This window comes from Pelecanus crispus, chromosome 1 (assembly GCF_030463565.1).
Source record: "Pelecanus crispus isolate bPelCri1 chromosome 1, bPelCri1.pri, whole genome shotgun sequence".
NCBI classification, from domain to species: domain Eukaryota; kingdom Metazoa; phylum Chordata; class Aves; order Pelecaniformes; family Pelecanidae; genus Pelecanus; species Pelecanus crispus.
This window is the reverse complement of record NC_134643.1, coordinates 141,199,312-141,317,672: the sequence shown is the minus strand read 5'-3', so window position 1 is coordinate 141,317,672 and position 118,361 is coordinate 141,199,312. Positions and strand designations below refer to the sequence as shown.

Genomic DNA, 118,361 nt, shown 5'->3' with positions numbered 1-118,361 from the left:
GCAAGGTAATTCTGGACAATGACCAACTTCCCCAGCAGAGCCTAGCACCTCTTTCATAGGCAGTGTTAAGGGTACCTTTGTGCATGTGTGTAAGCCCTATCAGAGAACTGCAGCCTTGTATATGCTACTTCTCGGATTTGTGCATATATATCCATGCGCACATGTATGCATGTGCTCTGAACAAGCACACTGGAGTAAATATCAAAGCAGTATATCCAGCTTTTGCTATAGGGAATGTAGCAGTCTTGTGCATTGAAAATCTGAAGTCTAACTTAACCTCTGAAACTCCTTGTGCTGAGCCAAACCACACAGTATCCAAGGGAACTACTGGTACCTATGACTGGATTAATTTCCTCAAACTTTAGACTGCGTCCACTGACTCTACAGTGAGTCTAGGGTGACCAACACAGGTACGGATGGGTTCTGTCTTCAGGGTTGCAAGCAACTCCTTCGGGTGTCCTTCAGCCATGTAGTAAAATGACAGATGCATTTCTCTTCTGCTTCTCGTAAACTACCTGGAAAATGTCAATTTTCTAGAAACATTTTAAATTATTCTGCCAAATAAGCCAGTGACTTACCACTTCTTACAGAATTCACAAAGTATCCCATCTGGGGTTGTTGCTTCATCTGAATGGAAATACTTCAATGCTGTGTCCTTCTTTCCTCAAGGTGAAATGAGGTCTTCCAAAATTTTCTGCAGGTCCCTTAGGCTTTTAGACATGCTGTCTGTTTCTTAACTAACTTGTAACAACCCCGCTTTCTGCCTTAGTTGCTATCATGTAGTATTAACCTCTAGCAGAGGATTTCCTTCTAGATCAGTTTACTCCCTATTTGATTAAAACTCTTTCTTTTGGCATAACATATTGCTTTCACCTTTAGAAGCTTCCCTCCATTATTAACTAGGTTTGTTTCGCAGTCACACCTTAGCCATGCAGGGTGCAATGGGGATTACTTAGAAGTAAGGAAACAGCTTTTGTTCTGTATTGAACTATGCTGCATTACTGCTGGGAGAAGTAATTACATTTAACGTAAGATGTGGTTTACTAACTGAGATGTATAGGAATCTCACTGGAGATGCTATACCAAATATTACATACACATCTGTTAAACTCCAATACTCCACAACTGGTGTACGTTTTCTAATGTTAGAAGGCTTTTAGAAGGACTTTCTTTTCAATTATTAATCAAATTCCTAAGTGTGGTGTGTCCTTTGCACATTGTTCTATGCTTTACTCTTCAATGCAGCCAAGTTAATATTGCTATCAAATTATACCTTTGCACTAAACGGATTTTTGGTGTGTCAAATTTTCAGTGAGTACCACGGTGAGAAACATTCATATATCAATAATATACACACATTGCTAACTATTAACAAGCTAACAAATACTACATTTCCTTTTTGGGAGCTGCCACTGTATCAGGAATATATCTGCAGTAAATCAGCTGATAGGAATCCTGCTAATTTACACTGACCACATTTTCTACATTCCCTTCACTTGCCATGTGCAAGGAATCATTTGGTTCTTGGTGATCACCTCTGACAGTGGGGAGAGAGGTGAAGTATGTAAATTCTGAAATTCACAAAAATGTTCTCTCTTTTATTCTATACCTTCCAAATCCCTATTTTTTCCCCTTCCATCCATTCTTTTATGCTTCCACTTAATAATTTATAAAAATGAAGGGTATACCTCAGTAATTTTCTTTTATGGTTTTTTTTCCCAGCTCCTATATTTTTACGGCTAGAAATACATAATTAGGGAAGCCTCCATGACCCTTTCAAAATAACTTGTCTCCATCTGCAGTTAGATCCTAAATCAAGGCCTGATTCCTGAATACCACTACAGACTCTAAATCCCTCACCCAACCCCTCACTTATGAACATCTGTTTACACCGGGTCTAACTCATGCGTACCTTACAAATTTATTTTGGATGCCACACAATCTGCTCCTCAAGCCAGACGGCAGACTGTTGGTTTTGGCTTGGTATCATTAGCTGATTCTGTTCTCCAGAGTGAACTGAAGAGTGTTAAGTCAGCTCAGATCTCCAAGGAAGGTAATTACCCTAGAGAAAAGTACCGCATCCTCATTATTCTTAGAAAGGTACTTCAGGTTAAAGAAACATCTTCCAACTTTCCTATCAGATGAAGAGTATTGATGATTATGAAAACTGAAAGGACTTGACATATTTGTTTTGCATGGGATTGCTTAATGATCTTGCATTTCTCCCACCTTGAGCAATTACAATAACTCAGCCTTATCTGGTTTTGCTTATATTTATGGTTTTGTTATCTGCAATTTTAAATCATCACAAGTTAACTGCAAACTATGATATCTTTTCTGCAAAGAGGTAGGAAAGTCTTCTTATCATAAGTTTTAAAATTTATGGGAGCATGTTCAGTGCTTTTAGGTATTTAAAGAAATTATTTTTAAAATCCCTCAAATCCTGGAGCTAGATTTTACAGGACACTGAGGAGTGCTTGTGGCAAATGGAAAGCAAAATGCTTCTCCCCTTCAGTGCACCAGGTCCACCATTAAAAGTAACAAACACGCCAAAAATACTGCAAGAGTGATAAAACAGCCAGGGAAAACTTACACAAAATGTAAAAAAAAAACCCCAAAACCCCCACCATGCTGCGAAGTTGCAATACAAAGAACAATTGGGATGCAATTTCTTTTTAAGACATTGCAGCCAAAATAACAATAGTTTTAGCTAGAATATGCAAAAGAATCTCATAAGAAACTATCAGCAAAATCAAACCTTACTCTCTTTTTAGGATTTGCTAAGGTAAGACATTGCACCAATTCTCACTGAGCTTTTTTTCAGCAATCTTTTGTGGATATGGTAGTGTGCAGAGACAGAAGCAGCACAGGATGACTATTTTAAAAGACGAGGTGTATCTACATGTTATTAAATCCAAAATCACCATTGAACTTACCTCAAAAACAACAGGTCAGAAGTGACTTGTTTTATGGCAACTAGGATACTGCTCAGCTATCTCAACTTGCTGCATTTGTGCATTCACAGAGGGCTGCATTAGAAACTCCAGTTCTATGTACAAATGTACATGGAAACTTCATTATGCAAGAAGAGATAAGCAAGTGTATTTGTGATTAAAGCGATCTGCTAAGTCAGAGCTACCATATCCTAACTCATTCATGACCACTAGGTCATTCATGGATAGCCACGTATACTCTGACCCTTTCCTAAATTTAACATATTTGCTCACTAGGTTCCTGTTACTTCACATGCTGTTACCACCTCCAGTCATTATCCTAGGAATTCAAAGCCAAGATCTGGTATGCTGATTACAGCAATTGAATACAGTCCTGACCGCTCAACTACAGGTCTATTCATACACACCTGTATGATGCATATAATATGTAATTTGGGGTGATTCACTAGGCCCAACTTCCCATGTTTATTGTTCTTCAAATATGTAAGTAATTTGTAACCTATGCCCATAAAGACAAAAGAGTTCATTGGTGGTGTTACGTGCTTGTAATGAACGATAGTATCTTCTCCCTCATCTGCCCTACATGAAAGCAGATAACAGCTATGTCTTGTGCTGCAAATGAGATCAATTTCTTATGCAAATCAATCCCACTGCAATAGGTAATAGTGAATTCCCTTTTATACAGCTAGCAGGGAGTAATGTATTACAATTGTGAAAGAACTATGCAGTGCTGAGATTCTGCTAACCCTGAGGGCAACCCTTGACTGCTGTGACTAGTGCATGGTGCATGGAGAAGTGTTCACAAGGGGAGGGCTTATCAGATGGGTGAGGGTGCAGGATGTGGCCCCGGGTTCTCTCCAAGCCACGTGGAACGTACTGCCTTCAAATGCCCAGTCTGGCTTCTGCTCTCGCACTGTGTAGAAACATCTGCTTTCTGTGAGAGCAAAATCACTGACCAGCTGCTTAACTCTTAGATGTGTCTAGTTTAAAGGAATCACCCAGGCAATTAAAACAACTAGTTCCCTGAAAACTCATCTCTAATGGATGTGTGTCGCTCTTTATTTATTGTTTCCATTCACTCCTGTGTGAATTATCTGATGCTGATGAAGTGCAAATTCTGAGTGACATTTTCCTTTTGGTTTTAAGGCACCTGCAACACCATCTCTCATGGGAACAGTAAGAGTGGAGTTCATATTGCAGCCTTCCTCAGTAGAAAGCTCTTAATAGAGCCTCCATCCCTCCCTGTTTGCAGGAAGTTTGCGTTATCACTTGCACAATTTTCTGTGAACAATCTCCTTCAGTCCCTCTGTTTGAAACCAGCCAGTGGGTAGACTACTGTGAACTGACTGACACCAAAGACACATTCCACATAGTAAAGGTCTTTCCTTACTACCTAAAAGAAATGCAAACAAGATATTGTTTGCTATACATTGTTTGCATATATTATTAGCTACTTCAGACTGACGTAAACATACATTGCAATCCTACATTGTTTCTCTTTCTGTAGTCTGTCTGTAGTAGATTTATGCATGAAAAGATCCGATTACCATTAGCGTCTGCAATTAATCTTCCAATTGCAGTCTGACAATTAACAAATCTACAGAAGCCAAATAAAGAAGGAACAGTGAAACAACACATTTGAAATACCACATGAAAAATGGTACTGTTTGAGCTGTCTGTGTTTAATTCTTTCTCCCAAATACCTACTCATTCATCTGCCCTCACATATAATACAGCAGGTATGTATGAAGATATTTGGAATGCCTCCTCATTTACAAGTTTCTATAGCCAACAACTTCACTTTTCGTTCTTTTTTAACTCCTACCAAGTGGAACTGTTAAGCTTAATTAGCAGTAATTAGGCAGCCTTCATTCACCAAAGCCATCAAAGCCCCAAACTCTTACTTGAGTTTTTTTTGAACCATCAGAGAACCCAAGTTATTGCTAGAAATAAAAGGACATACTTTTCTATAAAGAAGACAAAGTTTCTTCTCTCATCAAGTCCATCACCAGTCGAGACAAAGAAGTTCAGTCCTCTTTCTGAGGACTTTGACCTTTCATTTTCCAGAAAGCGATGAAAACCTTACAAAATCAGCTCTGTGTTAGTCCATGGTTACCCTTCTAAGGGACCAAGTTCTTTCCAAACAAGTCACCTCTAGATGGTAACCAGTATCTTCCCATTCTCCAGTTCAACGTCTCAAAGTCACACTTACCAGGCTGGGATTACATCTTCCAGTTCCTGTTGATTTTAAGTCAGTGGAATTTGATGTGATCTTGAGTGATGTTTTAGATCAATAGAGATATTTCACTCCCATATACAGGAACCCAGCTCCCATCAAGCGCTGTGCTGCTCTGTCCTAGAAGCAGAATTTAGGAAAGGTAACTGCCTTTTTTGATATGTTTCCAAACACTGAGGACATCGAATGTTGCAAAAATAAGAAGCTTTTCATCCTATTTATCCTGTTATGAATCATACCCAGTTTATTGAATTCCTCTTCTTCTCCCACTTTGCTCCTACCCCCCAAAATAGTAAACTTCTTACCTTTAAGAAAGCAGTGTGTGCTTGAATTCTTTGTCCATCTTGAAGTCCAGGTACACATTTTGTACTTGCATGTGGCTAAGGAAGAAGCAGGGAAGGAAAATATTGTTTACATATTTAGAAGCTAGTTTCTAAGAAGATGTATGGGATCACTATTCAAAAACAGTTTGCCTTCCTTTGTTCCTCAGAAGTCAGCTGTGATATCCTAGATAAATGCAGTAGTAGTTGAGGAAGATTTCTACATTAGTAACATTATGGCTGTAGTAATAGAAGCTATAATGGCAACTGTATAAACATAATGCGGAAACGCAGAAAAGGAAAGGTTCATTGTAAAAAACAAAGCCAAAGTACCAAACAGGAAAAAAAAAAAAAAAAAAAAAGATGGGAAATCTAGCTGAGGTAGAGCAGTTTGAGGTTAATATTTAAAACACTTCCTCAGGTACACTGAGCAGAAGTAGATGATGTCCATCATGAAGGAAGAAGGTCATGGACAGTAGTTGCGTCTCCTTTCTGTTTGACAGCTCCAACACAACATCATTTTTCTCTGTATCCTCTAAGTATGTACCTACGAACTCTTCAGAAGACAACAGGGGATTTGAAAAAGGAGAGAAATTAATAGCACATATGGAGACATGACTTGTTCCTACCACCATTCACATAGTGAAACAAATTAAGGGAAAGCAATTTAAGAAATATTACCCTTCACTGGAAATGCTGTGCTTGTCTTCAGAGATTACAGGCAAACCAGAGGAATCACCACCCTTGGACTGATACTTGCTGGCAAATGCTGGTGTTCAAAGGGTTACACCATACTGTTTTATAACAAAAAAAATTCTTTATAGAAATCAATAACAATTACAAAATCTCATCCATGCAAGTGATGTGACTAGAACTTGAATAAATAAAACCAACAAAAATATCCACTAGGAATAACAACACAGTAAAATAATTTTTCCAGTGGGTGTTTACTTGGCTTACCCTGATTTGGAAATATTTCTACTTAAGAGGCAACTCCAGATGTACATCAGAAAAGCCTTTAATTTCCATCCCTCTGCCAAATAAAAAGACAGTTTAAGTGCATTTAAGTTAGACATTTATGTTTTCCAAAATATGCATCAGTCCTCCCTAAAAGAAAAGCAATGAGGATTCTTTGGAACTTCCTGCAGTATTGTATAACAGCCCCAAGGCACCCCTGCATTCATCTCTTTGCAGCTGAAAAAAAGAAGAGCAACTAGTTACTGGGAGGGACCGTCGCATTATTAGGCCATTCAGCTGTAATGAACAGGGTTAGGAGGTCAGCAGAAGAGTGCTTAGGTTGCAATGCTGACGGACATTTTTCTATCACCTTTTCCTCAGTGGAATGCTGCTGCTGGATTTCATCACCTTGCAGTCCTGGTGAAGGATTCTTCTTTTCAAAGTTAACAATCTAGGGATTATTCCTGGAAAAGTTGCTGCTGAGCTCATGTCCTTTTTTGAAAACAGACAAAGCAAAAGAAAAAGAAAATCCTCCAGACAAATTTAGCTATCTTAATAGAGAATTACATTTCTTCTTAAGAATTCTAAAAAGCACATGCAACTTTTCAAGGAGCCCTCAAGGCATTATTGTTTCATCCCCATGCTATCCCGCAATATATTTTCCTCATAGGATTCCTCGCAGACCCCAGGAGGCTTCACAAGATGGTCCTCTGTTCATACAGAACAACAAGGAAAAGCTGATACTGAACTGGCCACAAATTCCTGGATGATAGCAAAGTAGGAACACGGTCATCCTCTGTGCTTACACAGACTATTCACATACATCACATGATCATAGACATGATCTTTCCAGGTCTCTGCTGACTGACTTCAGCTACTTATACTTCTATTTGGCAGGAAAGTTAACTGTCCATAAACAGACCAAGTGGACCTCCATGGGTGCCAGGCTGCACAACGGTTACTGGAACATGTGTGAGAAATTATCTTTCAGTAGATAGTCTGTGTTCTGCCTGGACAGGACAGCTTGGACTCTCTAACCAGACAGTGACAACTTCCTGACCTAAGTTATGCACTTGATCATATCGTAGTTGCTTTTGTTGACTTTTTCATTAAATATTTTACTGAAATCACAGAAACAAAATAACAGAGCACCTCTTGTAGATAACTTCTTGTAGACCTTGCTGGCAGTACACTCTTCATTTGTACACATTGGATAAAAATGAAGTAAATTGAGTCTAAAATTTACAATGGCAATGCTCTGTGAAACTTAGACCTAACCTAGTACTACAAATATGCAATAAATATATCCAATGCATTCCAGTGCTATTATGTAGGTTTTGTTATATTTCAAAATATGCAAACAACTGTACTACACCTGCCTAGTTTTTCCATTAAAAAAAAGAGTGCCCACAAAAAATAGAGATTTCAGAAAGGTTCTGGGTGTGGAAGCCTCAAAAGATGAGAATTTACTACAAGATAACACAGTGTTGTTTCATTATTCTAATAGCAAAGTGATGTATCCCATTCACCTGGCCTTTTCAGTGAATGAAGTTCCGACACTAATGGCAAGCAGAAATGCTAGTTGAAACTTTGGAAAAAGACACTGGAAGAAACTCAGTGAAATAATCCAAAACATACCAATAGCTTGAATTATCTGAAGTAGTTGCTTTCGGATGCATTTATAGCTGATGAGAGAAACAGACCCTTCACAGGGTTATTCATCTCTTAATATAAACAACAAAATTACGCCTGTGAATATAACCCTTAAAATCTCTCAACATACTGTAAGGAGCATGTAGGGGGACCACCTCTGCAAGAGGCCTCTGCTCTAGAATTCTAATGTTAGGGGACATAAACACCATCCTAGGAGGTTTACTGGGTGTTTTACATCCGAACCTGGTCTACATGCATTTAAAGAGAAGTTTTACAATGGAAAACAACAAAGAAACCAGGAAAAACACTCAAGAGCAATTAGATTGAACGTTTGCTTTACAGCACAGAATAGATCACAGAATCACAGAGTCTCTGAGGTTAGAAGGGACCTCTGGAGACTGCCCAAGCAGGGGCAGCTACAGCAGCGCTCAGGGCCACGTGCAGTCAGGTTTCGAGCATCTCCAAGGATGGAGACTCCAGCATATCTCTGGGCAATCTGTTCCAGTTCATACAATGGTCATTTACATTAGGGCATCAAAATAAGACAGGACAGGATACAGAACAGTGCCTTGCCCTGCAGAGAAAGGGGTTAGAGATTACCCAAAAATACTGAGTATGGAAAAATATCAGAAATTGTCTGATATCATAGCCATTTTTGTTACTGAGAATTTATAGATTTTGTCACATAATCACTCTCTGTTTCCTGTCGCACAAACAGTCATGAAATCAGTATTCATATTCATACTTTAAATAGAAAAGGCCTATTCTGATATTATGTAATGCACATGCAGCCTAATCAGCTCTAAATTGCTTGCTGGTTAACACCTTTTATTACACACCCTAAGACTTAATTTTATGCACAGACCATGGAAAGACAGATTTGTATTTTTTAAGAGTGAAAAATTCTATAGTGAAAACACCAGATTAGGCTGTAGTCTTACAGGTCCTCTTTCATACAAAGAGGTTTGTTTCCTTCTCCTGTGGCTCATACAGACTTCCCAGAGCATTTGTTTTGTGATGGGGATGATTGATGGACTTTTCGCTGCTGGCAAATGCCCTGGTCTGCCTTGATCTTGGGGCACTACTCCAAACTGGAGAGTCCACCAAGAACAGAAGAGGCCACAGGGCACCCTGGGTCCAGGCAGATAACAGGGCAGCTGCCTACCGCCTAAGCAAGTATTAAATAATGTTAAAAACTGAAGCTCTTTGATGCTCTTTCTCTTCTTGTAAATTTACCCATACAATCTCTATCACCACCACTACTAGATAGTTCCCTAATTAAGGACTGATCCAGTTGAGGAACTGGCCCTTAGCAAGCAGTCTTACATTGTAACCAAATGCACAGTCTTAAAACACACAAAACACACAGATCAGAACTAAACTAAACTTATAAATTCCCTTTCTGAAATGAAGAATTACCTATATTGTATGCCCTTCAAAGAGTTTCCATTCAGAAGTCTTTAATTTTATCACCCCTAACATTCTTTCCTTCCTTTCCTGGGTTTTATTTGTAAATGTGTTCTTAATTATAAGGAAAAACCATTGCCACACATAAGCTACACAGCCTATTGAAATCACAGCTGCTCCAGCCAGGAGACACTAGAGTTTCTAGCACAAGTATGAGAGGCAAGAATATGTGTGTCCACACTAAATTCTCTTCTTACACGTTAGAACTGAGTTACCAACATTTTTTACTATGACCATTTTATTGCCAAACTGAACCAAAATATAAAAAGTGAAATAAAGAAGAGAGGCTGAAATAGAGTGGGGTCTGCATACCAGAGCAGTCATAAATTTTTCAACATGTGGCTTCAAATATATTCATAAATATTTTAAAGTCATATTTTAAAAGATGTTTTTATTTAATGTTTTTCTTCAAGCTTGCTTCATTTTTTACATTGCTACAGAGTATTGTGTTTAATTTCCTGACCCAATTATAATTTGCAACTATGAAACACCATGTCTTAAGACATTATAAAAAAAGAATTAGTCTTCCTCCCTGGTTTTTTTTTTTTTTTCTTCTAGTAATAGTTGTTTCCTGACAGAATAAAGAAACCAAAGAGTTTGCATACAGATACTGTATTAGGATCAGTTATTCATAATTCCAGGAACACTATAAGCTGTGCAGTCAAAGAGATTTTTGGATGGTGATCAGCCAAGATTTTCTCCAGTTTTGCTTCTTGAAATGCTCTGTATTGGACAGACCCACTCTTCTGACAGCTGCTTCTGTGGGTCTCACTCAGATGCAGTCAATGCATCTTCTAGAATAATTACTGTTTGTTAAGTAAACTCTATGTTGATAATAATCTGTGCTTTTGTTTTGATTCACATATTGCAGTACTAACTTTATTTTACCTGACACTTTGCTTCACCTACCTTTGTTTTTCTGTTGTACATCTCATCCTTCTATTCTTTCCCCTTCTTCCCTTCTCCTCCCCTCAGCGTCAATGAATTGTTATCCAAACATGCCATTCCTCAACCATCCTCTCTTTTTAATTCCTCTCTGCTCTCTCCATAAATCCATTAGGTCTCAGACCCAACTTTACTTAAGCAGCTCTGCAGTAACGTAACATCTAGGTCTCCAAGCGTCAACCACATGCAGCTCTGCAACATCCTGTACAAATAAAAAACAAAAAGACTGCAAGTCCTAGAGAACTTATAGTATGGCTTCATCTTGCTTTAGGACTAAAATCAGTACAGACAAATGGGGGAGTAAAAAAACCAGTAAGGCAATCTGGTGATGATAGGCAGTGGGCTATGCACAACCTCAAGTTATTATCAAGCTTGCTGTAGACAGCCTGGCAAAGCAAGTTCTTATGGAGAGATTTAGGAATGCAGATTTCCCTAAATAACTATCACAATAAATAGAGATAAATTTTAAAATGGAGCACTAGAAGGTATCTAAACATATAGCAGATAAAGAAAGAAATGTGGGCAGTTTCTTTTGCAATGAAGGCAAAGATGGCTGTGGCAACTCTTAGTTTTACCCATGTTAATTTTTGCTTTTCTTAAGACAGATCATTGTAACTATTTTTCGCTATCATTCTCCTGTTTCTTTCTGCTCTCTGCTCTTGCAACAGATATCCTTTCTGCCAAGATCACAGCCTATCAGTTGCATCTGAAAGATCAAAACCTCCTTTTGCAAATAGGATTCCCTTCAGTTAAACATAATTTCTTTAATTTCTTCACAATTCTTCCTATGTAGATACAAATGCAAAATTGTAGCCTCAGATTATAGACTGTTTCAGGCAGGGATCACATTTGTGTGATTCTATGAAGTGCAGAAAACACTTTGGACAGCTAAAAAATTTCTGCAATCAAGAAAAAATTTTGCATTGGAGACAGTCTTTAAGGACTGCAAGCCAGTGGCATGATGGTGAGGAGAGTGAGAAGGAAAAAATCTATTTCATTTTTAAGAGCAATAACAACCTCCAAGTCAATAATTTCCTGGCAGTTAATGACCAGACAGATTAAGATCTCCTCCAGATGGCCATTAACTGCCAGGAAATAGCCAACTCATTGGCCATTAAAACACCATTAGGATACTGCTTTTCATTAGTCACAATCACATGACGTTACTGTGCGCTGAGGATATGAATGCAGCAGAAAACCTTAGTTTGAAAAGACAACAGAATAGAACAAAAATAGCACGGAAATAGATGCATAGTTTCACTTATGCAGGGCTGTATTGCTGCTAGAACCCTAAGAATGTGATGCTCGTGGAAATCACTGTCAGCAATGTAAGCCTCCACACACTAATCCACTTATGTGCCTTCTCTTATGTCCTGAAGGGACCACCCCAAGGGGTGAAAGGTTAGTCTCCATGCCAAATCAACTGATGATTTCCCTGCTAAGATGTCCAAAAAAGTATGTGACTGTTGAGATTATGTTACTTGACCAGTATTAACAGGACTAAGACAAAAATTCCAAAGCGTAGAAAGCACAACCATTTAGTTTTAGGTACATATACACACACGTGTGTTAGCATATTCAGAGACTAAAATTTCTTCCAAGCAATCTCTAAACACTATGGTTACTATAGTTTATATATAATTTGCTATATATGCTATACTATAGCTTATATGTAGTTTACTATAGTTTATGTATAGTTCACTATGGTTTATATATAGTTTACTATAGAACTATCATGTGCTGTATATACATATAACTACTCCTAGCTATTGATAAAAAAAATTGTGTAGTAAGACTAACTGGTGAACCCATAATTAATTTGAGCCTTATTTATCATAAAATCTCCAAAGTTAAAGCCAGATCATTAATCTATCTTTGAAAATATTTTTCTTGTTCTTTTACGTATGTGAACAAACATATGAATATCTATGAACTGAAAAGGGAACAATTTGTGAAGTTATAGGTTAAATAATTGTGGCAAAATAACCTGTTAATGTTACCAATCCAAGATAACTAAAGAGTAGCAGAATTAAGAACTGTCTTCAAAAGAACAGTGAGTGCAGCTAGAGCTGTATTAGTTTTACTAGTTTTAACAACAGATACAAATACTCCTGCTTAGTCATCAGCCAACCCTTTTCTGAAAGATAGGAAGGACAGTCTCACCATATCTTTGCCAACTCTAGACAGCATTTTTGCAACGCATTTTACACAAAGAGCATATTAAATCTTACCTTGGGAAGATAAAGCTAGCGAAGAACTCACACGTTTTTGTGCAAAATTAAACATCACTGATTGCTCACTTGGTGCTGGTGCTTCAAGGCTTTCCCACTGTAACCTACAGGGCTGACATTGCAGCGAAGCTTACCCATTTTGAGAGATCTGCTACATAATATTGTGAGACCTAAAAATTATTATAATGCTCAGGTGCGCTGTAGAGGAGCTGCCAGCAAGGTCTTCTTACCAAGATCCCGCACACCATGTATTGTGTTTTTCCTGAGCTTTGTGTCCTCAATATGGTAAAACTTTCCACCAGATGCTGCAGACATGAAAAGTTTAGAGAGGGCTTGTTTGACTGGGTCAAAGCTGTCTTCTTGAAAAAGAGAAGAGGATTTCTTTATTACTTACTTCCTTTTTTCTGCATTATTTTACTACAGTAGATTATATTTGTAATATGTTTGCTGAGGTCTTCATAAAGGGGAGATGCAATTTAAAATAAGCCAATGCATTTAAAAAAAACAAATTAAAGGTAGTGAAATGAGTATCCCCAAAAATGCCAAAGATTCTCAGGTGCTTTCTGAAACACAGAAAAACACAGAAAGAAATCCTCCCCCGCAAAGGAATAATTCTAAAGGTGCCTAAAAACAGATGGTTTATAAAGGAGGAGTGAAGGAATCTTTTGTAACATGAACATGTGTAAATTAGTAATTCTGGATACAACTATCGTGAGCTCTTAAGCTAATGCACCAACTAATGAGGAAGACTATTGAAAGTGCACACAACTGGGACTGGCAAGGAGGCTGGGTAGTCACTAAGTGTAATCTTAACACCTTAATATAGCTTCTGTCAAGCTGCCTATCTTCACAGACATCCTGAAAAAACCACATAGCGCAGCCACAGTGCGCCATTGTAGCCCAATGCTGTATTAACTTACAATGCTGATGCTCACCAATCCACAGTGAACGGTGCAATCCATGTTGCCTCTTTAATGCGCACAGGGAGCTGCCCCTCAGCACATGAAAGAAAGTTCTGGATGACATGCTTAGGGCAAAATGGGACAGTTGGAGAGGGCAGAATTTCTTTTGCTCCATGCACTCTGCATTAGTATGTTAATATCAAAATAATTTCAAACAACAAGCTCAGAACAGGCTTCTGAATGCCCTATATAACAACGACTTACCATGCCCAGATGTACTATACAATTTTTCATCTACTTACTTGTTCTAGTGATTTATATGCTTTTCTTCTTCATGGGCCCTGCTAGGGCTGTTCTGGTGAGCAATCAGCTGGTTTACTCACTCCTTGACTACCTCATCCCTTTTTTAGCAAATAAGAGTCCCTGCCAATTATAGGGTACAGATGTCTTACAGAGTTTAATGCCAAAATAGAAAACACTCCTCTGTGCACAGGCAAAAGCAAGTCCAGAAAATTTACTTTTATAATGAGGAATCATGACTTGGGTTCCAACTTTGAACAAGTTAGACATAACACAATCAAGCTGTATCTGAATGTCACCTGCCTGAAGCAGGCAGTATACATGGAATATTCTCTTCGTCTGTGATGGCAAAATATCTACTGACTTCAGGAGGGCCAGAATTTCACTCCAAAATTTTTCAGGTAATTTGCATCATTAGGAATGCTAATATAGGAAACACCTGGCAATTATATTTTCCCAGTTGATTTTATTGACAATAATGTAAAATATTGATCTGTGTACAGTCTCACTGTGTGCCAGAGTATCCCTTCAAGGAAGCTTATGTGAGGATATTTTATAAAATAGCGAGCTGCAATAAAAAGGGTGGTTCTGAAGAGAGCACTGTGGACAGCAAATCAGGAGATTAGGATCTATATCCAGCCTTTCTGCCAATTATCTGACTGGGTAGATACCTCCTTATCTATCAACGGACCTAATAATTGGTGTAGTGTCCCTCATTTTCCCCCTATTTTGTGATGTTTTACAGCATTTTTCCCTATTACTCGCTGAAGATATGTGAAAGGCAAACAAATGGTGAAAAAAAAAAAAAAAGAGGTTTCCTCCCTTTTTTATTAGGGAGGGAAAAAAAAAAACAAAAAGAAAAAAAAACCTACCACATGGACGCGCTACGTTCTTGCCAGAGGGCAGTAAATGTCAACACTGTAGTATATTTCCTGCTTTGAAAATGAACCAGTTTAATTCAGAACTATTAAACTTCACAGCAGTGGTAACCCCTTCCTGTGTGTTGTCTTTCTGTTGGGCCAGTCTCTTAAATCATTCAACGCTGCTGCCTGCTAGAGACTGAATCCTCAACAAACAAAACTACCCCTGCAGTCAGATTTCTGCAATAAGGCTATGCTTTGATCGGAGCCTTCCTTCTTTCCCTAAGGATGAGTTAACCTCATAAAAATGCATATCCTGCCCAAATGTTTGTTTGCTCTCATTTATTCCTTCCTTAGTACTAATAGCAAGATCACTGAACAAACAGACTACTGAGCCTGGGTATAAATACCCACCCTTCAATGGCCATTTGTCAAAGGTGACCAAGGCCATCCCACAATTCATGCTTTACTTGTAGGCTGGGCAGCTGCTGTTTTTCTTGTGTTGGTTCAAAGACACCCGTTGAGAACAAGCATCTGGTCTTGGAGAGGGAGCAGGGACATGAAATCTGACCAGTTTGAGCAGATCCAACTCTGAGGGGTTTTTTTAATCTATCTACAAATTCTTCTGTGCTCTGTCCCAGTATGGATAGTAAAATCTTTATTGGGAATGTAGCTATGTACATAACCACAATTGCCTAGCACTGAAAGCTTTGTTCAACACCACCTTAATTTAGATCTGGCAGTGCAGACTCCCACCCTTATCTGTACCCCACTCATCAACATCCAGGGGACTGTGGAGCAAGACAGGGAAGGGTCATCTATGAAAGAGCTTGGTGCAAAATCATGGTCTTATTCTCTATTTTATAATAAAATGCTATAGATGAAGTTGGATGGACCATGACCATCTGAGAGGTAGGCATCCAAAGTGCTTTTCCTCAAAGTCAAAACAATCTAGCAGATGGTACAGGAGACAGCTGCTAAGTGTTCAACATACTATAGCTGCACAAAGGCACTGTCACCTCATGAAAGACTGAGACATAATGCACCTTGTTACTACATTGACAAAAAAAGCAAAGATACAAGGCAAATGTAATGCAAACAAATTTGTGTTACCTTTGCAGCCTTGTCCAGTGTTATTTCCTAACTACTTTTACCCCTAAAGGATCTCTAATGCAGAGCTCATGCTTTCTTTGGTATTTAGGGATTTGAATTTGCACTGACTCTGTCAGTGATGCTGGGTTTTGAGGGATTTTTGGGGCATGAACAGAAGTCTCAGTCACAGGAAGAAAGCTACCAACATCATCCAGACACTGTCACAACTGGAAATGTGTTGCGAGCTTGAACAAAAAGATTAAGAGGACTGAGCTGTTCCCACACCCAGTGTGCCTTTCCCATAGATAAGGGGAAGCATCGCAGCTGCAGAACAATGAGAGGCTTGTGCTTAACCACCACACATAAGAGAACCCATGAAAAACTGAAAGGCATCTAATTACAATGTTAGTAGTAGATACAGAAATGTTATTTCAATATGCATTCATCTTCTGTTTCTCCCATAAACGTTACTCTTAATAAAGATAATAAAACCACAGAGCTGTATATCTCTGCAAAACAGATAAACAGACATAAAAATGAAGGAGCTACATATGACTGCCTTACGTCATGCAGCAAAGGTGCCTAGAATGAGCTTGTCAGAGGTAATGTGATGTTAAATTTTAGGGAGTTATTAACTGGTGATGATTAGTTAATAAACATTAATGCAGTCCTTCCACTGAGACGACAGTCTAAATTGCAATGGCCTTATCAACTATGAAAAATGCAAAAGGCCATGTGCACTTTTATAAACTGAGTCAAAGCAACAATTATCTTTTGGCAAAGAAAGTCTCCCATGGCACTTGTACTGAAAAAACTGGCTCCATTCTGTTGGTAACAAATAGTTGACTTTTATCTTGATTTGCCGAATTGTTTATAAGCTCCAGGACACAGCTCTGTGGCCCCTAAATACTGGCACAGCAGTCAGAAAGCAGTAAGATTTTGTTTTGGATGGACAAAACAGCATCAGAAGTTTGGCTTTAAAAGAAAAAGCAAGTAGTCTACACCCTCATATTAAGTCTACAGGACCTGGCAACACTGTCTGCAGAAGGGAAGGAGCTGGAGAAGGCAACGTTCTTCTCCTTGGTGACAGGGCTTCCTTTAAACTCATTTTTAGTGGCATCCAACAAATCCACGAAGAACGGGAGTTCCCAAGTTTCACCTTCTTACATGCCACCCTCCTGAGTAATATTTTTGATTACGTTCATAGTGGTGGCAACAGCAGCTCCAGTGCTGTGTCTGGGTTCTGTGAAAATGCATGAGGAAACAGGTTTCCAGCCCTGTCTCACACTCGTACGTGAAGGAGGAGGTGGCAGCGGCGGCAGCAGCCCCAGCAGATCATGCACCGTTCGCTAGCACGGGAAGTGGCATTTGACTGCTGTTCACCTCTCACATAAAATGTGCCGGGATGAACTGGTTTGAGGAGCACCTTGAAGCAATACATGTAATACCACCAACAGCTTACCTAATGTGGAAAGTGACCAGTGGAAAGGTACGTCTTGGGTATAAGAAATGAGAACCTTCCTGTTCTCTCTGTTCTGGCATAGCACGGGGTAAAACAGGCAACTCAAGCTCCTCCTCTCTAATAACATCAGGAAGCAGCTTAATTTGATCAAAAGCAGCTGTATAAAATGCAGACATCTGCATCTAAGCTACTTCCTGAGGTCAACAGGCCTGATCGGCTTCAGCTAAAGAGGAAATCTAAATTAAAAATCGAAGCCTTATCTTCTCCAGTGGCAACTGAGACCTTTAAAATCAGGTGAAATAATTCCATTCTCTGTGTTTCCAAAAAAACTGCCATACAGCATCAAGCCCAGAGTCCTCCTATTCAACATCCATCTGTGATTTTCGAAACTTCAGTTACATTGTTTTCTTCCCCTTTCTGGAAAAATATACTTGCTCCATCTGGCAAGGGGAACCATAAATCTCCCCTGACTCTACTTGCTATTTTGGCATATTTGCATTAGTTCACACAGACAGAATGTATTTAGACAAATGGCAGAAGGAAAACACTTCTGCATGCATATAAGTGGAAGCCTTGGCTATGAACAGTGTTTCTACTGTATTACTCCGTGAGTTCCTGATTTTGTACATCTTGAACTCAGCTGCACCTTCTGTCTTTCAGCACTATGTTCATTGTTTCTTCATGACTGCTTTCTGTCAGAAATACAAGATTAGTGGATGAAAAGAATGCAGCAAATACCACCCTTGAATTATAGCAATCTGCCTTACAAAAGCTCACTTGCAAAATTAATGTGAGCCAGCTAGCAAGAAAACAGTCATGTGGACTGAAAAACTCCATGAACATAAGCAAAGAGTAATGATAAACAGCTAAGTACAGAGGTCAGGGGAGGCAGCTAATGGAAGATTTAGGGGTCACTGTAAATCTGTTTTTATTTAAAGTATGTATTTAGGATCAGGAAAAGTAAGGGGATACCGCATAAATGTAATTTTTAGATGTTACTAAACCGGGAGGAATGTCAACCACCAGTCAGAAGGGAGAAATCATGCGAAGAGCCTTTGATCAAAAGCAGAGGGTGAGAGCTTGGTGAAACCATGTCTGGGAGAAATATACATCTGGGGAAAAGGAAGTAATCTGAAAAACTGATGCATACAACAAGAAGGAGACACAGTAACAGTGCTGAATGGCACAAACAGGTAATAGGAATAGCGAAGTAGAGAGACCTTCATATTACAGCATGGTACCCAAGATGGCCCAGGATGCAATTTGGAGTTCCACGTGCAGAGAGGTCCCCTACTGTGAACAAAACACACACACACACACACTGCACTGCACTTACTGGGACGGTGCTGGGGCACCGAGGGAGGCAGGCCAAGGAGACTGTTGTTTCTCCAGGTTCCTTCCCCCCCACATCCATCAGCACCAACAGCATTATGCGTGTTCTGTCTCTGGATGGGGCAGCAGCCATGAGGATTTATGGCCCCACTGTAAACATACGACTTCCACTGCACAGACTGTCCTCACTTCTGGGCCTCAGGTTTCTAGTGCTGCAAATCAGAGTGCTGAGGGGGGAAAAAAGTCCCTGAAAAAGATTGGAGAGAGAAGGTGGATTGCACTGGGAGAAAAAGCATGGTCCTAAAACTGTTAAGGCTTTGTATATGTAACACAAGAACAAATACTAGTATTTGCTAGCAGGAGGTACACCATTTCAGTGTTGTTAAGTCTCATGGTGTTTACTGCTTTTAATGCTTCAGGTCCTGAAATACAGTTATGCAGCAATCTGATTTTTTTTTTGGTCAAGTTTATTTCCATACTCTTCTGGAGGAATGTTTGCAAATGCATGCAAAACTGTAACATTTATTAACTTTTCTTTTTTAAATCTGCCTGAAGACCTGGTTCCAAATTTCAGTTGATAATACTGTTATATAAGTTCTTAAACAGCTGTAGGTACTAGGACTAACAGAATGGGATCACAAAAGAGCAGAAATTGTAAGAGTATTTGGAAGGTGAGGGTGTCTGCTCCATTAAGATTAACCTATCAAGGACCTTGTCAATGCCAAGGGGGATAACACATAGAGGGGAAAACAATAAACAAGAACACACAGAGACACAAACCTGGTAGACAAGGAATGACAGAGGCAATGCCAAAGACAAAAAGTCTCCAGTCACTAACTGATGGGCCATTAAGAAATTACAGTCCTAGCTTTGGAAAAGGCCAGCTTGGGCTTTGTAACCGATCAGAAGATGGAAGCAAGAGGAACATAAGGATTTTGGATTTTCCAAGGGGCTCAGTGGGACTATGCCAAACTTAAGGAACATTTAGGGAAGGGGAGTGAGGAGGAACAGGGAGGGACTAGACAGAGGAGGGTATAAAAGGGGCCAATTGCATGTAAAACATCACCAGTCAGTATGCTTGTGTGACTGAGCCCTGCACCTCGTCACCACAGTCTGCCCTATCTGTTCATTAATTCCTTTCTTAACGATCTCCCTGTGCAATCCCAGCCTCTGTCCTGTGTGAGTGCTGTAAAGACGAGGTGCCCACAACCAGCATGGCAGGCGTGAGTGAATATGGGGCCAGCTCCTGGATTCACTCCAGGTGAGGGTCTCAGCTGCCCGCCACCAGAGCGGGAACAGTGCATGTCCTGAACACCGGCCGCTGGGACGGACCGGAGCGAGTGAGGGGCTCAGCACTGGTGCCCCAGTGCTGGAAACTGGAAAGCAGCAGCTGCATCTATTGGCCTGGGACAGAGACCCCCGGGTCTCTAAGCAGGGCTCCAGTGGCTGGGCAGGAGGGATAGAATCATAGAATCATAGAATGCTTTTGGGTTGGAAGGGACCTTGAGAGATCATCGAGCCCAACCCCCCCGCAGTAAGCAGGGATCCCCTGGTCTTAAATGTGCTGGAGGTGTGGCTGCTTTTAACAGCCCTCAACAGAAATCATGCGAAAATATGAGAATTCTAGAATATTAGAAATTCCTTGACACAGAAGGCATGCAAATAGAAATAGTATATTCCACACTGCTTGGGCTTGTCAGCCTCATGAATCAAAATACTTTTCCATCTCTGACCTCCTGTTACAGGACACTGATCACATAGACACTGATGGGTCTAGCATGGCCTTTCAAGACTTGCTCTTGTGGGAGATACAGGTCAAGAGCCATAATGGATCATGATTGAAATGTAAGGCCAGAGAACACGCCTAAAGCATTACACAGCTCACGCTCCATGCAAGGATTTTAACTGCAACATGGCTGCACTTTAAGGGAAGCCTGGGACACCAAATTTATCCCTTCCTGTATCTGGCATCCAGGTTCTCTGCCCCATTCAATGCCAGAGCGCTGACACCAACAGATGAGAGGATAGATGGCAAAGAAAGCAAGCTGAACACACCTTGCAAGAAAAGACAACAGAGGACTAGTGATGAGCTGCTGCAGATTGCTTCAATGACTTGCAAAAAGACAGAAATTTAGGAACCAGTGACAGTGTGGTCTCCACAGTAGGGGTGGAAGGGGATTTACTTACAGTGACAGGGCTGGGAAAGAAGTCCTGGAAGTAAATTCAGGAGAGGAGCCTGGCCAGGTAAGCATAATTCAATACCTTGAGGAAGGATGAGTAGAAAAGAACAGACAGGCAATAAATTTTGGTTTATATTTTTAACAAGCCAAGACTGATAAAGTCTAGTCTTTGAAAAGAAGGGCCATGTATGGTGCATTAACTGCCCCACACACACAGCAGAGGCGGAGGCAGAGACAGGTTGTGAGAGTCCACAGAACTGGAGCCTGCTTCAGCTTCGTGAACTTTGAGACTGTATTTCACAGGATTTTCAAATCCATAAAAACACACAGAACCATATGAACAGTAAGCTTGCACCTGAGGCTTCTGTCAGAAATCTTCAGTCTTAGAGATCAAATCAATTATTAAGGCCTCTTACACTCCACATTAAATCATTCTCATCACTATTTTCATTCGTGAGAAACTGCTTCATATAGCAGTTGGGGATCTATGAAATAACTGAATGCATACAATCAATTATTTCTCAGGAATTTGTTAGAAGTGGAGACAGAAGAAATGAGAGGCTGAAGCATCTGGGTTTTGCACTGCTCTTAGCTTTGCATATGAGATGAGGGCCGCTTTTTGGTTTACTGTGACAGTGGTCTGGCAGAGAACAACATGCTAACAGGAACATCACATGCTAGGTATTACATACACATATATAAATGCCCATAAAAGAAAAAGGACTCAAATCTTCTGCCTTGAACTGTTTCGGCGATCATTTTAAATAAATGTATGTGAAAATTCTACAATGCATAGAGACATAAGGAAAAGGAATTATTAAATCAATCAGTCCAGCACCTATCCAACTAGCCAGCATCTTTTTTCTCAAGTAGGAACAAGCATTAGATACTTCAGAAGAAAAGTAAGAAATCCCACATCAGACAGATTGAGTGTCCTTCTGTTTTCTAACAGAGACTGTCTCAAACCCAGAAGGATGTGGTGTAATAGCATTCCGATTTTTTAATATTTTTCTGAAACAAATAACAACCACAACCCTGAATGTTCTTATTAACCCTGTAATTCTGTCAAATGGTTTATGAATCTTGTTATATTCTCAGCATCAACAACCTCCTATGGCTGGAGTTCCAAAGCCTAAATACATTTTTGGTCAAAAAAGCATTAGCTTTCATCATTCTGCAATTTGCAAACTTCAGATCTGCACTGAATGTCCCCTTCTTGTCTCTTAACATCAGAAAAGCAAATGTTCCTGGATCTACTTACGTGTCATACTCTATTTTTACAAACAAAATAGTTCTCACTATTAGCTCACTTCTTATAGTTCTGTATATGGTTTGTTAATCCTCTCTATATAAAAAATTCCCATAACACACTTAATCTTTTACTAACACCCTTCTGTTGAAATGGAATGAGACATTTGGTGTAGCGTCTGACAGTTACCAGTGGTACTAAACAACAACCAAAAGCTTTACCTGCACAATTCCCTCTACAAAAAATAATGTGGCAATATAGTGAAAAATCATAACAAATTAAGTTGTAATTTAAACACATTGGGGTTTGTGTCCCAAGCTACTGCCCTAAACATAGGTCATTCAGGGACATGCCCAGCAGTTGGATTTTCTCTTTTGTCAGAAGACAGGTTCTGGCAAGCAAATGTTCCATCTATCTGTCCAGCATTCTGCATGTAGCAATAGACCGCAATCCTGTAATTTGTCATTTTAGCTACCATTTGTCTATTCCACAACTAATGAGGTGATTGTTACATATTCACTGCATCCTTGCTAGAAGACATTTAGCTACCTAGAATTTTAAGTCCAGCTAGTTGGTTTTGCTCCTTTAAAGAGAGAAGAGGTCATAAAAACCCCTGGTTATATTTTTGAAAACTGTAATTGAAGCCCAGTGCTTATGAGCATTAATACTACCAACCCTCTGATTCACAGCCTTCTACAAGACAACAGCTGCAGACTGCAGGGCTTATTGTTTGGTACAATGATCACACAGTTAAAACAGCCAAGGCCCCAAGCTCTACCAAAGCATTCTTCCAATTTTACAGTGTCCGTTTCCTTACCCAGCTCTACCTTTCTCTCCCAAAGCATATGAAGGAAACAAAATCCTTAGATTCTCTTTTGTGGTCATTACAATGATCTCTTCACCTTTTCTCACCATGAATCCTGCTTTAGCACTGAAAACACTTTACAGATTATATTAGTTTAACAAAAGAACCACAGGGTTGACCTCTTTTGCTTAGCACCATCTCCTTGTGTCATGTGATCAGTCCTGTCTCTTCATTACCTCTTCTCTCCACTGAAATTGTTTTTTCAGAAAAACTGCCATCAAATGTGTGTTTTTAAGCATAAAGCCAGCAACGGCAAAACCTTTCTTGCAGAAAAATTAAAGACATAGTTTGGCAGTACTACTTGGGGGACTGTCCATTGCTAAAATCCTGGTCCTTTCTGAATGTTTTAGTGTCTCTGTGTTAGTCTTCTGTGGTTAAAGGAATCCTCCCTAATTATCTAGCAGTAACACAGAAGACATCAAAGCTTTTTCTAGCCAGCTTGCTTATTTCTAAAGGTATCAGTTTTGCAAGAAATTCAGTCACAGCATGTGACCTGCATACGTGCAAGCCTGAGACTTGTTACAGACACACCTGACATTTTAAAGTTAAGAACCTTGTCACTCCAGCCACCCTACCTAGACAATAAAGAGGTACTTCTCAGTGTGATCAAGGCTGCACAGCATCTTGGAGGTTCCTATTTCTCTTCATTGAGAAAGACTGTGAAGGGTATAGGCATTGCTTAACAGGGGTAGTAAGGAACTAAAGTTGCATCCAGGCTTATCTTATATTTAATTAGATTTTCAGAGACGCTTCCAAACCCTTTCACTTGGAAATAATCCAGCATCCACTCCTATACTGCATCTCTTACAGAGCATTTCTGGCTTCTACTGATTTGATGGCACAACCTTACTTCAAATTCCTATTTGTTGTAGCACCAGACACAAATATGTCCAGATTTGCAGCAGAGATAGGTCTATTTTCATTATCCCTAGTATTTCTAAATACGCTGCAGTCAGGTAAATGCTCTGTTTGGGACACAAGAAAAAATATATTTGGTGTAATCCTGGTAAACCAAAGGCAAGTACAAAAGCTAAGTACCTCCATTTCTAGTAATTCTTCTGTATGTGGAGGAATTTCTAGCTGCAGTGTATTCTATATGCACAATGATGTGCATGAGCCTTATAAGTACTTTTCTTAGGCAAATTCATTGACTTGCATGAGCTCTGTGCTGTGAAGCAGTGCTCTATAATTTTGAGTTTCTGTTTTTAGTCACGGCACTTACATGTCGTTGATTTGGTATGAAACAACTGGACTTCAGGGGAAACGTGTGTGTTGGGACAGCAGCCACTAGTAATAGAAAGAGGTCTACAGAACAAGTAGACAAATACCGTAACTCTTTGTGAAAGATGGCCCAAGAAACACCTTATTCATAAGATGAATGCCTCTGACGGGATTCCTAGCACTTCCGCGCTCCACAAAAATTCCTTCTCATCCATAACATTCTTGACATCTAGTGAAAAAAAGCCTGCGCATTTTTTTTTCTTCTGTGTACACTCTCACTATGCTTCATAGACTTCTTGGAGAGGAAGAAATTTCCTGTGCCAAGCTACAGTTTGCAGCAGAAAAATTTGTTCCCTTCTGATCCACAGTCCTCAGTATACTAGTTCATATCAGCCTATCAGAAACATTAGAATGGCCAAAAAAAGCTAAACATTCCTGAAACCATTGATGCTTTTTCTTCTCTTCTTTTATCTGTCTGCAATTACAGATGGAGCCCATTACCGCCCACTTCCTCAGTTAGGAAATGGTTCCTCTGTACACTTTGTACTGCTCCTTAGATGCTCTGGGTGCATTTATCCAGACAGTTATGAGTGAATCCTGTCCCCACTGCCAGTGAGTCAAATGTAAGCCAGCTATGGAGCAGATGTCTCACAGATAAAGTCAAGGATACCTGCAAATAAGCCTAGTGAAAAATAGATTACCTGAGCCTGAGCATAGCACCAAGCCATGTAGTGCAGCTCCCCTGCCCCAAACCTGATCTGGCTCACATGTCCCATGGACAGAGAAGCCCATATCTGTCTGCAGACACTATGTAGATGTGCCCTTCTATATCATTTGCTTGCAAGTGGAGACTTGCTAGATAAGATGGTCGTGGTGCCCTGTTACTTACATGTATACAGTTTATTTCTTTCAACACTGCATTGTTTACCTCCAGCCTAATGTTAGCCTCCAAAAGAATACATGCCAGGCCTACACTCCTGCATAAAAATTTTTGCTGCTAACTTTCTGTAAAGGCAGTGAAGAAAAGAGTAGCACCCAGACAGTTAGTTTATCTGGTCTGAAGAACATAGAGATGTAAAATAGAGATGCTTCTTTTCCCATCAGTTACATACAATCTCCAGACGTTCAGCTAATTTCTGCAGAGCCCTACATCCTTTACAGGAAAAGTACAAAACTGACAAGCTTTCTGACTGAAAAATTACAGCCTGGAGATATCATTTATGTGACTAATACCTCTTATTCATCCTCACTGAATCATAGGCAAAACAGTAAGATACAGGCAGTTATTTAGGACAGCAAAAGTTATCACAGAAAATTTCATTTGATGCAATGGGAAGGAAGAAAGCAAAAGGATTCGCTAGAGGGTGTAACGCAATGAGTACATTCCCTTACACATGCTGGTATTTCTGCACAGGTCCTCCTAATCCTGCAGGCTCTCTCCTCTAAAGCTGCTCCTTGAATGGGCACCTGGACTGAACTCCGCTTGGGTTGGGGACTGCCAAATAGACATGTACTTCTGACGGAGACACTTGCATGGACTTGACTTGCTACAAGCTGGCTGTCAGGTTAAAAGGAGGGGATGAATGTAGAGGCCAAGGCTGAGGTTGAAGCTGGGAGCAGAAGGGTGAGCTCACCAGTTCCCTGCGTGGGCACCTGGAAGCTGCCCTGCAAGGTGCGCTGCTTGTTTTTCCTTCCCAGCTTGCTCTGATGAAAACATCCTGCTGGTTCACAGCAAAGAGAAAAGCTCAGTTTTATTTGACAAGACACATTCCTGTATATCACAAAGGTATTCTTTTGTACCTAAACCTTGTGCCTGAGGAAATTGACTCTCTCTTCCATCTTCTTCTAGATCTATGCGTAATCAAATCCTAATAACAAATTGCATTCTAATAACAAAATTATGAGTGAAAATAAGCAGCTTGCCTCATACACATTCAAAACCTCTCGCCCCAAAGTCAGCAAAGGTTGAATAATTTCTTTGTTTTAATGCTTCAGAAAGAGGAAATAAAACAGGAAACAAAAGCACTTTTCATTGTGCTTTCATTCTCTTGCCACAAGGCACACTTTGCCACAAGAAAATTACTCGGATAGGAAATTACATAAGCAGGTGAACTTAAAAATTATTATTTTTTTGCCATTATTTAAGTTTTTCCATTTCATACTACACTAGTATTCCATAGAAATTTTTCCAAGACATGTTCCTATTTGACCAGACATTTGGAAAAAATGTGGGGTTTTTTTTTCTATTTTTAACGAGAAATAAATAAGGTCGCTGTCTTTCTAATGTGCATAACTTTCACCACTATGAACTACAAGTATGTTTTAAGAAAGAAAATCTCTCCTGAGGCTCAGTGAAAGGGAATATATACTTCTGAAATATATTTAATTTGTACATCTTAAATACACTGCAGATCTTCTAATCTGGACACTAATATGAATCTTTACATTGTCTATAAACAGCCTTTATACTTTTTAAGGAAAGCAAAACAATGTAAAGAAATATGAAATAGTGTTTGAAACGAGATGGTTGTGCCACCATCCAGAGGGATGTCATCAGGCAGGAGAAATGGGCTGACAAGAACCTCATGAAGTTCAACAAGGGGAAGTGCAAAGTCCTGCACCTGGGGAGGAACAACCCCAAGCACCAGTATGTGCTGGGGACCGACCTGCTGAAAAGCAGCTTTGCACAAAAAGACCTGGAGTCCTAGTGGACAGCAAGCAGGCAATGAGCCCAGCCATGTGCCCTTGTGGCAACAAGAGCCAACGGTATCCTGGGCTGCATTAAGAGCATCGTCCACAGGTTGAGGGAGGTCATCCTTCTCCTCTACTCAGCACTGGTGAGACATGTCTTCAGTGCTCGGTCCACTTCTGGGCTCCCCAGTACACACAAGAGACACAGGCATACTAGAATAAGTCCAGCAAAAAGTGACAGAGATGATTAAGGAACTGTATCATCTGACATACAAAAGAGACTGAGGGAGCTGGGCTTGTTTAGCCTGGAGAAGAGAAGGCTCAGGAGGGATCATATCAATGTGTACAAATACCTGATGAGAGCACAGAAAAAAGAGCCAAACTCTTTTTAATGGTATCCAGTGACAGAAGAGACAGTAGGCACAAACTGAAGTGCAAGAAATATTGTTTAAACATAAGAAAAAAAACTGGTTTACTGTAAGACTGGTAGCACACTGGAGCAGGTCTCCATTGTTGGAACTGTTCAAAAGTCAACTGGACACAACCCTTGCAGGCTGCTCTACGTGACCCTGCTTTGGTCTAAACCATCTCCAGCGATGCCTTCCAACCTTAACCATTCTGTCATTCTGTGTGTTTGTAAGGGGTAGAGTACTGCCCTAGTGTTTATGCCAAAATTATAGTCAAACATTTCTGGATTTTGGTTAGTGTAAAAACCATGGTCATCAGTTTTGTCTTTACAAGCTGCAGGAATAGCTTGCTTCCCAGAGGGAAAAAATACGTGTATCAAATTGAAGGGATTAAGGGCAATATGCCTTAAAGCAGATGATTGTAATGCTTCTCTTTATGCAGCTATGCCAGTAGACTAGAACCTTTGTTGTTGTGGTACCAGCAGATCACCTTCTTCTGGCCTTCCTAATGGTCCGTGCTATCACATGTGGAAAAGGACTGAAAGGCTGTCATTCTGGCCCCCTTTGCTTGGTTTTAAGTGACAACATAAAGGATAACATCATGCAGAACCAGGTCTCTTTTTGCAGTCTGCTTACTGCACTCTGCTGGTACCCTGCAACCAGTAGCATGCTCCTCCATGCCAGAGGAACACAACCACACCAGGACAGGAAGAGCAGGCAAACATCCAGCTTTGCAGACCTGTTCTGACACTCAGTCCCTATGGCACAGACTTAGGATCAAAACTTCAGGGTGGTGAGTGAGTTTTATAAGAATAAGAACAGCATAAAGCCTTTTTCACACTACCTACTTTGACTTGGTTGTTCCTACTACTCTTCCCCCAAACTGTTAAGCCCATCCCATAAACAGCTATATCAACAGGACCCTTTGTCAACAAGACTGGACCCCCCCAACAGGATGAGTTGTTTCAAAGAAACACTGCTATCCTTTTTTAAATACTATTTTTTAAGGATCTCCAATCTGATGTTAACTATCCCTTCTCAGACAAGCAGTCAGAGTGGATTCAAACTGTTCATGCAAGTCAGAGTTGCACAGACAAGCCCTTTGCAAAGAAACATTGATGATATTCTTCCCCTAACAATGTGTATACATAAAACTTTTTTCATTCTGTGTGGAGAACCATGCCATAAATATGATTTATAGTATATCATATGAAGGCATGATTGTAATAAAATGAGGCATTGCAAGAAATATATCTTGCTAATTAGAAATGACAAGATGGAACATTTACCGCATAACTGCAACCCTCAAAATTTATTTATAAAATCCAGAGAATCTTTAGTCTTAAAGTATAAGGAAGCTGAGAGAAGAGTTATGTTTGAACATGCCTACAGATGTATGATAAATAAAGCTTTGCAGCACGCAAATCCCTTGCCATATACCTACCAGCTGTCCCAGTGTTCTAAAGAATTTACCTTTGCCCCCAGCATCTCTCCTGAAATGATGGATGGGATTATGACATACTTGCAGGGGCTTGGCATTTCTTTGTTTTCATTTCATGGTAGAGAGGCCTTACTGTTTTCTCTGACCTACTCAAACTGATCCAGATTTGCAGTCCATGGGCTAGTTTCTCTGAGAGTGGAGCAATGCCACAAAACATTTCCCAATGTAAGAAAGACCCACAGCAAAATACTAAAAGACAAAGTACAGTGTGGCGACATACATGGAAGACACACAGTATTAAAGGCATCATAAACATCCTATGCTTCTTCAACAGGAGAGACCATGTTAGAGGAAGCACAGATGGAGAAAAATAAATACTAGAATTGTATGTTATGGGACAAACTGATATGGCTGAGGCTTTCAATTGATTTGAAGGTAAGTTAGGTAAACAATCTCTTCATATCTATTATCTGTTGATTTTTCTGTGTTGAAATGTTGCATGGAAAAATACCACTAAAATGTTAGTCAGTGTTAGCAGATCAAGAAAGCATGGCAATTCACTGCTGGTGGAGATTTAAGCAGCTCAAATCCAAAGATTCTTAGTAAAGCATGGCATGTTGAGAATTAATCTGGAATGTAAACATGCTGCATTTGTGAGGGCAGAGTACAATACTTTGGCTGACTTCAACAGCTGGTTGCAGCATACCAGAGAGATACAGTAACAAAGACATGAAATATTTTTAGGCTGCACAGTCTTCATCAATTCACGTAAGAAGGCAGATGGAGCCTCTTAAATATCAAGTACTCCTTTCTGTCAAGATTCTCTCACCTGTAAATAGCTTGACTTCAGTTTAGTCATGTGTCCACAGAAATCTTTATAAGCCATAAAACCTCTAATGGTTAAGTTACCATGAAGAACAAGGGATACAGATTAATGCAACAAGTGCTAGCTACATTCAAAATAATCACAAACCCAAATACTTTACACTAAAAATAAAAATACGCACTCTAATAGAATAGGCAGAGGAGTAACAGAAATAGTTTATTCCACTGCAGCAAACAGCTGAAGTCAATTTGTGTGGTTTCTATACCTGAATGTGAAAATTACAGTTTTTGGTTTTGTTCTCTTCATCCTTCTCCTTTCCTCAATTCTTTTCTTATTATTAAGCCTTTCCACCTTTTCTGCCTTCTCTATTCTTACACCTTTGAACTTTCCTCTTTTTTTTGGTTTTGTTTCTAGGACAGGAGAAAGAGCAGAAGAAATAAGCTAGGACCTTAAACCTGCACACCACAGCTTTTGTTACAATTGTAACACAAAAAACCCCACATTTTGCTAAAATTGTCTTCAATGAGGAAAGCAGGAGGAGAAGCACCGCAGCACAAGCCATGGTCAATTTTTCCTGCAAAGACGTATTGAGGAAAGCACTGCCAAGACATCTGCAGAGGAGTGTGCAGGTCTGGCTGTTCCTGCAAGCACATAATGCTCACTTTGAGGTTTTCAAAGAACTGCAAATTAAATCTGTGTGAAACAGCAGCTGAATTCCCTGGTTAGCTGGACTGTAACTGCTGAGGCAAGAAGGAATACCTCCCACTGGCCAAGCATCCCCGGGCCTCAGTTGGTTTCAGCTGCCAGCTGGGCATAGGCTCACGCATTTCTCCACCTGCTTTTGCTCACCTCAGAGGAGCCCCAACATCTGAAGCTACAAAATGGTGCTGTGCTACCTCCTCTCTGGCTCTGCTTCACAAAAAGAAGTTGTAGTACAAGCAAAACTTAGGTCTAACCAGTTACAGATCTGGGACAATAAAGCCAAGAATTGAGAAAAGCCAAGAGTACAATTACATGGGAGAGGAGAGGGTCAGAAGTGAAATATAAAGCAGCATATGCAGGCATCTAGAGTAAACAGCGAATTAAACCAAATATGATCTCCCGTGCAGGGACTGACACAGACAGCCATTATCAAAAAGTCTCTGTCTCCCTGATCCAAGTGAAAGCCTCAGTACAGCCCATCCTAAGCATTTATAAACCACAAGCCAGGCCTCCAGAAATCATGCTGCTCTAATAAATACATATGCATTTTTAGACATCGCCTACTGCGTCCGTTTATTTTTCCAGGAAGCCTCCTAACTTCAGTAGGTAAGTAAACAGTTCAACTTCAATAGTCTCTACATAAGGGAGACAGCAAATAGCAGTCCCCTACTCTCCATATGAGAGAAGCTCCATCATCATATCGAAATCCCCTGCAGCAGGCAGGGGATATTTTAGCTGACCTCTCCTGTCACCTCTAGTCTCAGCTGCACTAGCCATTTCATGGGCCTTCTCATGCCCCCTCCCAGGCCGGCTCCTTCGTCTGTCTCCTCAGTCTGCCTACACACTTGCGTTACCCCATCTCTCTCCCACTGCATCCCACCCACCCAGGCCTATCACATCTGCAGAACGCAGGCTTTCTTTTTTGGGTTTGTTTTTGTTTGGTTTGAGTAAGTTGCAAGTGTCTTTAAATGAGTAAATTAAGAAAATGAGAGCCATTCTGCTCCACCCTGACTCCACTGAAAGTGATGGAAATCTGCAGTTGTTTTGAATGAGGAAATAAAATCCCAGGAGACGGAAAGGAGGAGTAAGGAAATGACATGTAAATTAGGGACACGTCTCAGTATCACAAGACTAAATTCACAGATACATGTCACAGAGACGAATAGTGGTATGCTCTCTTAAGCCATGGGTGAATTTGATCCAGAACAATTTTTTCATATTGATGAAGATGAAGAAAAGCTTTTTCAAAATATTAACAAGCAGGTTTTGCAGGGTGTCTGCACAAATTATCACAACCTCAACAAAAACATCTGTATCATTTTGAAGCTATGGATTTCTTTGCGTGCTACAATGAGGCAGTATTTTATGCACTTATGACTTTGTTTCAACATTTGCATAAAAAGGTTGCTGAAAATCAAATTTTAAGGACAGCTAATCCATCTCCAGAATTATACCCACATTAATATTCTTACTCAACTCATATGTGAGGTTATAGTAAAATCCTCTCCCCTTTTCATCAGCGAGCTTCAACCTGAATTATTTCTAACATTTATCCTGGCTATATAACAAGTTACTTCAATGTATAACTCAATTATAGGAGTATTGCTAACATTTTTAGCTCTCTAAAGTTAGATTTTTGTGGTTTATGGTGTTTGTAGTACACCATGCATCAAGTGGAATGCAATCTTTGCAAGATATTTATTATTTTACATACAATCCAGTAATTTCTATCTAATCCATCTGCTGTTTTTAGTACATCCCAGTCCTTTACCTTGAACTTCTGGAATTATATAGTAAGATCTATGAGCAGTGTTTCAAAACAAAAATCTGTGGTTATCATTTCCCAGTTAAAACAATGATTTTCAATACGAATTGTATTCTGTACTATCGCATCTTTGTATTCAATGCCACCCTAGTAATCTTCTTCATTCACTGAGCTTTGGATTTCTTGTCTTGTCCACTCTGTAAAAAAACTTATTTGCCCTTAAATTTACTGAGACATTTAGTTAATATATGCTTCCTGTGATGTTTGGATGGTTTAATCATCAGTTGTCAACTAAAACCTGCATTCTATTATTTCCCCCAAGGCACGAGGAGAGCTATTCTTTTTAAAAGAAGCATTGATTTACTACTACCACACTTAGTTTTACGCCACTGAAACTTCACAGTGAGAAAAAGTCAGCAGTGTTAGACCACTACAATACTGATATTGTGTCAGGACCCTGAACGGGGATCTACAGAAGAAAAGTTGTATGGATAAATCTGTGCCAAGTACTTTTGTACAGATTACGTTTCACCCTTTCATTCTGTTATATTATGAAAAGGTCCAGAAAAGTTAAAGCTGCTTTAGACTTTGTTACAACACCTTTACACAGCTTTTTCTTTAGAAGACTTAGCTTGATTTTTTCTGAACCTGACTATCAATCTAGAGAGAATGTGCATAAATTCAAAAGAAAGAACTGCCAGATGTCTGAGCTATGGGAACAGGGAATGCAGTTACCCTTGGATCACCTCTTTAAGGTGAGTTTCAGAGAGCTGCCACTGGCAGAGAGGCTGCTTATGCAAGTGTCAATACTACCAGAAGCCCAGAAAAAGAGAATTCTCATGCCTCTGTATAGGTGACACTGGATCTCTTGCTGAAATGAAATACTGCTGAGATAAAACAGTGGAGAAGAAAACCAACAGCAAGAGGCAAGCATTACCTCTGCTTTGCAGACACCTCAAAACTTTTTCTGAGAAGGAAGACATCGAGCACCCATTGCTCCTCCACAATTATTAACTCTGTGGCAAGGTTACTGCTGGCTGTGCTCAGGCAGTTTAAAATGCAACACACAACTAGAACAATTTACAGATGCATTAATCACCACTTACTCTTGTTAGCGAAGGACGTGTGAAGCATCTTCCAACTTTAAGGCAAATGCCATATAAAGTTCATCCGATAGAGCCAATTCTTCATCCTGAAACAGTGCTGGGTTTTAATCGTAGCATTTACTGCAATGAATGAGAGTTTAATCTCCAAAGGGAGACTAGCATTCATGAAATAGTTGAAGAAAGTTACACACAAATTCTGTTTCGTAATAGCCAAATCAGACACACACATAGGATAACTGTGTTCCAGCAGCTCAGAGTGCTCTGCCCACAACAATATTTGTAGATGTAACCAGATCATCATTTTCTGTCTAGGAGCTTCTGCCAGATTAAAAAAGGTGGAGAAGGAGGAATAAAAAACACTTTAATAGTAACTAAAGAATGAAGGGTGGTTTTGCCAATGGAACGTATTGGGGGGGGGGGGGGGAGGCAGGCAGTGTCAAGAAAAAAAGAAACCCTAAGTCTTTTAATATAATTTGACACCAGATTCTCCTTGGAAGAATGGAAAGAGGAAAAAAACCAAAAAGCTGTTGTCCTGAGGCTAGGGATGAAGGCACACTGCAATATTTCTAACTAAAGGTCGCTGCCCCCACAACCATCCTCCTACAGACACATACTGCTGCACTGAAACAACATAAGGCTCAGGGTACAAATGAAGGCTGACTACTTTCTTAGATTTATTTCATGTAGGAGAATCCAATCAATGTGTCCAACACTAATACTCTTTTGACAGTATTTCTTTTTAGAAAGCATGGCTGGGAGGTGGAGGCAAAGAGCAGGAGCCAGCAGGATTAGAGAGACTACTCTGACGGGTAACAGCAGGAAAGCCCCACCAACTCAAGATGGGGTTCTGAGAAGGAGGAAGAAGTGAACATCAAGCTCAACTAAAAAAGATGTACTAGAATAAATGCTTTCAGGGAAATATTTTAACAAAATTGCTGATTCAAAATAATCAAGATTTTCACTGAGAAGAGTGAGTTGAGTCAGCAGTTGAACCAGGGCAATGAGGTTGGCTGGCACCTGGCAGAGATGGTTTTCTATCAGCCCAGCATGTCAGTTCCCCATTTCCCCAGCTCTTCAGTCCCTATGCTTCCTTTAAGGAACAGGAAAGAGGCAGGCAAGCAGGCAGCAGCTAGCTAGAAAGTTGCTTTTCAGTTCCCTCCAAAAGAGTTTTTTTCTCTCTCTAAATGTTTGGTGGGTGTAGTTGCATTATTTGCTTTCCTTAGTGGCAATCCTGACATATAAATGTCCTGTCTCATTCCCATCTCCTCCCTTCTCAGTTCCTTATTCCTAACCCTGCATCACAATTCCCAGCCCTCATCATGAAGATGCACTTTTTTTAGCACATAGCAATGAGTTTATGGCAAAGACCACAAACAGTTATGTTAGTACAACTGAGAGGGTTGCAGGAATAGGAAAGAACAGCCAGGAGATGAGAAAGGGCAAGAACTTCTTGTCTCCAAAGAAAACATGCTGCAGAGCACCCTCCTGAGAGCTCAGCCGGCTTCAGCCAGGCTCCTGGCTCTCCAGAACTACTCCCCAGGCCTTTGCCTGACACATCTGCTCCCTCTCAGCATCAGCTACATTTGCCATAGTAATGTGAATTTCACAATACTAGCTGTTTTCTGGTAGCCCTTCTGTTTTGGAATCAATAAAAATTCACTTACCTTAAAAAACAAACCAAAACAAGCATTTGTGGTTTGAAAGACAAGTTTCATAATGTGAACCCTGATCACTCAACACATACAGAAGGAAAAAAGCTGCATGAAATTAGTAATTTTGTAATGGCTTGATTTCATGTCTGCATGGACTGACTCATGAACATAAGGCTCAATACCTGCAACACTCCCATCTGCATTTGACTAGACGGGACACAGGGTTTTTTCCCTCAGTTTGTCCATGGTTTCTCCCTAAAAATATCAACTTCCCCATGTCTATATAATGGCAATGCAACCACAACCAGAGGTGCTTTTCTCTCTATACACACACAAATGCCCACAATAAAGCAAAATATTACAAAATTAGGAGGGAGGCCATTGGCTTTATCCACTCCCAGATGGAATAAACAGATCAACCATATCAATGAAGTTTGAGAACACCTGCTCTTCTTTGCCATGCTCTGCCATCAGCACTATGGTGGAAGCAGTTTCATGACACGTGGTGAACTACCATAAGAGCTTGCTCTTGCCAGCTGCGCACTCCCTGTTGCCTCGGTTGTGCCACCTTTTATGTTGTTCATCAGCGTTCTCCATGAGCCAGTGTAACTTTTGCAATGCACAGAAACAACCTGGCAAAAAATGAAGACACTTCTGCTGTTCTAGTGAGTCAAATCAGTTCAGCGGAAGGTGAGCCACTAACCAACAGCCTCCGCCAAGGAGAAAGCAGTCCGAGTGACCTTGCACAGATCATTTTCTCCTTTACCTCAGCTTCCTTTTTGTAAATGAGGCTCATGCAGAAAAAGGCATGCTATTAGAAATGGTGTTTTTCTTCTGAAAGTTCATGAATTTCATCCAGTTGTTTTGGCCAGACTTGTTTCTGGTTTCCCAAATTTTGAGTTTCCTGTAGTTAACCAGAAGCCAGTTACTGGGTAATTGGAGGCTAAACAGAAAGAGGTAAGCAGTCGCTTCCTAGCAGTGTGCCCACTGTCCATAACTAGCATGCAAGTATTCAAGGCTCTAGCTAGTATTGCATAGCCATGTGCTCTGCAAGCATATCAGCCTCTGCACAGCTGGCTGCAGTTCTTCCAACACAGAGCTACTTCTCTGCTGTGTAAACCTGCAAAAGTTTTGGGCACAACATTGCTTCAGGAGACAGGAGGCTGAGAACCAGCTCAGCATTCCTAGCCGGCTGAAATTCAACACCTTGGTATTGATTTTGAATGCAAGTAAATTTTGCTTACATGCTGCCAAGGTCTCAGACATATGTTGCCTCCAGAAACAGCACTTTTACCGAGACAAATTTAAACCAGAATTCAGACCTTTGGAGATGGGATAGGTATGGAAGAAGAGTGGGAATCCAGCCCCTGGCCTTGCGCTCAGCACCTTCTTCGAGGTCCCCTGGCTTAAATTGAAAGCCTGATATACTAAGAACATACCCATTTGAAACCACAGTTTTCTGAAAAATATTAAATCTTTCAGATTCTAGGAAATATTATTGAAGTCCTTAGTAACTACAACCAAGGCTATTCTCTCCCTCCACCCATACTATACGTGTTCTTGGGAGGCATATGCATCAGGTAGTGTTTAGATCAGTCAATAACAAAGCTTTCTCTCTCTGTAGACTCTTGTTTTCATGTCCTAAATGAAAAATTTGCTTTTAAGTGAAATCTGTAAACTTCAGATACAGAGGCATCAGTCGCTAGTGTTTTTGTTCCGTAAGAATTGCAATTTGCATACTCATCAATAATATTCTTATGATGAGAAGAGATCACAAAAGTCCACTATATTTTCTGCTAATTAAAGGTAAACCCAAGCAACCCTTTCTAGAATTTTTCTTGCTATGATCTCTGAGTCTTGAGACTTAACATTTAGCCTTACTGCAGCCCTTCACATAAAGCAGACATATCTGAATAACAAAGGTTCTCTCAGATACGAAGAATGCATGGCCTGATACGTTAGTGACTGGCCCCTTGCTCAGTATATCTGCTCACAGTTTCACTACTCTGAGTCATCAAGGCTCAGATTTGGCTCACAATAGGTCATAAAGGTTGTTATTATTTTAAGCACTAACTCCATGTATTTCAGTATTTTGGTTGGAACATGTGCAACACGGAATATACCAGGAGTCCTTTCAGAGGATGAGTTTACAAATGCAAACATTTTAGTTTGACAAAGCCATTATGCAACTTGGTCTCAACTCACAAACACAATTCAAGTTCAAATAAGCCAGCTAGTGGGATGTTGCACTTTCTTTCAAACCTCATTGACAACAATGTGCAGCACTATGTAGTTTTCATTGCATGAGATTCAGCACATTTTCTTGTCTCAGCTTTATATGAGTTTGTACCTAATGAACCTCATCTAGAGTTTGAGCCTAACTGCAGAATTACTTCCTAAATTTGCTGCACAGGTCATGAAAATTGAATCCCATATATTACACAAACACATAGTGAAGGCATGGGTGTGAGGAAGACTCATGAAACCATCAAGACCAACAAATGGCTACAAATAAACAAGAAGGCAGAATTAAATCTAGTTATTTTAAAACATTTATAATCCTCTGAGAAATATTTGGCAGCCTTTTAGAGAAAGGACATTGACATAGTCCAGAGAGAGTCAAAAGGAATGATAAAATTTGATTGTTAACATGCACAGAAAGTCTGGAAAAATATTAATACTATAAAGTGAAATCTAAGATTTTAAACTCTTCAGATGGTGTTTCATAAAGGAATAGAGCAAAACCAGCAGTATCGCTCCAGGAACAAGGCAGTGCATTTTGCAGAGCAATAATGGAGCAATAATGGAGTTCCTTACTTGTGGTTTTAGGAGTAAGAGCTCTGGTTGCCTACCTTTATGGTTATACACTGCTTAGCACTGACGAACCCTGAGCCCAATTCTGAGCTCTTTGGGCATTTTTACTTAGAAGTCAGCATTCCCTCATTTATACAGATGACACCAGTATCCTGACCGCACTAAACTCACATCCAAAGGTTCAATTCAGTAAACAGGGAGCGCATCCAAGCCCTTTCAATTACTTTGTCATTTCACACATTTTAAAGATCAAAAAAGCGCAGGTAAGTGAAAGGACAGAGCAAGGTTTTTTCTTCCTCTAGAAAGTGCTGCTGTTCTGCACATGCAACTGCCATCCTTACACGAGGGTGGAAGGATAGACAGATATACCACAGGAAGAATGTATGTATCCACAGTGAGTGTGTTTCCTGTGCACTGCATCACATTTCTGAGGATGTATCCTATTTCCCCTCCTCCCCCTTTCCTGTCCTCACTCTGGGCCTTATTCGATGGCATTATTTTTGCATTAACGGGATTTTAGATTGAAAATAACCATATGTTACTCTGCACAACCTTTGCTATGGCTGGATCCTGGTGTCAGAGCTCTGACATTATCAGGCTGACAAACCAACCTCCCAAAATTCCAACACTCACAGGGCAAAGAGCTCCCTGCTTCAGCACATGGTTGTAAGTGACCCGACAGACTTTACCCGCCTGATGAAGCTAGACTGAAATGTTCTGTCCTTCTCCTTTTGGCCTTCATTTCTGGCCACTAGACAATGTCTGGTGCTGTAAATTTCCACCAACTCATTTAACTGACTCAATTTGGAAGCCCCACCTTGTCTGCTAAATTCAGTAAGCGCTAAACATTAAGAGGAATGAGGGCAATAATTTTTTTTCAAAGTGAAAGCGTGAGCGAGACATAAGGAAGACATTAAGATGACTGAGGGCACCCGTACACTGTGCAGTGGAGTATGGCACAGAGATCCCCAAACTATCATGCACTAAATGAGCTCCAGAGCAAGCAGCAGCGTAATTACATCAGAACCACACTGTTTGTGGGCTTATTAGTCTTGCTCAGAAACACGACATTAACGCAGTTACAGTGTTTCCAAGACTCAAGGTCCCTGGTTTTGTGGCTAAATAAAAAAAAAAAAAAAAAAAATCTGTTAACGCAAAACTTTGAAAAATAGTGATTTGGGCAAAAATAACATTAAAAGAACCTAATCATTTTAAGCTAGTCATTGTGGGCATTTTTTATAATATACAAAGCTAAACTAATAAGGACAGAGAAACAGTCCCAAAATCCCTCTAATGTCCTCCATAGCACAGTCTTGGCTCCTTTGCAGAAGAGTGCAGTTCACTCTTCCTCGCTGCTTCACTGTGAGCAAAAGTTTGAACTAAAGCTTTGTCTCCTACTCTAAGCAAAGGTGGAGACCCATTACATTCATCCTTTTCCACCAGTTCCAGTACCCAGACAACTACTGGGCACAGAGAAAGAGACTGACACTGTGATGGTGATTAACGAATTCTTTGGAGAGGTTTTGGTTTCAGCTCTTAATCCAGTACATATTTCAGAGGAGCAGTTTCAAAGACCAGAAGAAACCACCCTGAATGCCCTGCAGCCTACGGCAAAACAAGCTCCACAGGAAACAAAGGACCACGTTTCAAATTCCTCTCCCAAACCTGGCAAAGAAACGACTTAAGGAAAGGTGCTCTTTTTCCTCCCATTCTTCAAAATTAATACTCTGACCACCGTGTTACAAGGGTGGGCTTCCAGGGCTAGCACTGCACTAAGTCCTTTGAATATTGTTTCTGAATTTATTTTAAACAAGTTTCATCAAATTCACCCCACTACCACTATATCAGTCAAATGCCACTTCAGACAGCTCAGTTTGTCCCCCTCAAATATTCATACAAATATATTGCTATTGAATCATATTAAGCACCTTCAAACTACTCAGTTTGGACCTGCATCTTTGTCCTGTAATTAGGAACAATGGCATTTCAATACTATAAAGTCCAATACTAAAATATAAATAAGCTATTACTCCAAGCATTCACCTAAAATTTCTAAACTGACAGTAATCACAAAGCCTTCAGGTGCAAGTAGTCATCAGCTTATAAAAACTGTTTATATTACATGTCTGCTCATTTCCATGAACTCCTTCTGGAGGTTAAGGTAATACATACATACAAGCTGTCAAGAGCTAGGGAGAAATCTGCAGCTGCAACATTCACTTGTGCCAGATGTACCTAAATGTGGTACAATGTAATTACTCAGTTTGTCATCCATATCTGTTTACCAAGGCAAATATTATTTAACCTGAAGTTTTTTGCATCAACAGAAACAGTTTATCTTGTTACATTTGTTTTGATATATTCATGGCTTCTATCAGAGTACAGTAACACCACCAGCATAATAAATCAACAGTAAAATTATACAGAGCCTAATCATCTAACAACCATTTCTGTTCACGTGAAGACAATTGCACACAGAATGCAGCCTGCTCCCCGCCTCTGTGTTTCCCACGGACTCCTCAGACACTCACTAGGAATGAGATACGGGCTAAACTGGTAAGCAGCAAGGTCCCAAATGCCTTCTCTCTTTAGAGTCCCATGTCCTGGTCCCATTGATGACTGGTAATGCACCTTTCTGAGCACCAAACTATAATGTCTCTTCCTGTTGGAAGGCCCATGTATTTCATTGTACTGGGTTTCCATGGCAAGGTTTTGGGAGTGGAGGGCTACAGGGGTGGCTTCTGTGAGAAGCTGCTAGAAGTTTCCCCTATGTCTGACAGAGCCAATGCCAGCCGGCTCCAAGACAGATCCACCACTGGCCAAGGCTGAACCCACCAGCAACAGTGGTAGTGCCTCTGGGATAGCATATTTAAGATGAGGGGAAAAAAATAAAATCTGCGCAACTGCAGCCAGAGAGAGGAGTGAGAATATGTGAGAGGAACGACCCTGCAGACACCAGGTCAGTGCAGAAGGAGGGGCAGGAGGTGCTCCAGGCACCGGAGCAGAGATTCCCCTGCAGCCCCTGGTGCAGCCCCTGGTGAGGCAGCTGTGCCCCTGCACCCATGGAGGCCCACGGGGGAGCAGAGATCCACCTGCACCCGGGGAGGACCCCACGCCGGAGCAGGGGGATGTGCCCGAAGGAGGCTGTGACCCCGTGGGAAGCCCACGCTGGAGCAGGCTCCTGGCAGGACCTGTGGACCCATGGAGAGAGAGGAGCCCAGGCTGGAGCAGGTTTGCTGGCAGGGCTTGTGACCCCGCGGGGGACCCACGCTGGAGCAGTCTGCTCCTGAAGGGCTGCACCCCGTGGGAGGGACCCACGCTGGAGCAGTTCGGGAAGAACTGCAGCCTGTGGGAAGGAGCCACGCTGGAGAAGTTTGTGGAGGACTGTCTCCCGTGGGAGGGACCCCACGCTGGAGCAGAGGAAGAGTGTGAGGAGCCCTCCCCTGAGGAGGAAGGAGCGGCAGAGACAACATGTGATGAACTGACCCCAACCCCCATTCCCTGTCCCCCTGTGCTGATCGGGGGGAAGAGGGAGAAAAAATCAGGAGTGAAGTTGAGCCTGGGAAGAAGAGAGGGGTGGGGAGAAGGTGTTTTAAGATTTAGTTTTTATTTCTCATTATCCTACTCTGATTTCATTGGTAATAAATTAAACTTATAAAAGTTTATATGATTTTCCCCAAGTCGAGTCTGTTTTGCCTGTGACGGTAATTGCTGAGTGATCTCCCTGTCCTTATCTAAACCCATGAGCTTTTCATTATATTTTCTCTCCCCTGTCCAGTTGAAAAGGGGAGTGATAGAGTGGCTTTGGTGGGCACTTGCCATCCAGCCAGGGTCAACCCACATTCATTCACTCAATAAGCTCATATGCGTACATGAGGTCATGAGACTGCCTCCCTATAAGGCACCTACAAGGTGCTCCTTAACAGGTCAGATGGTCTTCCTGTCAGAAAAGGAGAGCCGGGGAAGATCACCATTAACCTATGGGGCTAACCCTATGCTAGGAAGGCCTACCAGAATAGTGTAGTGTTACCTGGTTTGGGCACACAGACACATAACACACCCTGAATACATAATTGACCACAAAATTTTTTTTTTTTAAACTATGCTGAATACCCCTCTCTGAAGTAGAAGGTGTTCTTATTGAGCCCTTTTTTTCCTAAATCAACATGTTTTTTTTAGTATTCATTCCAGTATGAAACACACCTTATTGCCTCTTGTGGATTTTTACTGCTGTTGAACCGTGCCATCTACTGGCTCTCCTGGGAAAGACAGACTGGTGAGACCTCAAAACCACAGGGTGCTTCTCAGGCTGAAAGAGACCGCCAGACAGCCTTCTGCCCAAATTGCTGTGGGAAAGGATGACCCTGCATATGTCAGGCTGAGTCTCGACTATTTCCAGCAAAGGCGATTCCACCATGACTCTGGGCAACTTATTTCAATATTAACTCTTCTCACAGTGAAGTATTTTTTCCTTATATCCAGACAGAATTTCCCACGGCAACTTCTGTGTTGCCTCTTGCCCTGTTATTGTCCATCTTCAGGAAGAATGCCTCCATCTTCCCTACCTTTTAATATTTGATATTTAACATTTGATTAATTTAATATTTGAAGAATGTAACTAGTTCTCCCCAGGTCTGGTCTTGTCTTGTCTTCCTCTTCTCCTCTTCCCTTTCTCTTCTCTTCTCTTCTCTTCTCTTCTCTTCTCTTCTCTTCTCTTCTCTTCTCTTCTCTTCTCTTCTCTTCTCTTCTCTTCTCTTCTCTTCTCTTCTCTTCTCTTCTCTTCTCTTCTCTTCTCTTCTCTTCTCTTCTCTTCTCTTCTCTTTTCTCTTTCTCTTCTCTTCTCTTCTCTTCTCTTCTCTTCTCTTCTCTTCTCTTCTCTTCTCTTCTCTTCTCTTCTCTTCTCTTCTCTTCTCTTCTCTTCTCTTCTCTTCTCTTCTCTTCTCTTCTCTTCTCTTCCCTCAGCAAGCCCAACTCCTTCAATCCTTCTTTGTACATCAAGTTCTTCAACATACTAGCCATCCTGATAGCCCTCTCCCAATTATTCAATGTCTCTCTAATAAATGTGGAAACCACAACTGGGCATGCATTGCTTCCAGGGCCCGCTGCTGGGTCATGTTCATTGCTGCCCACCAGGAATCCCAGGGCCCTGGCCACAGAGCTGTGTCATCACCAGCCAGCTCCCCAGGCTGCAGGGCTGCTTGGGCTTATTCCAGCTCACATGAAACTCTGCATTTCTTGATGATCCTGAGGTCTGATGACATCTGTCTGTGGTGGTTTTCCCTTCCTGTGTACCTACCTCTTCTCCCCATTTGGTGTACTCCACAAGCTCGGTGAGAGCACATTCAGTCTCATCACCTGGCTTGTCACATGTGTACATATAACATGAATACTATCAGGCACTGCATTGAGCTCCATGTGTGACTGGCTCACTCAGTTCAGCTTTGAGCCATTAACCATCACCCTTTCAGCTCTATTTAGCCAGTTTCCAACGAAATTGGTGTCCTGCCTGCCCAGTCCATATCTTACCAGTTTGTCAGCAAGGCTGTCAGGGTAGGCTGTGTCAAACACCTTGTAAGAAACCAAGGTTTGATACCCACAGCTCTCCCTGCACCCACTAAGCATGTTGTTCCATCTCAGGAGGCAATGAAGTACAGTACAATTTACTCTTGGTAAATCTGACTTGGTTTGTCCTAACCACTTTCTTGCCCTTCACATGTAAGCAAACAGCTTCCATGAAGACATGTTACATACTGTTCCCAGGGTGTGCTCAACAGTCTGCAGTTTCCTTGTTCTTTCTTTTCACAGATGGGAGCAATACTTGTCCTCTTCCTCTTGTCCAGGACTTTCCTCTGTTTTCTAGGACCTTTCAGAAATGATAGCCTGGCTTTGCAATGACACCAGCAAGCTCTCTTAGCACCCTCAAGTATATCCCCACAGGGCCCACAGACCTTTTTTTATATATATATCTCCAATTTTTACACAGTCCCCAGTCAACTTAATACTACTATTGGTGGTATGCTGTTTCAGCCTTGCTCTTTGGCACAGAGCCAATGCTGGTGGCTACGCATGGTCTGTCATGAAGACCTTATTTAAAACCTGGGTAGAACAATGCTGAGGCAGTTCATGGTTTGCTTAAATCTTCAGCTACTGAAATCAGGCATGTATGTGAAAATAACCAGTTTTCATTGACAATAAAACCAGCTTCCAAGTTTGTGTAAAAAAAAACTTAAAGTGATCTGAAGATGATCAAAAAAAGCCTTAAAAATGATTTTTGTGTTTAATCTCATGGTCATTTGATACCTGACTCATACTTTGATTGCTTGGCAATAATATGAATATGTTATTTCACACCTGATACATATATTACAAATGTATATAATCTATACTGTTAACTTTACTTGTCTAGGTAAGTGAACACTGCTTAAGAAATACTGCAAAACCTCAGTCATCTAAAGACACATTATCAGGATAACAGACTGTGTATTTTACATATATTAAGTCCATACTGCTTTCAGAACAAGCTCAGGTCATAAAAACAGTAGAGTAGCACTCACACGATATGAGATTACTAGACTGCTTCCTTTAAGGGACATGGCCCTGCTTACTAAAGGTCTGTAAGGCAGGTCTGGCCCTCAGCTGCAGCTTTGTGCCACCAAGTGCAGGGTTGATGAGACTTTTGAACAAGAAAGGTTTTCACCTATTCCTGCAAGATGTACTGTTTGCATAATATTAGCAACAATCAAAAGCAGACACACAGAGAATAGTCCAGTTTGAGAGAGACCTTTAGAGGGGGCCATCGAATTCAACCTCCTACTCAAAGCACAGGTGCAGCTATGCACAACTGCACCACAACATGAAAACGTAGGAATGCAATTTGTCACCCTAAGGCATAATATCCCATTTCAAATAGAAGTCCACTGACACATTATAAATAAATGACTAATCCTAAACCAGAGTAAATTAAATGCATGTTTAAACACTCTTTGGTGACAATATTTTAGGGGACTTGAGGCTAGACCCCACTAATATCCCCTTTATAAACAATGAATTATTGTGACATGCCCCCAAAAAAGTAGTTTTGATTTTATATCCTGCATACAAAATGTTCTGACCCTCAGTCATTTTTAATTGCACAGAAAAAACATTGAGGGAACAAGAGAGTTTCTGGGGGGGGCAAAGATAAGTTTGCTGGATGTAGTGAAATTAGACTGCCGCTTAACACACAAAACAGTACGTATAGTATTGCAAAGATTTCACAGCTCTTGTAATGTGAGGAGAAATACACACTCCCAAACAGATCATTTTCACTGAAAAGTGAGGGCTGAAATGCAGGATGATTTGAATCATCATTTTAAATTAAGTTTTAAAATTAGAAGACAGAAAAGCTTAAGAGTATTAGTACTATTTTCCATGTGTACTTGAGTTGTCTCTTTCACTGGTTTCCATTACACCAGGAAACAGTTCCATCCCTTAGCCTAAATATGACTTGCTAAAATGAATACCAAGAGGATGAATCATAAATACCTATATTTAAATACCATCGTTTAATGGAAATGTGTTCAGATTTTTAATGTTTACATTTTTATCATATTAAAATAAATTGCTTGTCTCATTTCAGATAGCTTTTTGTTCACTGTGTTAGAGTCACCTTAATCATAAACTGTAAACACCAAGGTAGTGCTTTGCAATTGGTTCAATTAACTAAAATGTATTCAAGGGTGGTGGACTGGAAAAAGGTCAGTTTATCAAAACATTCAAACTTAAAAATTTTATGGTTCATAGCAAGGCTAATATAATTTGAAAGTAACTAGAGATGATTGTTTCTGCATGTCTACCCACACCTTGGAAGTTTTACAATTAGTAGCTTTCACCCTCTACGTCTACTTTATTTGGAAGAGGAAAGAAAATTTGCATTATTCCAAATTCTGGATTGTTTCAGAGCTCCGAATGAAGAGCTTACTGAGCTGAAATAGTTCACACGAAATGAAGGAAAAAGCTCTCTGTGAACCTGCGGGAGACAATGCCTGTAAAAGGTCTGGTATTTCTACAAAATGAAGTGGTCTTTGGGAATCTTTTGTACAGTGAATGCTAGCAAAGCCTGCTGCAGTGTCCTCACACCAATAGGCACGCCCCTGGGGCAGAGGTGGAGGGAGATGATGGAGTCTTTCCTCAAAGATGGTCCATGCAGCAGAATGGGAGTAATCTAGTTCGGCAACAGCTTACCCTGACTGACATGTGCCCACCACCCTGAGGCCTTTGCCTGACACCGAGTCTCCTGCCTACCTCAACGCCATTTGCTGCCCCGCTAGCTGCCCAGCCCATGACCCTATTACTCTCCCCACACCCTTACACATGGCCATAAAACGCCCCTTCTTCCCTGCCCCACCCCAAGCCTCCGCCTGCTGCCCCATGAGCTGTCCCTGCTTTGCCCTCTAAGCAGCCACCGCAGCAGCTGCCCAGGCCCATGCCTGCCGCCCTTCCACCTCCACCAGCTGACAAGACCCCCGCCTGCTGTCCCCAGACAGCTGCTGGGCCACCCTCCCCTGCTTGACACCCTACCATGGAGCTGCTTGCACCCCCACCAAGCCCCTCTCTGCCACCACGCCGGATGCCCCAGACTTTACTTTCCGCCCCAATACCTTACTTTCTACCCCAACAGCTTCACAGAACCCGCCAACTGCCTCACCCACTGCCCAAGACCATGTTACTTTCCCCACCAGCCGCCCAAGCCTCTGCTTAGGCTGCACAAGGCCCTGCCTTTGCCCCCATGGAGACCCTGCCTGCTGCAGGCAGCTACTCCTGTAGCTACCTGTTCTTGTGTCCCATCTCCCCAACCTACCCCACTCCCTGCTGTCCTGCCTTCCCCACCAGACCCGTCACTATGCCTGCTCTCTCCCAGGCCACCCACCTCACCCCATCATCCTGTCCTGGTCCCTCTACATCCACCCCACCACCCCCAGCCTACCCCTGCTGGGCTGTGTTGTTGAGGATATGGAGCCAAGCCACAGAGGCAAGCACTTCCCAACAAGTTTGCTTACTTCATCTGGGTGGAGGACGTGTTTCTACTTGGCTGGGAGTCAGGACCTCCACTTTGCCGGCATTTCTGAGGTGGGAGCCATGCTTGTAGACGTGGCACTTCGGGACATGGTTTAGTAGGCATGGTGATGTTGGGTTGATGGTTGGACTGATGATCTTGGAGCTCCTTTCCAACCTTAATGATTCTATTCTAGTTTTACTTTCATTAAAAAATAATCCAGCCACCAAGCCAGGAAACATGAAATTAATTATTACTCTAGCCTTAATTGGTTTAGTGGTGGACTTGGTAGTGTTAGGTTAATGGTTGGACTGGATGATCTTAAAGGTCTTTTCCAACCTAAACAATTTTATGATTCTATGATTCCAACGTGGCTGTTTCCCCAGCCACCATAGCTTAGTCAGGTTCTTCTCCAAGCTTGTACTGTCACAACTGCTGTCCCTTTCCTTCTTAGTTTTCCACCTGCTCACTCTTCTGAAGATAAAGGTTACCAAGGGGGAAGGAGCTAGACTACCCTGTAGCTTGGGTGCTGCATTACAGCCTATCATTAGAAAATGCTTATCAGTGACCACCACATCAAACCACTTTGCCAGAGAAGGAAATAGAAGCAGCCGCTAATGTTAGAGAAAGTACCTCTAGCCTCCAGGATGTCCTGGCCTTTTTTCCTTGTTCCTTCCTGAGTATGGTTCTGATAAACTGTCTCACAACAGCCCTCTTTCTGAAAGACAGGGTGGTTTCTAAGACTTTAAAGATCTGTTGGGGGAACAAACTATTTATATTTGTCTCTGTCATATGGAAAGCAAAGAAAATGCAAATATCCTCAGTACAAGCACAACCGTTCAGAACACAAGACACAAATTTCAAGCGTGGAAAAATAATCAAAGATCCCTAGATCCTTCACGTCTATTCAAATCATACAGAACAAATGTTTACATTTGCAATTCCATATGTCTTTTTATTTTCTTCCAGGGAGAAATTAGATTTCACAGTTGAAGGAATTGAGCTCCATCGAACAAAGAGGGAGGTTACCATACCTTGCAATTCTCTAGGTAGGCAGAAATTTGTACACAGCACAGGCCATTCTCTGTGCTTTCTGCACCGAAGGATCATCCCTTCAGCACAACTGCGTGGTTAGTGCAAGCACGTTCTGACTCAGCACAGAAGAGTCTGCTCACAGAGGAAGGGCAGCCTGGGCAGTGAAAAGGCAGTGCAACACAAACACATTTTATTCCTGGAACTGTAACCTCATTTTAAAAAAGAAAAAGTTGAACATTTAATTTGACATAATTTCAGCTGTTGTAATTTCTTTTCCACAAGTGGAAAAAGAAGAGCATTGTGCAGTGGATCTGGACAGGAAGTAGCTTTGCTGTCAAGATTTTTTTTAGGGTTTGAAATTGTTTTCTGTCTCAAAGTGTAATGAGAAGTCAAAATCTGGAAAACATTTTTTTAAACTTGAGCCAGAGCACTCCAGTAATGAAGTGGCTTATATATGCTGCAATGTAAGCAGCTGCTCCCTCAAAGGCTGAATACACAGTATTCTGTTTCAGAGAAACCAAGGGATGTAATAATTTTATAGGCTTTTTCGAGTCTTATAAGTGTTTCTCTTAATCCATACCTTTAACCTCCTATTGCACCCTTAGAACTAAGTCATGTTCTTGCCACGGGTCCACAGACAACAAGGCAGAAGGCATGCTATTAGATCACAAGGTGATCCACTATGTCATTTACTATGCAAGGACATATCCAGAGACATCGAGTTCCTAAATTTAACAGGATATTGTTTTCAGCTAATTACTTTAGAAAGAAGAGGATGTGGTTTTTGCCACAGCAAGAAAGCAAAATTTTAACTATTATAAATATTTATAATTTTGTTTAACAAGTATGTTTAATAAATCTTGTAGTTTACTATTTATTTCATAATTTTTATTTGATATATTTAATGTTTCTTCTTGTATTCTTTAATACTGTTTATTAACAAATAGGTGTTGCAAGGTACAGTTTATAGAACATAAGGTTCTAATATTTAAATGAAATTACATAATGCGATAAATCCTTTTGTCTCTCCTCATCTCTTGGTGTGCGCTCGTGGCACAACTTTGTCAAACCCAGAGGTTTTTTTGTTAGTGCTTCTACAAGTAGTAATGGAAGTACCTGGCCTTCTTTCTAAGCCACACTAAGTGTAGACTGCAGTCACTCCATGTGGCTTCAGCTGATATTCTCTGGGCTGTCAGTGGTCACAGTGTTAGAGCTAATGTGGACCACAAACCTAGTCTCACATGGGCAATGTTATCAGTCCTGGCAGTTCAGGTAATTGCTCAGATTAATTCAAGCAGCAGTTACTTAAGAAATTTTGTAAAGATCACACAGTAACAACCCCAGAAAAAGGACCTGCAAATAATGCTTTAAAATAAAGCAGCTGAAATTCCATCTCACCCATCCTTTTTTCTGGCCTCCAGTACCTCTGTGAGCTCCATGAACTTCAGTGGGTTGGAGCTGAAGATTGGATGTTTCCTGGTGTAAGGAAGCAAAACCACATGCCCTTACAAGAAGCAGGCGTTCTTACTGCTCTGCTGTGGGAATGACAATTTTTTCACATTTTCTATCAAACCTAATATTTTATTTGCAAAGACAGCTTCTCTAAGCTGTGTTGAACTAACTCCTAACTTCATGGTAGTTACTCCTACAGTCAGAGCAAGTACCTACCTTGTAATGCCTGAAAAATTTCCTAAAGTGGGGTGGATACTCCTCCTTTCCCCCACATCAGAGCAGACATCTCAATAGAAAGATTTCAGCCCCAACTCTTCCTTTATCTACCCCAAGCTCATATCTCCTTCAGATGTTGCATCTCTTGACAAGATTGCTTTTAAGCTGACTCACCAGTGGCTCTAACATACACTGGTCTGTCCAAAAGGGAGTTGGTGGAAGGTGTAAGTAGGCATCCTGTCCACAGAGCGGGTAGCCCGATACCCACGGTGGAGTAATGGCTAATAAAGCCCCCCTTCTCCTCTTCAGACTATTCCTACTAGGTATTTGTTACTTTCTGGGTTCAGGTAGGATTCAGTGGATAGATCAAGTGGGTGTGATGAGCGTCATGCAAATTTTCTCTTTCTGCTGGGCTCTCTGTAGTGAACAGGGACATAACAAAGTGGGTAGCTTAACACAACACTTCCCTTTGGACCTCCAGACCGTACAGGGCAAAGGACGTGACCTACTTTCTTCACAGTCAGGTAAGATAATCTGCAACCATACTAAACTTGTAGAAATATGATGCAGCTCATCTTTCTTGGCATTTTCTACTGTATGTTTGTCAAGGCTAAGAAAAAATACATACGTGTAAGGATATATGTATATATATGCAGTGCAAGAACATTTTTACTTTTTGATCTTTTCTGTGTGTCACTGTTCCATAAACGTGCATTTGTTTCAGTTGAAAGAAAGAAATGGGAAATTTCCAGTTCAGGGAACACACTTGTCAGCACTAGGTATGTTTTTCTGGTCTGTAAACAGAAGGTCTTTCTTTTTTATTGTCATTCTCTTTGCTGCTGTAATGACTTCCATGTTATGCTGCAGATGTAATACATTTGTGCATAAAGCAGACTGTGGTCTTTGCCAGAAAGGGTGCATGGCTTTAAAAGGAGAGATCCTAAGATGATAAAGTAACAGAGACGCCTTGTTTAGAATTACAGTATATCTGTAGCTTAATTTTTGTACACTATGATTGTTTTTACTGAGTGAATAGGCTAAATAACCTCATTTGTTTAAGCAGTGTTAAACACATGCTTTGTAACCATACATTAGTATAAAATTTTATAATACATATAGAGGACAATGACTCTTAAAGCATTCATTATTACAGTTTCTATAGTTGGTGTTGTTATGTTTATTAATAGTAGTAATAGAAGTAACTGTGATGTTCTTTTAGGGAAATATAATGGAGAAGAAAACAATTCTAGAAGAACTTCTTTTAAAGAAGTCACAACAGAAGAAAAAAATATCACCAGTTAATTACAAGAAAAGGTTGTTTGTTCTGACAAAAGCAAACCTTTCTTATTATGAATATGACAATGGGGTAAGAAATTTTAAGTACACTGTTCTAAGATTTTCCAGTGTGACCTTATTCCTCTGGTTTTCTTCTGTGAAACTTGATTAGACATTATGTGTTGGAACAACAGGTATACTTTCTTTTGAGTAGAATGATAGGGCATCAAATCCTAATTTCAGTTCAGGAAAACACATAGCTGCAGGCTTAGAAGTGTCTCTATTCAGAACAACTCTTAAAGTTGTGCTTACCGTTGAGCATCTGTTTGTGTCCTTCCAAAGAGAACTTAAGCAAGTAATTAACATTGGCATATGTCTACACACTGTCTTGAATAGTGATGTTTTCCTTGTTCAGGCTTCCCTCTGAACTGATGTAAATAACTGGCTTTGGAAGTTACTTGTATGGAGGCATAATTAGTTCAGAATCTCATCTCTCTGCTGCACAAAGCAGATGGTGAAGCTATCCTTGTTTCCTAAGGAGTGACTGTATATCACAAAAGGCTGGCTTTTCACTGAGATCTCCTGTCAGGAATGCAAATATATGTCCCAGGCAACTTATTTTAAAGTTTTTGCTCCTTTTCATACGTTTGGACTCCTCCTGTGACTTACAACCTGTTACAAAACTGCAGGGAAGCTCAGTGAGAATAAACTCCATTACCTTAACAAAATTATGAATGCCACAGCTAGGCTCCTAATTTGCACTTAAGGTATTTTCTTCTTAATTCCTCCTTCTTTTCCTCCTAGTCTTCCCCTCTGCCCAGTACTCCTGTGGTTGCGGCAGATACTTTCTCAGATGTAGGGCTGTGTCCTGTAATTCTTGTAACTGACTTAAAAGGGAATTTGATCAATATATTAGATGCAGGTAGAGCACCACCTTTCTTACTACCTTTCTTTTAAAGTTTAACAAACCTGAAGCTATGGCTTATGCAGCTTGAAACATGAAGTTGTACAAAATTGTCAAACTAGAATACTTTACATTGTGTTAACATTAGTTTACAGTCTACTGTGTTTTTTCTGTCTTAGAAAAAAGGAAGCAAAAGGGGGTCAATTGAGATTGAGAAAATCCGATGTGTTGAGACAGTGAATCCTGAGGAATCAACACCTCCTGCAAGACAATATCCTTTTCAGGTTAGCCATGAAATCTTTTTCATTTACATTTCATGTGAAATATGCCACTCATACTAAGGTTACACTTAGTGTTTGTGTCCTAAGGAGTGATACCTGATATTGCTGACTGCTACTGATATTTACAGCAAATAGAAAATCAGTCCATATTACTGAAGTTGTGACTTTGCTGAAATATTTTTAATTTACTGTGATAGGATTTAGATCAAGTCTTGTTTCTTGTGTGTTCAAAGGTCTATCAGATATTTGCTTTAATAGTATCTGGAATATATATATCACTACACTATAGTGTAAGCACTACAAGTAAAACTGTAAGTTTTTAAGTGGTTAAGCAATTAAAAATTCTTATTTTAATTCTCACTGTCTCTTTCTACTTCTATTTTTTTTTTTTGGCCTCAATACCAAGTGCAGGATTTGACCCCTGATTGCCTGATTACCATGTAAATGTGCAACAGTCAGGAAATCCAAGGCTACGCCTTGTATGAGAAGATGCAGCTGCACAGAGCACTACACATGTTCAAGAATTAATGTGATGAGAAAATCGTAACTTCAAATTTGCTACCTTTCATCTGTTTCAGTTGCCCAGCTGAGGTTCCTCCTACAGCCTCCATCAATCTCAATTCTATGGGCAGTGGGACATGCAGATGTGAGAAGTGGCCGCAGATCCCCTTCTGGAGTGCCACTGCCAAACAGTGCAACTGCAAGCAGCAGGTTGCTAGAGTGAATAACAGGGCTGCTGAATAGTGTGTTAATTCATGACCCTGCAATAATTGCAATGCCCAAGGGCAACCTCATGAGATACTTAGTATTTCACTGCCTGGTTGATCCTAGGTGTCATTCCAGGTTTCCTTTCCCTTCTCCCTCCCCCAGTTTTGTGGCACTGAATGACACATTTGTGTTAAATTAGTGTATTTATGTCAGGAGTGCATAATTCGGTTAAGTGGGGAAAAGAATGTATGCTATAGTTATGCTACAGGATGGGGCACCCTGTTCTGGGAAATGGTGTCTCTAAAGAGGACTTCAGGATCATGGTAGCTGAACATAAATTCCCAGTGTGATGCTGTGGCCAAAGGAGTTAATGGCAGCCTTGGACGTGGAAGCAGGCACATACTGAGTAAAAGCACTCAATATGTTTTCACACTACTGTGATCACCAGGAGAATATTGTGTCTAGTTCTGGTGACGGTAATTGAAGAAAGATGTTGTAAACTGAACAGCGGTCAAAGGAGAGTCTTGACAATGACTAATAGATTGGATGGATAACATGTTAAAAAGAAAAGCTCACAGGGCTCCACCATCTAACTAAATAAAGAGACAGGAAGCAAATTGATCAGTCATGTATACTTACCAGTGGGAGCACACATTTAATGATGAGGGCTCTTCAGTCTAACAAACAAAAGCAATAAAGTGGCATTTGAAATTCAGTGCAAATGACTGAAAAGCAATGCAGACAAGGGAAATGAAATCCTGACCTAACACAGACACACACACGCACAGAGTCAGCCCCATGCTAAACATGATCCAAAAAGCAAAGCAGATGTTAGTAATTATTAGGTAGGCATCAGATGAAGCTAGCAGAATATAGGCTGAAAACAAGCAAAGGAAGCTGACGGTTCATATTATATAGCAGTAGGACTACTTACTGCAGGATGTTGTAGATACTAGTTCTTTGCTTAAAAAGGCAACTGAACAAATTCACAGAAGAAAAATGCCTCTCAAAGGGTATTAAGTATAAATGCATCACCTTTGGAGCAGGATTCCCTGATCACTGTACAGCTCCCCTGAGCATATACTCTGCCTCAGTATTTGTTACTGAACAGTCAGAGACGGGGTTCCTGGCCTCAGTAAGCATTCCATCTGGCCTTGTGTAACAGGAGCCAAAAGCTGGAATACGAATCTGGAAAAACTGAAGTGGAAAGAAAGAGTTTACATGTGGGCTATAAGGTCTTTTGTATGTAGAAGATGGGAATATCCAGAAATATTCGATGCTGTCCTTTGTTTCTGCAACTGTGCTTTAGGACATGAACCACTTTGGTTAAGGTGGTATATATTTGGGTCTATAAGTATTTATATATTTTATATATTTTTACATTTATATTTATATTTATGTTTACTTTTACTTTTATATTTACTTATATGAAATATGAAGTATTTGTATGAAATGGCAATATAAGTGATCACTGAGAAACATTACTAAGTTGTAGAAGTTCAGTGTGGGTCTGTAAAGACTATTTTTTTGGTTCCTATCCCCTTCTCCTTTCCCCTCCTGCTCAGTAGCATGTTTTCAGGCAGCACGCTCTCACCATGCTGGCTTTTCCAACCTCTTCTAGATTGTGTACAAGGGTGGCCTTCTCTATGTCTATGCCACTAATGAAGAGAGCCGGGAGCGGTGGCTTGCAGCTTTGCATAAAGGTAACACTATTCCTTTGTGTACCAAAATACTCAAATAACATGAGGAGAGATAGGAAAATGCTCCTCATCATTTTGTGCAAGTCTTTGTCACCTGTTTTTAGTCTCATTCATACTTCAGCACCAACTGGTCAAAATGCATGGTATTTTCAAGAATGGATTAGAAATATTAAAGGCTGAAAATTTTAGTAAGAAATAAACTGAAGTAAAGCTTATTTTTGTGTTTTTCATGGGTATTTTTTAATCTTCATCATATGTTCAGCCTTTACTGATGCAGGCTGATCAAGCACAAACATTCCTCATGTGGCTAGTATAGCGCTTACCTGCATGAACACCATTTTGATAACCAATACTGCTAGTGCTTTTTCCTTTGTACTTTCCTCTTTTTTTTCAAGGAAATTTCTATTGTTTTCAATGAAGCAAAATCAGAGTCGTGCGAAGCATAAGTTTTAAGCAGAAAATTGTGTCCCTGCATCACTCCAGTGAAGGCAAAACCTCACATTGAATAGGGCAGCCCTCACACATGCTGGCCATTATAGGAATAAAAATAGGCAATCAATAATGGGCTGTGAACAAATATCCTCCCCAATTTTACTTGTAAGCCCATGTATGAGCTACCTTTCCGTTTGTGACTCCCTTTGCATACACAAAAGTGAGAGTATGTCAATTAATTTGCCAATGTTATGGAGAATGTGGACCAGAAGCAGAATGGGAAGCATTCAGCAAACTAACTGCATTGAGCCTTCTAGAAACCAAAATTTTCAGTAAGATCATTTAAAACAAAACTTGTGAAGAGTAAGGTTGTGTAATTGATATATTTTGTGATGCTCATGAGACAAATAATAGCACAAATATTCAACTGCCTACAAGTCTCTTAAAAAGTGTATAAAAAGAACTTGTCACCAAGGGTTGCCCTGATTTTTTGCTGCTCTCTCACATGCTCGGGAGTCTTGGGTTTAGCATGGCTCACCACAGCAGGACTAAGAAAGCCTGTCCTGAAACAATCAGGTTTTAAAGTCTCACTCTACACCTTCTACATTTTTTTAGATACAGGACTAATGTATCACTAGCACAGGGATAGTACTGGGGCCATTTTTCTAGAGTAAACCAGTGCTTTGAATATAAAATAGATATTTCTGTGACAGTGTTGCCTTTTGGTGTGCTTAAATAAGGAATGTATTTTAACAGACAAATGTTAGTTTGGATTTGCCATATGGGTATTGAGTATCTTTTCTAATACTGCGTATCAGTGAATAGAATTTTCTTACAATAGATAGTTCTAGGAAAATATTCAGCATATTTTGATATATGAAAATGGTTTTTTTAATTAGTTTTATTATCGACAGTGAAATCTTTATAATATCCATGATTTTGAGTCATAGCTGTTGGATCCTATTTTGGCTTCGGGTGTTTTGTTGGATTGTACTGTATCTTTCTTGACACCCAGGTTTCTTTCTCAAAGAAACAGGTAGCTGGGGGGAGGGGTATGGATTTCAGACTTGGGTTTGCTTAGAGGAATATGGTATAGAGATAAAAATGTGACCAGGATGTGTGCCTAGAACTAGCAGTCAGTAAGCACTCTGGGGTCCCACGGTTTAGTGCAGCAGACTCTATTGATCATAAGGAAATGCCCGTTTTGCAGTCTGTCATGTTCTCTTTGGTTTCTTTGCATTTTCCAGAAATTAGAGACAATTCTGATTTACTAAACAAGTACCATAAAGGATTCTTCATCAATGGGAAGTTTCTCTGTTGCAACCAGACCTGTAAAGCAGCCGCTGGATGTACAATTTGGGAGAAATGTAATGTGTTCTTTTATTTGTTTGATTAGTCTCACTGATGTTTTTCACAATATTGCCAAATTACATGGACATTTAAGGAAGTGTAATCAATATAAAAACTAATCTGCTTACACCTTTTCATGTATGTGCTAAGCTCCTTTTAAGATCATAGCCACTATACATTATAGTTTATAGTATAACTGGGGGAAATAATACACTAAATGGTATCTGCTGTGTTTGATAAAAAAGTTAGTGACATTTTTACCTACAAAATGAACCAGGTGGAATTATTATTCTCCTTACTCTTAAGATCTCTAGCTAAATTGTAGCATTATGCTATAAGACCCTTCTAGTGATGAGGTCCCATAAGCTGAATGGGTAGGAATAATAGCAGTTCAGCACAGGAGTGTGTATGAATGAGCGTAAAACAATACCATTTCATAACTAAATAGAAGTAAAACTATTGTATTAGTATATAATTATATTTATATGATTTTTTTTTCTAAATAGTGTGATTGACCTTGCAGCTTTTTTTTTTTTTATTTTAACATGCTTTTCTAAAGTATTTTTTGTAGAACTTAGTTGCAATTATTTAAGGGGGGTTAGTTTTTATCTGTAAAGACTGAGAGAGGAAAATTTGTAAAGCAGTACCCTCCTAGGTTTCACATTTTCAGAAAGGAATTCCTGCATGTCTGTGTACATGCTTAACCATGCAAGGCCACGTTCAGGAGAGGAAGCAGCAGTTTACGAGTGTTTGGGCTTCAGCCTTTTAAAGCTTGATTATTTGGAATTGTAGAGCACTGGTAGATCCATTGATTTCAATCATGACTGAACCTTGGTCTTAAGCATTTATAGTCACAATCAAAAAAGTATGCACTCAGAATTGAAAGTTAAATCAAAAAATGTAGGTGTGAGCAGTTAGGAACCTGATTTAGATCTGTGAGACTGCCTGTAACAGTATAGCATTTGCTTTTGAAAACTGAAATTAATGATATAGGCTTATCTACTATTACTGCAGGTTTCATCACTATGGAACACTAAATAATGTAAAGACTTGTCAGCTGATTTGTAACAGTGATTTGAATAACAGCATCTAGCTTCAATCCCACTTGTTACAAAAGCAAATAAGGCAATGAAACCTCCAGTCAGTGGCAGAGGCAAGGAAATTCCCCGTTACCAGTCATGGATGGCTTAGCCAAGAGAAGAACTAAAAAGAGAAGTTTTGTATATTGAATGCTTCATTTATGCCTGGGATAATAATGCATGCAGGATAATGTGCTGTATCTACTCTAAATGTGTTCCTAAATAAGTTCCTGAGGTTGCTAACAGAGATGTGTGGAGCACAGGGAGACTGTAGGGATGACTCCAGACAGCCTCAGCCTTGTAACCACTGGGTAATTGAAAGCAGTATTTCTTAATCACTGCTTCATAGACTAAAAGTGTCAATGAAATAATTTTAAAAAACAGAATAAAAATAAAGCATACATGTATTTCCCTCTGTATGCAGTCAAATAAGCTTGCAGAACTGGGAAAACCACAGGGCTAAATACAACCACAAATTTCCCTGAATTTGTATTTTTGCATAGATGAAAACAATGGTTGATGGGGTTTTTAAAGATATTGAGATGGTGCTTGAATTAAGAGAAGGTTGGAAAATACAGAGCTAAAGCAGGTTGCCTCAGGGAGGTGAAATGTCAGCTGTCACAATGCTGTTGCTGCCACTGTATAGATCTGCAAGTGAGAAAGCCTCAGGAGATAAAGCCTTACTTAAATTCACAGGTTTTTTTCTTATTTTTCCCTCTCTTCTAGATGTGACTCTGTGTTGTACAACTGGGTCTGTGAAACCACTGCCCCCAGTCCCTCAAACGCTGGTAGGTGAAAACGCGGCCTTTCAGTGCTTAAAGGGGGCCTATAGGAAGGATGGGGACAATCTTTTTAGCAAGGCCTGTTGTGACAGGACAAGGAGTAATGGTTTTAAACTAAAGGAGGGGAGATTTAGACTGGATATAAGGAAGAAGTTTTTTACAATGAAGGTGGTCAAGCACTGGAACAGGTTGCCCAGAGAGGTAGCAGAGGCCCCATCCCTGGCAACATTCAAGGTGAGGTTGGACGGGGCTCTGAGCAACCTGATCTGGTTAAAGCTGTCCCTGCTCACTGCAGGGGGGTTGGGCTGGATGGCCTCTAAAGGTCCCTTCCAACCCAAAGCATTCTGTGATTCTATGATTCTACGATTCGAGTATCTGAGTACAGGGAAAGAGACAGCATCCAGATGGTAGGGAGGGCTGTGGGATGGGATGGAGAATTGCAGACAGCCACTCACTGGAAGCTGGTGTAGACCTCTAATCGGCAGTGCAGTTTCAGCATCCTTGTGTCCACCAGCATGTCAGAGGGAAGGACTCATCTCCCTCTCCCATGTGCTGTCAGTGGCAAACTGGGAAAGCCTCAGCCACGTTCAGTTCACTTTAATGTGCCGGGGGCAGTGCTGGTGGCAGTGCTGGCTACAGCCCTTGTAGGGATGCCTTTTACTTTATACACTTATTTCCAGTGGGATCAGGGAATGCTATCAAAATTAGCTCTCTAGTGTGTAGGAGGTCCCCATTCCTAGATATGCCAAAAACTGCCCTCCACCACCCTCCTCAGTGAAAATGGTGCTCATAGTACTTGGAGTAAACATTGTAACTGAAGATGTAAACAAATAAACCTGTTTTGCCTGGGTGAGGAATGGTGGATGGAGTGCATTTATCTCAGGCAAGTCCCAAGTTGTGCTGCTCTGGGGTTGGATCGTGAGTACAGATGGCTGACTGGGAAGGTCTGTTCAGCCCGACTTTACAGAGGCAGCCTCTGAGTTAATGAATTGGGAAGTGCATCTGAGATCTTTATGTGCTCTTGCGCCTGTATCTTCACTTTATATAGGACAGCAACCAAGGAGTGTGGTGTCCCACCAGCACCCACGGGGCCTTGCTGTCTGTCTGAGAAAGCCAGGCTTTCACAGGCCCAAAGAGAAAAACAGGACACCAGGATGGCCAAAAAGCACTGCTCATGCTCAATTACACTTGAGTCCTCCAGCAGTTGCTAGATGAAGAAGGGCGGTAGTGGGCAGCGTTAAGAATAAAAGCAAGACTGGAAGAGCTGCTTCTGTGCTTATTTCCTCATCTATCTCCTCCTGTACAAATACAATGGCAATAGTGATAAGTTTGACGTTGGTTTTACTGCCCAACCTAATTATTGAGGTTTGTAGGTGGGAAGGAGGTAACAATAACAAGACACTAGAAGAGAACAAAGTGGCTTAAGTTATGATGTTTTATCCATTTAAAAAAGGACTAACAGTATGGTCTGTCTGTGTATTCACAGATCATTACCCCAGCCTCCTCCATGTTAAACTAGATTGGGTTACAAATCATGGGATTTTTAAATTTGTATTTCTTGCTTTTTTTTCATTTGTCATCTGTTCTTTAGAATACAGTCTGGGTCCACTTCCTAGCCTCTCTCTGTTAATCAGAAAGTACTTAAAGAAAAAAGAAAAAGAAAAGCTGGAATTTTTATGTATACAGTTGACATGAACAGCCAGGGCTTTAAGAAACACATAGATTATCAAGAGACAGAAGATAAAATCACAAGAGCTGTAAAATGGAGCTTTAAGAAAAAAATAATAAAACCTTGGGAAGAAGCTATGAACAAAGAACCTTTTGATATTTTTTCTGATAATGAGATTTGAGTAACAGCATTGTGAATACGCAGCAGCGTAACTTGTTTTGAATACCGTGGTCTGTTTTGCCTGGCTTCCATCAGGAGATGCTTTGTCTATCTGGAGAGATCATCAGTCATGCAAATCTGCCACTGAACATGCTGGCTTCTGCTAGCCCTTTATGATTTATTATTATTATCTGTTTGAGTTCAGAGAAGATATTTTGAAAGGGAAATTTAAAACGCAGGGACATGACAGTTTTCAGATGGGTACTTCTAAAACAGGTTCTGTAAAAGCAGATATAATAACTACCACATCTGGTTAGAACAACTTGACTTCATTCTCCCAAGCCGTATGATATAGTCAGGTTAAGAAGGCCAATACTGACTTCTCATGGTGAGGAACAGTCAATATTTAGTCACAGAGCTACTTCTATAAGCTCTCAGCACATTTTTGTTTTGTCCTTTCATCTACTCAGTTTGATCATCAGAGGTACCACCATGCCCCCAGCCTTCCTTTCGCATATCTGAGTTCATGTCCCTCACCTGTCCAGCCTCTGCAAGTCTTGCTCCCTTGCTTTCTTCCCAACTGACAGAGGCATTACTTTTGCATGTTGGCAAAACTGACCAGAGGCATTGCTTTTTGCATGAGGCATTACTTCCGCATGTTTACATCCTGCAGCTTTGATGCCTCTGTCCCTCTCATCACTTCAACATTATATGCCTAGTCTCTCACAGAAGAGCTGATTCCTAAAGAGTGATGCCGTTACAAAGAATCTTGGGCACAAAGGGCACAAAGGTCCCTTCATGGGAACCGGTGGGCACTTCCCCTGTGCTTTGATAACAGCAGGAAGCAGGAGCTTCCTGCCTGAGAAACACTTTCACTGCTACTGGTGCCTGGCATCCACTGTCTTTGCAATGGCAAATGGTTCATGTAGGTCAGACCAATAGTGCAGTATATCAGATAGAAGTCCACTGAGAGTACACACATATCTTCTTATGCTCATGTATTGGACAAGTTTTACAGAAGCTGAAGTGATCCAGCAAGCACATGCTTCCAGCTGTACGGTAAGGGTGCAGTTCTGCAGATAGCAACCGTTCCCTGTATGCACATCACAACTGAATCTCAGACTGTCATCTCTCTAGATGACAGTGGCACAGTCATCAATATGAAAACCACAATAATATCACTGCCAGCATAAAGGAAATACCAAGATCCACTCAGTTACTATTAGAAAATGCTCTGGGGCTTTCAGGCAGTGCTGGAAGTGGACACAAATCAGGACATTAATCTGTACTAGGTTACAGATTAAGTCTATCCAGAATATTGCAACAGACAAATACACATCCAGCAGTGAAAGCAAAAGGGATACAAATCTGATGTGCTCATCTTTGGCTGGTTCTTTTCCCTGGCAGGTTGGACAAAGCAAAACTCATTTCTGTGAAAATAATTCTTTATACCATTTATTTTGGTCAATGCTTTGCAATTTCTTCTGTTCACACAAAAAGATGAAAGCTGCATCAAGGGGTGACACTGATCATTTCACAAGCAAAACACAGGAAATTAAGAAAGAACAATTTAATCTCCAAAAACTACCACGGCCAAATGTCAGAGGTGCCGTTGTGGTTTAGCCCCAGCCAGCAACTAAGCACCACACAGCTGCTCGCTCACTCCCCCTGCCCCGGTGGGATGGGGGAGAGAATCGGAGGAGTAAGAGTAAGAAAACTCCTGGGATGACATAAGAACAATTTAATAATTAAAATAGAGTAAAACAGTAATGATAATAATAACAATGTTGTAATAATAATAATAATAATAATAATATACAAAGCAAGTGATGCACAATGCAATTGCTCACCACCTGCCACCTATGCCCAGCCAGTTCCCGAGCAGCAATCGCTGCTCCCCAGCCAACCCCCCCCAGTTTCTATACTGAGCATGACGTCATATGGTATGGAATAGCCCTTTGGCCAGTTTGGATCAACTATTCTGGCTGTGCCCCCTCCCAGTTTCCTTGTGCACCTGGCAGAGCATGGGAAGCTGAAAAGTCCTTGACTAGCATAAGCAGTACTTAGCAACAACTAAAACATGAGTGTGTTATCAGCATTATTCTCATCCTAAATCCAAACCACAGCACTATGCCTACTACTAGGAAGAAAATTAACTCTATCCCAGCCAAAACCAGGACAGGTGCACATCAGCTCATAAACATGTTTACTGAATATCAGCTTGCTCTAACACCACTAGATGCTTTAAAAAGAAAACAGTTTAATCTCTGTATTATAATTTTCTCCATCTTCCTGACAACTGCAGGCAACTCTAGTTCTGTCATTATGCCACAAAGCAAACGGGCAGTCTAAGACTCAAATCCTGCCTAACATAGGCCCTCAAGCTATAAGCTCGTTTCCATTTAAATCAGATATGACCAAGAGGAACCACCCTTATTGGGTTCCAGTAGTTGTACTTCATCAGTAACAGACCTACTTCTAGGCAAATTAAGAGGATTCTGCTGTGAATGATACCTCTTTAAAGAATGAGTATTTCTGCTTGAGCTTAGTGACATCAGACTGAGACTTCATGTGTTTTCAGGAAGAGATCATGTTTGTCTTCTGGCTCAGTGGATTCAATCAGGCATTCACTTGGCTCTTTGGTTTCTCCTTGTTTAAATTAATTTTTAAAAAGTCAATAAACAGGAAACAAGCAAACATACAATGCCATGGTCACTTGGAGTTGACTTAAAGGAATCACAGCCTGCTTCAGGACACTTGGCATTTTTCCCTGGCATTGCATTACAGTGGTTTTCAATTATAAATAACTGGCATTTGGAGCCTCTTCTCCCATTTTCCCTCATCCTTTGCTGTCAGTGTTTCATGTGTAGTTTTCTCTGCTTTTAAAGAATTGTGATGTCTGGATTTTGTCAGTTATGATGTTTCCCTGATTTCTAAATGAATTTCAGTGCCTTAATTTTAGATGCCCTTTTGCCTATGGTTAGATTGATGTCACCTAACTTTAATGCCAGGCTTCTCATCCAAGCCATTTGCATAGACCTCCTCAACAATCAGTGATGATAGACAGACACTTCTGTAGGATGACATATTTCACATGAAGACACAGGTCAAAGCTAGGTAAGATGAATCCCATAGTTACATACCTATGCTTGTTTAACCCTGCATAGGGCAAGTTAGGCACCAGGGAGTGGGATTCCTTATATCCAACATGATTAGCAGAGAAACATCAATAAAACATGGTAAGGAAAGGGGATGATTTAGAATGAATGTAGCTTTTTTCTTTCAGTGATTAGTAGTAACAATTGACTAATGCTTATTGTGCTTCATGGTAAGTAATGTTACCTGTTGATCAACAGCCATTCAAAAAAACAAAGTTATTTTATAATACTGTGATAGGGTCTTGTGATACAACAGGACATCATTGCACTTAGTTATAGTGAAGCACAATTTGATCATGTGGTGTCCAAAGCATATGGATTGCAACTGTTCATTAAGTAGTATCAGCTTCAGATAGGTGGCAGGCTTTTCATAGGAGCCAAGTCTATCATGTAATCCTAGTAATGAGAGCTTCCTATTACGGCAGTGTCAGCCTCCATTGAGAGTTAATTGCTTCTGGCTTCATTATCATGGAACTTGGTTCTGTTCTCACCCGTCTCAGAAATGTGGACAACAGTTTCTGGGCTGTGCTTCTAAATGGATGTGGAAAAAGCTGCTTGCCTGTGCCCAACTTCTTAGTTTTGATTGATTTGCCTAATACCATTATACATGTTGAAGATATAAGTGATCATTTACTCGTCACGTTATTTCTTACTGTACCCTGTGCTGCATCTCCTTATCATTTTATTTCCTCTGTCTTCAAAAGTGGAAACGTAGAAGCCCAGCTCAGGTGCTATCCCCAGACAAGTCAGTCATGAAAATGGCTGTGGCCCAGTGCGACTATGAACCCAAAGGAGATTCAGCTATCCAGCTTGTCAGAAGCAATAAATACTATGTGTTGCAAGAGGAAGATTCTGACTGGTGGAAAGTAAGGGATTTGGAAGGGTAAGTATGCGCTGCAGAATACTTTTGTTCATGACCACGGTCTTCCACATATCTCATCTTTATAGACAACACTGCAGGCAGTCCTGGTACTTTTCAGGATCTATGTTAGGATTACCTTAGTAGCTTTTAAACCTTGCTCTAGAAGCCTCATTGTCTTCTGTACATTCCATTTTCATTACCATCCTTGGCTGCCAGGTTGGGTAAGATTTACAACAGTCACTGCCTAGTATACTAAGATAGTTCACCAGTGGCCTTAATTTTGATATGTGCCTGAAGAAGGGCTTATGTATACAGAAGCTGTCCATTTTTTCCAACTATTTAGTTTAAGTGAATAAAAAGATAAAATCTCTCCTCACAAATGTTTCCACTCTTGTTTGCACTAAACCACTTGTAGACAATCACCTTTACTACTGCAATAGCAATGGCAGCAGGGAGACTAGTGAGAACTGCTGAAGCACGAATCACTTCTTACTTCAGTCTCTCCCCAGCTTTAGCAACACTTTTCTACAGAGACAGGGCACCTCAACCTGCACAGGACAGAAGAGTTTAATTGTTCTCTTTGAGGTTTACAAGTAGAAGAATCCCCTTCAGCAACTTAAAATATTTTTCATTAATATCTAGCTGGGGCAGAAAAGAGTGTCTCTTCCCAAGTTATTAAATGAGAACCAGCTTTAGGAGTACGCTGGAGACAAAGGCAGTGCAACAAACAGGAGCTGCCAGGAAGAGATAAGATTCCTTGTCTGTCTCATGATAGATACTAGTTTAGTTTGATTTTATGTACTTGATATAAATGTGGAAGGGAAGAATTTCTGAGTAAGAGGATGCCCAAACTGGTTTGGAACACAATGAAATTACTTGATCCACTCATAATTCACTGATTAAGTTTACAACTGCAAGGAAACCAATGAAGAAAGCAAACTTAAGATAAAGAGTCTGCACTTTATAACTTGCAGGATTGGCATACTGTTCTGAATGAAGACAGCAGCACACAACCCCAGCAACTCAAAGAAAATCATAAATTAGTAAGCTGAGATATGCTTCTAAATGCCCTCACTGGACTGTTTATGGCTATGTAAAAGCATATGATACAGGCAGCTCTGCTTATAGAGCCTGAGAAGAGGGCTCTGAGATGAATGAAGGAGAAGAGAGAGATCAAGAGAAAGGGGGACATTTACAGTTTTGTCTTTGGGTTGAGAAACTGACACTTTTGCAGTATTGATTCTGTAAGGACAAGTCACATGTACATCATCACAAAACCTTTAAATTCTCCTTGAAAAAAATTGGAGATCTTGTTTTCTTGAGTGTAGTAGGAACAAACATCAGGAGTTAACTGTTTCACCTGTTTTCATGTACCCCCAGTTTTCTTCTCGCTCTACTGACATTAGTGTTGAAGAAATCCTTCCTTTGTGTGTCCATCCATATTGAAATATACGATTTATTCCCCCTATTTATTTTTCTGATGGGCACAGCATACAGCCCACACCCTTACAACCAAAAATGCCTGTTGGACCCCATAACTTAGGTCCAACATGCCATGCTGCCAGCTGCTTTAAGCGGTAGCTCAGCTGTCCATATTCACTTAGCTTAGTTTCTCAATTGCATCTGTCATTGTGTCGGGAAGAGTGCTGAGCCTACCTATTGACTTTCCGCGTTCGACCTTGGATACTCTGCTGGCACCCATTAGTCGCTGGCGTCATTCATCACAGAAACTGAGATGGCATGTAATGAAATTGTTGAACAGCTGCTCCAGTATTCTATATGATGAAGCCAATCACTGAGGAAGAAGCCATTTCAATGACTAGCAAAAAGAATACTTCATTGAAATGTAATTTTCTAAAACAATGTACTTGTGTATTTTTCTACATGGTAAGTAAAAGCAGAAATGTTTTAACCATGAGAATTTCTGTTAGTGGCATTCTAAAAAGTGACTCTCTGATTAATCCCTTTTCCTATTTTAAGTGACCAAATTTAAGATGCAGTCATGTATGGTAGCTTAACTATCAACTGTTTATTTTGCAGGAATGAAGGTTTCGTACCAAGCACTTACTTGAGGAAGTTATCTCTGAATGATGATGAGCCAAGGTGAATCAATGTTTTCCTCACCACTCTAGTAAAGATTAGGCAATATTTCTGGAATATTTTTCTTTTTAAATGATTCTCTGAGTACTAAGCATAAAGTTTCCTGAAAGGTACAGAATCACATACAATTTTTCTTCTTGACTCATACATTAATTCAAAAAACAACAGTTGAAAATCCTGGTTTCATTTAAATCGATAGGTTTTTGCTACTGACTTCAGTGACACTGGGATTTCAATCTTTGTGCTCTTATTTCAGCATTAAATCAGCCTTGCTAGTACTCTTGTGCCTTTGTATGTATGAGTAGTCCTGTACAGTGTAAAGGGAATCCAGGTCTGTCAAAGTGATGCATCAGACCCGTCTTTTCCTTTTTAGTAAGATGACACGACTTTGTAAGCATTAAATGTATGCCTAAGTATTTGAATGAAAATCTGACAGAAACATAGCAGAAAGTTTCACAGTAAGCCATACTGGACAAGAGGTTTCCTTTCAAAAAAACCCTACTCTTACAGTATCCTGTAAAAGGCAGCATAAATAAGAATAATTATTATTTCTGCACAAGAGGTTATTTTAGAGGCCCCTTTTTTTGCCACACGAACTCCTCCTGTTGTCTGTTATGCTAAGTACATTTATTTGGGAAGTCTAGGGTTGTGCGGTTTTGGAAGTCTTCCATGTAAATTTTGAAAAAGCAGATGCAATCACTTCATAAGGTCACTAAAGGGATATGTAGTTTCATTACCTCTTACAGCAGGCACACCGAATATTTGGCTTGCCAACACATTGCACAGTGGAGAGGAAAGGCTGTATATGTGTTTACCAAGTCATTAAAAAATCCAGACAATTAAATAAGTCTCAACTTTTTGAAATATTCACCTTAGACTATGGCATATCTACTCAAAAAAATTATGTAGTATGACTTTTAACCCAAGGAAGGTATTTTTCATAACTACTTTTTCACAATTTCAGCACATTGTTTTGTCTTTGTAGGGAAAACTCCAGTGTCAATGAACAGACGTTGGCAGAAGAGCAGAATATTGCTAAGCATGAGTAAGTATATAGAACATGTCTTTATGAGAACCAAGAGATTCTTTGGGCAGAGATTGTCTTTCCACTTTACATGTCCACTACACCTAGAGCAATGGCTAGTCATAATAATGATAATAATTACAGATATTGTCATTAGCAACATCACTGCCCACTGACTTCCAAAGTCATGAATTTATTTGTTTTCAGGCAAAAAAGGCATTTAGACAAATCAATCTAGTATGCTAATAAAAGGATGCTTCATAAAAGTGAACTGCTATTAAAAAGGCTTCATTGGAGCTCCCTGAACTGATCTGACATAGCATGTTTGGCTTGTTTCCTCCATTTGGGGTCTCTCAGTTCACTTACTATTATGACAACCAGAAGGTTCAAGGTTAGAGGAGAATTATACAACTCCCAGCTTTTAGGGAGACAGCTGTGTCATGGTCTGCAGGAGACAGAGCAAACTACTTCTGCTAGAGCTCCTGGCAGAGCATTAGAGCAGCAGGATCCTCCTCTAAGAATTTATTGTAAAAAGTCAGAGTCACAGAGTGAGCCCAGATATTTCAGGAGGAGACCCACTGGATGGATGAGAGGAAGCACATGGGAACTAGTGGTTTCCCTTTTATCTCATAGCCTAAAAACACACATGCAGGACAAGTCCCAAGTCTATTCTCTGGCTTTTAAAAGCAATTTTGAAAATAATTACAATGTCTGGCATTTTTCATGTGTCTGTTGTGCCTTATTCAGAAATCAGCCTGTGAATAATAGGCCCAATATTCCTCTTTGCAGTTGGTATGCTGGTAATATCTCCCGTGCCCAGTCTGAGCAGCTGCTCCGTCAGAAGGTCCTACATATCCTTTATTGCTTGTATATGAACAACCATGGAAGTGTTTCTGTGTCTGTTGTCTTTGCTATACTGTGTAGCTAGAGGATGCTGATGCTCTTCAAATATCTGTAGTATTACAGAGTTCTAGAAACTCTTGTGCTAACTTGGTATCGATAAACAGATCTCAAAAAAATGCCTGGATGCATTAATGGCTCTTCTACATAAATGAACAAATGATGCACCTCTAAAATATGCTTGGAACAAAGCCACACTGAGTGCATTTCCCCTCAAAGCTCTGCTTTTTGGTTTTGCTTCTAGGCCTGTGTTTTTTTCTCCAGTGTGGCTCTTTCTGCATGTCAGTCTAGAGGAATCCTCTGTGATGGTTTTATGATATACAAATGTGGAGTAAAAGAAGTTCACCCAGACGAGCAGACAACCCTGAGCAAACTCAGTGCTATGCCCACTGAGCACTGGCTGGATGCAGCTGACTAGGAACAAGGACGGACAGCACCATAGGACTAGTCAGGTGTACAAGTCTTTACAGCAGACAACTGCAGAAGGATTTGTCCATGTACCTTCCCAGAGGAGACCCAGCTTCAGCCATGCTTTGCGCTTGCGTGTGCTGTGTAAACAAGTTTTCTTCTTGTGGCTTGCTGCTTTCTCACAGCCAGTCTCACTGGTACTCAGCCACTAACAACTTTGATAAAACCCGACCCTTTGGGAGTCTTGGCTCAGTGTTCTTTCCCTCAGACCTGCACCATAGGTTTGGGAACGAAATTCAAGTGTGGCAAATCACTGGAGAAAGGCAGTTATGTCCCAGTCCCAAAAGGTGCTGGATACTCCTGACTCCAGTTAACTTTAAGGGGACATGAATTTTCATTTGAACTTCACAGCAATGAACCTTGGCCTCTATGTGAGGTTCTAGATATCTTCTTTCCTCCCTGCAATAGCCATTCCTAGCATTAGAGGTGTAGTTGTTAAATGAACTCTGAAAACCAGAATGTCCAGCCCGGTATGGTAAACCATTAACAGAAGTAAAAGTGGATAGTGAAAGTTAGGACTGGAGTACCACATAAAGACTAAAAATAGTCCAAATATAATAGAGTGCAGTGAAAATCTTTCTACTTATTCAGTAACTCAGAAATAGTTTGGAAATAGAAAATACATCAGTCTCATGCATTATGTAAAGGGACTGAGTGTGGTGGATAGAGCTCTTATTCAGATGGGATGTATGTGGCAGTGTTTGGGTCTTATAACATGTACCACCTCTGGAGGGGACATGAGGAAGGAGATGGGGTTAACAGCTCTCCATCTCCCCAGTTATAAATCTGTATCTGCACACCAAAACAAAATTGCAGACTACTTGCTTCATGTCTGGGCTGGGGTACAACTCACCTAATTTTAAACATTTACAGTGGGATTACCTAGACTCTCTTTTTAGTGCAGAGAAATAAATATTTCTAAGGCATAATGCATCTTGTCCTAATGTAGTCCTTAAAGGAGGTCAGATGAGTCACGTCTCCTTCTCTCCTTTGTGGACATTACAGTGTAAAAGCCTAAAGTTCACCAAAATGAATCGCAACCTCATTGTTCCTTGTAACTTTTTTTTTTTTTTTTTTTTTTAAATTAGGGGAAAGAAGGTGCCTTTATGGTTCGGAAATCTAGCCAAGCAGGAATGTATACTGTGTCTGTGTTCAGCAAGGTTTCTGAGTGAGTATCCAAAGAATGTGTACCATTTCTATAAGCGTGCTATGGGCATGCTGCTTGGTGTGACTGGTCAACAACAAAATCTCTACATTCTGTTAAATGTGAACGTCGGGCACATTCAGGTCATATGAGTTATTTGAATTCATATATGACAGTGGCTCCCTGAATGGGGGAACAGAGGTCCAGAATTGTCTCATCTAAACATAGGCATGTAACAGGAACATAATCTAGGGGAACAGCTGGGTCTCAAGAGTGAGAAAGAAGGAAGAGAAGAGGAATGGGAATGGGAAGGGGGAGGGGAAGGAGAAGGGAAGGTGTTCAAAATTAGATGTAGAACCATTGCAAAGGCAGTATATGAAAGTCTTTTGCTCTTGATGTAACTGTTGGGAGACAAGTACTAACCATCAGACTGCATTAGAGTATGCAGCAGAAGTCTCCAATGTGCTAGGAGCCTGTACTACATAGCCAGCAGGTGTTAAGGAGGAAGAAGCAGACTGAAGCAAATTTAACAGTCTTCCTGGTGACAGACATCTACTGCATGTTTCGTTATTGGCCAGCTGGAGTGTTGCAGTGGGCTGGAAGGCACTTTGCAAGGCTTTGACACATACTGCACTTTGTGATGTTTTTCAGAAGTAAAAAAGGAACAATCAAACATTACCATGTGCACAAAACCCCTGAGAACAAGTATTACCTTGCTGAAAATTGCTGGTTTGAATCAATTCCCAAGCTTATACACTACCATCAGCACAACTCAGCCGGTAATCCTATATGCTCTTTCTACTTGATTTGCTTTGGCTTAGGTTTATGGACTTCTCAGCATTATGGTGAATCTCTTCCAATACTGAATACCCTAAATATTGAAACACCTTCTGGGAGAGTTCGGATGGAACTTGATCTAATATATTCACAATCAATACAGTTGCTTTCCTTTGCTGTACAGTGCTTTTTGGTATTGTACTACCTCTTCTTGCAATACCTCTGCTGGACTAGCCCTTAAGCACAGAACATTTTCAGTCTTGTGAAGTGATGCAGCAGCTGCTGAATATTGAATATTGAATATCTGTCATTACCTGGATGGTTGTAATATGGCAGGGAGAGGGATGTATTTGTTTCCCTGTGTTTTCTTTGATTTCAGAAGACTCATGTATATATTGTGACCTTTAAGAGGTTTTCTTTTTAGGTATGGTGACAAGGCTCCGGCATGCGGTGTCTACGCAAATAAATAAAGTCCCATCCACAGCTTCATTAGGAAATGGTATGAAGACAACTTTCCTTTTTGAAGCTGGTGTCAGTTTTGGCCACCAAGGAAATAATACCCAGAAAATCATGATTCTTACTGCTTTCAGGCTTGCGGGAGGTTACAGAATCTTTGTTTGGTGCCATTTCCACCTGTCCATGCAGGAGGCAATGTGAGAATTTGGGAAGGATGCTCTTTCAGTGAATAGCTCCTTCTGTAGTTTCCTCTTGTCCAGTGTAACATTGAGATTTTATCGTCCTATGAAATAGGGTATCCCTTCCTACAAGTGCATCTAGTCTACATCCAGGGCAACATGAATGCAAAGGCATTTTATATCAACTTCTATGTTGTGCTCTTTTTAAGGCATTTTATGTCAGGTCTTACATCAACTGTGTAAGATCTTGCATGCTTCCCTCCCCAGCACATCTGAGTCATGGCCATTCTTTCCCTTTGCCACATTACCTGGCACAGTATACTTGTTCTCCAATCTTCTACATGAAAACTTATCATCATTTGATGAATAAATCTTTCTCAAATCTATTTATAAGGCTTAAACCTAAGCAGTAGCAAACGACACTTGTAGGAAGTGTAGTCTCCTTCCATAGCTCAAACACAGAGCTGAGAGACAGGTATGTTGCTTCGGTGCTGCACGGTTCTGCAGCCCTCCGGAGAAAACAACAGGATTGCATGTGGGGGATACCATGCTTGCATTTGTCCATTTTATTTGCTAAAGGAATTTCTTTTGTCCTACTAGGAATTTGGGAGCTGAAACGAGAAGAAATTGTCCTGTTGAGAGAGCTAGGGCATGGTCAGTTTGGAGTGGTGCATCTGGGAAAGTGGAAGGGGCAATATGATGTGGCCATAAAGATGATTAAAGAGGGAGCAATGTCAGAAGATGAATTCATAGAAGAAGCTCAGACCATGATGTAAGCTATGGCATTGCTTAATTATTTGGAAATAATGATCTTTCCAAACATTAATCAGTAATATACAGCACACACGGGAAAGATAATTTCCTCTTTAAAATAGCATTAAAGTAGCGTTGAGTACATTAGGCACAAGCTAAATAGGTAGCCATATAGGATATTTGAAGTATTACCAAAAGAACTGCTGAAAGATTGATACAGACATCTACAAAGTTTTCAAATAACATCTCTTCCACAACTTCAGAGGTTCCACATATGTCACTAAAAACTCTGCTTCATTAACATTTATACAGAAATGGTTAGAAAGCTGTTCCTGCCACCCTGCAGGTAGGAATGAGAGACAGATCAATAACTGAGAAATGCCAGAAATACGGACATGAGACTTGAACTTTTAGTCTCTGACTCCAAAGAGGTAACGATGTTAGAATTTCCAGTAAAATTCCATGAGATGATGATTGAAGCATATGAATTCAAGAATATTTCGTATATCTTGTATCCTGAAGGAATGCACTACACTCCTGTCAGTTAACTATCTGATATGATCAGGATTCTCAATGTGAACATTTTGCAACATGGTTTTAGCAGAAAACCTTAAGGTCTAAGGTCCACACCCCCAACTCAGATCTATTTTCTCCCACCAATAAGGTTGCACTTTTGTGCTGCTAAATCCTATTTCAGGTTTTTGACTATAAAGTTATCATTTCATCAATACTGAGTCTTTCTTTTGATTGTCGTCAATACTGAGTTTCAAAGTAACCAGCAGAAGGGCACTCAGTTCTTCCTGAAAAGGAATATTTGAAGTCTGAGATGGGACTGTATCCAGTCTCAATAATTTCTTTCAGTATGTTGTATTAATATTTGAAGAACAAAACTGACAGAAATGCACAAGAATCTCCATTATTTGATTATTTTATTTTTATTTATTTCAGGAAACTTAATCACCCCAAACTTGTTAGACTGTACGGTGTATGCTCAAAATCATATCCCATCTACCTAGTGACAGAATACATGCCTAATGGCTGTTTGCTTAGCTACTTAAGGAGTCACGGGAAGGAACTACAACCCCTTCAGCTTCTGGAAATATGTTATGATGTTTGTGATGCTATGGCATTTCTGGAGAGCTGTCAGTTCATACATAGAGATTTGGTAAGTTATCCCACGGGAGAAGTAGAACGGGGAAGGTAGGGGGATGACCTAACACTAGGCAATCCTTCCCCTCAGGATTACCCGCAGCTGCACTGGCTCTGTTGGCACTCACCCCAGAAAGCATTGCGGTCCGCTGAACACAGACGCCCAGCTGGCTCATTACAGGGCAGCTCTGCATGAGCAGCACTAAGGCCGCATGTAAACAGCACTGCCCACAAGCTAATATGCTCTGCTTCAGAGCTGAGCTGACAGGTCTACAACACTGTATACTGTGCTGCCTGCATTTATGGGCTCTAGCCTCAAGGATTTATGCCCCACTTGGCAGCACAGACATCCAATTGTAAAATTAGTCCACTGAAATAAAGGGTTCTGTCCAATGATGCTGTAGTCCTCCAGGAGAAAGCGGTGCAACATTAAAGATCTGGGTCACTTAGATTGTTTTCTGATGTGTTAGGGATTTATGTAATTGGGAACTATTTCCCGTATAAAACAACTGTGAACATTACTAGGGCAAGCTGGAATTTCCTCTGGCGCATTGCAAGCAGAGCAGAACTTGAAAGTCTGCAGCTACCTAGCTCTTTTAAATACATTTATCTGCCAGTTTTCAAGCAAGTATTTCAAGTTGCTTTCAATGAAGGGATCAGGGCTTCCAAGGACTTGGACCAAAAGTTTGTGCAAAACTTAGCTTTCAGGAATGCTGGCTTTGGGGAAATAAGCTGTTATTTTACTGGCCTATTAAAAGTGAACCTAGCCAAATTTCTGGTGCATTGTGCTTCAGAGTCAGTGGCATTATTTTGCCTTCTAACTCTAGAAAAATATGTTGGATTATTTGTGACAATTTAGGTTACAGAGTTGCTTAATTTTCCAGTAGGGGTGCAGTCTCCTCAGGTAGCATTTTAAATGTCTTGTTGGTGCTTTCAAAGAATTGTCTTTACGTGTAAACAAAGTTGTTAAATCCATACCTCACCAATTTTCACACCCAATTCAGAAATCAGGAATATCAGACAACTTAAGTAGCAGAATTCAAGTTGTAAATATAAAGTCAGTTTCCCCAAAACTGGCTGTGCACCATGGGAAAACAGAAATAAAACATGAGCTTGATTTCAGGTTGAAAACTGTAGATGCAAACTGTATCACAGAAATTAATAAGCATGCAGGCAAAGAACACAGCCTTAGATAAATGTTCTCAAGTGATCATCTGCAGAACTAGGCTTATATTGAACTTTTCATAAATCAAACTGTTTAAATCACCTTTCATTGCTCCACTCTGTTTATAGTGCATTGTGAATAATCCAGTCAATGTTTTTCACGCCTTGGTAAATTCTGAGACTACCAAAAAGGACCCTGGAGTAAGATGCCATTTGAAAAAGAGGGTTTAGTTTCTGGCTCTGTTGCTGTTTTTCTAGGTGAATTTTTCCTTATCCCTCAATGTCCTTATTTGTAAAGCTGGGGTAATGGTAAAGAATGTTTTTCAATCAAGAGTCAAAAAGTGAAATAAGAGAGCTACTTACTGTTCCCTTGCAGTTCCAAACTTAATGGTTTCAATCAAAGAATGTCATTACTCATTGAAATGGTAGAGGACAGAAATTATTATTAGCAAGTTACCAAGACATGACATTATTTACTCCACTTTGTATTTTTTCCACTCATCTCTTTTCTCATTTCTCTACTATAGGCTGCTAGGAACTGTTTGGTTGACAGCAACCTTACTGTGAAAGTATCTGACTTTGGGATGACTAGGTAAGTAAAAGAATAGGGACCCTTGTGAAGCTATGATATTAGTGTATATGTAGTTTACTGGCATTGATCAGCTAGCAACTGGCCGTTAGGAAACTTAAGCCACAGGGTGTGATACAGTTCTTTGTGTCTCCTTTCCATTAATGACCATTAGATTAGAATAAAGTCATTCTGCTGTCTCAAAAAGTTAAGCCTTAAAGGCCAATCACAGCTGAGAGATTTCCCTCGTCATGTTTGTTAAAGAAATCTCAGAGTTTGCTTTGGTTACAAGATTGTCACCTAATTTGGGGGACAAACATCTTAATCAGCAGCCTCAATGGAGAGAAGCTGGAGAGGATGAGCAGCCTAGAGAACATGTCCTCTGAGAAGAGGCTGAGGGAGCGGGCTGCTTAGTCTGATGAAGAGGAAGGTGAGAGGGGATCTAAAAGCTGCCTATAGCTACTTAGTTACAAAGCTGATGGAGCCAAATAAGTCTTACCAGTGCAAGGTGATACAACAGTGGACACTGGCCACATACTGTGGCTCAGGAGGTTCAAGCTGGACAGTAAGAGAAGTTATTTCTCCAGGAGGGTGGTGGAACAGTGAACCGTGCCAGTCAGGGAGACTACGAGATTGTAATCTCTGAAGGCTTTTAAGACTTGGCTACCAGAGCCATGGCTGACCTGATCTGATGTTGGGAGTAATCCTATTTGAGCAGGAGACTGGGCTAGGAGGCCTTACAACAAGCATTTCTATGATTCTGCATTATTTCTCTAAATTGGCAGCAATGATCTGTTCTATAGATTACAGCTAATGCCTCTACAAGGTATACTTTGGAAATTTGGGATTCTGCCTAGGCTCTTCTTAGGAACCTTGTGATGTACAAGGAAGAAGCAGTAAATAGTATTTCACTATAACTCAGTCACAACCAAGTTTGGTTCTTGCCTTGTAGGTATGTTCTGGATGACCTGTATGTAAGTTCACTAGGAACCAAGTTTCCAGTGAAGTGGTCAGCACCAGAAGTTTTTACTTACACCAAATTTAGCAGCAAGTCAGATGTATGGGCCTTTGGTATGTATGGAATTCGACATATAAATATGTATGCATATATGCCATTATGTTTGGATTTCCTCAGCTTACTAAGCAGAAATGCTAGACATTTACACACGGAAGGAATGTAAAAGTAGTTACAGCTTATGTTTTTGTTTAATATTTTTATTCATCCAAGTCCTAGCCTCTTTGGATTTTTTTAGCCCTATTGTTTTTTCTTTCAGGCACATAGAAACTCCGCCCACTCCCCATTTGCTATATATGTGTTTAATATGGTAAACCATTGGCAGTGGGGATCAAACAGTATCTTTGGTGTATCTAGACCATAAATCAGTGCTGCCCAAGTCAAAAGAGCTTTTTGTTAGTCACAGAGGTCAGAGTGGACTCTGTGCATAAGCCAGCTGTGGAAGAGAGTCTGTGTGAGCTGGGACTCTGTATATCAGAAAAAATAAGATGCATTTGCAGATCACTTTCTACCCAGGAATTTCAAACACTTGAACTTCCACTTCGGTGGTTTTCAAGCTATGATTTACAAATCCCTGGAGTCTGTTCAGTGTTTCTAAAAGTCTGCAAAAGGTGTCAAAAGAAAGGGAGCCTTTTGTGAACAGGCTTAAATTCCACTTACATGGGTTTGCTCCTCCAGTAGGAAAATTTTGGCAGCTGTCAAGTTGACGAAAGATTGGCAACCCACTGTTCTTGACATTGAACAATGGCGAACAAAGCAGATGAAAGTGTTTCCAAATGCTGGGCTGCTTCTTATCTTTAACTTCAGCTAGTTGCCCAATATTAATGACTCTGGCAGAGAAACAGCTCGTTCAGGCCCTTTGTAAGTTGTTTATAATATATACGATTAAATCAGAAGTTAGATTTTCTGGTGATATGTTTTCTTTTTGCTCTTATCGATGAAATCCTGGCTCCAGGCTTTATTGTCATTAACTTCAATATTGGCATTAACTTCAATGAGAAACATTTTTCCTTAGAAGGTCTTTTCTCATTTTGACACTATCCATTGATGCAGTGGAAGCAAGGGGAGAGCGGGATCCGTCAGTTCTTGTTTGGTTGGTTTTAACTAATGATTCTGTAAAGGGCTAAAGAACTGAACTGATGTATTCATATCCCAAAAGCAGATGTCAGAGAACAAATAATCTTGTTTTTTTAATGTTCCTATCAGGCAAAGCTGGGATTCGGGTACCATTTTATTCTGATCCCACTGTGACAGTACAATGCTCCGGTCTTCAAGCTGGAGGGAAGTCAAAGATCCAATAAATTTCTTTTTTTAAAAAAAATCATTACTGCCAGTATTATATATCATTGTGAAATAAATAGTTCACAAAATTTTTTTTACTTTATGGTTGGCATGATTATCACATATGTTCAGTTACAACAAAAATTGTTTCTTGCAAAGCTATCATTAGGAATTAATGATTATGATATTATCCAGTGTTTCTATTGCTTCCAGTATAATCCAGTTTTTATAGGTATGTGTAGCTGACACAATAAAGTATTCAGAAATCTTTCTGACACCAAAGGAGTATATGTCCCACTCACTTAAAGAAATCAGTAAAAATTTTCTTATTATTCTATAAAAACATAGATACCTATAGCTGTCATTCTGTTTTTCCTTCCGTCTCTGTCTACATACACATACATATATAAGGGGATGTTTGTGTGTATTTTGTAAAAAATTTAGGCCATGGATAGCTATGTCTTGGGTTTTCTCCATCATTGTCCACATTAAATATATTTTATAACTAACTTTGTCATCTAATTTTACCTTCTTCTGCAGTAGAAGGTGGTTTACATTTAGGTACAGGATCCCACTTGTCAGTCATCTCCATACTTTTCTTTGGACAATATTCTCTGTAGAGTCTGATCGGTTATGTGTTGCATGTGTGTCTTGTTCTGGGAAAAAGGGGTTATCTTGCACGTCAACTTTCATTTCTTGTTTTCCATTGCCGTGAATATTTTTGCAGGTATCTTAATGTGGGAGGTGTTCACTTTGGGAAAGCAGCCCTATGAGCATTATGATAACATGCAGGTGATTGAGAAAGTTTCTCAAGGATACAGACTTTATAGACCGCAGCTGGTTTCAGACATCATCTGCCAGATAATGTACAACTGCTGGCATGAGGTATGTATACCTGCACATACAAACTGGAGAAAACAAAATAATAGGAGTCACTAGGAGTCCCTGTTGATAGCTGAACTAATGTTCATAGTGGAAATATCCCTTATAAAAGCCATTGCTTGTATGTAGTGCATTCTATATAGCAGTCTAGTTCAGGACGTTGTTAGTATAGGAAACAAGGCATAAAGGAAGATCAGCTCCCTTCTTTTCAGAACCATGTATTTAAGCAAATAACAGTAAAATACCCTTCAACATCAACATAATATACAGGATGAGATTCTTCTCACCTAATTTTAATGGTTTAAAATTTGGGTGCTAAGCTAAGCTAATTGTCTGAATTTCTTACATGATTACAGGACCATTACTGGTACCTCTCCATGGTCATTTGTCCTTTCTATCTTAGCCACCACAGAATAAAAGATATCTGCTTTCCTATACAGAGGTCTTAAACAGCAAAGGTAGATGAGACCTCTACCTTTTTAGATAGCTAAAGCTGTGTGAAATAACCCCATCCATAGAATGAGAAGGATGTGTTACCCCATCTGTGAGTCTTCGAGGAGTTGTAAGTCGAATGCTGATCATGCTTATTTTATTTTGAGAGATTGTGTCTTCTGTGCCAAGAATTATCCTGATTTATTGTTCCTCTTCTACTGTTCCTAAAATCTAAATTTTAGTCAGCTGTCTGTGGATCATGACTTGTTTCTCATCAGCAACAAAGAACTGTTTGGCACATTATTGGTGATACCATGAAATGACAGTGATATTTTGGGGTTTTTTTTTAATATAATTGTCAGAAAAATGAGAAAAATAACTTATATTTGAGGACATACTAATTCAAAGAAAGAATAGTAAACTATCACAACATAAGATAGGCATAAAAAGTAACTTTAATTTTCTTTACCTCATAATCATCACTGTCTCTACAAATTTCTGCATGCTAAAATCAAGAAAGACTAATGCAAATTACAGTTCCTGAATGATTTAAAAATTAAATAACCATACCCATTGTCTTTGCTTCATTTAGCTACCAGAAAAGCGTCCTGCCTTTTATCAGCTCTTATCATTTTTTGAAGCACTGAGAGAAGACAACAGAGCTTGAAAAAAGATTCAGAAACAGATGACTGTGCATACTGGTTCCATATCACCTGTCTTCTGTACGAGAGCTAAATCTGAAATCTGTCTGACATTAGTCACCCCTGTTATTCTGTATATTAGTGTTCTTCTCATTTAATCAGGGAGTTGACCAAGAAGTGTATGGAGAAAGCTTTTGTTACACTCTGTAGGTGACAGAATTTGGAAGGATACTGTGGAAGAATTTTGTTAGCATTGTCTCAAAGGACTTCTCAGACACTGATATATATATACCAGTTGTGCACACTCCTGCAGTGCTTCCAAGCTGTCATTATTTGGCCTTAACTGGAAATGTAAACTGGGAAATATATGCTTGTTAGGTTTTCTGATTATCATAACTCATCTGAATACGTTTTTTCTTTGTAATCACTTGAGGCTGATGGCTGAAGTCAAATTTAGAACTGCTGCAAGTGACAGCAACATAAATAGTTATAGTCTCGCTTTCAATTACTTAGAAATTACTATTGGTAAAATATTATATTGGTTTGCTTACCAGTACTATTGACTTTAGTTTCGGGCCTCAGGGTGTACATTTGATTTGGAATTTATTCGAAGCTACATATCTAAGATATTTGCAACTCAGCAACATATGAGGTGCTTACTAGAGTGTTATTGCTTCCTGCTACAGGTAAAAATAGAGAAAAAAAAGTTTTATGCAGAATTCCATAGTCTTTGCAATAGTAAATGGTAAATTTGCTGATCTCTAGAAAAACTGAAAAGCAAAAATTTGAAGAGAACTGAAAATGCTATTAATACAATTGCTGAGCCAAATATTTTACTACTGAGGAGCTGAAATTTGGCTCCTGATGTTAACACTTAAATAAGAGCACCCAACTTTCAAATATGCATAGCACTACACAAATTAGTGCTAACTTCAATAAGTCTAGAGATACTAAATGCATCTGAAGCTACATAACTATGAGAGGCATCTAAACTTAGACACTGACCTTTGTAAAATGCTGATCTAATGTGTATGAAATAAAGGGGGTTTAAAATAAAGTAAGGTCTGAAAAAAATCTTCACCTCTCTCCTTATATTTGAGCTAGTTCAAGCGTGTGATGCCTCCAAGAGTCCAAGTGACGTCTGCTTGCCCTTTCCATGGTGGAGCTGGCCCAGCCCTAGCAGGGACCCCTCTGCAGCTCCAGTTTGAGCTCACCTGAACCTAAGGAGTAAGAAATGCAGGGTGCAGACCTGTGGGGAGAGGGGAGAAAGAAATTAAGGTCTCTGGCCAGCCAGAGGCTCCGGCTCCTGTGCTTGCTGGCATTGCCTGGTCCCAGCACTGGAAGCTGGCTAGCAGAGCACATCCCTGGCTACGTGGGGAGCTGCACACGTGTTTGAGGACAAGCAGCATCTGGGGTCATGCAAATGACTGTGGGGATCTACGCAGGCCTGGGGAGCCATGGGAGGCTGCATAAGAGGGAGAGGTAGGGCATGGTAGGACATTGCCTGTGCATCAAGCTGGGCCAAGGAGTGCTGACCCCGAGAAAGGGTCAGGAAGGAGTGCTGACACAGATAAAATACGAGAGGGGAGGGGACCCCCCCCAGCACAGAGGGTGTGAGGTATTCTTGGGGCTAATGCATGCAGTTGGTTTTTTTAATATAAACGTTGTCTTTTTATTTCTGTTCTTCCAACATCCTGCTATATTTCTTTAGTGGCTTTATGTGTTGACAATTCTGAATGGTGTTTTTTTTGATTCATAGCACAGCTTTTAAAATCAATTGCTTTGAAATGAAAGGTTTGCCTTAATGGAAATGTTAATCTTAACAACAGATCTGAAGATGGCTGGCATGACTAATTACATTATTTGATTGTTTCCAGCTTTGCCATTCCCTTTTTCTGTTACTGCACTGCAAGTGGGAAGGCCACATACACTTGAATTATTTATCTTAAAAGTTCAGCTAAAGTACGAAGGCTGGGGATATTATGGCAGTGGAATATGTGGTGTAGGTAGGCAACTTAAAAAAAAATTATTTTCATTCCTTTACATTCCTGTCTAGTTTGCAGTTAATCAGTATCATCTGCCTACCATTTCGAACTGTCTCATTTAAGGGTCTTGTCTCTTAAATAGGAAATTAGTGTGGAGCATTAGGATTGTGTTTTGTGAGCCCACAGAGTCCACCTGTCTGTTTTCAGATATATGTTTGACTGCTTTCTACAGTTTCTGATAATTTTGGAGGTCCATGAGTTTAAAAGTCCGTGCATTTGCTGAACATTTTTCATGCAGGCTTGTGTTTGCTACTGGCTCTTTGTCAGAATGCAGGACTGAGTAGACACCTTGTGCCTTTCAGTGACCCTGGTGTGTACAAAACAACTGCACTGGCATGCTGGCAGGTATGGCATGGGACCTACAAGACACACAGTCATAGAAATGCTGGCTGGAAGGGACCTCTGGAGGTCATCTAGCCAAACTTCTCACTCAGAGTGGGACTGTCCCCACCACTCAATCTGCCATACCTTGTCTACCTGAGCTCTGAACGCTTCTAAAGGTGGAGATCCTACAGCCTCTCACAGAGCATGGAATAGGCAACCTGTTCCAGTGCTGCACTACCCTCCTTGTGAACTGCTTTGCTTTTTCAGGTGCAACCTGAAACTCCCAAGCCTCATTCTACTGCCCCTGTATGTAATAGTGCAGTCTGTATTTATAATATGCAGTATTTGTAATAGTGGAGGCAATGGCTAAGGTACTGAAAAAAAAAGAACTTTGATCATTTAATATTAAGGAAGTTTATTCCATTTTTAGATGACAGCATAACACAAAGATCTTTTAATTTTTTTTTTTCTTTTTTGGAGGGAGCATGGACTATTTTGTCTCTACAATACTTACTTACCAAGCCAACAGTTAGAAAAATAACTTATGTTACAACTTCCTAACAAAGTTCCAGTGCTTGTTAGTCTTCATCCAGTATCCATTTTACATTGATACAGATTTCCTAAACGTGCAAAAATTGCCATTATTTCATATTAAATTGAGTTCTTCATCACTAAGGTTCTTCTGGTGGTCAGTTTTTTTCTCACTGTCTGTTAGATACACTTTTGAGGTCTCCGTCTGGAACGGTCAAGATGTTCCTCATGGGCATTAGGAGTATGTGAGTTATTCTTATGTCTCTCTTGATCTGTATACAACTGTATACTTCCAAGCTTTTTTATCTCATTACAGAGGAAACAAAGAGAAGTTGGATGCAGCACGCTTATGAAAAGCAGCACAAATGGTGTGTAATATTATGCGCATAATTCATAGAAAAGCCACAGGACATATATATCTTCATTTTTGTGCATGTTTTCTGGTTACCACATAAACAGCAATTTGCTGTTGTCTATGAACCAGTAGATTAACGGTCAACCAGAAGACATTATGTTTGATGACATCCATAGTGTTTTGGTCCTTGCTAGGCACTATTGTTAAAAGTGAAATGAAAAAAACAGAAACCCTTGGTGTACTCATGTTTTCTAGAATGATGTTTGTGTCTCTTCAGATGGCTGAAAACCCATGTTGCTTTTTCCCTCTTCATGGTAAGAGTTCACCTCTTCACAGTTTGATGTTGCTTCACTCCTACTTTCTCTGGCTCTCCTGTAACGAAAATTCATTTTATACTAGAAGCCCCTGTTCTGTTGAAGTCCTTCTGGATCCCCAGAATCTCCTACTGTAAATAATACTGCGTTTAATTGGGAGTATTTATATAAATGGAATTGTGTTGATTTTAGGGGAACTGTAGCAAACCTACTACGTTCTTAGAAACTCCATTAATGGAGAGATATAAAAACCCAACCCGGCTATATTGCTGTTAATGCAATAATATTTAAGGAAAACTACATTGCTGGACAGCCTCCAACAAGATTATTGAAAACTGCAGGTGCTGATGAATGTGGGCAACTCTGCTGTTGGAGAAGGCACTGCGTTCCCAGCAGGCCACTCCATCCACCTGGCAGCAGGGTTGGCAGAAGCCTGGCCACACCACAGCTCCCTGTGGCCACAGCGTCCAGCTGCCTTGGTTACACTGATGATGATGGGGAAATTGCGCTAAGCTGCCAAAGCTGCTATGTGCTGAAAGGCAGGGAGCCGAACCTTTAGCTGTCACTGTTGATGGGAGTGGGATAATAAGCTTTAATTCCTTAACTTGCTTCAGTTAGATTTGGCAGCCTATTTGTAAGCACCCTGATGATTCAATCATCAGGACATCTCCCAGTGGTCATGATCATAGTAACAAAAATATTACTCACTTTTTGCGATCTCTCTGTCCAGTGATGATCAAGACAATAACTCCAATGACAATCAGGCTAATGACCACCCCAAATATAATTAACCAGATGGTGACTGGTGGTTCATAAGGTGTGGCCAGGGTTGGAGATATGCCCACAAACTCCAGCGTGTTATCACCCAGCCTGAAAGCCTCATTGATTCGTCCCCGAGACATCCTGCCATCAAGAGCAAATTCAAACAGTTTCACGGGTTTATTGGAAGGAAATAAACAGTTTTCAGTTGGTTTATAAATCTGCAGCGCAGCAAGCTTCCCCTGAACGGCTCATTTGAAAAGGCTACATAGGAGGTACTGCTAGACCCATATTCCTTCTGGCATAGGGTGGTGAGTGACAACCACAGTAACTTAAGCCCTCAACCTGTTGCAGCTTAACTGACATGTTCAGACACTGTATGAACTCTTACACTCAGTCTTAACACTTATCAAAATGAGGTAAACAGCCTTCTGATCTCCCCCTCTATTTGCATTTTGCCCCTCATTCTCTTTACCCTAAGTTTCCTGGCTATCCATAAATTTCTTGGGTATGTGAGAGAGAACCACAGCTTTGACGTCTTCTTACCTGTTTCCCTCCCACAGTCTTCCATAGTTTTGATTCTTGTGTTTTTCACTGCCATGAAAACCCTTTCCCTGGTGTATTTTCTGTGCCTTGTTTTTCCCTGAACTTCTGCTTCTGCTATTGAGTGCTAACCAGACAGTGACTTTTGTAGCCATATTCTTCTCCCTTGGTTCACCAACTTATCTCACTGCTTTTTCAACCCCATCTCATGTCACTGCTGCTTTTAGATTTGTGCCCTCTTCATTTCCCACTGCACGTTATCCGTGACCATCTGCAGAGCTGCAGTTTTACTTATCACTTTTACAGCAATGACTTACAGAGGTGTCATACTGTGCTCTAAAAGAGCTCTTCATTGACCCGTAAGTGGGAACTAGCTCCTGCTCTGACCTCTTCATTTCTCTATAATCAAATACATCTGGCTGTCTTTCTAATACATCATTATTCTGGAGTCCTTGCTAACAGTAGTTCTTGCACTGAATTTTCACTGAGAGGAAGAAAACATGCGTGCATGCACACACCGTTACTGCGTTCTGTATTTCAGAATATAAGACAGTTCCTGTTAAAGTTTGAGGAATGATATTTCCTGGCAAGGTATGATGCAATTAGGTGTGTTATGGCAGTTTTACAAGCCCCCTGAAGCACTTTACATCAGCTGTTGTCCAAGACAGCATCAGATAGATGGACTGTTTTCTTTGTGTCATAACAGTTTCTCTCATCCCACTACTTCCATGCTAACTTTAGACTGACTTTCTCATCACCCCTTCTGCCTCAGCTGACTTGAGCACTGCTTTCCCTTCCACCTTTTCACCTGGTTGGGTTTTTTTCCCCCCAGAGAGCAAAATCTCACCTGATGGCGTTTTCCACGTCAGCTTTGGGCACAATATCACTGACGTTACCTGGCATGCTGACAGTAAGGTAGAAGGAGACCCTTTGTGTCTGTTCCCCAACATGAATGTCTGTAATCCTGAATGTGAAACAGAAGAGAAAGATTTTTTTTTAACTGTTGAGATGACATTAGCTTTAAATTCAGGCAAGTGAACAGTTCTGTTTGATCGGCAGTGCCAGGGGGTTAGTTTATGCTGAGTGAATTCTTCCTAGTGACCTCAGCTGGGAAGTGAAATCAATTTTCCTGACAGAATTTCTTTTTCTATGTGCTAATTCGTAACTTTAGATGGAGAGAGTCCACCCCGTACCTAAGACAATCCTCAGCGTAGGTTTCCAAAGCACATAATTAGCTGCAGAACAGAGAGTGTTTGGGGCAGGTCTCATGAATGAGGTGATGTGTGAAGTATCAAGTGAAAAAAAAAAAGATCCTTCATCCTTATGTTCTGCCGGGAGTAGATCCTAGACATTACATGACTGACATTCCATAAAGTAATATCAAATAGCTTAAGTAGATAGCTTCTGAAAATTTTTTAAGAGACCGAATAAAAAGGATTGTTTTTCTTACCCAAATCAATTTCAGGTGATAGATATTATGTTTGTAAGTGAACACAGATATGATTAATAAGTCTGCACAGAATTCTAGTGCTTTATAATCAACAAGTTTATCTTTCCTTGGCCCAAAACCTCTTGGATATCCAGTACCCTACACATACATTGTTAGAAATTTTTATTTCTAATCAGTGTATCTGCCCTGATATAGGTGTCAGGCACAAATTCTCAAGGCTCACTTCCACCACTGATCGGCTGTGGGAGACAAAGCCTTCTGCATCCACTGAAGTTACCTAACTTTAGCACGTTACTCCTGAACTTCAGACTCCTGAGTGAAAAGACAGCATGTAACCAAGCCTGGCATCTTGCCTTTTACAACCAGCTGATGTTTGACATTGTTCACTATCACCTTACATTTCACAGAAGGCACAATTAATTCCACCAATTCATGCCACTAGCAAACCAGAAGCAATATAGACATAGCCGGCACAATTAAGCAAGCCACTCACTGGAAGTTAACTTCCTGTTTTTTCACCTCTGCAAAGTATTTTCTCATGGCATAGGCGATGGATGACTTGAACAAGAAGAGCTCGCTTTCATCCCATTCATACTGCAAAAACACCATAAGAGAAATTCATCAGAGATGGCAAGTTACCTGACACTAAGAAATCATTCTAAAAAGAAAGAGCAATTGTAATGCTTGGCATGCGCTGCAGTATTATTTATTTGTGCCATGATAGCACTTCAGGAACCTACTCAAACCTTTTAGCTCTGTTAATCTGGGTGCTCTGCAGGAGAATAACCAAGCAGGCATTCCCGCTGCCAGACACTGCATCATGCCATCCCTCTGCAATTTCTGGTACCTTTACATGGGGCTGCTGAAGATGTTGCAGTCCCAGCCCATCTCCCTGCCTTATAGGGAGCAAAGGCAGGAGGAGCAACATTATTCCTACTAAATATTGTGCATTCTGTTTGAAGTCTAAAGATTTCATAATTTAGATCTTGGTTTAATCACATAATTTTATTTGCAGACCTGTTCTTTAAAGGAGGAGAAACTTTGGGGTGGAGTGGTTGTGTGAAGGTGGCTCATTTATTTGCTTGATGAGCTGGGATTTTTGTTTGGGGCTTGTTTTGTTTTGGTAAAAAACTCTTTGCATCAGTATTTCTGCAGCAGGCATATATTTGTTGGTTTTTCCTGGAGAATAGATAGGTGATATAAAAAATGCACTGCCTGTGTGCAGGCTCCTCCCAGCCTGCCTTATGAGTCCAAAGTTATTTGCAGTGGAAGTCAAAACAGCTTCTTCAGGGCAGGAACTGAGAGCTGTACAGGGGGCAAAAACCACGGCAGGAGCTGATAATGCAGCCTGGTCCGTTGTGCAACACCGTGTGTGCACAAAGGGAAAATTCCTGTTTGAACTCTGTGGCAATTTTTTTTTATCCCCCGAAGGCCCAGATTTGATTGCATTTATGGTACCTGAGCAGATTCCTGACAGCCTATAAATGCTGTCAGTGACAGTTTTACACAGCTCCTGACTTTCTCGAGTATCATTCGGGAAGGTGTGGTAGGAGGCGGCTCTGTTGTAACAGGCTTTGTAAAACCCAGCTACATTTTTCAACCCTGTCCTCCTCTTGGCACTGATAGAAATAACGAAGAGGGAGAAATACACGGGAGGAAAGAGCAGAAAGTGCTGTCAGTCCATGCAGGATCAGGCCCCAGGAAAGGCGCAGGTGACCCAAAGGCCCCGCCAGCAGCGCAGCCCCCAGCCCGATCCCGGCAGGATCCTGGCTGCTGTGCCGGGTCTGGCTGCTCCCGCCAGCAAGGGTTGAAGCTCTGGGTCACCTTTGCTTTGGCAAATGCCCCCGGCGTTCTCCTGCTTGCTGGGTGGCAGGCAAAGCCCTGCGCCGAAGCACTCTCCTTGTCACCGCTCTTGTCTCCGGCAGCTGGCAGTGTTCACCATCACAGCCTACGATGCTGTTGTGCCGGGCTTCTCAATTTTTCATTTCTCCCCGACATCTTCAGGCTCTGCAGTGCTCCTCCCCCCCACAACCAGGAGCTAATTGAACTTGATTCCTCTACTGCTGCTTGTAGTACTTAGCATCTTAGCTTTTTAATAATTTATTTGTTTCCATGGCGTATATTTTGTCTTTTCAAGACTAATGTATTTTAATTGCCACTGTGCCTCTCAAGTGCCTGTGTAAATACCATTACAGGCTGTGTGGATGGGAAGTACCTAGCCGGCTTCTGATCTGTGTTTGAGTAATGACTACCCACATGCCTTCCCTAGGCATCTCGGAAACCTACCTTGGCGTGTGCTGTTTGTTACAGAGGCTGCTTTGCCTTTCAGAGCAAAATGAACTTTGCCAAGCACCTCTGCTCTGTTATAGCGCATTGCCTCCAAGATCCCACGTGTGACTTGAAAGACAGCATAAGTCTGGCCTCTAATTCAAAAAAGGGTTTTCCATTGTAATATACATCAAAATGCCTGCAGGCTGACAGCTCTCCATTTCCTAACACCATCTCGTGTACCAGCCTTTTACAATGTAATCACACGTATGACATTGACCCAGTGGGGAATTTTGAATTAATGTTTGAAGAGAGGTCCCATTTTCAAGTGGTGGTCAGGGGATTGACACTCCTGGAACCCTTTCTTTTAAATAAGACAGACTCCGAGTGATTCAGAGGGGATCTTGTAGCAGTTTCCCTTGGGAGGCCACTTTCATCAAGCCCCAGCTGAAGCAAAGCTGTGGGTGTTTCAGCCTCATCAGCTACACTGGTGATCCAGCCATGCTACGGCTGCAGCTCTAATCTCATCAGCCTGAAAACAATTAGCAGGGTAATTGCAGCAGCACAGGCTCTGGCACAGCTGGCATAAGCCTGTCTGTGAGTCTGGGTGCTTAATTTGCCAGAACTTTGGGCTATTGAATCTTCCCTGCTGGTAACGGCCAGGGTGGGTAGCTGAGAGGTGCAGGACTGCCTGCATGCCCTGCAGCTGCCCCCGCTGCCCCCCAGTGAGGCTCCCTCTGCAGAAGGGGGGGGGGGGGGGGTCTTTCCCTTTCTGCTCTATCCAACACTAAAGAGCAGAAATGCAAAAAGATTTGCTGGCATACTCAGAATGCTTTCTTCTGTCCTAACAGCACAAAGCAGCTCGAACTACATCGTAAACAAACAGTTGCACTGAGTTCCCAGCTTCTGTGCGCGGTGAGCCGTGTAAAGCAGCCAAAACATACTGCTCTTTGTAGCCGGGCTAAGATTCCTGCCCAAGGTTCCCCCTGTCTTTTCTCTATGCCAGTTCATGCGTGTACCATTACCCACTGCTGGCATACCAGCATTCAGAGTCATGTCCCTGGGAGCTCAGCCTAAGGGAAATTTGTGGGGAGTCAGAAAGCCACCGAATCAAAAAGGTTTCTTGCAAGCTGGTGATGTGGACTGGTTTTGAGAGGAAAATGCATGGCTTGCTCTTCAGAGCTTAGGAACCTACTGTCCGTACAATAATTCAAATTAAGTAATCTGTATGAGATTGTTTTACAGCTGCTCAATTGCACAACAAAAGACTGTGATGGCAAAAGGCAAGCATAAAAATGGTATTAAGATAAACATTAACCATAATGACTAATAAATGTGTTGTAATATGGAACCTTTTCATGCTGTTGATATCAGTTTTGAATTGTATCTAACTCGACTCAGCGGTCTAGGAAGCAATAAAACTCCAGTGGGGCTTGCATGTGAGAGAGTGATAGAAGTGAGAGCATCAATTCATATGAAAAATGAGCCCATGGTATTGTGTCCTTGCTAGTCCAATAGGCTCCGATGCGCAGGTCTAAATGACCTGCCTGATGACATACTCGTTCTTGGAAAATTACTGATGTTCTGCAAGGTGAAAATGGCTATTAACAGGAATGAAGTGTCTGCACTTAAGCCTTCTATGCAGCCTCCATGAGATTAGCATAAAGAGGCACAGCTAGAATAAGGAGCAAATTTTCAGCCTGGGTTAAGCAGATGGGCTAAGCCAGTGCTCTGTTTAAAATCTTAAAAGCTGTCTTTGGCTTTGATGAGTTTTTTCGGTTGCTATAATACATTTTATTGGACCAGCTGGTATAACTGGGAAAAGCAGACAAGCTCTTGGGAATGAAAGCCCTTCTCCTCATCTGAAACAGAAGCAGCTGTGCTGCCCCCCACAATCTTAATAACAAAGCTGTCTCTAGGGTTGGAGGGCAAGGAGGCAGCTGAACATATCAGGACCTGGAAAGATTACAGCAAACAAGCAAACAAAAATCTACAAAGGAATGCTGGCATAAGTGCTTCAGTGTGAAATCAAGAGCATTTGAGAACAGAGAGTGGGATTCAACCCCTCTGCTTTAGCCCCACGTTTAAATGTGAAGTAGCTGCTCTAATAATAACTTCTAAAGGCAGCCACCATAGCCATGATAATGGAAATTAGAAGAAATTAGTAAAAGGTTTTATTTAGACACATCAGCATAGCTGGGAAAAAAAAATAGCTGTTTTCAGGTACACAGGTTCCCCTACATGTCTTGTAGCAGGTAAAAAATGATCAGTATCTCCACAGAATAACTCAACTCATCTAGCTGAGATGTCTTTCCTAAAATGGGTGGGACCACTCCCTGGAGAGGTCCCTCCACTAACTGTAGAGGGAGTCTTGACCACAAACTCAGAAGACACATCTTTTATGTGATAGCCCTTCACCTGAGCTGACGCCACTCTTCAGACACAAAGATCAGCTATACCCTGCCTTATTTTCTGAGAGCCATTAGCACAACATCTCTGTTGCCCGAGCAATGGGAAGAGTGCCACAGCGCAAACACACTTACCGCCTGGTCCCCCAGGGCTGACTTCAGGCTGATGCGCACTTTGATGGCATTGCCAGAATCTGGTTTAAAAAGAAACAACGTCCGTGTCAGAGCTGCAGCAACACAAAGTCTGTCCCTGGGAAATGCTGGGATGGCTAGAGTTTCCTTACAGGTTCCCCTGCTTCCCCTGGCCAGCTTGGTGGGATTAATCTTGTTTCCCTTCAGCCACCTCTACTGCAAACATCCACATCTGAGCTGTCAGTCACCCAAGTCTGGCTTTGTAGTAGACAGAAAGAACAAGCACAGCTAGAGTGCAGTCCTCTGGTCTTCTTTAGACATCTTTAGACATCTCCCAAAGGAAATGCCTCTTTCCCACTAGGGAATGAGCAGCTCAGATGCAGATGTTGGTGTCTGGTTAAGTGAATCCTACCATTAGAGACCGGCACAGCACTGTAAGAGTTACAGTGCTCTCCAGTACTGACAGTGATTACACATATAAAACCTGCGTGGTTCAACACTCAGTGTCACCACAATAGGCTGAAAATCGCATTTGTCCATGGTCTCCTCCTTTTCCTCCCCTTGAGCTCCCTTCTTTGACTAGCACATGACAGCAAACAAAATAGTAGTAATTTTTCTGTACTGGTTTGCCCCTGTGCCCCCAGATCAGGGTTCTCTGGCTACCAGGACTGGTGGCTCCCAGCCCTGCAGAACATGTGCACCGCTCTCAGGCAAGCACCACGCAAGTCCAAGCCTCTGGTCTTTCTTCCCGCTGCACAGCCATCCGACACTCTTAGTGCTGCTACTATTAAAAAAACATAAATTCTATTTCTGAAAACTGGGTGAGGCTGTGATAAACCCCATGTGTGCTGACTTCTCCAGCTTTGGCCATAAGGAAGCCGGTCTGCCTTCCCATGAGTAGAACTTACTGCTCGTGTGTATTTCCCATAACCCTGCTTCCCCAGGGAGAAGAGCCTTCAACAGATACAAGAGAGAGGAACTTTGCTGGTCAAGGATTGCGAGGACTACCAAGTGTCCTTAATTCACCCACAAGCTGTACATACATGGAGCCCAGTCTGTTTTCCAACCAATGTATCTGCCAGAATTGTTCTTTTGCAGCCACTTATATAAAGGTTCAAAGTAGTGGAGCAAGGGCGCTGCATTCAAGTATTTCTCTCTTGTTACATTTTCCAGCGCTTGAGTCCAGGGCTTGGATCTGCCTAATGCAAGCAGTTGTCTGTGTATGTGAAAGGAGAGGTAATACATATTATTGCCATGTTCCATCTATACATCTAGCAAAAAAATCTGCGATCAGTATCAAAGTTTTCTTTTTTGCTTCTGAATTCCCTCCTTCTTCCCATCATTCCTATTAATAAAATAAATTATTTTCTCATTAACAGGCAATGTAACCTTTGATGTTTAGGTCCGCAGTGGGTATAAATTTAGTCAACTTGTCAAAATAAACTGAGTAGATACATGCTAAATTTTCCAGCTAGGTTCATTCTTGATGCAACCTCATTGACTCCAGAAGCTTTCAAGGATGAATTCGGTTTTGTTATACCCTGATTTATTATGTGTGAGAAATTTGGTTTGTTACCTCAAATTATGACCAGCTGCTGTGGAGTTGGTAATGTCACATGTGTGAAGAGGGCCAGTATGCTTAGCTGTCTTGCAAAGTGCCTCCTGAAACTGGAACTGATAGATGGTCCGGGTGTAATACCTAAAGGAAGGGTAAGGAGAAGGAAGGCACAGGTTTTGTCAGTCATCTGGCAAGAAAACCCGCAAGCCCTTGGCCTTTGCAAAGCTCTGCTGTGCCAGCCGGCGCTCCTGCTTGGGCGGCTGCACTGCAGGGAGAGAGGCCAGCTGATATTTATAGGCTACGCTAACTCAGATTTAACAAAATGCCGAGATCCAATGCAGCAGAAGAGCCCCAAATTTGTTTGCTGCCATATAAACCAGAAGCGAGTAAGGTTTTTAAGGCCCAACCCTGTGCTCCGGCTGAGCCCTCTAAAATGAGATGGCTGGGACACGGAGAGACATCCAGAGTTAGTTGCTTCAGGAATGCATGTGCATGGCCCGAACGACAGTGGTATGGGGCACACTGTCTCCCCAGGAGGCAAGCACCTCATACAGATGTGCTCCCGCTGGTTTGATGGCAGCACAAAGCTTCTCTGCTTGGCAAGAAGCTCAGCAGCCTCTTCACTGCTCAGAGATTGCTATGGAGCATCTCCTGATGTCCACAGAAAAAATTCCACTGAAATCAGTGACCTTCAGTCAGGACCTTAAACAAAATAAGATTGTGTCCTGAGACTCTCCAGTAGATGTTTTAGGTAGTTGGGGCTTGTTCTGTACCCAAAATGTATTAATGAATTAAACACTGAGCTACCTTATGAATGAGTAATCATTGGCCACGTGAAACAGCACTGCAGGGTCACAATAGGTTTCATCATGAGGGACTGGTTCCACAACGCCAACTATTTCCCTCCTGGGGATGAAGGAAAAACACAGGATTTCTGTTAATAGATAATAAGGAAAAATAATCTGACTCTGCCCTTCCTCTGTATTGTCTGATACATATGGGCACCTCTCTCACTTCCAAACAGAAGTCCATTCAGCTCCCAAGTGAGTACTGCTCCACAGCTGGAGACCATAGAGAAGCAGCTGCTTTGAAACTGAGAGTGCAAGGAAGGGATTTGTATGATAGCAGGGTGTGCAGGGAGTAATTAGGGGTATGAAATAATCTACAAGACATGAGCTTCACACGCACACCTCATGCCCTGGTCCATCCTGAGTTTGGAGACTAACACTGCATTTTTGTGCTGGGTAAGTGCGAGCAGAGACTGGATGACCCAAAAGGTGTATGGCCTGCTGTGCCACTGGGCTAGACATGAGTTTTCTCTTTGTTTTCCTCTCTTGAGAGCATGTTTCCTGAGCAGTACTATGGAAACAAGCCCATGCCCTAAATTCTGAAAATGGTAATAAGCTTACACAGAAATATTTTCCGTAAACCTGTATTTCAAGGTCTTGTTCCAGCAGAGAGCTTTGCAGTGCCGCTACAACAGATGTGATAAGCTTCCCTGAACAATTTGTCATTCTCCATTTCTCTGACATCTCTGCTACTTTTGAATAAATCGAAGCTGACTGATTTTTACAGTGGGTCAGGAGGCTTGCTTGTATCAAGTTTTATTATAGATTTTGTTTGCTGATGGAGGCTCACTGTTTGAGTCCGTGTTAGAGTGCAGACTCCATTTTCAGTGTGGGGCTTGTTTGGTTTCTTTGCATTTTTCTGCCCCCATGTTAACCAACCTGGGAACTAACAGACTCTAGTCTGAATCAAACTGCTTTTTAATCTTGAGCTCCAAGGTGCTGAAAATAGATTGGCTGGTGAGCATAATCTGAAAAGGCACCTCTGGATGTTACTTGCCAAGGGAACTGTATTTTCTTGACCGAGGGAGGTGCTATCTTAATACATAAGAAAGGAAAGAATGAGTCTGGAGTCTTTCAGACAATTTTACTCCAAAACCATTCTAGAATGGGGAGGAAACGCAAAGCAGAGAAGTGTGCACAGATATTTGGTAGACTGAGATCTGTATGCTTCTCAAGCTGGCAAGTACGATGACCTTCACTTTCCACCTGTCCTTAAGGAGGTGGGGAGCAAACCAGACAGAGCATATGCCCAGTGAGACTTAGGGAAGGGCTGTACTTAAGCTATGAAGGTGCCTTGGGGCATGCATCGGTGGGGCGGCAATGTTGATCCTGGGATCTGGAACTTCCCATGCGAAGGCCATGGGCTTCCTTTGTCAGAGAAGCTGACATTAGAAATGAGGAGAAAGTCTGCCGAGAGGCAGGGTAAACTGCCCAGGGCTGTACATAGTGCTAATAGGGATACACGGCTTGTGAGACATTGACTGCACCACGTTGGCTGTTCCTAGCTGGCACTCTACCGGGCTTTGTAGAAACACCCTGAGAGACAGATCCTGCTCTCTGGGGGCACAGGCAACTCAGTATGTTGAGTAACTACGAAGGGTTGGTTTTGCAAATTCATTTGCAAAAGACCCTCTTTGTTTCTCAAACTTACTTCATCTCCCACCACCGCTTCATCCATTCCTGCTTTGTAATCTCACCCCTGAACACCATCCACCTCCACTTCTCCAGCATGTAAGTAAAAGGCATTGTTCCAACAATCGTTAGTGCTTGTTTGAGCAGAAAGTTGATTTCAGTTTCTGAAGAGAGAAGCAGTTAAGGTAATGGTTATGGTAGCAATTAGTATCTGATTAGACAGCTAAAGTTGCTTCCTTTTACAGCTAATGCTTACATCTGGTTTGAATTACAGATTTTCACCAAGGAAAAAGTGGAAGGAAGAATACTAGTGAAAAAAACTTGATAAAAGATCACTTAGGTATTGTATACAGTTTTGTCTCTCTTTCTTTCCACCCTACCTCTTAAATAACCTAGCCCTTTGGCATTTAGATTTCATTATCCTCCACTGAAAACCTTCCCAGGCTCTGGGGAATTTTGAGCTGAAGACTTTGGTACATCTCCATCCTTATAAGGTAATACTCAAAGAAGCCAGACAAACTGCATTATAATGAGGTCCTCCCTATGTTGTCCACTCAGTGTTCACTTAATTGGGAGATGTAAAGCTCAAGGTTTCAGTTTCCTTTGAACTGCTAAATACATACCTTAGTAGAGATATGTATGGATTCATGCAACAGAAATTGAAAAGACTATTGGAGGGTCATCTAAAGGAACTATGAAGATTTTGGAATGAGTTGTTCAGTGTTGAAGGTAATGAAGTGCTAGCTATTTGTGTCTAAATTATGTAGCAGCATTATAAAGTATTGATCCTTGCTTCATGATGTGATTTGGGAAAAAAATAGTATGGTAAGTTAGTGCGGTAAGAGTCTCAGAAGCCTCTCTGTTGATCACTCAGTTTGCAGACACAATCTTCTGCTACAAAATAAGGCCTGCAAGTGTTTTCGCTTAAAGATATAATATTTATGCATTTATTTACCTTCATCGTCTTGGAAAGTTGGCTCTAGGAGGCCAAGAGATTTCAAGTGCTGAGGAGTGGCTGCAGAAAGTGACATAATTTCACCTACTGCTTCATGGAAGCCCTCGTTGGCGCCGCCTCTTAGCAGGTAGGGCTGCGCAGAATATGCCATGTCGTACTCGATGTGGCCCATCTCATGGTGTGCGGTCAGGAAGTCGTCCATGGTCACTTTGGTGCACATCTTGATCCTGCACACCAGAGTAAAGTGTTCGTGGTTAGAGATACGGTGGCCCAGCCAGGTGCTGCTGAGTCCTGTCTGCCACAACTGCGGGGCAAAGCAGCCTTCCAGAGCTTGCAAACGCCCCTCGCCCCTCGCAAAACCCGGGTGGCCACATCCTAGCATGGGGTGCAGTTCCTCCTGCAAGGGTGAGGCTTGGAGGGGAACTCGGCAAAACACTTTCAGCTACCTTGAAATTGTGCTGGGAGCAAGAGAAAATTGCTGTTTTGTGAGAAGTAGCTGCTCTCTGAAACTTGGCGATAAACTCACCATGTGTATTGGAGCGAGTACCCAAAATCAAACTTAGGCAGATAGTGTAAAAAAACCTGTGTGTCAGTGACTCCTGCTGCTTCATCCTCGTGTAGGTACTATTTATTAAAGGAATTTCTTCCAAATAGGGTTTCCTTTCACCTTCCCCAGACTGCTGAGGTGTGAGGTGTGAGGCTGGCAGCTTTCACTAATGCTCTGCTGGGGACCAGCCTCTTTCCCCGGATAACTGTGGGAATGCAGCGGGGGACAGAATTTGCCCCAGGAGACTTCATTGTGTGGGAACTTTCTGTCCCTCTCCTTTCCCAGATATGGAAGATATTGATGGATTTTCATGAAACTAGTTATATCTGCTAAAGATAGATGGTAGGCTCTCAGGAAGTTTTCACTTGCTACCCAGGGACCCTGTGCTATTGCTGCAGAATGTGCAGATGTCCACAGATCTCACTGGTATCTACAAGCACCCACATTTCTGCTTATTTCTTAAGCCCTAGCATATAGTCATTATTTCTCTAATTCATATAAATAATAGCCACTTCTCTGCTTAAATTTGAGAGTAGTCCTTAGGTGTTCACAGAAAAAGTTACACAGAAAGGTTTACAGTCCCACAAGATCCCTGCTCTCTTGTCTTCCTTTCCCCTCTTATCAGCCAGCAAAAAATAATAAATGAGGAAAAAATATAACTTAAACCAGCATGCTGCACCTTAAGTGAAAATATGAATGTTCTAGGAGATGGTACAAAACGGGGTCAGAGTAATTGCAGTACCTGTAGTCATTTTTCCCCAGATCCCATGCCGTAGGATGGCAGACAACCTTCCTGCTGTCGGTTGGCTCTGTGAGCATGGAGTTATTCCAGAAGCCCTCAGTCATTTTGTAGAGGCCGACGGAGGTGAAGAAGGCCTCAGCGGCTTTGAATATTTTCACTGCATCCCATTTCTGAAAGAGACAACACCACCATTAACCACTGCTTCTGTGTGGAGCCTGTTCCAAACAGCCGGCTTAACGCAGGGCAGCTGACTTCATATTTATCTCCCAGCGACTTCAGATCAGCATCTGACTTACTGAGAGTAAGGCAGTAGTGTCTGCCTTAGGCAGTTCTGCACGTTCTGCTGGGAACTGGAATTAAGCGTTTTCCATGCAAACAAAATAGGTTTTTGCACTCAGGTCAGGTTCACCAGATAGCACCTGGCCCAGACCAGAGAAGCCCTCAATAAAACATATGGTAGTGAAGATAAAAAAGGCATTCCTGTCAGTAGCATGTCAGATCTGGGATCCGACCCTTCAGCCACTTCAGCCAGGGACAACTCATTTGAGGGAGTGGACCTACATTCCCAGCAGATAAACATGAGAGGAGATCTTGGCCAGAACCATAAAACCCGGCAAATATATCTAGAGAAGTTGCTTATCAGATTGCAACTGCATGTTAATGTCCAGAATATTTTTGTCATTCAGCAGTTTTATTATTCTACATAGCAGGAGCTCTGCATTTACTGGACTGAGTTTTTGCAGAGATTTAGGTGGCAGACAGCTCAGTTGGATGAGAATCCTAAATTGGGCACATCCACCAACAAGGATGAGTCCAGCCTTTGCCCCAAGGCTCTATGAGTAATGCTTCCCTCCTCACAGCTGTACTTCAATATATACAAATTTATGACTACAAGGGGGTCAGTACTGTAAAGTAGAGGTGAGAATAACACAGACTTGTGCAGACTGCTTATGAATCAAATTTAGCTATTCCTTCTCTTGCCAGCATAACGTTTGCATATGTGCTCCCTATGAGAGAAGGGTAGATTTCAGGTGAATAATCACATTTCAGAAATCAAATTCCACTGACCACCTTTTATTTTATAAAAGGAGTGAAGCTTAGGCAAGACTACAAAGAGTTACCTTCCCCCATGTTCTCGGTCTCATAAAGGTGCTGTCGTGGCTGTTAGGACTACAAATCTCAAACACAGACCTTATGGTGCTATGCAGTTATCAAAAGATAACAGGCAACATTGCAGTTTCCTAGCTGTATCCAAATAAACAAGACTGACAAAAAAACCCCTGTGATATACAAACCATTTGATTATGGTAATGGCTGGCAAAGGTCATATTTGATACCAGCCAACTCTGTGACTCCTGAAATATTCATATATACAAAATATATCTCTTAACGGATAGGTGTCTCTGAGGAAAACAGACTTGGAGCCAAGATTAAGTCAGTCAAAGAGGGTGGAGAAGAAAGAGAGGAGACCAGCTAAGGAAAAGGTACAGTGGAAAATGCATGAACACATTAAGGTGAAGAGCAAAAAAGGATGCGGAAAGCAACGCTTTGCTGGCACTGTGTCTGCCTTAGGGCAGCTATGGTTTTCTAGAGAGCTGCTGACATGTGGTGTATAATTTTTAGACCATCTAGATTTGTTACATAATGTATATTGCATAAAGGCATGTCTTACCTGTTGAACCATTGTAGAAGTTACATCAATGTTTGGTTTGGCTGGATAGGGAACGGTCAAGGCATACAGATTTGTCCAAAATCTACCCCACATATCACCTTCAAAAAAGAGGGAAACATAGAAATACTTTAAATGATTGATTACATATTGTTCAAAAGTGCCAGACAGTTCTATAAACTGCGCAGTGTCGTAAATAGGGACTCCTATACATCTAAACAGGTCTGATCCAGGTGTGGAGGGGAGCAGTTCTGGGAAGTCATGCATAGGTCAAACTCAGATCAAAGATCCTTTTATTGCCCAAGATCAGGTATTCTTGTACAATACAGTTTCAGGACTGATCGCCTTCCTAAAGGTTTATTCAAAACTGAACATCCATGTTGTTAGTCCATGTGATTGCCACTGCCATGTTCATGTTATGGCAACTTGATGTTTCATGCTTTGAAAGCAACATCATGAAATGTGGGAGCTTAGGATAAGATTTAAAAGGAAAAATAAGTCTCTCTGAAACTCTCATTTCTAAAGAAGTGCTGCACAGAGGGGAGGGAAATGTCCCAGCCCAGTGCTGGAGTTTTGAGCTGGGTGCCACCAGCTCCGGTGAGGATGAGGACACCTGCCTTCCCTCCCTGCCTCTGCTGCTGTGTCATCTCTGCCAGGGACTTCTCCATTTCTCCTCTCCCCTTCTCTTATCTGCAACCTGTTTGTTAATATCATAATTAAACAGGCAGATTACTCTATTCCCATGTGCCTTGAAGCTGACTGTCCTGTGTACAAAGTCAGGCTTGCGCGACACGGACGTGTTGACATACCCAGCAAGTGAGCAGGGAGGCATCCCGTGGAGCTGATGAACTCAGGGCCGTAGACCTGCTCCAGCCGGTGCCTCACATAGGCGTGCAGCTGCTGATACAGAGGTTTTATCTGGAGGAAGAGGAGGAAAAGGAAACATTATTTTCTGTTTGCTCTACGCCACTCATCCCTCCTAAACAGAGAGCCTCCAAGGTGTGTCTGATGAAATTCTCCTGGTGCACTCCAAACCTGCAGCTGAGCTTTGCTCCCCTGCCTCAGGGCTCAAGCGCTGAGTCCAGATCCTAGCCTCAGAAGTCCTGCTCAGGTACCAGGGAGGGAGCATTGCTAACTTTAGATGCGGAGTATCAAAGATGCCGGCTACCCCATAGAAAACATACCTCCCCCCATGGGCCCTACCTGGAGGACAGACATGGATCTGCAGGGCTCCCTCTTTCCCAGCCTTTGGCACAGTGCAGCCCGAGGGGACCAAGCTGGTCCTAGATGTCATGTATGTCTCCCAATGTCTGTTAACCCCATGTAGACTAAGATTAGCTAGTTTAGAGCAGGTTTCGTCTTACTTCACAATATTGTCACGTGAGCCCACCATCACAAAACACAACCCTGTGGCCCAGGTGAGAGTTTTTCCTGCCTCTACCTGCTCAAATGTCTTCTCCACATCTTTGATCAGCTGGTCACGGCTGTATTTGTATTCTTCTGGATAGTCTGCTTCATAATTTGCTCTCCAGTAATCTCCGTAGTCAGAATAATCTGTAAAGCACGGATGCATCACATGGCACTGCTCAGGTCTGCAGGAGCAGTGCAGCTCCCTGCTGATCCCATGCAGACCTGCAGCCTTTCTGCCAAAGCAAAGCAGCAAAGCGTGAAATGCTCTGGGTCTAGGGGGGAGGAGAGTGCTCCTTCAAGGCTCTGTCCCATGAACGTGCAGGTACGGGAGATTTCCAAGAAATGCAGAAATTGCAGTCATGGTTATCTGCTAATCAGGGTCATTCCAGCTGGAGATGGAGGTCAAAGAAAATTGTCACTCCAGACTGGAGCTCCTGTGGCTATGAGGGAGGGCAGCGTCTGGTCAGGCTGGATACTAAGGGGTTCTCACAGAAGTTATAAGCTGGTGGACATTGAATATGGGCCCCATCCTCCAGCAACAAAACAACCAGGGCAAGTGTAGACACCAGAACTGAAATTCAGCTCGCAGTTCCACTCAGTCTTCCAGTCCACTGAGCTCCATCAAGCCTGGAGTAGAAATGGCTCATAGTTGAGGTCCCTTCCTTAGTGATATGGAGAAAATTCATAATGACCATTTCCTAAAGTTTGGGTTTTTCCTGTCTAACTATTTGGACTATATTTTCTTATTCCTGTGTCTAGCTCCAGCTTGACAATTTTCACAAAACAAGGAGTATAGGAAAGTAGGTGATACAGCTGCTGTTTGGCCAAGAGACAGATGATGTAGTTACTTCAGAAGCTACTTTAGAAGACCCCCCCAAAAAAATTAGTAGCCACTTGCCATTGTTCCTTGAAAAGACAGTTCCCTAAGATTTGTGTGGAGATCTCTGACCGGACGCACACTTCCCTTAGTGCAAAATCCTTTTTAAGCACCTGGCTACCTCTGCTGGCCCAGGCCTACCAAATCTGATCATTCTGGTTAGGGCATAATGCCTATAAATGTACCACTGCTTGTGGCTAGTACAAGAAGGTCAAGGCCAATAGAAAAGAGGAGACATCGCCAAGACTCAGCAGCACTCAGAAGTTGTTTAAATTGAGCATGCTTGCCCGTAAGTCACAAGCAGTGCAGTTCTGGTTAAGGCAGTATGTAATGAAGGGTACTGATACATTATGGCATTTGGAAAAGGTGCCAACAAAGACATCCCCCTTTTGTTCCAGGCTGGTGGCAGACCTCTGCTCTGGTCAATGGCACCTGTCTGCATTGCCTCTCACTTTGCAACATGCACACCAAGGGCAAATTACCTGCAAACCGCTGCTCATCAATGTGTAAAAAGTATTGGTTTTGAATTCCTGTGCAAATTGTACAGGACTGCAGTATGTTTGTTAATTTCTGGAAGCCAGAAAAAAAGAAAAAAAAAATGTGACTTACTATTAAGCTTTGCAACCTCATTTTTAAGTTCAACATACTCTTCGTATAATGGTCTCATCATCCTGCCAACATCAGCTCTCCAGCCTTCCCAGGCCCACAGTCTCTCATGATAATCCGTGCTGTTAGCCATAATAGTGTCCAGACCTGTCAGAAAAAAAAAAATAAGTACTAGGCCTTGAAAAAGCAGAATCTCTTTATTTTTCTTTCACAGCAGGCAAATGAGCCAAAATGAAAGAAATTTCATGAACTAAGAAGAATACACTTTGTGTTTGATATACTGAAAGACCCCATTATTTTACTGCATCCATTTCTGATTTAAGGTTTTCCCCTTCTCTTTAAGAGACACAGAGCAGATCATGAGTCCTTTAAATGCTCTCTCTGCATTAGCTTCCCTTAAGTTGGTAGCATTCAACGCAGCGTTGAGTCCAGCAAGTCTTTGATGACAGGGGAAAAAATAGATTTTCTGTGATGTAGGCAAACCCCAGGTGACAGGCAGGCTGCCACACAAGCTGAGCAGCCCTCTACAAATTTTGTCTACTACAAGTAGGAGACAGTATGTCTCGTGTGCAGCAAGCCTGCTGGAGGCCCCTGAACTGCAAGGTGCAATAAAATTATGACTAAGCTTTAGATAGCAGGGTATATCTATTGAAACTGCAAACTGTTCTCTTGCAGTCAGGAGCCACCCTTGAGCTTTTTCTTTTTGAACCCGTAGTGTAAAGGACACAGTAGGGGCAGTGGTTAGTACTGTACCTGGCTCCAGCACCAAACACTCAGACGGTTCGGTGGTTTTACAGACGGACCCGGTGCTGTAGATGGTACTCATTTTATTTAGCACAGTGCTCAGCTGCAAGTTAGATGCGAGATAGCTCATTAGAAACCCACTCTGTGCAAAATAACAGCCAATTATGCTAATTCCTTAAGAGCTTGATTCAACACTTCACCCACCAGCTTAACATTTAAGCATATGTTTAAGCTCAGTAGAGATTAATGAAAGAATTTGCCTAAATGCATTACTGAACCAGGACCTAGCTGGAAAAGACAGACAATCTCCCAAATATATGACGTAATCTACAGGTCCTTAATATCCAGTCAGAGAGAGCTCTGAATTTAATGAGCACAGACTGTCACAAGGGAGCTATCAATATACAGCAGCAATAAAACAATAATGTTTAGCAATGCGCTTCCATAAGTGTGGACCCACCTAAACTCTCCAGGTAGGTCGTGGTTTTGAATGGCAGCAGAACAGGCCCCTTCTGCAGATGCTGCCAGGCTGACTGTTGCTTGTGGTTTTTAACATCACATCAACTGATTGCATAGATCTGCTTATCTTCCATTACTGAGAAGTTACGGCTCATGTCTTGGGTCAGCTGAAGGCCAAATGCATCTGAAATCATTCAGCTCTATCTCAGAAGCTATGCTACATAGCTCTGGGTTTGGGGTTTTTTTAGGTTTTCAGGTTTTCATACCTCAAGAAAAGCATGCACCACTTTTAGCTTTTCCTTTACGACTATGGTATTTCTCATTTAAAGCTTTAAATCAGAACTATGTAGAGCTGTCAGTGGGAGGGGTAGTTAATGACTAGCTCTAACTTCATCTCTGTCAGCATTAAAATAAGTGGGTGCCCAGGGAAATTTTTGTATCAGTGAAGAATACTTAAATATTCCTACGGAATCCCATCAGACTGTACAAAAAGTCACCTTTCAAGCAAGAATCAACAATATCAGCCTCAAGGGACATTTATCTAGGAAACTACAAATGTCTGAACAGGGAGGCTACTGGAGAAAATACCTCCTCAACAGAGACAGCATTACCATCAGTGCACTGCTGTACTCCAAAATAAATATACATTTGTATGAACTGTCTGCATTCCCACCAAGGGAATTTGCCTTTCCAGAAACACATCTTATTTGGATCAGACAGGATATCCAGCCAGTCCACTGCTTTTCTTGCATGGTGGTTACCATTGCTGATCTTAGCAGAAAAATCTCAGGATTAGGATCCCCTAACTCAGTGCTATATTTCAATTTGATCTCCAGCAAAAGGAAACTTATTTAACCCTCAAGTGCTTGGTTATAAATCCCTTTTGAGTCTGCATAGCTGCTCGCTCCAATTCCACATAGAGTTGTTACCCATATACATGCCTTTTACATGAACTTGTCAGTGGAAATGTCAAACCTTGTTATGCATCTTGATAAATCTTGCTGGCCTTCAGCAACTTTGTGTGGAAAAAGAAAGTTCCCTTCCCAATCTCAAGCATCCCAGGCTGCCCACTGTGTAGAAACATCCCCTCTTTTTCACAGTTTGATAATGCAACATATGCAGAGAAAGAAAGACTTCCTCCACCTCCACCTTTTTGACTCACTGAATGTCCTTTCACCCATCTCTTTCTGCTCATTGCCCTAGGTCTGGACTTAGCCAAGTACTTACCACAAGTCCTCTTTTCTTGTTATGACTAATCTGGCCATTTGTGCAAGGACAACTCTTGAGGCGTGTCTGTGTTCGAAATTCATTGCACGGATTACATGGCAAAACTGCTGACTTGAATGGGAACCAGCTTCCTAAGCCAGACCACCCCTCTGGTCCTGTACTGCTGTGAGCACCGGGTACAGGTATAGTCTCCATACCCATGCTGGGAGACAGCATCATCCCGAGACAAGCAGGGTGGTGACAGCACCGTGTCCTTGCTCAGGGGTGTTGTGTGTGGCAGCTCAACTCACCCGACGAAAATGAGCTACATTCAGCAACTTACTCTGTTATATTTTTCCAGTGGCAGCACAGATGATCCTCTGTCCTGGAGAGCCTGGATCTGGAGCCTGGTGAGATCATCCTGGATGCTGGCTAATGGGAAGCTGCTGGCGTTCCTGGAGGCCTCATCGTAAAACGCAGACCACTTGGCATCTGCCTCGTTCTGAAAGGGGTTCATACAAACCCTGAATTACTCCACCAACAGAGTGCAGCAGCCTGATGTACTCAGTGGGCAAAAATATTACTTCTGGGGAGAACTTCATTTGTGGAGACCACCTGTGGATTGCGAGTTAAGTACTTGCACTGTGCAGTGAAACGGCTGGAGAACTTTTTGGCTTTGTTTTAGTCACATACCCAGATAACCATTTTTCTTTGGAAACAGCAAAAAGCAGGACTGACTCCTCACGCCATGCTTGTTACAATTGACCCAGCATCACCAAGCTGTGTTCCCTGCTACTCTAAATCATCACGTATTCTTCCCTTAGTGCTTTTCTTCACCCACCTGTGCCTAACAGAAACCAGATACAAGCCAGGGCACAAGAGTTCTGTGACCCAGATGTCATTCCCCATTTCTGCTTCAGTAGCAGTGACGGACAGTAGCCAAGATATTGAGCCTTTTCACTATGCAAATATCACTTTCTCCTGAAGTTTTGGTAAAGAAAAGATTATACGTGGGCATAGGAAGCTCTAAACACGTGCCTAAATTGGGCATGCAAAACCTCAATGTTTTGCATGAGATTTCTTTTACCACTGCTGCAATTACATACCATGACATGCAAAACTCCCAGATTTCAATGAACAAAGTAGCACCATAAGAACATTATTTGGATTTGGGACTGTCTTATTCACCTTTTTTTAACGTGTTTGTACATAGTTTAGCACATCAGCACCCATCCTAAAGGGCAACAAGAACAGTACTAATTAACCTGGGTCCTTGGGACAGTTTCGTTAATTGTGCTCATGGCAGAGCTTCCTGGGTTGTGGAGAGGGCACCTGTAATGCCCGTCCCTCCCTGCTGAGACATTAGGAAACACAAATGTCATATTATGCCTGCAGAGCTCTTTCAGGCACACTTCACCGCTGTGCAAACACATGGCAAGGCCAATGCTTTCGCCAGGGCTGTGCCCAGGTTGTCCAGCCCTGTGCGTGATGGACCCACCGTACCTGCTTTAGGCTCTGATGGATAGAGGCAGTAGCAGGTGCAAGCCCTGGGCAGTCCCATCCCCGCATCTCCCCCTGCCCATGCAACACCTCTGTGCGAGGGCAGCCATCACCTGGAGGCTTTCCAAACTCTCCCCTTCACGGGAGCAGAGCAAACAGCCCTGCCACTGCTCAGCGGCTTGCAAAGCTCAGTGGGCAAGAGCTTGATAAGCACCCAGAGGAAGAGCATCACTGTGTAAATCTGTTTCTGAACTGCTTGTCCTGAGCAGGGACGGAGAGGTGCCTTAGGAGCAGCAGGACGGAAGAGGGGGCTCTTTGGCTACAAAAGCCAGGGGGAAGAAGTTAGCTTGTTGTCTGATTTTTCCCCAATTAGAGGAACTGGTTGATAAGTCAGAGGAATAGTTACGGGGTTCATGGCCCAATTTACAAGGAAAATGGGTGGGAAGGAGCCAGAAGGGACAGTGTTCATTAACTCTGCGCCTCCAGCAGAAAGGGAGGAGGGGAAGCAGTGGGTTTATTACCAGCGCTACTGAAGAGATCATGTGAGAGAAAACATTCTCTCAGAGCACTGGACTAATTGGTTCTTATTGCTGGTATCTCCTCATGTATTTTATTATCATCTCATTAATGCTGAAAGTACTATATGGGGCTTTCATTTTACATGTTTGGAAACGTTACAGTTTAAGTACCTGGTGCCTCGGAAAACATTCCAGATTGACAATGATTAGTCATTAGGATTTCTTCCAGTAACCAGTCTCCTTGCTTTAATTAAGAAATACAATAATTAAACCATGTTTTAATTAAGCTATAAGACCACAAAGTGGAAGACTTAAACAATTATGCAAAAGTAGATGCAGGATGTTCAGCTTCATTTTTATGCTCTGAATTGTTCTCTAAAGCTTGAGTTAACTTTAAAATACACACAGCTACAAAATTCAAGGTCTTTTGGTTCATTTTGAAAGGCTCCAAGGTTACAAGATGCTAGGCTGAGGCATGGCAGTACCGGTAACCAGACAGATCATGGCTGACTGCTCTTGATCTACTCACCTAGAGACCCCGTTGGCTGGGACAGCTAGAGGTTGGTGTTGAGAAGCAGGGAGAACTGTGTTGCAAGACAGCATAAGTACCAATGCTGTGGTCCTTTCTGCATATAGAAATTGACTTTCAAACCAACGTACTAGACCACTGTACTACAAACTCCACTGCTGGCATTTGGAAATCCATGATCTCACTACATTTTTTCCCAGTTAAATACCTCCAGGCAGTCTACCAACATCCCTGACCATGAGAAGAGTGATGGGGGGCGGGGGGGGAAGGTCCTCCACTGGGTAAAGGGGGTAGACCACTACATCAAACCATCAGCAAAGATTTAATAGAATGTCTACATTCAGAAAAGTTTTGCATATTCAGCAAGAAGTAAAACAATTTCAGCAACAGAGAAGAGAGAGCATTGTCTGTGTCAGCAAAAAGCCCAGTGTTAGTTCAGTCTTATGAAAAGTGGGAGACCTGAGCTCACATGGGCACAAGATTCCAATCCCATCCCCTTGTGCTGCAGGACAGCACCTAGCCCGGGCCCTAGAAGACCATCCCCTCTGGGCTGTGTCCTCTCCAAGAGGAAAAGGGCCCCACACAGAAATGCTGCACCAGGAGGCACTGGTGGTGGTGGACCCCAAGCAGAAGGTGTCTCTCTCCATCCAGCTCAGATTTTGGGGCCAAACATGCAGTGCTCCCTTGCCTTTTCCCTCCACTCACCAGGGTGACTTGAGGTGATTGCTAGGGACAAGTCCAGCCTCCGGCCGTCCCTGTGCAGTGCGAGGGCAGCCCTGGCACCAACCCTAGGCTTTAGAGACTGGTAGTGACCCAGGCACCTCCAGTGAGGCATTGCTATGTTAAAGCAAGCCCCTCTACCCTCCTGAAACTACATCACAGCTACCAAAGAAGTAGCACTCCAATTTCAGCCAAGCTTGGTGGAACCAAAATAAACTAGAAAGTAGCTGTCACATTCCTAAAATGACCCACAGGATGGAGCACTTACCATTTTCCTAGCAGTGGCCTCAGTGATGTTGGTGTTGTAGTTCCATGAGGCAAGGGAGCTCTCATAGCTGATATCTTCTGCCCTCCTGTTAAACTCTTCTAGAAACATTTGGGCTTGTTGTGTGACATTCTGAGGGGTCACAACAGCGCTCAGAGCACAGAAAAGCCAGAGTTGGACCAACATGTTCATGTCCGGGCTGAGAATGTCCCAATGAAGTAGGTTTCCTTGGGTAAGCTTCTCTGTTCAGCTCTGTCTCATCAGCCTTCAAGCATGGCTAGCATGAGGAAAAGGCTGAATCCAATCTCCTGGGCCTTTTATAGGTTTTATCCATTGTAAGAGAGAAAGGAAAAAGTTTTTTATAAAAAGCCAAATAAACAAAAGTCAATGATTAACTTTGGAAAAACATAATTCCTCCTGCCATTTTATGGCCTTCTTATAAAAGGCTTTTACTTTTGGTTAATGTTTCCCAAATGTGCTGTCAATGATACAGCTGGTCACTTTATCTATAGCCTGCCCGTATCTTTGGTAGCTCAGAATCTGTGAATCCTTTAACAGGTTGGTGATAAGCTGTAAAAATATTTAGAAACTTCACTGAAACACCAAGCCATGAACCTTAACTCCCAGGCAGGAAGAAACCCCAGTTAGCCTGACATAGGGTACGTGGTTGGGTATTTAGGCCCATGTTTTAAAAGGCTTTGCAAAGCCCCAGCGATTTGGAGAATATACCTCATTTTCAAAGCAGCTGGGGCATATAAAACCAGATTTTTAAACATGCTTACTGAACTATCAAAAAGTAGCAAGAGACCTCATGGGATCACAGCATCTTGCATAGGGACCTAATCTGAACTATAGATCAACTGGATTTAAGTACTAAGGTGACTAAGACTACTAAGATGACTCCAGTTTAATATCTAAATACCTTTGCTAATCTAGCTAGGAACGTAGCACTTACTGCAAATCAATGGGAAAATCAATGCATGAATTAGTTCTGGAAATGCAGCTTGGGTTGAGTGTTATCGATCAGACAATACCTTAGAACTTTTTAAATTAGCCTGTTTCTGCTCAGGATCACTTGGTTGGTTTTGGTTTAGGTTGCTTTGTTTGTTTCTTGGGAGGGGGAGCTTTTTGAGACACAACTCTGCAGCCATATCTAAGGGGTTGGTTTCCAGTTGCCAGCAGAGCTTCTCCAAAACCACTACGAGTCTGTCTACATGGCAGCAGCAGCAATCAGCCCTTTCATTGCCAAACCCCAAGAAAGGACCTCCATCCCTCCCATCTGTCATGGGATAAACACAGCACAGCCTCAGCAGAGCCACCAGCAACAGGCATCCCCAGCAAGCAGAGCCCAAAACCAGGGACCCTGAGGAAGCACCTTGCTTCAGTATTTTCTGACACCCATGTCCTTGTGGACCAGAGCCAAGTGAGCTCTGTCATCCATGTGCAATCCTCTAACAATCTTTTTTTCTCAAGGGAAAGCCAACAACATTCACTCAACCCTTCCCCAAAGGTCACGTTCCCTAAACTGCATGTTACTCTTCTTGGTGCCATCCAGACTCGCCACATTTTGTGCTTCCACAGCGATGGTGCCCATATCTGATCATAACCAAAACCTTATCAATGATCAGTAGCACAATCACCGTCTGCATCTTACGTGCTGTACCTTGCTGATACACACCTTCTTTCTGGCAACATTAGCCAACACTGACTCATATTCCAGTTGTGACCTTTCTGGTAGTACTGCTGCCTGCTCAGCCGTTCCCATTTTTGTCTCTGTACATCTAATTCTGGGGTGGCACTAATTCGTGCATTTTGCATTTGTCTGGGCTGAAGTCCATCGCACCGATTTCAGACCATTTTTCCAATTTGTTATGATCATTTGGAATTGTAATCCTTCAAAGGATTCCCAGCTTGGCAATGCCTCCTGTTAATAGATGGGTTTTCTCTTCCCACTACTAGGTGATACGGGATACAGCAGGCCAGGAGACCTGTCACTTAAAATGGCCCCTCTTCTTGACTGAGAACCATGGAGCCTGTTTTCTGAGTAATTATGTGCCTTTTGAGATTCTTGTCCAGCTCATCGTTCCTTAATTTGCCAGTGAGACTGTCACGTGGTGAAATGTTGAAAGGTTTTTGTGCTGTTGTTTCATCTGTTGTCTGTCAGAGCAGAGAATTATGTCTATTATTACCTTGATATGATTTCTTCTCCTCCAGTAGAGAGCAGGGACTATGTTGACTATTCTCTTTAACTCTTTTATTTTCCCTTCTGTGCTGGTAAGTTAACTGCACAATCACTGGACCCCGTATTTTTTAGGGTACTAAAGCAGAGCTGGCTGATCCAAAATTCCCTTTTTACATGCAGGTGTTATTTTTTCCCCCTTTGCAGTGCTCTGGTGCCTTCCCCAGGGGCAGCCCTGATAGCTGTTGCCTCCCTGCCGTGGTGCAGGAGTCACCTGTGCTGCTCAGTCCAGCCTGCAGCTGCCACCTGCCCCTGCGCAGCCCTGAAACCCCGAGGGGTGCCTGCACGAACCAGGGGCCCCCAAGCAGTGCGATACTTGGGGGATACCTGGAGGGGAGAGAAGGCTGTCACCTCATTTCGTGTAGGGAGTGCACCTGCACCTGCATTGAAGTGTGCATGCAAGCATTGTGGTGGGCTGAAAATGTAGCAGGGAGAGTCACGCTGAGTTATGCTGCAAATTTTCAGCCTTATTTCTAAGTTATTTTCTATTGCAAACCTAAATTCAATACTTGGTATCATATCTGAGGAATAATACAAGAATTACACTGCATCTTTCTTGCCATTGTCTTAACATGAGAAAAAAACTTTAAGCTGTGAGATGAATTAGCACAAACTTCTGTTTTGAAAAAACAGCATTACAACAGTGGGGAGCCACTGGGCTCCATGCACAACATACTTTCATGGGTGGATTTGCTCCCATTGAGCAGACACATGGGAGACCACTGGATAAAGACTTGTTTGTGTCAGCCTTACTACCATGGCAGGCTTTCTCCAGGATGGCCAGGCTCCAAGCTGGGAGTGATTTGTGTAGCCTGAGATGGTGACAGCAGTTCTACGGGCAGAGGATGCCATCCATTCTTGGATGAGCTGGGAGCATTTCTTGGGGTGGACCATCAGGCTGGTCTGGAAAGCTGGCATGTGCATGGAGACAACTTGTGCCACAGCAAAAAGGAAACAGCAAACAACTGAGAAAGGGAAGTACCTCGAGCCTTTTCAGGAAATCCAAACCTCCAGGAAGGGCAGCAAGGCAGCAGCCATTAGGTTTGGGTGATAGGAGAAGAGCAACTGGCAGTTAAAATCTGGTCTCAATCAAATACGTTGTCGAATGCGATGGCAGCCAGCCCGCTTGGCTTGGAGCAAAGATGACTATGTCAGTTTGCCACCGCTACAGTACAAAGGCTGTGGGTAACCTGACATGATAACACAGGCTCGTCTTCCTCCAGTGTGCCAGTCCTCCCCTCCACCCCTCGGGTCTGCAGCGTGAGCTGTGGCTCCCAGCTCCTACCTGATACTCCCAGTCCGGTAGTCCCCAGGGTCCGAGTTGCCTGACATCTGCTTAAATAGCTGCCCACCAATGTTCATCTGTACCCTGGCTCTGTTCGAGCAGTTTTCTGCCTCATCACTCGTGTTGTTGGCTGAGCTGTGCTATGAAACTTGGCTTGCAATAACAGAGAATTGCAGTTAGGGCATGCCTCAGTAAGAAACCACTGTGTTGCCGTATTGGGCACCACACACCCTTAAAATTGCCTCAAATACCATTATCAGGCCATTTTTCCAGGCAGGAGCACTTCTTACACTCTCTGCTGCACTTCGTCATTCTGCCTAGTACATAGAAGACGGACGTAAGCATTACTCGGTGATGGATTTGCAGAGAGGAGCTCTGAAGGGCTGTGGCTGCACGGCACTGGGGCTGCCTGGCCTGCAGCCTCCCCAGGGAGGACGAGCTGCCACGGGACAGCCACCCCACTGCCTGCGCAGGGCTGCGCCTGCCCCACTCCTGCCACTCCTCTGCCGTTTGCCAAAGAGTGGGCTCACATCAGTTAAATACCTGGCAAATCCTTGCTCTGAGGACTCCCCGCAAAATGGCTTTGTGGAGGCAGCGGACAGCCCGGGGGTTGGCTTCAGCTCCTCTGCACATCGCCCTGATACAGCAGACGTGCTTGGAGAGGGGCTGCACTGCCACAGCCGCTCCTGGGCATCGCTGGGGGGCAATCCCAGATCCTTTCCCTCTTCCTCATGCTTCAAACTGGGGGCTGGACAAACAGTCCCTTTAATCCCCGAGCTGCCTTTTTCCCACATGACTAACTCTTCTGTGTGCATGACATCTGCCTTTTCTCAGATGAAAGCCCTCCCTGGCTCACCAGCTGCCCTCAGCCCATGCAGCGGGGGCTTCCCCCATGCTGGGAGCCCTCCTACAAGAAGGCGCTTTCATGAGATCCTCGTGTCTGCATTCTAGGTGAGGAGCAGACCTGTGTCGCAGCGAGGAGGACGGATGTCTCTGCCCTCTGCAGATGAGTGTACAAATCAGCAGGTTAAATAAGGATAACATGAAGTGTCATAGTTTGCATTGCTGAAGGCCACAGTCAAAATCAACACCATATGTTAAGGAGACAGAGGAGAGGGAACCATTCAGGGGCGCAATATTCTGTATTCCTTACACCTTGCCCATTGCAAAAAGTCACCTTGCCTCACCAATGAAGGGAAGGGTATTGATCCTGTGAAACACAGCTTTTCATCTAGGCAACCCATGTTTCTCATTTCAGTTTTACAAGGCGGGAGTGAGTAGTCCCAGGTCGTTTTACAGTGACCATGTGCCCGCACATCAGCATCTACAATGTCATTTAGACACAATGTAGATAGAGAACATTAGTCCAAAGTCTAAAATTCCTGTTGGTCTACAACACAAGCTACACGCTGTAATTTGTAGCATTTAGAATCTAAATGATAGGAGAGCGGCAGAAGCTGATAGAGAGATAATGCCAGAACACTCTCACCATTTCTCAAAAATTAAATGTTTGCTGTTGAGCCATTGCTGTAGCTAATAAGATGCTCTGACAGCTTCAGATTGCCACCCCTAAGGGAAAGGGAAACACAGTAGGAAGGAAGAGGACAGACTAGCAAAATCAAACTTTTCTTTTTGATCTTAAATCAAATTCAGTTCCTACTGAAGCTGCTGACTTTACTGACAACAAAGGTGAACTTGTGCTATATAGATGAAATTCCTCTGCACCATTTTATCTCGGGTAGAAATGCAAACATCAATCCAGCCACAGAATATCCAGTTAAAACACAAATGCATTATGCTAAGTGCATCCACAGTGCTTAATGTATTCACAAAACTGAATATACTGACATATTTGTGCTGGCAAGTGTGTATCACTCATCACTGTCAACGTACTTTAGCTTTATGTGATTTGAAAACTAGCAAGTTCAGTCCATCAAATCTAACAGTGCAATTTTTCATTAGCAATTGTCCGGTTGTGTAGGAAGCTGCGGCGTCACTCCGTTGCACACATCCCTTCTTGTACGTCACATTAAAAGGAAACAAAAACCATGAGAGGCCAAAAGGAACTGCTCATAGAAAACCAAGCACAGATTGCTCATTGCTAATGGATTGTGGACAGTTGGTCAATGCATTTTCTCTAAAAACTTGGCGCATTTAAAGTAGTTCACTTCATGAGTCACAGGTTACTGCACTGATGAAGTGACCAAATTTCTGAGGGCATCTGAGTCATGTTTTTCAGAGCATATAGAAACATAGACTCCCACTTTTCACTGGGAGTTATTTTAAGTCTTTGTTGCACTTCGGCACTAAGCTCCAAAGTAATTTCTTTTGTTTTCCCACATGTGGGAGGTTACACATGAAAAACTTTCTGTCAAGATGTGATAATGCTTCTTGCTTGGTCAGAACTGATGCCCAGTTCTTGGAACAAAATTATCAAACCAGCTCTTGTGCTAATGCCGTGATTTGTATTAATTTGGGAATTATTTCATTCTTGCGGTGATGAAGGAACAAGACTTGAATCCTGCCCTGAGGCTCCTGGTGCCCACTTCACCCTTCTCTTTTGTGAACAATGGCAGAAACAGTGAACTGGCTTCAGCTATGCCTTCCCTCAAAATGCAGACAAAGGTGTCCCTTTACAAAGGCATAGACAGGAAAGTGTTCTCCATGAAGGTCAGTGCGACAGAAGCCAATGTCATACCTGGACAAACAAATAGGAGCATACAGTCTGCAAGAGGCCTGTGAGGTCATCCCTCCAGGCTCTTCAGCACCAGCAGAGCCCTGGGGGAATAGTGGCTCCAGTTGTGGGTACCAGACTTCAAGGTGGGCTAATTGGGAGGTGTTTGCAGGAGAGTACCACAGACAGACTCTCTCAAGACTTTGTACACTGTCCCAGAAGAGAAGAGGCAAACGCTGATGTGACAGAACAAGCTTCAGTCTAGTTTTCTCCACCACAGAGTAAGCATCAGTTTGCAGGACAGAGTGGTTAGCTTTCCTTAAAGCACGTAGCAGAATGGCTCAAATAAGGACTTATGCATCTACCCACAGCTTGCAACCTTCCCTAAATAAATATTGATAAACAAGGATTACTACTTTAATTTACAAAACCAGTCTGTGGTCAATACAATGCTGAAGGTTGCGCACAGCAAATGGTTATGGCACAACTGACTCGGTCCCTAATTTAAGGAGGGCACCGCAGAGTTCCCGACGTTCTCCAGCACTCCAAATCTGTAGCTAATGACTGACAGCATAAACAACTTACTCATGCATGATTTGTGCTCATTCTAGCCTAGACATCAATACTCTCTCTCAAGTAAGCTGAACAGAACTGCAACGTCCTTCCTGAAATGTCGACTCACTGGGGATGTGGAGCTAGCAATAAACAGTGCAGATTTTCTTCAAACAGAAATTCTCTGGCTTTATTGCTTCATTTAATTTAATTTTCTTTTCTCCTCTCTTTTCTTAAATGCAGCTCTTGAAAATGAAACAGTTCAGTCTTGGGCACACCATGTTCCTTTGTCGAAATTCATTGGCATGGCACAAATGTAACTGAAAGCAGAACTGACTCGTCCTTTTTAGGAAGTAGTTTACAGTATAGTCTATATTGCTTGATAGTAATTTCCCTGTTTATTATCAGGTCATTCGATGGCAGGTGGTTCAGAGAGAAAAAGGCAAAAATTACAAAGTTACATAAAACATCTGGGCCAGATCCTCAAGGGATATAAATTGTTGTCGTACCGTTTGCAGGCTCTGGAGGACAGGCTTTACCAAATCAAAGTGCTCTGTGTTTTCTAATATGATCTTGCTGCACAAAGAGACTAGAAAAGAGATTTATTTCTTCCGTAGCACTGTGCCCTTGATTAACCTAGTTTGTGGTACCCGTTTCAGCACAAGAGCTAATACCAACACCGACTTCAAAGCATTGCTAAGTGTGATACCTACCTGTTCATGTATCATTCGCTTCTCTCAAGCCATTTTCTGTCAGCAGAGAGGCAAGCAAGATGTATGCTCTGCGTGAATCCCATATCATCATTAGCAGAAAATTAAGCCAAACTGCTGTAAAGTAATTACGCGGCTAAAAGGTGAGCTGGGAGGAAGTCAGTGATTAAACACTTACCACCAGAGTCAGCCCACATCACATAATGTTCTGTTCAGAGGCTTTCAACCTATTTTCAAATCGCTGGCCAGTGCCATGGGCTGAATTGAACCTTCACTCAGGCCTTGAGAAGTATGCTCAGACATGCTTGGCCCTTTTTCATATCAAGTGAATTTTATTTCGGTATCGTATAGTACAACACAGGATAACAGTAATTCTTAATCGGTAGCTTGAGGTTGCTCTTGCACCGCCAAGCTATTCTCACCGAAATCTTTCACGGGTTCTTGCAGACGTGCTGCAGTTACAGCAATCCATTGTGGTCATACTGCAGTGTAGCTGTCATACAAAGAATGTGAAAATGGTGAAGGTTTAGAAATGATGGGATCTGAATTACCGCAATAACACTCTGCCTGAGTGAAAGACCTTGGAGCAATGACTGAGGAAGCAATAGTAGCACTGTACTCTATATCTTCCCTCCAAATGATTTTAAACACTGCTAAGCTTAATCTTTGACATTCCTGTGAGAAATATATCTCCATGTTGTGGATGGTAATTCTGAAGCACTGAGATATTAGCACTAATAACTGACTCTATTAATCCTTTCCCAGAATGGAGCAGCACACCCTCTGGGACACAGAGAGGATGCAGTCCTTGTCCAAGAGGGACCCACCAGCAGGACATCAAAGACAACTGTGACAGATGAGACCACGTGAGGCAAATGGTCAGTGGGTTCCATAGTTTTATTTTGCATTTAGCCCTCCTCTCCCTGCCTCCCCTAGCCTCGGGCTTCCCCTGCCCAGTTCCTCCCTTCACTCCGCTGCTTCCCTTTTTCCTCCCATTCCTCCCCTTCTGCTCACCCCATAGGCAAGAGCCAGCACTAAGTCAAATGGAGAGCCAAAGAGGTGCTTGACACAGCCAAACTGTTGCAGGATTTGTAGCCTGGGAGACAAGAAACCTTTGTACCATTCAGGACACTACAGGGTCCTTTACAAGCAGCCTTTACCCTGTTTTACCCTGTTTCTGTTGCTGAGTCGTCTGATGGAATAACCCTAGTAAGTAAATGGGTTTTCTAATATTGCCTCCAAACATGACACTGGAAACAGGATGGCTAATGGTCAAATCCTACCTCCAGTGACATGGGCAGCTGTTTAGTGACTGCTGATACCATATTTTGTTTGAACACACTTCCATTCTCTATATGCAGTTAACCACACATACAACTCCCCTTTACTGAGGCCCAGTTCTTCTGAAATGAGTAAGACTTTTATCACTGATTTAAATGGGAATGGGATTAGGGCACAGATAGCACAGTCTGTATGTACGGCTGACTTCAAAGTAATCCAACAATGCAGTTCAGGGTCTGGCACCATTTAATGCCCTCAACTCCCAGCCACATAAATGGGAAACACAGGTCAGAACGGTCTCTGCCGACTTACCACCGCCTACATGTTCTCATTCAGGTCGGGTGCATCAAGCCCAGCAGCTGGTGTTGCAAGCACTGAATCTTTTCAAAAGCTATACAGATGTCACATGAAGAGTTCAGCTGACTCTGGGTTCGCTATGTATTGGAAATCTGCTCTAGTTTTATTGTTAAAAATTGTAAGGAAGATTTTTTCAAAGAGCTGCAAAATGCCCTCATAGATTTAATGAGAGCTGGGCCACTAACCACAGACTGTACCTTTGGAAAATCTGCCCTTTGTTGCAACTTTTCATTTCAACAAATTTCAAACTTTTGCAACTTTTAATTTCCAGGTCATGTAATCTGTGACTTTGACTGTTAAGTGAAAAACATTTTTAGTACCAGATCCTTGGTAGTCCTAAAGCTACAGATGACCCAACTGCTTATAATCTGCTCTTATGGAGGCTGTAAAAGCTTGCTTTTTTTTCCTCAATAAATTAAAACTTTCATGCACTGATCATTATTCCATCCAAAGGCATACTGCATATCATCAAGCGGAAGTCATTTTACAGAGAAACTTTTGCATATGGCTTGAAAGAAAGCCCAGCAAGAATTGACAATGATAGATGATCTCCCCAGTGACATTCAGGAATAATGCAGTTTCACATTTATATCAGGGTAAAACAAGCAATAGACATATTTAAATAATCATTAAAAATTAAATGCCTGACACAAGGCAGGTTTCAACCCTGCTCTGCCACACATCTTCTGGCAATTTTAATGGATATCATTTGAGGTCTTCTCATTTGCTCTGCTCATGAACAAAAGCTTTGTAATGGAGGTTCGAGTGTATGTGTTATCAGCAAAAGGTTCTCTCCAGGGAAATTAAGTGAAAGGACGTTTTTCTTGTCTTCGTGTTTGACATTGAGGAGTAGTGACGAGATAAGGTAGGCACAGGAGTCTTTCAAAAACCCACCAGACAGCAATGGCACCATTTCATAAGGACGTGAACCGTTCATCATCTGCTACAAAGACTCCATTAATGTGGCCTGCTTTTAGATCCAGAGTTTCACAAGGAATCCCGTTTTCTACTGTTACTGTCACTTCGCCTTTCTCTTCTAAATTTTCTCTCTCTGTCGACTCTTTATTCTTTCTAAAAACAAGAAAGAGAAAATCATCTTATTCTGTTGACCTACAGCACTCCACCACGATTCTACAGACAGAAAACTGCACATTTAGTCAGAAGTTTATCATAGGTTATGTCTGAAAGGCATAATCTGGTGCACCTCTTTTGCTGTTGTAAATGTACCATAGAAGGTGGGAGGCCCACAGATTGGAAACCCTGATTTAGTGGTTTGAGGTCAGGATTGGGAATCAGGAAACCTAGAGTAAACATGTAGTAAATATGTTATAAATATTACTTCAGCTCCTTGTTCTGTAAGATGATTGGAGGGTGCAGAAGGAAATGTTGGTACAAAACAAAAATGGAAAAAAATCTCTAAATCTGTTTTTGCTTTATGTCAGGAAGGACTGCACTAACCATCTAGTCTGACCCTGTTATGTATGTCATAGATTTCACCCCATGATGTGGACAAATTAAAACATACTTTTTAGAAACAGATCAGCTTTAGACTACAGCCTCCAATGATGGAGACTTGATTGCCCTCACACTCCTTGATGATCTTCTCTAGAAGTTAGGTACCCTTAATGCTGCAAACCTGTATTTTTAGTTCAAACTTCATTAACAGCCACCTTCCTACCCAGTATTTTATACTTTTGTTTTCTAGATCATGCATGGCTTTCACTTTTCCAGGCTCTAGTTCTCACCAAAAGCATACTAAAATAGTTGCTGAATAAAATTATTTAAGAATACAACCATGAGAAGATGTAATACAGAAATATCAGTCAACGTGTCACGATGTTCCTTTAATTCCAGATTTATTCTGACCTTGAGATCTACTAGTTCATAGTTGAAAAACCTGCTGTACTTTACAGCCTGCAGCATCAGCGGTTTCAGAGGATAAGAAACTCAAAGGTCAGCTCCACTGCTTCTCCCTATCCCACAACATGTACTGTAACAATCTGACTCAGGACAATCACAACAACCTGACTCAGTGTAACTGCTAATAACAGCGATATTAACAACAATAAAATTTTATTGGCCTTTGGGAGATTCTTGGCATTACAGACTTACTAAAAATAAATGGGGGGGCAGTAGTGGAAACCTCTGACCTCTGGCCACTGTATCTGCTCTTACAACATTTAAAAGGAGTGTTCTTTAATACAAGAACTGTAGGGGCAGAACATAAAAGAAGATACTAAAGAGCAGATTTAAAAGAAATGAGAGGAGTAGGAGATGTGTGGAACTTGTTGCCATAGGAATTCAGAGAAGCCAAAAATTTCTATGAGTCCAAGGGGAGACTCAACAAGTTAAGGGAAGAGAAAACATTGTCGGTTACCTAATACAGGAAGACCAAATCCAGCTCATGAAGGCCCCCAGCTGCAAATTAGATGCTGGGAGAGTAATAGAAGGAAGCATTGAGTGCCCTTACTCTGTTTTCACTCTTCTCAGGGCAAATGTTTATGGCTTCTGCCACAGATGGGATTTTGGGGGTAGGGGTGGACTTCAGTCAAGCCCAGCATAGACAGTAGAGGATGGTCCTGCCCTGGGTATGTGCCAAATCTACTATTGGAGATGGAGGTGTCCTGTTGCTGTCATGACAGGAGAACAAACATAAGACTGGGAGACAGTGTGTCTGATCCAGCTCACCG

At 41.6% G+C, this 118,361-nt stretch overlaps 3 protein-coding genes across 3 annotated transcripts in view; 1 reads left to right on the top strand and 2 right to left on the bottom strand.

Annotated features, from left to right (window-relative positions):
* The first annotated feature begins 50,595 nt into the window (after window positions 1-50,595).
* On the top strand, window positions 50,596-78,685 carry BMX (BMX non-receptor tyrosine kinase). The gene is made up of 17 exons (XM_075715433.1): window positions 50,596-50,733; window positions 51,726-51,830; window positions 54,157-54,238; window positions 55,915-56,034; window positions 57,823-57,884; window positions 63,569-63,747; window positions 66,812-66,871; window positions 67,640-67,694; window positions 69,307-69,386; window positions 70,014-70,141; window positions 70,564-70,638; window positions 71,375-71,546; window positions 72,476-72,692; window positions 74,368-74,432; window positions 75,361-75,479; window positions 77,432-77,589; window positions 78,611-78,685. The coding sequence occupies exons 1-17, from the start codon at window positions 50,596-50,598 to the stop codon at window positions 78,683-78,685; spliced, it is 1,890 nt and encodes a 629-aa protein (XP_075571548.1).
* Window positions 78,686-82,165: 3,480 nt separating this feature from the next.
* Window positions 82,166-106,765, bottom strand: ACE2 (angiotensin converting enzyme 2). Its single transcript, XM_009480645.2, has 18 exons — window positions 106,577-106,765; window positions 103,385-103,543; window positions 101,386-101,479; window positions 100,636-100,779; window positions 99,181-99,293; window positions 98,549-98,657; window positions 97,743-97,840; window positions 96,071-96,240; window positions 94,782-95,008; window positions 93,846-93,990; window positions 92,154-92,252; window positions 91,365-91,487; window positions 90,832-91,004; window positions 89,792-89,850; window positions 85,474-85,574; window positions 84,378-84,494; window positions 82,937-83,131; window positions 82,166-82,286 (listed from the first exon to the last, which is right to left on the bottom strand). The coding sequence occupies exons 1-18, from the start codon at window positions 106,763-106,765 to the stop codon at window positions 82,166-82,168; spliced, it is 2,436 nt and encodes an 811-aa protein (XP_009478920.2).
* Window positions 106,766-116,585: 9,820 nt separating this feature from the next.
* CLTRN (collectrin, amino acid transport regulator) overlaps window positions 116,586-118,361 on the bottom strand; it is a 20,191-nt gene continuing 18,415 nt past the window's right edge. The window contains exon 6 of the mRNA XM_009480647.2: window positions 116,586-116,742. Within this exon, the coding sequence (XP_009478922.1) occupies window positions 116,586-116,742 (157 nt within the window). The remainder of the gene's footprint in view (window positions 116,743-118,361) is intronic.

What these genes read in the sequence shown, in the direction of transcription:
- ACE2 (XM_009480645.2), bottom strand. Translation starts at nt 106,765, where the DNA reads ATGAACATGTTGGTCCAACTCTGGCTTTTCTGTGCTCTGAGCGCTGTT. An exon ending in CTGGGGAAAAATGACTACAG is followed by an intron (nt 95,009 to 96,070) that starts GTACTGCAATTA and finishes TCTGGTGTGCAG; the next exon opens with GATCAAGATGTGCACCAAAG. An exon ending in GGACAGAGAGATCGCAAAAA is followed by an intron (nt 82,287 to 82,936) that starts GTGAGTAATATT and finishes TTTTCGTTACAG; the next exon opens with GAGAGCCAGAGAAAGTAGGA.
- BMX (XM_075715433.1), top strand. Translation starts at nt 50,596, where the DNA reads ATGGAGAAGAAAACAATTCTAGAAGAACTTCTTTTAAAGAAGTCACAA. An exon ending in GCTTGCAGCTTTGCATAAAG is followed by an intron (nt 54,239 to 55,914) that starts GTAACACTATTC and finishes TGCATTTTCCAG; the next exon opens with AAATTAGAGACAATTCTGAT. An exon ending in GTGTTCAGCAAGGTTTCTGA is followed by an intron (nt 69,387 to 70,013) that starts GTGAGTATCCAA and finishes GATGTTTTTCAG; the next exon opens with AAGTAAAAAAGGAACAATCA.